Here is a 144179-nt window from a genome sequence, read left to right as displayed (position 1 = left end):
AATGAAATTGTAACAGAAACAGCCAAATAAAAACAGAAATTATTTTGGACCATATTGAACTGAAATGACACGTTGCTCCCCACAATTCTTCTGATTATTTTATTCATTTTTAGCTCTTTTTCAAATATAGTGACCAGAATAATCACGATTTCTGGTTGACAAAATACTCTTGAAATCCCTGTGTTTCACCCCCAGAATCATACATATTGACATTTTTGTAGTTGATGATAAAACCTTTCACTCCTACGTTATTGACAAAAATACACATTGATTGTTTACACAGGGGCCCAAAGTTAATTTGAATCACTGCAATGATAAAGAATCACAATCTGTATTCTCCTCGGAGCGACAACTCCAGTGGCTTTCATGGCTTTGTTGGCTTTTATTTGATCACTACTGTGTCATCAAAAGAGTCTTCCTGCGGCTTCACAGCATCACTAACAAGCGGCTGCCGTCAAAAGCTCGCCCCGGAGATGTGTGTAAAGGAAGATTTAAGGGCCACATCAAACACCGCACCATTAGAGCGTCCGGCCGCTGGACAACGCAGGACAGAAAGATGCACACAATAAATAGTGACTTCTATAGACCCTTTAAAAGTTTATTAACAAAAATATTCTAAATTCTGGAATGGAGGCAAAAGTGAAGTTGAAGCAAATGTTATTTCAATGGAGAAGCTGGGATTAACCTCAGAATATCACAAAATAGGAAAATAACTTTAATAAGTTTAAAGGCATTTACCATATATTTTACATTATTTGTTCATTTAACACGACACTGATGAAGGCAAAATCATGAAAATACAAACGCAAATCACATTTGCGTTTCTATTTATATTGATCTCCATTAGATGTGAAAGCACAATATTCTCTCTGGAGTCCATCAATCAACCACATGCATATCAGTACATTTACACTGATATGATTGCAAAAATAACATTAATACACACGCACACACAGGACCTAGTTGATATTATTATACTAGTGGTATAAATACAATAGAATAGTGCAATAGAGATTTCAAAAGGAAATACACTTAACAAGATGCCTTTTGAAGAGGACTTTAAAATGATATTTGTTTGCATTAAATAATTCACTTGGCAGGTTGTTCTAAGCAGACATGGATCTGTATTTTAAAGTGCTTTTTTCATTATTTGCTTTTACTTTGAGGCATTTAAATCTTCCCTCTGAGGCATATCTGGTTTCATAATTGTGGTCGTCAGAACTAAAACGTAGCTCTTGATAAAGCACATTTGGTGATTTAGTTACAACAATGTTTCTTGTCAGATTTACCTTTAAGCAGGATAACAAAGCATGCATTTGATTTACCATTGGCCTTGTTTTGGATCATTTGAAACACCTTATACAATTTTGAGGCAAAAAAATAGTATTCTTTCCATCTATTGTGCTAGAAAAGCAAAGTAACTGACATACAGTATCTACCCTGGAAATAAAAATGTTGCTTTGTTTATTTTACAAGACTTAAAACAATTTGCAGCAAGATCTAATGTCAGCCTATCATTGAAATTATATTGTTTTTCATGTTTTTCCTCCAGTCGCAACCTTTCTGGAATTTTGAACGCTTCAACGACACATTTTAAGGGGTGTATAGGATAGTAGGACACAAGGCAACATAAAGATGAGAAAGACGGAGGGCCAGATGAGAAGAGAAGGAGACATGATAGGGAGGAAAGCGGGACAGTGGGGGTGAAGAGGCCAAGCAGACAGAGACAAAGTGGGTGAGGGTGCGGCGAAGGAGGCTGCGCAGCTCTGGGAGGGGAGGACAGCCAGCCAGTCTATTATCGGGGGTCTATAGAAAAGCATTTAGGGACAAATAGGACACCACCCCCTGTCACCCGTAGCATTCAGCCTCCGTCAGCGCAGCCCATTGAGCCAAAGCCCCAGGGAGAGGACCAGGGGACGGGCTGGTGTCGGTGCTTGGTTGGGGGGGACAGTCTCAAGATGGACTGCCCGGTGCCACCCCCGCGTCCTGCTCCCCACACGCCGTATCCTAGCAACAGCACTCGGGCTGTGACCTGTAGTCATATGGCTCCATTCACTTTCACACCCCGGACCTTGGGCCCCCGCTGTTCCTATCAGAGCCAAAAGTGACTCTCATGTACCACAATTAGCAAGTCCTAGCCCCGGTCAAACGTAGAAATCCACTGGGACCAGAGATAATTACCATAAACAGACAGAGGGGAGTTTATCTTTACCTACTGGAATAATCCGCTCACTCAGGGCATGTCAAACACTCTAACTCTTTAACATGCTGTCAATCACTGCTGATTAAAGCACAATATTGACGCGGTTCTCTTTCTATTCTAATAAGGAATTAGGATTTAATGAATAGTTAATTGTATTTAATTGTTATGTTTAATTGTGTTTTACTCTGTTTTGCAGATGGGACTTTGTTTAGGTGGAGTTTAGCAAAAAATGGATGACAAGATTTACTTTGTTACCCATGTATGACAACATTATAAAATTATTTTCTTTGATATTAGCCATAAAATTCTATTAACTTCTCCAATATTTGTAATATCAACGGCAATCAAATGAGTCTACTGAGACTAGAATCAGATGCAAAGTTATGCAAATAGCAGGTAATTAAATGACCCTAATTTGTTATTTTGATCTCAATTTATAGTTACTGTTGAGTGAAAAGTGTCGTTACCATTTAATTATACAAGCCACCTTTATGTAAATGAACACAAGCTTATAATGTTTTTGAGCAACACACTTTGATCCATAAACCAATAATCTGGTCCCTGATTAGTACATAATAATTATCTTCAAGTGGGTTATTTTAAAGCTTTTACTTTTCACAAATAAATACATATTGACTCACAAATATCCCTGAAGTTTGGCACAAATCGCAGGTTAATCCCCTGTATTTTATGGACTTTCACCCAGACGCGTTGGGGCTTTTGTTTGGTAATCCGCCTCTGAAGGGTCCATGTCTTTATCACCCTTGTCCTGGCTAATAGATTTATAGACACCAGCTATTATTTACTGGAGGATTATGACGCTGACTTAAGCCGAGGGCTGTGTTTATTTTGACCTTGGGGCCAGCCTCAAATGGAGAATGAGAGGCCTGTCTGAAAGTCACTCTGTTCTTTCTTAACCCTGAGAGCCGTGCAAAACAATGGAAACGGTGTTGAATAAGGTTGTCTACGGAGTCTTTATGAGCTCTCATTAAAACACACACTTTTATCATTTGTTATAATAAAGAGCACTCCCTCGCAAATGACACCATTAAACATAATTCAATCGTTACTTCTTCCTCATACGAGCAGCTTTTCCTGATTCATCCCCACTTATATTTTAGTCTCTCTTTCTGGCCTGCAAGCTGACAACTACTGCACTGCCCCTCAGTGGATCCTGGCAGACCTGCAACTTTCTCCTGCTATAGCTGGAGGAATAAGCAAAGATCAGCATCGAAAAGCAGACTGCCCACTTAACTCCAATTGATCAACATTTTCTGAGTCTAAACATGATACCGTTGGGTGAGTTAGTAAATGCCATCAGGTGAGCAGGGAAATAGTGGTCCCTGGTCCTTGTTTGGAGAACACTGGTGAGATTGATGAGCGGCGTCTCTTTATCATATCGGTTATTCCAGATGAAAGATGAGGGTTTGTCCAGGGGTTCCTCCCTTTCATTGCCATTGATTTGCACACACATATATAAACATGCCCACACTCTGCGTCCTTGCATTGTCAATACTCAAGGTTATTTTTCTTATGGATTTCTGGATTCAACTTATATTTGGACAGTAAACAATATTTTTTTTTTTTTTTTTTTTTTCTCATGACAACATTTTTACAGCTTCTACATCTCTATAATATGTAAAATGTGTTAATGATGAACAACAGCTTCTGTCTAGTGTTTGGCCTGCACTTATAAATGAAGAAAAACATGGCCCAAACGGTAAAATGACAGTTCTTTTCTCAACTGAGGCCAAAACATAAACCTTTTCCGCCAAGATCAGTAAACAGAAAATTTTGCTAGAAAATCACTCTTAATTTTTATTAATTGAAATCCTATATCATATTTTTATTTGAAATCTGCTGAAATAAATGCATATAATTGATAAACAATAATGCAATGCAGCATTAAGTGAGAAAAAACAAAAACACATCTCAAAATGGTTTTATTATTAGTCTGCATAATCCTGCATTTGTCCAGGAGTTACATATCGTAGACAAAGTTTCAAATTGCATTATATATTTTTACATATTTCAAGTTTATAATAAAAAAACATTACAACAGAGATGTACCACTGATCACATTAAATGGTTCTAGGCATAATTAGAAAAGGTTAACTGACAGCTGACTGTGCTGAGCTGAAATAAAACTTAAAGCCCTTAAGCATTCACATTTGCTGAGAGACAAGTGGCGCCGTAAGTGAATGTGTTGACTATGTTTGTGTCAAAAGCCTGTTTTTCCTCCTCTAATTAGACAATACAAAGGCAGCTCATTTTGTCAGGTCTGTGTAAATGGAAAGATGGATGCTGGCGTTCAGGGAGGGAAGGGGGAGGAGGGGGGAGGGCTTGGCTTTAAGTGGATGTGCGCCACGTGGTTACCTAGAGAGAGCCTCATTTGAAAAACACAGAGACGCACAAACATTCTCAGGATGAATTAAAAACCTACAATACACTACATTTTACTGGAGAGCATTCATTATTGCGCTAATGTAATAGCATAAAGCACGAGGAGCAACTACCTATCAAGTGCCACAATTTGGCTTTTTCACTCGCACCGTTACACGGCTATAGGGTAATTTGTAGCACTCAGTAGGGCAGGCTGAAGTGAATCAAGATTAATTTACATGCAGGAACACTTAGGGAGGCAGCGAGGTAAGCAAGCACAGCATCTCCCCTGGCAGAAGACAAGGAAGCCAGCCAGGAACTCTAATTGTGGGCTAATTAAAGGCCATCAAAAATGAAGAGTGTAGGCCACAATATGCCAAATACAGCTGCATGTAAAATGGCTTGTATCTCTGCAGACTTTTATAGTCCATTAACCTTTTTGTTGATACAGGAATTTTTGGTACTAAGCTAATTCACACTATTAAGTTAATCAAATGTAAGTAGTAAAGTAGTAGTAGTATGTATATATACAGTTATTTAATACAATTCTATTTTATTTTAAGTTTGTATGTATTATGAAGTAGTTTAGTACTTCTTAGTAACTTGAGTACTTCTTACACTTATAATGTAACACTGCAAAAGTCTGAATGAAAAAGATGTATTATATTTTGTATAACAGCATCCAGAAAGTTGCTGCTCGGGTCCTGACTAGAACCAGGAAGTACGATCACATTAGTCCTGTTCTCAGGTCTCTGCACTGGCTCCCTGTGGCTCAGAGAATTGACTTTAAAGTAGCTTTGCTTGTGTCTCTACATGGCCTAGCACCAAAGTACATTTCAACCATCTCGGACTCTGAGGACCTCAGGGACCGGCCTCCTGCTGGTGCCAGAGTCTAGACTACAGTAAACATGGAGAATCAACATTTCAGTTTTAAGTCTTCCTGAAGATGTGAGACTATAAAACTAGACTGAAAACAGTTCTGTTTAGCCATGCATGAGTAATTCTCCTCTATAAATAAACGTTGCCTTTGCCTAAAGGGCATATATTGTTAACTTTAATGAGCTTTTAACCTTGTTACAACAATGTTTCCTCATCATTAGTTTATTCAAAGTTGTATTGTGATTGATTCATGCATGTTTGAGTAATCCTGTTTTGTCCTGCAACTAAGGCTTAGTTCCTGTTTTCACCTGCCCCCTATCTCCACCCACATTCCTGTACTTATGTATTTATGAGATTATTGATTATTGAAAAGTTACGACTCAGAGTGATACATGATGGATTCTATAATGTCATGACTCATGTAGCCACTTTTCAAAATTAAAAAACATGTAAATGACAATCCGCTGTTCGCTATGAAGAGGCTTATCGGTTCTGCAGTTTTAAACAGGAAGTCAATGTTTTTTATTACTAAGCCGTTTTATCAATATTGCGGTTCACAATGAACAGCTTGTAAAATGATAATCTACTTATTTTATAGTTCAATACATAACTGATAAAACCATGTTGCTTTTAACGGGTTATTTTATTGATTAATTGTGTTTTAGAAACTAAAACCTGCAAATTTTTAAGTGCAAGCAAAAAACATTTGCAAATGGCTGTTCAGACTCTTCCCTAAAATTCAAAACAAGACAAAAAAGCTTTGGTGATTCAATTATCAGATCTAATTTAAATAGGACATCACTGCACATCATAGTGACACCAGCAAAACACAGGGACTCCCAGAAGACATGGAGCCAAAGTGACAGGACTAAGTTGGACAAACTGCTGTGAACATTCAAATACAAATACCACTATTGCGATCCACCAAGGAGCTAGCGTTAAGGCACGGCTAAATGAGCTGTTTGAGGCTGGACACACATTACAGAGCGAGCTTGCATCTTTGGCACCGCTGAACTTAACGTATCAGACACAGGGAACTAGATCACTGGGGTGGGATGAAAAGGGAATGGAACTGGGGGGCACTTTCACACAGTGGTAATGAAGCCTACAGGCCCGGTTTGTGGCAAAGGGAGGATCTGATCAAGCATGCTAGCCCTGACACGCCGCCCCTGCAAATCATTCTGTCAAATCTGAATAAACAAACACACACAGGCTCGGTTCTCCTCGTGCACCCTGGGGGATTTGGGGTGCGCGCCTGGCATATTTGGACCATCTCAGATCTGCTGTCACCGGTCGAATGCAGAATGACAGGGGAGGAGAGGCGGGCGGCGGCACCCAGGGACCCGTCTTCGGTCTCTGCATCTTTCACATAAACAAATTCTCCCCATTGCTGTATTCAGTCTAGCCTCTCTGCTCTATTACACTCAACATACAGCTGCCACAAGCACTCAGACACCCAATCAACAACACAGGGCGCAAAGAAAGGGGGAGAGGTGGTGAAGGTGAAGAAAGAGTGAAGAGGAGAGCGAGCGAGCCAGCGACGGAAGCGTCTGAGGAGTGGGACTGTGAAGGAGAGGGCCAGTGCTCCGGATCTGTGCTCAGCGTTCTGTCTGGTCGAGCAGGAAGCACCTAAAAGCACCAGGAGGATGAAAGAGGACGGAGTCTGAAGGGAGAAGCAAAGGCTGAGTGCTGTAAACACGCTCAAAGCTCTGAATATTAGAAGCACCTGCTCTTTTTATCACACAGGTTCAGTGGGTGTTTGCTCAGCCAAAAGGTCAAGTCCTGTTTAAACCCAAAGATTAACCAGACAAATAAAGGTTTGAATGAAATCACATGTAAAATAAACAATGCTTGGTTATATCATGGATGCCCAACCAGCCAAGAACACACGCTTCATGGTTTGTCTGTATCGAAACAAAAAGGAAAAAAGGAAACAAAACCAAAAAATAAAACAGCAAACTGAAATGAGATTCCTACCAAATCAAAAATATAAGCAATAAACATTGTTAGGCTGAAGTGAGAGAAGTTTGGTTTTGTTCTAAATGACACATGAGTAAGCTGAATGAAGTAAGATGAATGTAGTGACCGGACTAAAACACATAACTCGTAAATGTAGAAGAGAATGAAGCTAGAATATTTTTTCTTTTTCTTTATAATTACATATTTTTTTTTACAACAAAAGTAAACAGAACAATGAAAACAAAAAGACAGAGTTCCTACAAACAATTTCATGACGCTAAAGTCATAAACATGTAGTAAAATGTGTCCTTTTTCAAATTGAGGCACTCCTTGATCATTGGTCCAGTTCGTCTCATCCATTTGTTGCTACTTCCAGATGAATGTTCCAGAGGTATCCATTCACTGTGTCCATTGTAGGGATTTTGAGGCCCATATAGTGACATTGAATGGGATGGTGATGTCCAAAACCGACTGCATCGGTTTGTTAATCTCAGGCCAATTTTTTCTGAGCAACAGGACAGTCCCAAAACACATGGCAATGATGAGCCTCTTGGCAGTTAGCATTTCCTTGTGAGTAATGGGCAGTTTGACGTGGCAAAAACGAGATACATTTTTCCAACCGAATTCTCTCCAAACATATGAGTTTGTGGTCCTCCCATTCCTCATCGGTCAAAACAAAACTACCCTCTCTTTCCCATTTATTTTATTTAGATATATATTGTAGACTGGATGTCCAGATTATTAATGCATTTATATAATTGATTATCTCACTTGAAAGTTCTGATTTATATGACTTTATAAAAATGAGGTTTATAATGGTCCTTATAATAACTTTTTATTTGTAAATACAAAAAAAAAAAAGCTTTTCATTTGATTTTCTTTTACAATCTGGTAAAACACTTTTATATCTTTGGTTAGCCAGGCCAGGGTACAAAAACTTGGTAATAAGCCAACCAGAGAATGTGGCTATTACAATGTTGCATTTGGTTTTCTCCCAGTAGAAATGAAAAAATGAATTATACATATATTCACACATTAAACTGCACTCCTGTACCAATCTTTAAGGCTATAATCAACCGTTTTATTTAACATAGCTAAGAAGACAAGACTGTTTTATGGTGAAGACAAATGGCTTAGCGAGAACAGTGAAAAATGGCGTAAATCCTGAAATACGATACAAGGATATATAGAGAAACACATTGACTGGTGAATATTTGCAATACCAGAGCATCCGTGACGAGCCGAGCATTTTTCAAAAGACCACAGGAGTTGATGGGTGAACCTCTCCACACCCAGACCGTGTGCTGTTGCTCAGATTGATCAGGCACATTACAACCAATCCCTCCTCTTTCCCCTGCGCCTCTGCTCTGCTCCTCCGACTCTTCTGATCGGAGTATTGATCACAGCAGCGGTCAATGGACTGCTTCTTCAGATCTGGGCCGGGCCAATTACTTCAGTGAGTAAAAGTGATTAGTTTGTGTCTAGATCAATCCAAACTGATTCAGAGCCAGAGTGAGCGGACAGGGCCTGGGGATCTTCTGACTATTTACATCAACCGCACATTTGTGAAGCAACAACAAGTGTCGATGCTGACTACCTTCTATTGTCTGGCTTGTAATTGTTTTATTGTACTACCAAACCCATTTAAAGCAGGCGGTGCAGGTTTCCATTAAGCTCTTACTTGTTTTCTCAACACGTCGCAACATGTAACAAATAGAGCGCCTTTCCTTTGTTCTATTGGTTGACATTGTACACATTATTAAAAGGAAAACTTGCAAATGTCAAAGGCAAATCTGTTTATGTTGATAGTATTCATGGGCTATCTTCTCCATAACATTGATCTACACTCTTTGTTTAATAGGAAAATAATAAACAATTACTGCGGCAGACGAGAAGGGTAATTGATTTTCTTGTGTAAATTACTACCCCTATCAGCCCTGCATACACACAAAGGTGATCATCTGCATAAAATCAATGGGATATGAGCCTATCTGTATGATAATGGTGGACACCGGGCAAACAGCTTTCATTATGGGGGCGCTCAGGTACATTCGGAGCAATGCGTTTTCAGACCTTTGACTGTAGTTACATACAAATAATAATTGATCCAGGTAATTCGGTACATATGCGACCAATGACAACCAATGCTCTGATGCCACTGATCATCACTTTAGCTGAAAAAAGTATTACTATGCTTTTATAAGTCATATAAATTACACAATAGTTATGATTAACAAATAATAATGCCTGATAACCCCTTTATTTTGTTAAATTATAGTTTAAATGGTCAGAAAATTGTGTTGTTGTGTGTCAATTGTCCCTTAATTTGAGAATGCACCACCAGGTTGAGTAGAGCTCCATAGCGTATACTTTGACTCAATTATTAACCTTACCCAACTTAACCATGTAGCTATCGTGAAATTTAAACAAGAAATCTTTGATCATTTGTATTGATGACGTAGATAGACGGATTCTGTTTTACAACTTAACAATTTTCAACATTCATTTTTCAAATTTTCCTATCAAATTGCCGTAAAAACTCTGATAAACCGTTACTAACCTAAACCTGTCGTATGCACTTTAGATAAAACAATTGCATTAAAGGTGCACTATACCTTTGCCTTCACAGCATGGCATTAAACATCCATGTTTTCAATTACACACATTTCATTGAGAAAAAAAGAGTCTAATGCCAGACTTTGGAACATTTCGGGGTAGGTAAAAAATGTAATGAATTAAGGACTCGCCACCAGAAACGTTACATATAGATAGAGCCTATAATGAAAAAATAATAATAAATCCATCTTTCACAGTTATCACACACCTCATCCTTGCACAACAGACTTCATTTGCAAGGTATTCAATAACTGCCAGTTTTGCTGTACATTAAGCGTTCAGATGTTGAAAGCACATCAGGCCTTATATTCAAACACAGGTACAAAATAAAGGAATGAAACGCACAACACTTTCTTGATGAATTCTTAATGGGTTTCCACCACAACTCCGGTGTTCCCAGAAGACACTGACTTATTGTGATTAGTTAGGTCACCAGCAGACAGCTGTATGTATGACTGTGTGCAGGCCTCCAGATCAATAACTAGCATCAGTGTTAATACCACAGCAAACAACGGCAGCATCACCCCAAGGCCAAAGCACTACAGGACCAGACAGTGAGAACACTGCAAGCAATACGGTCAGGATAGTACAATACACTATATTTTAAAGTGGACAGTTTCCCTTATGTAAATATACTGAGCAATTAATCAAGCTTTAATCAAATCTAGATTTCATGATTCAAAAATTGTCGATGAATTGCTTTCTAATCCAGTCAACCAATCCTCTGTTAAAAGTGTGTGTTGTTTATGCTCTATTTGTTTTTATTAAGAAAATAAAAAATGAATATAGCCGCAAGCGGCAATGATCGGCCCTCGCCACGCCGCCGCCACGCCGCCGCCGCAACGCCGCAGCCACGCCGCAGCCACGCCGCAGCCACGCCGCAAGAGGAGGGGGCGCTAACGCGCCCCAATTGTCCTTTTATTACGCCTACTGCTGAATCTGTGACGCTGTCACATCTTCTCCCCTTTGTTTTACCATCAAAAAGCAATTTTATTTTGAATTCTTGGCAAAATGTGCGGCTTTGCCGCACAGACACCGTGACTCTTTGAATAAAAATGTGGATAACTTTTGATGGTCCACCCCTGAAGATGAGTCTCACCAAATTTCAGGTTAATAGGGCTGACGCCCTAAGAGGAGTTTGTGAAAGTCTAAAGTGTAAACATGTTCTGGCGATTTCCCCATTGAAATAACATGGAAGGTTTCGGTCATCGTTACGGCAAAGCCATAACAATTATGACATGGGTCTCATTGACTTTTTTGATGGGGATGCCAAAATTGAGTTGTGTGTCAAATTTCATATAATTTTGCAAAACTAAATATTTAACCTCCATATAAAATCTGTAGGGGGCGCTGTGGCTCCAAATTAATTTATTTCACTTCAAATAGGTTTAGGGCAAAGAGTTTAACAACTGATTCTAATTTGACACAATTCGGACTTTATCTGCGCAAACGGCAGAAATGTTAAATTTGGGAGATTTCTGAAATTCTTGCTACAGTTTGCGGCTTCGCCGCACAGAGACCGTGAGAGGTATCAATGTAATTTGGATAACTTTTGATGTCCCACTCCTCAGTAGCATTTTCACCAAATTTCAGCTTTTTAGGGCCAACGCCCTGGGAGGAGTTCGTAAAAGTACGACGTTTGGAAAAACTCCGAAGTCATGTTTAGCCATTTTTGAAGCAATATGGCCGACATTTGGTTGGGCGGACGGCGTTGCCGTAATAATATTTTTTACTTCTCTTGTCACCATCTACCTCTGCGCCAAATTTCATGATTCTACGATCAGATTTTTTTTGGGTCATTTCCCATCTCTCAATGCATTTTTGGTACATTTGGGGGCGCTGACGCGCCAATTTTTTTATTTTAGAAAAGGGAAATAGCCAGAATGTAGAGAGGCACGATTTTTAGAGGTGTGCAATTTTTTGTGACTTTTCGTCAATGTTCACTGGGTGAAAAATAGGGGGGTTGGTCCCGAGAAGAAGAAGAAAGAAGAAAGAATTAAAGCCGCAAGCGGCATCCAACGGCCCTCGCGGGCCGCCGGCCTTCCGACTCTGCGCTTTCGACTTGATAAAGATGGCGCCCTTATTGTGTGTTGAATTAAAAAAGAACTTGACAGACGACGACACATTGAACATGGCCAATCCAGTGCAAATGAACACAAATGTCAGTCAAATTTGCTGCTCCGCCGCACAGAGACCGTAGCACTCAGAATATAAATATGGATAACTTTTGATGCCCCGCTTGTGTGGATGATATTTCCCAAAGTAAAGCTTGATCGAGCTATCGCCCACGGAAGAGTTTGTTAAAGTGTGAAGCATAAATGTGAACATTTCAGAGATTTGGCGTTTTCCCATTTGTGACAGTATATTTGCAGCTCCACGGCACAGAGACCGTACCACTTAATATCAAAATATGACTAATTTTTGATGCCCCGTTTGTGTAGATGAATTTGATAGGGCTATGGCCCTAGGAGGAGTTCGTTAAAGTGTGAAGCGTAAAAATGTGGTGATTTGAGCGATGTTGCGATTTTCCCATAAGGATAACATGGGATGTTTCTGTCATCGCTACGGTTACGCCGTACAAAATATGACTTTGGCTCTCATACTTGTATGATCAGGATGGCAAATTAGAATTTTGTGCAAAATGTCATGTCATTTGGAAAAACTCTATTGTTTATAGGCCACTCTGAAGGTCAAATAGTCAGAATTCAGGGAAACGTTTGCGGCTCCGTCGCACAGAGACCGTAAAAGTTATCCTTAAAATTTGGATAACTTTAGATGCCCCACTTGTCTAGAGGACGTACACCGATTTTGAGGTTGGTGGGCAAAACGCACTAAGAGGAGTTCGTTAAAGTGTGAAACATAAAAATGTGGTAATTTGAGAGATTTTGTGGTTTTCCCATAGGGATAACATGGGAGGTTTATGTCATCGCTACAACTACGCCGTAAAAATTTAGGCATTTTTGTGATTGGCTTTTGTGATCGGGACGGCAAAATAGAATTTTGGGTAAAGTTTAGACAATTTTGGTAAAACTAATTTTTGAGCTTCAATGTTAATTTAAAGGTCACTCTGTAGGGGGCGCTATCGCGGCCATTTCAATTTTGTCAGCCTAAACTGGTCCAAACTAGAAAGTTTAACAACTGATTCAAATTTGGTCATAATCGGACTGGTTTTGATCAAATGGGAGCAATTTTTGGATCTGCAATATTCCAAAATAAGTTGTCCAACTTTGCGGCTGCGCCGCACACAGACCGTGAAAGGTATCTCAAAAAATTGGATAACTTTAGATGCCCCACTTGTCCAGAGAACGTACGCCAATTTTGAAGTCGGTGGGCAAAACGCCCTAGGAGGAGTTCGTCAAAGTTTGACGTGAACAAAATGGCTAAAACAGCGTGTTTTCATTTTCAAAGGAAGATGGCGGCCATAGGGTAAGTCTGGGGGCGTGGCCACAATAATATTTTTTTTTTGTCTTCACAAGAGGAATGCGTGTCCCGAATTTCGTAGCTTTACGCCAAAGTTGACCTCGGGGCGTCTCCCATAGGCGCAATGTATTTTGACTTTTGTCGGTGGCGCTGTCGCGCCATTTTTTAACGAAAAAAAAAAATGGCCCCGAAAAAATCTAATTTTTCGCCGATTCTGAATTTTGGGCAAAGTTTGGTGAGTTTTTGAGCATGTTCAGGGGGTCAAATTAGAGCTCAAAAAGCAGAAGAACAAGAAAAATAATAATAAAAAATATATAGCCGCAAGCAGCAATGATCGGCCCTCGCCACGCCGCCGCCACGCCGCAAGAGGAGGGGGCGCTAACGCGCCCCAATTGTCCTTTTATTGCGCCTACTGCTGAATCTGTGACGCTGTCACATCTTCTCCCCTTTGTTTTACCATCAAAAAGCAATTTTATTTTGAATTCTTGGCACAATGTGCGGCTTTGCCGCACAGACACCGTGACTCTTTGAATAAAAATGTGGATAACTTTTGATGGTCCACCCCTGAAGATGAGTCTCACCAAATTTCAGGTTAATAGGGCTAACGCCCTAAGAGGAGTTTGTGAAAGTATAAAGTGTAAACATGTTCTGGCGATTTCCCCATTGGAATAACATGGAAGGTTTCGGTCATCGTTACGGCAACGCCATAACAATTATGACATGGCTCTCATTGACTTTTTTGATGGGGATGCTAAAATTGAGTTGTGTGTCAAATTTCATATAATTTCGCAAAACTAAACATTTAACCTCCATATAAAATCTGTAGGGGGCGCTGTGGCGCCAAATGAATTTATTTCACTTCAAGTGGGTTTAGGGCAAAGAGTTTAACAACTGATTCTAATTTGACGCAATTCGGACTTTATCTGCGCAAACGGCAGAAATTTTAAATATGGGAGATTTCTGAAATTCTAGCTACAGTTTGCGGCTTCGCCGCACAGAGACCGTGAGAGGTATCAATGTAATTTGGATAACTTTTGATGTCCCACTCCTCAGTAGCATTTTCACCAAATTTCAGCTTTTTAGGGCCAACGCCCTGGGAGGAGTTCGTAAAAGTACGACGTTTGGAAAGACTCCAAAATCATGTTTAGCCATTTTTGAAGCAATATGGCCGACATTTGGTTGGGCGGACGGCGTTGCCGTAATAATATTTTTTACTTCTCTTGTCACCATCTACCTCTGCGCCAAATTTCATGATTCTACGATCAGATTTTTTTTGGGTCATTTCCCATCTCTCAATGCATTTTTGGTACATTTGGGGGCGCTGACGCGCCAATTTTTTTTATTTTAGAAAAGGGAAATAGCCAGAATGTAGAGAGGCACGATTTTTAGAGGTGTGCAAATTTTTGTGACTTTTCGTCAATGTTCACTGGGTGAAAAATAGGGGGGTTGGTCCCGAGAAGAAGAAGAAGAAGAAGAATTAAAGCCGCAAGCGGCATCCAACGGCCCTCGCGGGCCGCCGGCCTTCTGACTCTGCACTTTCGACTTGATAAAGATGGCGCCCTTATTGTGTTGGATTAAAAAAGAACTTGACAGACGGCGACACAATTGACATGGCCAATCCAGTGCAAATGAACACAAGTGTCGGTCAAATGTGCGGGTCCGCCGCACAGAGACCGTGACACTTGGAATAAAAATATGGATAACTTTTGATGCCCCGCTTGTGTAGATGATTTTCTCCAAATATGAGTTTGATCGGACAATCGCCCTAGGAGGAGTTTGTTAAAGTGTGAAGCGTAAATGTGAACATTTCAGAGATTTTGCTGTTTTCCCATTTCTGACATATATTTGCGGGTCCGCCACACAGAGACCGTAGCACTTAGAATCAAAATAAGGATAAGTTTTGATGCCCCGCTTGTGTAGATGATATTCTCCAAATATGAGTTTGATCGGACAATCGCCCTAGGAGGAGTTTGTTAAAGTGTGAAGCGTAAAAATGTGGTGATTTGAGCGATTCTACGATTTTCCCATAAGGATAACATGGGATGTTTCTGTCATCGCTACGGTTACGCCGTACAAAATATGACTTTGGCCCTCATACTTTTATGATCAGGATGGCAAATTAGAATTTTGTTCAAAATATCATGTCATTTGGAAATACTCTATTGTTTATAGGCCACTCTGAAGGCCAAATAGTCAGAATTCTGGGAAACGTTTGCGGCTCCGTCGCACAGAGACCGTAAAAGCTATCCTTAAAATTTGGATAACTTTAGATGCCCCACTTGTCTAGAGGACGTACACCGATTTTGAGGTCGGTGGGCAAAACGCACTAGGAGGAGTTTGTTAAAGTGTGAAACAGAAAAATGTGGATATTCGAAAGATTTAGCGGTTTTCCCATAGGGATAACATGGGAGGTTTATGTCATCGCTACGACTACGCCGTAAAAATTAAGGCATTTGTCTGATTGGCTTTTTTGATCGGGACGCCAAAATAGAATTTTGGGTAAAGTTTAGAAAAATTTGGTAAAACTAATTTTTGACCTTCAATGTTAATTTAAAGGTCACTCTGTAGGGGGCGCTATCGCGCCCATTTCAATTTTGTCATCATAAACTGGTCCAAACTAGAAAGTTGAACAACTGATTCAAATTTGGTCCTAATCGGACTTGTTTTGATCAAATGGGAACAATTTTTAGATCTGCAATATCCCAAAATAAGTTGTCCAACTTTGCGGCTGCGCCGCACACAGACCGTAAGAGGTATACCAAAAAATTGGATAACTTTAGATGCCCCTCTTGTCCAGAGGACGTACGCCGATTTTAAAGTTGGTGGGCAAAACGCCCTAGGAGGAGTTCGTCAAAGTTTGACGTGAACAAAATGGCTAACACAGCGTGTTTTCATTTTCAAAGGAAGATGGCGGCCATAGGGTAAGTCTGGGGGCGTGGCCACAATAATATTTGTTTTTTGTCCTCACAAGAGGAATGCGTGTTCCGAATTTCGTAGCTTTACGACAAAGTTGACCTCGAGGCGTCTCCCATAGGCGCAATATATTTTGACTTTTGTCGGTGGCGCTGTCGCGCCATTTTTTTAGAAAAAAAAAAATGGCCCAGAAAAAACAAAATTTTTCGCCGATTCTGAATTTTGGGCAAAGTTTGGTGAGTTTTTGAGCATGTTCAGGGGGTCAAATTAGAGTTCAAAGCGATGAAGAACAAGAAAAATAATAATAATTAAAGCCGCAAGCGGCATCCAACGGCCCTCGCGGGCCGCCGGCCTTCCGACTCTGCGCTTTTGACTTGATAAAGATGGCGCCCTTATTGTGTCTTGAATAAAAAAAGAACTTGACAGACGGCGACACATTGGACATGGCCAATCCAGTGCAAATGAACACAAGTGTCAGTCAAATTTGCTGCGCCGCCGCACAGAGACCGTAGCACTTGGAATAAAAATATGGATACCTTTTGATGCCCCGCTTGTGTAGATGATTTTTCCCAAAGTAAAGCTTGATCGAGCTATTGCCCACGGAGGAGTTTGTTAAAGTGTGAAGCGTAAATGTGAACATTTCAAGGATTTGGCGTTTTTCCCATTTGTGACAGTATATTTGCAGCTCCACGGCACAGAGACCGTACCACTTAAAATCAAAATATGGATAACTTTTGATGCCCCGTTTGTGTAGATGATTTTCCCCAAATATGAGCTTGATCGGGCAATCGCCCTAGGAGGAGTTCGTTAAAGTGTGAAGCGTAAAAATGTGGTGATTTTAGAGATTTCGCTGTTTTCCCATTTCTGACATATATTTGCGGGTCCGCCACACAGAGACCGTAGCACTTAGAATCAAAATATGGGTAAGTTTTGATGCCCCGCTTGTGTAGATGATATTCTCCAAATATGAACTTGATCGGACAATCGCCCTAGGAGGAGTTCATTAAAGTGTGAAGCGTAAAAATGTGGTGATTTGAGCGATTCTACGATTTTCCCATAAGGATAACATGGGATGTTTCTGTCAACGCTACGGTTACGCCGTACAAAATATGACTTTGGCTCTCATACTTTTATGATCAGGATGGCAAATTAGAATTTTGTTCAAAATATCATGTCATTTGGAAAAACTCTATTGTTTATAGGCCACTCTGAAGGCCAAATAGTCAGAATTCTGGGAAACGTTTGCGGCTCCGTCGCACAAAGACCGTAAAAGTTATCCTTAAAATTTGGATAACTTTAGATACACCACTTGTCTAGAGGACGTACACCGATTTTGAGGTTGGTGGGCAAAACGCACTAGGAGGACTTCGTTAAAGTGTAAAACATAAAAATGTGGTAATTTGAGAGATTTTGTGGTTTTCCCATAGGGATAACATGGGAGGTTTCTGTCATCGCTACGACTACGGCGTAAAAATTTAGGCATTTTTGTGATCGGCTTTTGTGATCGGGACGGCAAAATAGAATTTTGGGTAAAGTTTAGACAATTTTGGTAAAACTAATTTTTGACCTTCAATGTTAATTTAAAGGTCACTCTGTAGGGGGCGCTATCACTGCCATTTCAATTTTGTCAGCCTAAACTGGTCCAAACTAGAAAGTTTAACAACTGATTCAAATTTGGTCCTAATCGGACTGGTTTTGATCAAATGGGAGCAATTTTTAGACCTGCAATATTCCAAAATAAGTTGTCCAACTTTGCGGCTGCGCCGCACACAGACCGTAAAAGGTATCTCAAAAAATTGAATAACTTTAGATGCCCCACTTGTCCAGAGGACGTACGCCGATTTTGAAGTCGGTGGGCAAAACGCCCTAGGAGGAGTTCGTCAAAGTTTGACGTAAACAAAATGGCTAACTCAGCTTGTTTTCATTTTCAAAGGAAGATGGCGGCCATAGGGTAAGTTTGGGGGCGTGGCCACAATGTTTTTTTTTTGTTTATCCTCACGAGAGGAATGCGTGTCCCGAATTTCGTAGCTTTACGCCAAAGTTGACCTCGGGGCGTCTCCCATAGGCGCAATGTATTTTGACTTTTGTCGGTGGCGCTGTCGCGCCATTTTTTAACGAAAAAAAAAATGGCCCAGAAAAAATAAAATTTTTCACCGATTCTGAATTTTGGGCAAAGTTTGGTGAGTTTTTGAGCATGTTCAGGGGGTCAAATTAGAGATCAAAGCGCTGAAGAAGAACAAGAAAAATAATAATAATTAAAGCCGCAAGCGGCATCCAACGGCCCTCGCGGGCCGCCGGCCTTCCGACTCTGCGCTTTCGACTTGATAAAGATGGCGCCCTTATTGTGTCTTGAATAAAAAAAGAACTTGACAGACGGCGACACATTGGACATGGCCAATCCAGTGCAAATGAACACAAGTGTCAGTCAAATTTGCTGCGCCGCCGCACAGAGACCGTAGCACTTGGAATAAAAATATGGATAACTTTTGATGCCGCGCTTGTGTAGATAATTTTTCCCAAAGTAAAGCTTGATCGAGCTATTGCCCACGGAGGAGTTTGTTAAAGTGTGAAGCGTAAATGTGAACATTTCAAGGATTTGGCGTTTTTCCCATTTGTGACAGTATATTTGCAGCTCCACGGCACAGAGACCGTACCACTTAAAATCAAAATATGGATAACTTTTGATGCCCCGTTTGTGTAGATGATTTTCCCCAAATATGAGCTTGATCGGGCAATCGGCCTAGGAGGAGTTCGTTAAAGTGTGAAGCGTAAAAATGTGGTGATTTTAGAGATTTCGCTGTTTTCCCATTTCTGACATATATTTGCGGGTCCGCCACACAGAGACCGTAGCACTTAGAATCAAAATATGGGTAAGTTTTGATGCCCCGCTTGTGTAGATGATATTCTCCAAATATGAACTTGATCGGACAATCGCCCTAGGAGGAGTTTGTTAAAGTGTGAAGCGTAAAAATGTGGTGATTTGAGCGATTCTACGATTTTCCCATAAGGATAACATGGGATGTTTCTGTCAACGCTACGGTTACGCCGTACAAAATATGACTTTGGCTCTCATACTTGTATGATCAGGATGGCAAATTAGAATTTCGTTCAAAATATCATGTCATTTGGAAAAACTCTATTGTTTATAGGCCACTCTGAAGGCCAAATAGTCAGAATTCTGGGAAACGTTTGCGGCTCCGTCGCACAAAGACCGTAAAAGTTATCCTTAAAATTTGGATAACTTTAGATACACCACTTGTCTAGAGGACGTACACCGATTTTGAGGTTGGTGGGCAAAACGCACTAGGAGGACTTCGTTAAAGTGTAAAACATAAAAATGTGGTAATTTGAGAGATTTTGTGGTTTTCCCATAGGGATAACATGGGAGGTTTCTGTCATCGCTACGACTACGGCGTAAAAATTTAGGCATTTTTGTGATTGGCTTTTGTGATCGGGACGGCAAAATAGAATTTTGGGTAAAGTTTAGACAATTTTGGTAAAACTAATTTTTGACCTTCAATGTTAATTTAAAGGTCACTCTGTAGGGGGCGCTATCACTGCCATTTCAATTTTGTCAGCCTAAACTGGTCCAAACTAGAAAGTTTAACAACTGATTCAAATTTGGTCCTAATCGGACTGGTTTTGATCAAATGGGAGCAATTTTTAGACCTGCAATATTCCAAAATAAGTTGTCCAACTTTGCGGCTGCGCCGCACACAGACCGTAAAAGGTATCTCAAAAAATTGAATAACTTTAGATGCCCCACTTGTCCAGAGGACGTACGCCGATTTTGAAGTCGGTGGGCAAAACGCCCTAGGAGGAGTTCGTCAAAGTTTGACGTAAACAAAATGGCTAACTCAGCTTGTTTTCATTTTCAAAGGAAGATGGCGGCCATAGGGTAAGTTTGGGGGCGTGGCCACAATGATTTTTTTTGTTTATCCTCACGAGAGGAATGCGTGTCCCGAATTTCGTAGCTTTACGCCAAAGTTGACCTCGGGGCGTCTCCCATAGGCGCAATGTATTTTGACTTTTGTCGGTGGCGCTGTCGCGCCATTTTTTAACGAAAAAAAAAATGGCCCAGAAAAAATAAAATTTTTCACCGATTCTGAATTTTGGGCAAAGTTTGGTGAGTTTTTGAGCATGTTCAGGGGGTCAAATTAGAGATCAAAGCGCTGAAGAAGAACAAGAAAAATAATAATAATTAAAGCCGCAAGCGGCATCCAACGGCCCTCGCGGGCCGCCGGCCTTCCGACTCTGCGCTTTCGACTTGATAAAGATGGCGCCCTTATTGTGTCTTGAATAAAAAAAGAACTTGACAGACGGCGACACATTGGACATGGCCAATCCAGTGCAAATGAACACAAGTGTCAGTCAAATTTGCTGCGCCGCCGCACAGAGACCGTAGCACTTGGAATAAAAATATGGATAACTTTTGATGCCGCGCTTGTGTAGATAATTTTTCCCAAAGTAAAGCTTGATCGAGCTATTGCCCACGGAGGAGTTTGTTAAAGTGTGAAGCGTAAATGTGAACATTTCAAGGATTTGGCGTTTTTCCCATTTGTGACAGTATATTTGCAGCTCCACGGCACAGAGACCGTACCACTTAAAATCAAAATATGGATAACTTTTGATGCCCCGTTTGTGTAGATGATTTTCCCCAAATATGAGCTTGATCGGGCAATCGGCCTAGGAGGAGTTCGTTAAAGTGTGAAGCGTAAAAATGTGGTGATTTTAGAGATTTCGCTGTTTTCCCATTTCTGACATATATTTGCGGGTCCGCCACACAGAGACCGTAGCACTTAGAATCAAAATATGGGTAAGTTTTGATGCCCCGCTTGTGTAGATGATATTCTCCAAATATGAACTTGATCGGACAATCGCCCTAGGAGGAGTTTGTTAAAGTGTGAAGCGTAAAAATGTGGTGATTTGAGCGATTCTACGATTTTCCCATAAGGATAACATGGGATGTTTCTGTCAACGCTACGGTTACGCCGTACAAAATATGACTTTGGCTCTCATACTTGTATGATCAGGATGGCAAATTAGAATTTCGTTCAAAATATCATGTCATTTGGAAAAACTCTATTGTTTATAGGCCACTCTGAAGGCCAAATAGTCAGAATTCTGGGAAACGTTTGCGGCTCCGTCGCACAAAGACCGTAAAAGTTATCCTTAAAATTTGGATAACTTTAGATACACCACTTGTCTAGAGGACGTACACCGATTTTGAGGTTGGTGGGCAAAACGCACTAGGAGGACTTCGTTAAAGTGTAAAACATAAAAATGTGGTAATTTGAGAGATTTTGTGGTTTTCCCATAGGGATAACATGGGAGGTTTCTGTCATCGCTACGACTACGGCGTAAAAATTTAGGCATTTTTGTGATTGGCTTTTGTGATCGGGACGGCAAAATAGAATTTTGGGTAAAGTTTAGACAATTTTGGTAAAACTAATTTTTGACCTTCAATGTTAATTTAAAGGTCACTCTGTAGGGGGCGCTATCACTGCCATTTCAATTTTGTCAGCCTAAACTGGTCCAAACTAGAAAGTTTAACAACTGATTCAAATTTGGTCCTAATCGGACTGGTTTTGATCAAATGGGAGCAATTTTTAGACCTGCAATATTCCAAAATAAGTTGTCCAACTTTGCGGCTGCGCCGCACACAGACCGTAAAAGGTATCTCAAAAAATTGAATAACTTTAGATGCCCCACTTGTCCAGAGGACGTACGCCGATTTTGAAGTCGGTGGGCAAAACGCCCTAGGAGGAGTTCGTCAAAGTTTGACGTAAACAAAATGGCTAACTCAGCTTGTTTTCATTTTCAAAGGAAGATGGCGGCCATAGGGTAAGTTTGGGGGCGTGGCCACAATGATTTTTTTTGTTTATCCTCACGAGAGGAATGCGTGTCCCGAATTTCGTAGCTTTACGCCAAAGTTGACCTCGGGGCGTCTCCCATAGGCGCAATGTATTTTGACTTTTGTCGGTGGCGCTGTCGCGCCATTTTTTAACGAAAAAAAAAATGGCCCAGAAAAAATAAAATTTTTCGCCGATTCTGAATTTTGGGCAAAGTTTGGTGAGTTTTTGAGCATGTTCAGGGGGTCAAATTAGAGATCAAAGCGCTGAAGAAGAACAAGAAAAATAATAATAATAATAATAATAATAATATTTTTAGCAAAAACAATATAGCCGTTTTTACAAAACAACAAATGATACATCGTTTGAAAGCTCTAAGCCTTCCCGATGCCGCCATGGGGTGGAATCATCATTACGAGCGCTTACGCGCTCGTCACTCCCTATTCCGTCGGGATGCCCCGCCCACTCCCCATAGACTTCCATTGATTTGAGCAGATACAAGCATGGCCCATGCCTGCGGCATGGATTCTCGCGTACGGGACGATGCCAGGAGGGTTTTTGGAGGAATGCAGCGCTTCGCGCTGCTGTTGTCAACAATTAGTGAATGGGCTACGCCCATTCACTAATTGTTGACTATTTCTGTCATAGCAGGAGTAAGTATGCATGATCCATGCCTTCGGCATGGGCTAGTTCACTGTACTTGCCAGGGGCGACGGGGTACCAAACATGCGGGCTGCGCCCGCATGTTTGGTCAGACAGTTGCAACGCTGCCTTCGGCAGCGTTGCGGGAGCAATAGGCCCTCCCCCTACTGGGGCTCGGGCCTAAATATAGCCGCAAGCGGCAATGATCGGCCCTCGCCACGCCGCCGCCACACCGCCGCCACGCCGCAAGAGGAGGGGGCGCTAACGCGCCCCAATTGTCCTTTTATTACGCCTACTGCTGAATCTGAATCTTCTCCCCTTTGTTTTACCATCAAAAAGCTATTTTATTTTGAATTCTTGGCAAAATGTGCGGCTTTGCCGCACAGACACCGTGACTCTTTGAATGAAAATGTGGATAACTTTTGATGGTCCACACCTGAAGATGAGTCTCACCAAATTTCAGGTTAATAGGGCTGACGCCCTGGGAGGAGTTTGTGAAAGTCTAAAGTGTAAACATGTTCTGGCGATTTCCCCATTGGAATAACATGGAAGGTTTCGGTCATCGTTATGGCAACGCCATAACAATTATGACATGGGTCTCATTGACTTTTTTGATGGGGATGCTAAAATTGAGTTGTGTGTCAAATTTCATATAATTTCGCAAAACTAAACATTTAACCTCCATATAAAATCTGTAGGGGGCGCTGTGGCGCCAAATGAATTTATTTCACTTCAAGTAGGTTTAGGGCAAAGAGTTTAACAACTGATTCTAATTTGACGCAATTCGGACTTTATCCGCGCAAACGGCAGAAATTTTAAATATGGGAGATTTCTGAAATTCTAGCTACAGTTTGCGGCTTCGCCGCACAGAGACCGTGAGAGGTATCAATGTAATTTGGATAACTTTTGATGTCCCACTCCTCAGTAGCATTTTCACCAAATTTCAGCTTTTTAGGGCCAACGCCCTGGGAGGAGTTCGTAAAAGTACGACGTTTGGAAAAACTCCGAAGTCATGTTTAGCCATTTTTGAAGCAATATGGCCGACATTTGGTTGGGCGGACGGCGTTGCCGTAATAATATTTTTTACTTCTCTTGTCACCATCTACCTCTGCGCCAAATTTCATGATTCTACGATCAGATTTTTTTTGGGTCATTTCCCATCTCTCAATGCATTTTTGGTACATTTGGGGGCGCTGACGCGCCAATTTTTTATTTTAGAAAAGGGAAATAGCCAGAATGTAGAGAGGCACGATTTTTAGAGGTGTGAACATTTTTGTGACTTTTCGTCAATGTTCACTGGGTGAAAAATAGGGGGGTTGGTCCCGAGAAGAAGAAGAAGAAGAAGAACAAGAAATATAGCCGCAAGCGGCAATGATCGGCCCTCGCCACGCCGCCGCCACGCCGCCGCCACACCGCCGCCACACCGCCGCCACGCCGCAAGAGGAGGGGGCGCTAACGCGCCCCAATTGTCCTTTTATTACGCCTACTGCTGAATCTGTGACGCTGTCACATCTTCTCCCCTTTGTTTTACCATCAAAAAGCAATTTTATTTTGAATTCTTGGCAAAATGTGCGGCTTTGCCGCACAGACACCGTGACTCTTTGAATGAAAATGTGGATAACTTTTGATGGTCTTGAAGATGAGTCTCACCAAATTTCAGGTTAATAGGGCTGACGCCCTGGGAGGAGTTTGTGAAAGTCTAAAGTGTAAACATGTTCTGGCGATTTCCCCATTGGAATAACATGAAAGGTTTCGGTCATCGTTACGGCAACGCCATAACAATTATGACATGAGTCATTGACTTTTTTGATGGGGATGCTAAAATTGAGTTGTGTGTCAAATTTCATATAATTTCGCAAAACTAAACATTTAACCTCCATATAAAATCTGTAGGGGGCGCTGTGGCGCCAAATGAATTTATTTCACTTCAAGTAGGTTTAGGGCAAAGAGTTTAACAACTGATTCTAATTTGACGCAATTCGGACTTTATCTGCGCAAACGGCAGAAATTTTAAATATGGGAGATTTCTGAAATTCTAGCTACAGTTTGCGGCTTCGCCGCTCAGAGACCGTGAGAGGTATCAATGTAATTTGGATAAATTTTTGATGTCCCACTCCTCAGTAGCATTTTCACCAAATTTCAGCTTTTTAGGGCCAACGCCCTGCGAGGAGTTCGTAAAAGTACGACGTTTGGAAAAACTCCGAAGTCATGTTTAGCCATTTTTGAAGCAATATGGCCGACATTTGGTTGGGCGGACGGCGTTGCCGTAATAATATTTTTTACTTCTCTTGTCACCATCTACCTCTGCGCCAAATTTCATGATTCTACGATCAGATTTTTTTTGGGTCATTTCCCATCTCTCAATGCATTTTTGGTACATTTGGGGGCGTTGACGCGCCAATTTTTTTTATTTTAGAAAAGGGAAATAGCCAGAATGTAGAGAGGCACGATTTTTAGAGGCGTGCAAATTTTTGTGACTTTTCGTCAATGTTCACTGGGTGAAAAATAGGGGGGTTGGTCCCGAGAAGAAGAAAGAATAATATTCCGATGCGAAAACAATGTTTCCCATTTTTCAAATATCATAAACTATACATTTTCGGAAAGCGCTCGCGCTTTCCTACCTCATGGTGTGGGCCCCTGGTCACTGACGGGTACTTTCGTTAATTTTGAGTGGGCTCCGCCCACTTTGTGTTTTTGGCCCTCTATACAGTAATAATGTTCAATTTTTGCCTTACATGCTTATATGCACGGAACATGCAAGAGATGGGGAACGTATTCGTGAGCTACTTAGCGCAAATGAGTGCTTTATATGGGGATGACGACCGCTTCGCGGTCGTCATCCCAATGTAAAGTGCTCGTTTAGTGCGAACTTTTGCACGGGCTTCGCCCGTTTACAACGGCAATGTTCCATTTTCCTACAACTAATTAGTATGCACGGGGCGTGCATGAGTGGAGGAGTGCGTTAGTGAGTGTTTGGAAGTGGGCGAGCGCTTCGCGCTCGATTTTGTGCGCACTACGTGCGCACTTTCGCAGCCGTGCTTCGCACGGCCTTACGAGATTAATAGGCCTCTCGCCAGCTTGTGGCGCTCGGGCCTAAATATAGCCGCAAGCGGCAATGATCGGCCCTCGCTACGCCGCCGCCACGCCGCAAGAGGAGGGGGCGCTAACGCGCCCCAATTGTCCTTTTATTACGCCTACTGCTGAATCTGTGACGCTGTCACATCTTCTCCGCTTTGTTTTACCATCAAAAAGCAATTTTATTTTGAATTCTTGGCAAAATGTGCGGCTTTGCCGCACAGACACCGTGACTCTTTGAATGAAAATGTGGATAACTTTTGATGGTCCTGAAGATGAGTCTCACCAAATTTCAGGTTAATAGGGCTGACGCCCTGGGAGGAGTTTGTGAAAGTCTAAAGTGTAAACATGTTCTGGCGATTTCCCCATTGGAATAACATGAAAGGTTTCGGTCATCGTTACGGCAACGCCATAACAATTATGACATGGGTCTCATTGACTTTTTTGATGGGGATGCTAAAATTGAGTTGTGTGTCAAATGTCATATAATTTCGCAAAACTAAACATTTAACCTCCATATAAAATCTGTAGGGGGCGCTGTGGCGCCAAATGAATTTATTTCACTTCAAGTAGGTTTAGGGCAAAGAGTTTAACAACTGATTCTAATTTGACGCAATTCGGACTTTATCTGCGCAAACGGCAGAAATTTTAAATATGGGAGATTTCTGAAATTCTAGCTACAGTTTGCGGCTTCGCCGCACCGAGACCGTGAGAGGTATCAATGTAATTTGGATAACTTTTGATGTCCCACTCCTCAGTAGCATTTTCACCAAATTTCAGCTTTTTAGGGCCAACGCCCTGGGAGGAGTTCGTAAAAGTACGACGTTTGGAAAAACTCCGAAGTCGTGTTTAGCCATTTTTTAAGCAATATGGCCGACATTTGGTTGGGCGGACGGCGTTGCCGTAATAATATTTTTTACTTCTCTTGTCACCATCTACCTCTGCGCCAAATTTCATGATTCTACGATCAGATTTTTTTTGGGTCATTTCCCATCTCTCAATGCATTTTTGGTACATTTGGGGGCGCTGACGCGCCAATTTTTTTTATTTTAGAAAAGGGAAATAGCCAGAATGTAGAGAGGCACGATTTTTAGAGGTGTGAACATTTTTGTGACTTTTCGTCAATGTTCACTGGGTGAAAAATAGGGGGGTTGGTCCCGAGAAGAAGAAGAAAGAATTAAAGCCGCAAGCGACATCCAACGGCCCTCGCGGGCCGCCGGCCTTCCGACTCTGCGCTTTCGACTTGATAAAGTGTCAGTCAAATTTGCTGCTCCGCCGCACAGAGACCGTAGCACTTGGAATATAAATATGGATAACTTTTGATGCCCCGCCTGTGTAGATGATATTTCCCAAAGTAAAGCTTGATCGAGCTATTGCCCACGGAGGAGTTTGTTAAAGTGTGAAGCGTAAATGTGAACATTTCAAGGATTTGGCGTTTTTCCCATTTGTGACAGTATATTTGCAGCTCCACGGCAAAGAGACCGTACCACTTAAAATCAAAATATGACTAACTTTTGATGCCCCGTTTGTGAAGATGATTTTCCCCAAATATGGGCTTGATCGGGCAATCGCCCTAGGAGGAGTTTGTTAAAGTGTGAAGCGTAAAAATGTGGTGATTTGAGCGATTCTACAATTTTCCCATAAGGATAACATGGGATGTTTCTGTCAACGCTTCGGTTACGCCGTACAAAATATGACTTTGGCTCTCATACTTTTATGATCAGGATGGCAAATTAGAATTTTGTTCAAAATATCATGTCATTTGGAAAAAACTCTATTGTTTATAGGCCACTCTGAAGGCCAAATAGTCAGAATTCTGGGAAACGTTGCCGGCTCCGTCGCACAGAGACCGTAAAAGTTATCCTTAAAATTTGGATAAATTTAGATGCCCCACTTGTCTAGAGGACGTACACCGATTTTGAGGTTCGTGGGCAAAACGCACTAGGAGGAGTTCGTTAAAGTGTGAAACATAAAAATGTGGATATTTGAGAGATTTTGCGGTTTTCCCATAGGGATAACATGGGAGGTTTCTGTCATCGCTACGACTACGCCGTAAAAAATAAGGCATTTGTCTGATTGGCTTTTTTGATCGGGACGCCAAAATAGAATTTTGGGTAAAGTTTAGAACATTTTGGTAAAACTAATTTTTGAACTTCAATGTTAATTTCAAGGTCACTCTGTAGGGGGCGCTATCGCGCCCATTTCAATTTTGTCATCATAAACTGGTCCAAACTAGAAAGTTTAACAACTGATTCAAATTTGGTCCTAATCGGACTCGTTTTGATCAAATGGGAGCAATTTTTAGATCTGCAATATTCCAAAATAAGTTGTCCAACTTTGCGGCTGCGCCGCACACAGAACGTAAAAGGTATCTCAAAAAATTGGATAACTTTAGATGCCCCACTTGTCCAGAGGACGTACGCCGATTTTGAAGTCGGTGGGCAAAACGCCCTAGGAGGAGTTCGTCAAAGTTTGACGTGAACAAAATGGCTAACACAGCGTGTTTTCATTTTCAAAAGGAAGATGGCGGCCATAGGGTAAGTCTGGGGGCGTGGTCACAATGATTTTTTTTTTTTGTCCTCACGAGAGGAATGCGTGTCCCGAATTTCGTAGCTTTACGACAAAGTTGACCTCGGGGCGTCTCCCATAGGCGCAATGTATTTTGACTTTTGTCGGTGGCGCTGTCGCGCCATTTTTTGACGAAAAAAAAAATGGCCCTGAAAAAATCTAATTTTTCGCCGATTCTGAATTTTGGGCAAAGTTTGGTGAGTTTTTGAGCATGTTCAGGGGGTCAAATTAGAGCTCAAAAAGCAGAAGAACAAGAAAAATAATAAAAAATATAGCCGCAAGCGGCAATGATCGGCCCTCGCCACGCCGCCGCCACACCGCCGCCACGCCGCAAGAGGAGGGGGCGCTAATGCGCCCCAATTGTCCTTTTATTACGCCTACTGCTGAATCTGTGACGCTGTCACATCTTCTCCCCTTTGTTTTACCATCAAAAAGCTATTTTATTTTGAATTCTTGGCAAAATGTGCGGCTTTGCCGCACAGACACCGTGACTCTTTGAATGAAAATGTGGATAACTTTTGATGGTCCACCCCTGAAGATGAGTCCCACCAAATTTCAGGTTAATAGGGCTGACGCCCTGGGAGGAGTTTGTGAAAGTCTAAAGTGTAAACATGTTCTGGCGATTTCCCCATTGGAATAACATGAAAGGTTTCGGTCATCGTTGGGCAACGCCATAACAATTATAACATGGGTCTCATTGACTTTTTTGATGGGGATGCTAAAATTGAGTTGTGTGTCAAATTTCATATAATTTCGCAAAACTAAACATTTAACCTCCATATAAAATCTGTAGGGGGCGCTGTGGCGCCAAATGAATTTATTTCACTTCAAGTAGGTTTAGGGCAAAGAGTTTAACAACTGATTCTAATTTGATGCAATTCGGACTTTATCTGCGCAAACGGCAGAAATTTTAAATATGGGAGATTTCTGAAATTTTAGTTACAGTTTGCGGCTTCGCCGCACAGAGACCGTGAGAGGTATCAATGTAATTTGGATAACTTTTGATGTCCCACTCCTCAGTAGCATTTTCACCAAATTTCAGCTTTTTAGGGCCAACGCCCTGGGAGGAGTTCGTAAAAGTACGACGTTTGGAAAAACTCCGAAGTCATGTTTAGCCATTTTTGAAGCAATATGGCCGACATTTGGTTGGGCGGACGGCGTTGCCGTAATAATATTTTTTACTTCTCTTGTCACCATCTACCTCTGCGCCAAATTTCATGATTCTACGATCAGATTTTTTTTGGGTCATTTCCCATCTCTCAATGCATTTTTGGTACATTTGGTGGCGCTGACGCGCCAATTTTTTTTATTTTAGAAAAGGGAAATAGCCAGAATGTAGAGAGGCACGATTTTTAGAGGTGTGCAAATTTTTTTGACTTTTCGTCAATGTTCACTGGGTGAAAAATAGGGGGGTTGGTCCCGAGAAGAAGAAGAAGAAAGAAAGAAAGAAAGAATAATATTCCGATGCGAAAACAATGTTTCCCATTTTTCAAATATCATAAACTATACATTTTCGGAAAGCGCTCGCGCTTTCCTACCTCATGGTGTGGGTCCCTAGTCACTGACGGGTACTTTCGATAATTTTGAGTGGGCTCCGCCCACTTTGTGTTTTTGGCCCTCTATACAGTAATAATGTTCAATTTTTGCATTACATGCTTATATGCACGGAACATGCAAGAGATGGGGAACGTATTCGTGAGCTACTTAGCGCAAATGAGTGCTTTATATGGGGATGACGACCGCTTCGCGGTCGTCATCCCAATGTAAAGTGCTCGTTTAGTGCGAACTTTTGCACGGGCTTCGCCCGTTTACAACGGTAATGTTCCATTTTCCTACAACTAATTAGTATGCACGGGGCGTGCATGAGTGGAGAAGTGCGTTAGTGAGTGTTTGGAAGTGGGCGAGCGCTTTGCGCTCGATTTCGTGCGCACTACGTGCGCACTTTCGCAGCCGTGCTTCGCACGGCCTTACGAGATTAATAGGCCTCTCGCCAGCTTGTGGCGCTCGGGCCTAATAATAATAATAATATTTTTAGCAAAAACAATATAGCCGTTTCCACTATAACAACAAATTATACATCGTTTGAAAGCTCTAAGCCTTCCCGATGCCGCCATGGGGTGGAATCATCATTACGAGCGCTTACGCGCTCGTCACTCCCTATTCCGTCGGGATGCCCCGCCCACTCCCCATAGACTTCCATTGATTTGAGCAGATACAAGCATGGCCCATGCCTGCGGCATGGATTCTCGCGTACGGGACGATGCCAGGAGGGTTTTTGGAGGAATGCAGCGCTTCGCGCTGCTGTTGTCAACTAATTGTTGTCAACTAATTGTTGACTATTTCTGTCATAGCAGGAGTAAGTATGCATGATCCATGCCTTCGGCATGGGCTAGTTCACTGTACTTGCCAGGGGCGACGGGGTACCAAACATGCGGGCTGCGCCCGCATGTTTGGTCAGACAGTTGCAACGCTGCCTTCGGCAGCGTTGCGGGAGCAATAGGCCCTCCGCCCTGCTGGGGCTCGGGCCTAATAATATTCCGATGCGAAAACAATGTTTCCCATTTTCCAAATATCATAAACTATACATTTTCGGAAAGCGCTCGCGCTTTCCTACCTCATGGTGTGAGTCCCTGGTCACTGAAGGGTACTTTCGTTAATTTTGAGTGGGCTCCGCCCACTTTGTGTTTTTGGCCCTCTATACAGTAATAATGTTCATTTTTTGCATTACATGCTTATATGCACGGAACATGCAAGAGATGGGGAACGTATTCGTGAGGTACTTAGCGCAAATGAGTGCTTTATATGGGGATGACGACCGCTTCGCGGTCGTCATCTCAATGTAAAGTGCTCGTTTAGTGCGCACTTTTGCACGGGCTTCGCCCGTTTACAACGGTAATGTTCCATTTTCCTACTACTAATTAGTATGCACGGGGCGTGCATGAGTGAAGGAGTGCGTTAGTGAGTGTTTGGAAGTGGGCGAGCGCTTCGCGCTCGATTTCGTGCGCACTACGTGCGCACTTTCGCAGCCGTGCTTTGCACGGCCTTACGAGATTAATAGGCCTCTCGCCAGCTTGTGGCGCTCGGGCCTAATAATTGATCCAGGTCCAGTCTTCTGTTAGATATGTATTAAAAGCTAAAATTATATATATATTTACTTAAGACAACTTCTGTGTGTTCTATTATTTGATTCATCAAAGCCTTTGGTGATTTCCATTTATTATGATGATGTTTAAAGCATTCCCAGTGATCATAAATTATATTAGCTACGGTTCAACAGTGCATTTCTGATCAATGTGTACAACTGTAGAGTTTAGAACAACTTCTTGAGATTATATTTTATTTATTCTATTTTATTTTGCATTCTAGCTTCCAATTGAACAAGACTATATAAGAAAGCTGGACAACAAGCCCTGCAAAAAGCTGTTTTAATGTAATTGCTGTGGCGTACCCTATAGCACCTTTCCGTTTCATTTAGAGCTCATTTACAGACACACTGCATAATGAATTTGGCCACCCGACTAAAAACCTTTTCATCCTGCCTTCACATGCGGGGAAAATTTACAATGTGAATGTGTAAATTCAATAGATGTGATTTTAAATCAGGGAGAACGAAGAGCTGCCACCAAACAGCCAGGGGAGGCTTTCAGTGGATTATCTTTTCAAATCTTTGTGAAGTGAAGACAGAACGCTCATTTGACGCAGGGCACAAGTGGATGAAGTGGATTCCCCATTCAAGTCTTTCCTGCCCTCTATAACTACTAACACATAACCTGCTTTTTTAAGTAGAGAAAATGCTTAACATTGACCATTTTCATTACTGTTATCTGTAAGTAATTCAAAATGATGAATATGGGCCTTTGTTTATTATTCCCTCACAATGGCCAAGAACACATTAGGATACGGTACAAAAAAAAGAGTACATTGACAAATACGCTTTCCCACCATCCTATTTTTTCCATTATAATTTAAAAATTGGATATGGGTTTTTGATTAAAAAAAAATTAAAAAAAACTAAAGCACTAAAATATATACATTTGAAGAGGCCCAGGCTTAAATACACTTGCAGAATCTGAATATTGTCATGTCTAGTTGTCTGTAAAGTTAGTTGTTGTGTCCTTTTCTAGCATAAAGACCGAGGCCGCTCAATACTCATCAACACACTGGACACAAGCTGGTCTTTATCACTTTGTCCTTTTATATGACTCCCAACCTTGGCGAAGCGACCAGTTGCCTGAGTCCTCGTTTAGTTTAGAGCGACTGACAGTGAGCGGCTCTGATTGAGGGGATCCATTAGGGATCAGCCCGAGGAAAGCTGCAGTGATGGATGAGACCAGCAGTCACCTTCAGAGCTCACTAACAACACCTGTATCCTCTCGGTGTCCCACACATTCGCCACAGTGCTGACATATCAAAAGTAGACAGTATAGCAACAAACAAACAAGGTGGGCAAATCTATACGGTCATCATTTTCATTTCACATGAAAAACAAACAAACGTACTTTCAACCATCTCAAGATGAACACATTTACTTGTTTTGGTTTTAAGTCGCATAATGGACTATTTGTGTTTAAATGTCTAGTGTTGGAAATAACATGTTTTCTTTCATTTGTTTCCTTCATTTTTCATAGATTAAAATAATTTGAATGTTATTCATCTATTTTAGAGCCCATATTATCATGCAAAAAGAGCCAAATTGTTCCCTGCTTTTTCCACTATTAGGAAAGCACTAATGGTATGAGTTAATATTCAGCAGGTTAACAGCTCTTAGCTGTCTGACAAAATTACAGACCATCTACATTCACCATTTAAATTTGGATCTGCTAAAAGCCTCTGTGTTTAACAGTGCAGCATTTTTCTTTTTTTGTGCATGAATATATTTATTCACTGAAAATATGTATTACAAAAAGTAATTATCTTAATTGATTCATAATTCCTTCACCAGAACAGTTCTGATTTATTATCTATTTTTTATTATTTGATTTTTTTCCTTCAGTCTTTTGGTTTAACATAAAATAACAGAAACAAAACAAAGAAAGAGAGAGAGCATACACACATTTTACAGTCTTGAACGTGTACTTCAGCATAGCGGGTCCAAAGTTACCATCAGTTTGTTTATTCTTAAATTAAGTCAGAATGTAATTGATGTCTCTATTTTTCCAATTGCATAGTTTTTTTTAAAAATATGACAAATCAGAAACTGCAGTATTTATTGCAACTTACAGATTTTATATTCTCCTACAGTTGAAATGACACGTGTTTGCAGAAATTAAGTGATATATCTACCTCAGAGAGAGAGAGTGAGAGAGAAAATACAGCAAGGTATTTACCAGACATTTGCCAAGAAAACATGTCAGAATCAAAACTATTAAGGAGAATTTATGTATTTAAAATGTTCTGGCCCTAAGGCTTTTTAGGATAGGACAGACATAGCATGAAATGAGGAGAGAGAGGGTAGAGACGTTCGGAAAATGGTTAAAGGAGACTTTTTGGAGTACCGGTATTTAACTATATTGTAATTATTTCCCCTTGTCATTACACTAATAAACATTTTATTTCGAGCAATTAATGCATTTCTGAGTAATCTTTTATTCTCCTGTGGACAAGACACCTTTGCTCCATCTTCACCGCGCCCCGTGTCACACCCACTGTTCTTTAATTACTGCACTTCGTTAAGCAAAAACAGTGACACAACATTTTGATGGCTTTGGCAGCAGTGCAAGTTCGGCACAAATTAAAATAATTCTTCTGTATGAACTGCAACTCTCCAAAGAAGACATAACATAAAGGGGCCAGCACAAATAAGAACAGTGGTTTTCAGCACAGAAGTAAGCAGACTTATTTTTTTAAACATGTTATTTTAGATCAATATTGCAAAATACAACAAAATGATCTACGGGCATCATTAGAATTATCGAAGACAAAAGCACAATAGGTCTTCTTTAAGGCCAGGAAGTGAAGCCACAGAGGTGCTAATAACCACAGATGTGCAACGCAGTAAACCACTACACCACTGGCTAGCACAGGAGAGGAATAGCTTTGAAAGAGGAATTAATAGCTATAGTGTCACACAATTAGATCGGTGCAGTAAAATGTGATGCAGGAATGGCTGTGTGAAAGAATGGTGAAAACAACGGAGGAGGTCAGCCAAGCAGTGTTAGAAAGAGAAGCTCGAGTCTGATGGGCACCAAATGAACAAATTATGACGGGATCCATTTTGCCGGATGGGGTCACTCTCCCTCCCCCTCTCCTCCTCTCCTCTCTTCTCTCTCTGACAGTTCAATTTCCCCTCTCGCCTCCCTGCTGCTGCCTGCTAATTGTGAGTGAAGCCTTATCATTGGGCCCCCCATTCGCCGTCGATCCAGAGGATTGCAGCGCCTCAGCAAAGAGACCAGAATGTCAAAATGTTATCTGAGATAGGACCAGCAAAAAGACAGAGGTCACACACAATAAGGCCCATCTGAAAAAAACCTGCAAAAAGGCCTCTTGCATTCAAACTGTGTCTTTGTACAGTGACCGGATCCAAACATCACACATTTGGTTTCTTACAGTGCATACAGAGAAAATTACTTGCCTGACTCACTCATATCGTTGTAGTATTTCTGTGTATGGATTACGTTAATTACTTTAGCAGGCAGCTCTGTGTGCTAGAGACAAAAAATGTATCCAATCTTTCTTTGATGGATTTGGTTATTTGTGCTCCTGCTCAGCATAAATCAAATTGGATTTTCATACAAGAAAATATTTGCTCAAGTAAGGTAAAGTAGTGTCACAAATTGGTCACACAAGACTCCAGTAAAGAGTCCCTGGTATAGGACATGTTATTTAGAAATAGACAAGCCGGGCCAACACATACAATCTCATAAATATGTGAAAATGGAAAATTTGGTTTATCTTTTTCTTCCTGGCAGCGCTGGTCCCTGTGTTCACATGAGACACATTTCAGAGCTACAGCCAATTTCAGCATGAGGGAAGCAGCTGGCGGCTCAGGCTGAAGTGTTTTAGTGGTCAGCTGATGGGGCTGATCTGGGGTCAGAATCATCTGAATGTGGAGGAACTGAGAGGGGGCAAAACAGGACAGAAGCACTGACCCCAGACGTCCCCATCAGAGAGGCACCGAGAGGAGGCAGTTCATCCACGGCACCTCATCTATATATTCTCTCAGGTAATGAGGGTTAATCAGTGGTTAAGGATTAACAAGGAGCAAGAGTATGATAGGCAAGCACTTACCTTCTGGAATATAAGTTTAAATCAACCTCATTACAACTGATGTAACTCAGCTCCAGAGCCCCGCCTAAAGGGAAATTCATTAATGCTGCTGGTGGAGAAATTCCCCTTGAAGAGAATTAAGCTACTTAAACAAAATAAAAAAAATATTGTTACAAAGTATTACTTAAATATATTTGATTATAATTGGCCCATTTTTAATCTGAACAGAAAGGGACATTCATGCAGCAGAAACAGCCACTGCCGATGTGCGTCTTACCATCAGATTTTTCATTTTGGACAACAATTTCAATTTCAAATATAAACAATAATAATAATAAACACGTATAGGCTGAGGCTGTATCCCATCATTTCTGTTGGCAAGGTATTTTAAATACACATTAAAAATTAGAACTACAACTCTGCAGATTATTCACGACATCTGTATTCATAAAGTGTCCAAAACACTTGTATCTTTTCATTTCATTTTGTTGATGGGTAACGTTATGGTTGATTATAAAAGTACTTCTAAAATTTTTAACGATTTGATATAAAATACTCAATTGTATAACTTCAAAACCCACAGGGCTAGACTTGTGTGAATAAAGGATGGTATTACCTGACCTCAAAGGCAAGCTAATGGTGGTTTGTCTTTAGCTAATATTTCATCATCAGCGCTCTACTGTTGGAATGATCTGGATGCTATTAGCGGCTAATGGCTAAATACTTTTCGGTGCTCCAGTGGCAGTAGCAATGCTGTCCCAGTGGCCGGCTCGTTTAGCATGGTCACGAGCGAGTGCTGTGATAGAGACATGAGTGAGATGGGGCACCAGTGACCCCTCACACAGACACACAAGCAGACACACACACGGCGGACATGGTGACCCCTACACGCTTGATGAGACGGGAGCTGATATGCGAGTCAGACAGAGTCACATTTGTAAAAAGCGATAGCCAATTACGGAGGCCCGGGCTGCTGGATAATAGCCTGCCTGTCATGGCTGTGTGGCGCGTATGAGAGTGCATGTGTGTGTGCTCAAGCACGTAGCCCCCAGAGTGAGTACGGCCTTCCTATTCTCATCTATTTGCCCTATATCTCCATTTCTTAGATATTAATTTGAGAGCCGTGCCGTGAAGCAGGGCAGGTCGTTAGTGTGATTCATTTGGACCTCGTTCAAAATGTCGAAACAGAATGTAGGGTGTAGATGCTTACAAAATGTGAGCCGTAAAGCTTTGAGTTTTTTAAAAATCAAATAATAGAGAGGTTTTAATACATCATGGCGCTATGGCGGACAAGTTGGACAAACCAGTTTGATTTTTAAAGGTTCAAAAAGTTTAATTAGTAAAAATCTAAATGCCCAATATGGTGAATACAATAAACAAATTAGAATTTTCTGCTTTAATTTCTGTGATAAAAATGGCATATACAGCAACAACATTCTAATAGATTGAATATATATTGTTATTTATTGAAGAGATTATGTGATAGAAATGTATCTACTGGTGCAAGTAGGTTTTATTTTATCTTTCCTTTGTTAAGAGAGTGTGAATCCCTGCTGCAAAGTCACACATTTGTGAAAATAACATGTTGCCATATATTATAAAGAGCTTTGTCAGTCTTCAAGTGAACTATAGTTATTAAACTTAAATTTATCTGTACGAAGCTTTGTCATTCTTGAATAAAAGACTTGAGTTTAAAGCCACCATGTTGTCGGTTCGTGGCCAGGACTGACTGTCTGGTGTTTTGACACATTTCTTGACATGCAAATAAACCATTGTTTTTATTTCATAACTCTCCAAGGCTTAAAACATTTTTGATAAATATAGTTTCACATAATAAATTGAATAGGCATGTACCGGTATGATCAAATTGTGAGCCAAATCAAAGCCAGCATAAAAACCTACAACTACTTATTTACCTTGGACAGAGCCCTATTTTGTGACTTTCAGTGAGATCATTGAATGCTGTAACTTTTGAGCTTTTTGCCTCATGTCATAAGAATAGCTCGTTTCCAACGAGCAGCTCGAACATGATAGCTAGCTCTTATCAGAGACACTGAACGCCGCTGTGACAATGGTGTTAGAGTGTGACAGGAGTACTTGCCCTGTACTTTCCACAGACACATGATCTCCTCAAGGACTCGGGGCCGTCAGCCGCAGCGTCCAGCCACCTGAAACACAGCAATGAAGGGGCATGAGAGGAAGGGAAAGTGCTCGAAGGAGAAGTGTATGGATTTAGTGGTCTGATGCTGACACATGGCTTTGAGCTGGGTAGAAAAGCACTTTAACTCTTCACTGCTTTTATAACATGTAGCACTCCATAAAGCATGGTTCAGTGTCTCGCTGCACCTTATAGACAAACTACAGTTTAGGAAACTGCAGAGAGGCGCTGTCAAATAACATAATTACACTGACAAAAAACAACTATTTAATTTTGAAATAATATCCTAAATATGATTGACAGAGGTGAACTTTTGTAGTGTGACAAAAGTCTGGATTCAAAATTTAGACTTCCAACATATTTTGACTGACAATTCTATTAAAACAGAGTGCAAAATGACAAATAAACACTTACAAATTCACACAGCGAAAATGCAATGCAACAAATCATAATTTGTTGCAAAATTAAAAGCATCACATTGACTGAATTTGAAATATGAACAGCATTCACTGTGTGTTTTATTAGGCCCGAGCGCCACAAGCTGGCGAGAGGCCTATTAATCTCGTAAGGCCGTGTCGCCCACTTCCAAACACTCACTAACGCACTCTTTCACTCACGCACGCCCCGTGCATACTAATTAGTTGTAGGAAAATGGAACATTACCGTTGTAAACGGGCGAAGCCCGTGCAAAAGTGTGCACTAAACGAGCACTTTACATTGTCATCCCCTTATAAAGCACTCATTTGCGCTAAGTAGCTCACGAATACGTTCCCCATCTCTTGCATGTTCCGTGCATATAAGCATGTAATGCAAAAATTGAACATTATTACTGTATAGAGGGCCAAAAACACAAAGTGGGCGGAGCCCACTCAAAATTAACGAAAGTACCCGTCAGTGACCAGGGACCCACACCATGAGGTAGGAAAGCTGTGCTCTGGACTCGGTGCAGGAGGTGGGGGACAGAAGGGTCCTGGCTAGATTCACATCTATGCTGGACCATGAGTGTCACCCCCTGCAGGACACTCTGTCCGCTCTGGAGAGCAGCTTCAGTGAGAGACTGATCCACCCTCGCTGTGGGAAGGAAAGGTTCCGTAGGTCTTTCCTTCCTGCTGCTGTGAGACTTTATAACAAAAACTGTTAGTACTGAACACTCGCAATACTGACCTAACCTAATACTGATGTGCAATTGCTGTTGGAATTCATGTGCAATTACTGTGAAATTCATGTGCAATCTATGTGCTGTCGTGACACATATTCATGTGCAATTACTGTCGGGATCACATGCAATGGTATTTATTTATTTATTTGTCTATGGGAGTTTTTATTTATTTATAGGAGATCTTCTACTGAAAGTGTTTTTCAGACTTCCTATAAGTGATCTGTTCTTCTGTATCTACCTCCTTTGTATCTACCTGCGTTGCACCAATGAAATTTCCCCATGTGGGACAATAAAGGAATATCTTATCTTAAATTACAGTGATACCTGTCACGGTCTAATTGGTCACGCTAGAATTTCAGAAATCTCCCGAATTTAACATTTCTGCCGTTTGCGCAGATAAAGTCCGAATTGCGTCAAATTAGAATCACTTGTTAAACTCTTTGCCCTAAACCTACTTGAAGTGAAATAAATTAATTTGGCGCCACAGCGCCCCCTACAGATTTTATATGGAGGTTAAACGTTTAGTTTTGCGAAATTATATGAAATTTGACACACAACTCAATTTCAGCATCCCCATCAAAAAAGTCAATGAGACCCATGTCATAATTGTTATGGCGTTGCCGTAGCGATGACCAAAACCTCCCACGTTATTCCAATGGGGAAATCGCCAGAACATGTTTACACTTTATACTTTCACAAACTCCTCCCCCTCAGGGCGTTAGCCCTATTAACCTGAAATTTGGTGAGACTCATCTTCAGGGGTGGACCATCAAAAGGTATCCACATTTTTATTCAAAAAGTCACGGTCTCTGTGCGGCAAAGCCGCACATTTTGCCAAGAATTCAAAATAAAATAGCTTTTTGATGGTAAAACAAAGGGGAGAAGATGTGACAGCGTCACAGATTCAGCAGTAGGCGTAATAAAAGGACAATTGGGGCGCGTTAGCGCCCCCTCCTCTTGCGGCGTGGCGGCGTAGCGGCGGCGGCGTGGCGAGGGCCGATCATTGCCGCTTGCGGCTTTAATTTTTCTTATTATCATTAGATACAGAGAAGCCAACCTGAAAACATTACAGACCGAGCCAAAAAGGGCACCTGCAGTTGTGGAGCTTTATTTGATTCAAAGTAGTTTATAACATTTCACTGGAGCTGCAACCATTGTGATCAAATTTGTTCTGTTTATACTTTTTATAAGACTGAAAAAATTAAACAACACGGCAGATTATAAACAAAATTATCAAGTGTCTCACCATAACTAGTTCTTGATATTTTGTGCTGACTTTTAAAACCCAAACAATGAAGTTATGCCGTATCTTCTACAATATTCCACCTCTCCTATTCATCCCTTTAATAGAGATGCTAGCGCTATAATGCTCGCCGGGAGCCAAGCATGAGATTGAGGATTTCTCACACACCATGCATTATTCATAGTCCAGAGCAACAGAGTGTGTAAGATGAGAATTACACAGCATGAAGAGAACAGGGTGCAGAAATGGGAAAGAACGGGGTCCAGGGTGCCGAGGGAGGGAGAGCAAAGGTGAACGCACCAGAGGAAGGCAAGAAACCAAAAAAAACTAAAAAGATACTGGACACTGTCAGAACTCTATTTCCTATTCACTTCTTATTAACCCCAGGATTGTTTTTGAAGTTGGCAAACAGTGGGAAAGAGGATATGCGCGTATGACCAGGAACACAGATAGCTCCACGAGATTGGCTCACAATTTGCATTTATTAAACCGGCGCCTTGTATGCCGAGCACAAGCTGAATAGTGAGCAGGAAATTTCAGGGTTCTGTTGCAATTCATGTCCATCTTTCGTTCCTCATAATGAAAAACAGTGGGACAGTGCGTCAGGGTTGGAATTGATTTGTTTAACAATGAAAATGAAACAAAGTAGGAGGCAGAGGCAAAATAGGAGACATACTATGATAAGTGAAAACTCGAGGCCAAGAGATTGCAAGATTGGAGCTGATACAATTTTGCAAATGACTTGTCTGAAAGAGTATAGCTCATTTATCAAACTGGTAAATTGTTTCATTTAGTGTAACAATATGCAGAAATGTTATTTACAAACACAGCTGCCCATTATAACAAATATGATCGACAAACACAGTCAATGTTAAAATGGTCATCATATACAACGACTTATCTATCTTAGTATCTTCAGGAATTAAGCCTAGATACAGGGAAGGTGCTTTGACAAAGTGAGTCTTATGGTGTTATTATCCTCATCATCCTCCTGCTCTGCTCCAGGACAAGCTCTCCCAGCTCAACATGCCTGATTCCATCTGCAGGTGGATCACTGACTTCCTGACAGATCGGAAGCAGTGCATGCGACTGGGCAAGAATGTCTCAGACACTCGGACACTACCAGCACAGGAGCTCCACAGGGCTGTGTACTTTCTCCCCTGCTCTTCTCCCTGTACACAAACTGCTGCACCTCCAGCCACGACTCCGTAAAACTGATTAAGTTTGCGGACGACACCACCCTCATCGGGCTCATCTCGGACAGGGATGAGTCTGTCTACAGGAGGAAGGTGGACCGGCTGGTGTCCTGGTGCAGTGGTAACAACCTGGAGTTCAATTCCCAGACGACGGTGGAAATGATCGTGGACTTCAGGAAAGTCACAGCCCCCCCTCACTATGACTCCCCCATCACCACCGTGGACTCCCTCCGCTTTCTCTGCACCACCATCACCCACGACCTCAAGTGGGAGCCCACCATAAGCTCTTCACTACAGCGCATTGTGTGCTCTGCTGAGAACGCGATCGGCTGCCAACTTCCATCTCTGCAGGACCTGTACGTCTCCAGGACTCTGGGACGAACAGGTCGGATCACAGCCGACCCTTCTCACCCTGGACATGAACTATTTCTGCCACTCCCCTCAGGCAGGAGGCCACTCCCCTCAGGAAGGAGGCTACGGTCCATCCGGACCAGAACCGTTTCTGTCTCTCTGTCGTTGGACTGATGAACAATTCTAAACACCTGTCACTTTAACTACAATTGAATCACTCACTCACTGTTTGCACTGTTCACTTTCTGCTCTACATCTGTAAATTTAACTGTAAATGTTGTGTACATAGTAAGCCTGCTTTCATTTATCCTAAAGTAAATTCAAATTGTCTTTCTTTAATGCATGCACTTTTTGATTTTATATATGTTGTTTTACTATTGTTCACCGAATCACCAAAGCAAGTTCCTATGTTTGTGAATTTTGTTAATTGGCAATTGCAATAAACCTTTTCTTTTCTGATTCTGATCCAAGTTGACACAATATAAACTGTGGATACCCTGAGTTGGATAAAATCTGACCCATGTGGGCGCTCTTAGTCAGTCAAAATGGTGCTGTATCACATCTGGAATCATGCACCATGAGAGTACCACAAGGTTCTGTCCTGGGTCCACTCTTTTCTGTTTATATATCAATGATCTTCATCTGTGTGCAATGATGTGGGTGTCCATATGTGCGTTGATGACATCGTCCGGCTAGAAAGGACTATTTGCACATTTTTATTTTGCACTTCTATATTTATTCCCAGTAGAACTTTAATTGTAACTTTTATATGAATAATTTCTCTTACAGTTTAATAAAGAATTAGGATTCTGATTCTGATGGACCAAATTGCTGTAGTTTTAGATTCAACACAAACTTCATCATATAAAAAAGTTTTGTCATATTAAATCTGAAATTTTTATTTTTCAAATTTGACTAACTTGACAAACTTTGGTATTTCATGCTGGTCACAAGCCAATGAGGCAACAATAAAACCCTTTCTACAAACAAGTAGAAGAAAACCATGACAATATCATCACTGTAAAATACGTAGCACAGCTAAGACATAGCTAAGCTTTGGATAAATTATTCAATTTGTAAATTTATGTCTGTTGTTCAAGATCAATATAACAGAGATGCTATAAAAATATAGCATCCCCACCACACAAAAGGTTTGTCACATTAAGTTCTGAAGTGATGACCAGAACAACAAGATCACTGCCCACTGGCCAGTGTTGCAAACCTAAAACGCTCTAGGGTAATCAGCATTCTCTTTCAAATATATAACAGAATGGAACAAACTGACAACACAGTTAAAGTTATGCAAAGACTTCAAAAAGAAACAAGAAGTGCTGACATTAGTGAATTTGACAAGTAGGAAACATTATTTACTTTACTGTACTCGATTAAACATATGGTATGTGAGAGTAGGTATGTTATATAATTTCAGAATTGTGAAATGACAGTACTATTTATGTATATGCATTGCATTTTTTTATGCTGTTTGTTCATTTTATATTTTATATGTAGGGGCTGCAGATGAAAGTCTCATATAGTATAAAGCATCTCTTTAATGCTCCTGTACAAGTACCCCTGAACTAAATGATAGCTATGGGCACATTTCAGTTAATGACACAGATAAAAAATGGTCAGACTCCTTGCGTATACCTGGGTTTAAAGTTGCCTCCTCAGACATAGCCCTAATGACAAGAATGTGATGCTTACTGGCTCTTTAAATTCCTAGGGATGAAAAGCCAGCATTAATTTAGGCAACAGATTTCATTTGTTCTGAACAGGAAAAACAATATAAATCACTTTTGAAATGATTAGAGTGAGGCTTGAGTTAATCCAGTCCTGATTAGGGCATTACGCTGGCTTGTTATGGACACACAGGGTGACTGACGGTAATTACTGTGGGTAATAGGAGACAATGCCACAGCCCAGTCAGCACACTCACAGGGAATTTATGTCACATGTTAAATTGCATGTATGAATGCTCTAGTAACAGAAATAAAGCTCATCGTCTTTGCTTTGACCAGTGCTCGAAGATATGCAGAACCAGCTGACAGCAGCACAGTGTAATGAGTTGTTGGAGAGCTCCAGACACTACTGAGGGTGGAAGAGTCATAGCTTTGTTTATGATTATTGATATCCTTGGACAAACATATTCAGCCGGATAATAAAAACAAATGGCACCAGGTGAGACAAATATTAGCCTGTGGAAAATTAGAGATGTGCTCCATCAGCAAATCGAATCTCTGTGCGCAACTACACACAGAACTGTGCGTGCAGCGTAATGCATACAACTGAGGCATGTCATACACAATAAAACGCTAGTACACAATGCGAGAGTAACGCCTGCCACCAAGTAGTTTTTATGCATCTTGTGTACTTTGTGAAGTTGCTTGATGGACCAGTGACATGGGGTTGTAAATAAATCAGAGAAAATTTAAATAGTTTACAAACCACCCACACAACAAAACGAAGAAAACACCAAAATTCTACTAATTAAAGTTATCTATTAACATTTTAAAGATGGAGTTAATTCAGTAAAACATCCATATGCCAATATTAATTTTATGATGGGAACCTTAAAGCAGGTGTGAAAACCAGATCTGTCTGACAGTTTAGAAGCAGACATAAAGCGCTCAATGAGATGTGACCCATTAATGGAAATGGAAAATAAGTGTAGCACAACACTGCACTTTATTCTTCTCTTCACACTCCTTTCACTTTTTCTTTATGATGGCAATTTCTTCACACCTTCTTTGCATCAGTTTTAACCACACCATTGGTTTTGCAAGGGCCCAACATGATTTGAGAGGCTGAGAGACCGTCCTAGTTGTTTTACAGCCCAAAGGGACGATGTCAAGGCTTATTTTATGAGTGCATGCCTATGCTCTTTGCATGTTTATTTCAAACATTTGGTACAAATGGCCTCCTTTGGTTGGAACAACACAGATAAATCTAGTCAATTCAATGGTGGGGAAAGCAGTGCAGGCCACTGATAGAGTGGCCCATTTGATGGCTGACAAGAGGAGTGCTGCATTATTCAATTAATACCTGAAAGGGCCACAATTTATTCAGCATTTACCAAAGCAGCCACTGTTGCACACAACTCTCAGACAAACAGAGAGCTGTGTTTGCATTCTGGGAAAAGACTGAACTCCCCTTCCATTTTGCCAAATCAAATATACAGTGAGAGCAAGCTAAAAGGCACTTTCAATCAGCCGCATTGGGTCTGTCTGTCAATCTGGAAACAACAACAATCTAGCCTACTTGGAGTGGTCTAGTCAACATCCATTCCCCTATAAATTCAATCAGTAAAGCTATGTGTGTTTGTGTGACAAAAGTGTGTGGGACTGGGTGTTTATGGGGACCAAAAGAAAAAGGCATATTTTACAGAATGGCTTACAGAAAAAGATTGTTGTGACATGTGCAATGTGTACACAAGAGATGTAAATTCAACATTACAAGGTGTTTTGCTAATACAATAGCAATTGTGAACATTTAATAAACAATTCTTTAACAGAAGAGGAAAAGATTAGCAATTTTAGTCCATTGTAAAACATTAAGTGTGAAAACTGCATGTGTTAGAAGAGAGAATAATTCAAACCACACAGTCACCATCCAAGCAAATATCTCAGGTTGACATCTAATATTGGAAGGCCAAGTAGCAAAGTTAACTGGCCTGAGCTAATGATTCTGATATGCAGAGCTGCACGCTGGAGTGATTGTGTGACTGTTTAAGACTCAAATGCAGCGCTAGCAGCCTCATCATAGACCTGCTCTTTCATTATTGGGCCACAAATGGAAATGCAAATAGCTCGCTTTGCTGCGGACGCCTCAAATTTATTAAACTAAAAGGTTTAATTTCCATTTTTCTCGGCATCAGCTTTATTTATAAATGTCGCGCCCTATGAAGACCCAGTTATTTTCTCTCTCTCCTCCAAACCTCTTAACAAATCTGCTCATTAATATGGTAATGGAGAATCAATCGCTTTTCCGGTGACGGAGGGCTGTTTCCCTCACAGTGTGTAATGTAATCTGACTGGTCATCAGCACAAACAAATTCACACCCCATATAGACTGTATATTTTGGTACACAGTAGAAGAAGTTATAAGTTATTGCAATAAGTTTTAAAGTCAACACAGACTAGGCCAGCAGATTTAGCCATTCAGTCCGGCAAGCCATGAGCCTAGTGCCAGAATACCAGATGTTGCAACATTAATGATCCATAATATCAAGTGCTGCTTGCCCAACCTTTCAGGGCCCTAAAATAACACTCATATCCCTTAATGAGATCCAATTATGCACAAGGTTTTTATTCAGGGCAATATGAAGAAAATTACTGCGATGGCTTTTAATCCTGAGATGTAATGTTTTGCCGGTGAAGATTTGCTGTCTTTCCTTTCGTGTTAGCTATTTAGACTGAACTATTGCACTTACTCCTGGTGGTTGGTGACCTAATCAACATTTCTAAATGACCATGACCAACTGCTTTAAGACTAATGGTGCAGTTATTAGCAAAAGTAGTTGTTTCCACACAAAGTCATCCATCGAGGACACCATTTTAGAAGCAAGTAAACCTGGTGATATATTCTTAAACCAGGTAAGTTTCTCAAGCATAGACATACATGTTACGCTATAAAATGATGTTGCCTCAAAACTATACAATATCCAAGAAGAAAGAAAAGAAACACAATATGATTTTCCACATTCCGTAAGAATTTCACCTAATAGCATTTGTTCATCAATTGAAAGCTAATCTGGGTAAATGGTGCTTAAATGTTTAAATCACATTTACAGGCTGTCAACTGTTCTGATGTTCTTCACATGGCCACCCTTCGTTTGAATTAAAATAAATGGGTGCAAAATGAGAAAGGATTCAGAGAAAGAAGCCATTCAAGACCTCTTGAATCATAGCGCCCTCAAGTGGACACATTGCATAATGAGCTAAACATGGTAGGCCTTTGATTCATGACTTTCATTTGACTGTTTGTAGGTAATATTTTGAGGTTTCTTCTTTACTTTTCATGGAGATATTTGTCTTCTTTTCTCATCTTTGAATATTATGGAGAAAAATGCCGCTGTAAAACATTTTTGACAACCCCTGGTATTATTTTTTAATGATTATGATTATTATTATATATTCTTTATGGTTTTACCACAGATATTGTGAACTTAATAGTAGTAGTGTTAGTCATATTTTGCCAAAGAAAATGTGATTTGGCATTTTGCCCATTAAAAAGCATATCATATTTTGTTCTTAATGGTTAATTGCCATGGCAAAGGTGCAGGATTTCTATCCCTCTGAAATCTATGGATAGATTCGGTGTTCTAGCCTGAGACCTCTACAACACATAACCTGCAGTTTCAGTGTTATTTCAGTTTTGCCTGTCCATGTCCCCAATCATGACCGGTTGATTCGGCCATCATCGGATTAACCAGAAGAAATTGACGCAATCACAATGTTTGTCAGGAGAACACAATATAATACACACTGTTTTTTTCCTCTTGAAACCACCAACATTTGTTTATAATACAGCCTTAATGTTAAAGGAGAAACATAATTTAATACATCCATGAACGAGTCCTACCTGTGCTCGGGCGTCATGCTGTCCTCGGTGCTGAAGCTGTGACGCCCCGTGCGTCAGGATCGCGCAGCCTCCGCCGCCATCTTTGTACTGCTCCAGGCTAAGCTAGGGCTCTCCATCAGCTGGAAGGGACTGTAGCCTGAAAAGAAAGGCAGTCGAGTCTAATCATTCTGAGTGTCGGAGAGCCCATTTACTCGTACAACTGACATTTAAAGCTGCACAATGTCTGATTTCGACAGTAACCCGTTTGCAGACCCGGACTTCAGCAACCCCTTTCAGGTAGCGCAAGCTAACACTGTGCAGCTATGTCAGTCAGCTAGGCTAGTCTCCTCAATACGTCTCTTCTGTCATTTAACACTTAATCTAATGGGGTCTGTTATTTTTCCATCGAGCTGTGCTAGTGTTAGTGTATTGATTTACTAACTGTTATTTCGTTAATAGCTTTTATTTTGGGCTGGGACCAAGATTAAGGATTAAACGTTAGCCTGTCAACGTTAGCTAGCTGGTTAGCCAGACAAGGCTCCTACACAACTTCCCATTTTAAAACTTACTAAAATTGTCAAAACGTCAACGCGGTCACAATATACACGCACTGTCTGTAACTGCTTCGCCAGTGCCTGTTGTTTTCCATTATTTTGACTAAATGCGTTGATATTTCATCTGTTTACAGGCTCAGCTTTGTTAAGACTCCTCTCAGTGTTAAATATAAAAATTGCCATGGATTACAACTTCCACTCATTTCCTTACATCGTACACAAGCTTGAGCTGTCGTTTTGATTTGATCTTTTAATACCAATCATTGACTGTGTTTCATGTTCTGCTCTATAGGACCCTTCGGTGACACAGGTGACGAGGTCTGCCCCTCCTGGTGGTCTGGAGGAGTATAACCCCTTTACAGATGCCAGAACGGTCAGCTCCTATTCATTACCACCTGTCATCTCCTGTTTTGCTCATAATACTCTTTTAGAAAATGTCCTACTATGTCAGTGATGGCACATGCACTGTATAAAAAGTAGTGGTGGGAAGAGTAAATGTGTACTTTTTAAGTGAAGTTTCAATAACATGGTTAAATGTACTCAATTACAAGTACAGTAACAACAAGATATTACTCGATATTATTATTAGTTACTGGTTACTTTTTTATACAATTATTACATTTTTATAACATTTTAAATCAGTCTGCTGTACAAAACTGAATTAGTCTTAACAGTTCAGTTTGAAGCTGAACTCGTTGTTTTAAACCAGGAGCCACATATTTCTAAGCTCAGTCAAATCAAATCAAACTTTATGTGTAAGTTTTTAAAAAAAAACATATACGATACATATTTAAAAACATATAAGTTATAATATTAAGTGCGTTTTGATGAACATTTTGCTGGTTTTATCTTCTGCGCTTATATTTCCCGAATCTGTCCCTCCATGTCCCCCACATTCAACAATCTTTTTTTAAAGTCTGATGTGGTCACCAAAAACAATCGCGGATGTCATGTGGGAGCTGTGCTAACATGTGTCTGCTGGCTGCTATGTTTCTCTCTGTTTGTCCTCAGAGAATCTAAGTAGAAATATTCCAGTCATTATAGGCACTACTGACCACAGGCCTGTCTTCTGCTCACAGTCAGGAAATGCCTCCCAACCAACCCCTGCCCCTTCCCAGAACACACAACCTGCCATAATGAAGCCCACAGAAGAGCCACCTGCATATTCACAGCAACAAACTCAGGTAAAGCTAATTGGATTGGTGCAGGCATTCATATTTCTTATTCTCACTCACTCTCTCTCTCTATCTCTATCTCTCTCTTTATCTCTATCTCTCTCTCTATCTCTCTCTCTCTCTTTTTCTCTCTCTCTATCTCTATCTATTTATCCATCAAATCTAATTGATATTAACATTTGTTTACATGAGTTTGTATGGTTATAGTTTGAGATGTAAGAATTACTGATATGCATTATTTCTTCTCCATCTTTCCATTGTTTCATTTCTTTTGGGCTGATTTTCTTTGATCAAATACAACAGCGTAGTAAGGTACTCTTGTTAAGTAGGTAGTTTATTCCTCCCTTTATAGCTTCTACATGGACCCTTCTTTGTGTAAAACTGACCTTAGTACGGTTCTCTAGTGTTTTCTTTTAGAAGTAGATTAGTTTGTGCCCAACACCAGAGTGTGTGATTGCTCTTATGTTTGAGACGGTTCTTAAATGATTTGTATCCATCAGGATCAGGCGCGGGCCCAGGCTGAGTTGTTGCGGAGGCAGGAAGAGTTGGAAAAGAAAGCTGCAGAGCTTGATCGACGGGAGAGAGAGTTACAGTCTCATGGAGTGGGAGGTCTGTGTCTAACTGAAATGCCCCTTCATGTTGTACCTTTCTACAAATGTGAAGTACTAATGATTATCTATGCAGGTCGGAAGAACAATTGGCCACCTTTGCCAGAAAAGTTTCCTGTTGGGCCATGCTTCTATCATGACATAGCAGTGGACATTCCTATAGAGTACCAAAAGACTGTCAAAATCATGTACAATCTGTGGATGTGTAAGTACATCATTTAACAAGTCACTACCACTTTAAACTCACCAGGAAGTCAGACTCGAGCTCTGAGCCAGAAACAAATAGTGCAGTCATGTTAGTTGTTTTTGTTTTTTTTTGCAGTGGTGCATTTGTGCAAAGCATCACATAAAAATATGAGTTCATTGTTGAAATAATCAAGATGGCCACGATGATGTTCGCTTCTGCCCTTTTTCGCTTTACAATGGCTCCTACGAACAATATGTTTATAAAATTGTATTGTAACATAGACCGGGGATTCTTTTCTTACCCCAGCATTTATGGGTCTCTTTGCTTGGGGCATCTCTGTCTAGTATAATTTATACCCATCATTTTCATGCTAATGCAATGAAGGGTTAGACTGCCAAGTGAACTTCAAATATTTTATATTAATAAAAAAAAAATTCCCCTGTAGAGAGTATTTACATTGTTATAGTTGTTGCTTGAGAGCATTTATGTGTTTTAATGTATTTATGTGTTGTTATGTTCTTTCTGCAGTTCATGCTGCAACCCTTTTTGTGAACATGTTTGGTTGCCTGGCCTGGTTCTGTGTGGATGCAACTCGTGGGGTCGACTTTGGTCTTGCCATGCTATGGTTTCTGCTTTTTACACCATGTTCTTTTGTCTGCTGGTACAGACCACTTTATGGGGCTTTTAGGTAGGACAAAACCCCATTATTCATGTTATTTCATGTCTGACACATTCCGTGTCATGCTATGGCTCACTTTTAAATACTTTGTTTGCAGGAGTGACAGCTCGTTCAGATTTTTTGTCTTCTTCTTTGTCTATATTTGCCAATTTGGAGTTCATGTGCTGCAGAGTATTGGTATTACTAGTTGGGGAACATGGTAAGTTCAGTCTGTATTGCTTTATTTGTACTGCTGTAGTAATGTAATGTATTTTTTACTGGCTTTACCTAGTCGAGCCCTCACACTTTTACCTGTCTTCTGCAAGTTCATTGAAATATTGGGTTTGTAGCACTGATTTCTTGTTTCTTCCAGCGGCTGGATTGCAGCACTAACAGGTCTGAACACCAGTATCTCCGTAGGCATCATTATGTTACTTATTGCAGCGCTGTTCACTGCCCTTTCTGTAGGATCTCTCATCATGTTTAAAAAGGTTGGAATTATCCTTATAATCTTTGTCACATTAAGATGTATGTGGATCAGCATACTGTGTGAAGAATGTTGTGTGATATGCGTCTTCTTTTCCAGGTACATGCGCTGTACCGCACCACAGGTGCCAGTTTTGAAAAGGCTCAGCAGGAGTTTGCTACTGGAGTCATGTCAAACAAGACAGTTCAGACCGCTGCTGCCAACGCTGCAGCTAATGCTGCTACCAATGCTGCGCGTGGGACCTTCAAAGCCCCATAAGTACTCATAGATGCATACGTATGTACATGTCAACATACATATACACACTTAGACATTACCATTTCAGAGAAACAGCACGGCCCCTCATACTCTTGTAACAGCTTTTCTTTATGAAGGCTGTAATGTTCAAATGCTGAACAACTCATTGTAATGTGTGATAGAACAAATGATCCCTCTATAATAAGTAAGAAAACTGCAACTATTAAAACCACCAGTACACCCCAGTTTTATGTTTTAGTCACTTCTACAATTATTACTGATTGAGCTACAGATCTGATAACATTTGTGAAGTGCTGGTCATTTGGTTTTTGTAGTTTGCATATCATTCAGACAGTGCAACGAATGAGTCCCATGTTTTCTGTTATAAAACATGGCTGTGAAATGACTCTCTGAAATGTAAATGAAATGTATCTGCACTGTATATTGCCTTTTCCAGTAACCAGAGATAACAAGTCGTCTGAACAGAAAATGATTGTGTTCCTTGTGAGAACTGGACTATTGTAACGCAGTTGTCAGTCATATGTCACTTTTATTGGCAAGTGCAGCATTGCTGTGGTTATCTCCAATTTGACAGCATGATAAAGACATGCATGTTTAGCTTCTAAACATTTCTATGGCAAGGTCATTGTGTCCATTATGTTGTAGCTATTGGTGTAGCTGACCTTGAGGAATGTCAGACTCCTTTCACAGGTTTGGAAAGAAGTGAAGCTTCTGCATGTCCTTGTTGCTATTTGACTGATTTAATTGGCTTAGTTGGGCACTAATACTAACCATAACAATTGAACAACAAATTGTTGCCAGAGGTTGAACATCTAAAATTTTGTTTTATAATGGATTTTGAATGTGTGGTGTATTTTCCATTGTGCTTTTCCAAAACTACTGAATACTAAAAATGATCAAGTGGATAATTACAGTGGATAACATTAGTATTATTACGACTGTATCGCCACACCCATAACAATAAGGTAGTTTTAATGGACAACTTCACTTTTTAGTAGTATTAGATGTGTATACATCTTAATCAATTTTAAACAGACATTTTAAAAGATCAGTATTAACTGTCGTTTGTCACAACATATACTGGCTAATGTAACTATTAAGGACACAAACCTGACACAGAACTTACAACAGTCATTGCTGAGGACTCTAGTCAGTATTCATGTTATGCCGCTCGTTGCCAAGCTGAGAATTTGAAGACTTAAGTAACATCACAATTTGTTAATTTTATAATCAGTGATATTAGTGTTGTACAGACTGCTGTCACTTATTGAAATCTGGACGGTGATGGCATCTTGTGTCTTGGCCTGGCACCTGAGTTAGTGTTGGAAATAGTATGCAGATGTGTCAAGAACTGACCCTTTTTGCTGCAGTTTGTGTGTAGACAAAAGGTTCTGGAAGTGTCAAGGTCCTGGAACGTTTCTCTGTTATATTAAAGGCCTATATTATTGCAATCTTTTTTTCTGTAATAAATTCATTGCAAATTGTTAATTTTAGTGCAAGTAGTGTTTTTTCTTCTTTTTATGTTTCAGATATTATGTTCATGTCCGTGCTTTTCATAGCAGAAGTTAGCCAATGAGAAATAAGGTGTTCTAGAAAGAGTGAATGGTGGTGAGTGAAGATGACCTCCCTCAAGTGTAATTCAGTGTACTTAAAAGCTGTGAGAACTCTACCAAATGTCCATATTTGTTTTTATGTGTGTTTAATGTATGCTTTACTTTATGATGTTTTTTTTGTCACAACACTACTTTCATATCTGCCATTTCACTGTTGTGTCATGCCTTGTGCAGCAATGTATCTGGATCTATTTATGAAAGCAGTCTGCAGTACAGAATGAATTGCTTGGATTACCCTGGCGTGGGACTGGAGTTTTTGATCTGTGATTATATTATTCACTGAATCAGAGAAGATATTTGTCTAAAAGGGACACCTGTATATTTTGTAAACTTGAAAATTTGATCCACACAATCAATCTTATGTATAAAAAAAGAAAAGTAACACACACTGTCTGGCCTTTGTCGCATGTGAAATAGTTTTGCGTTTTGTATATTTATGGTATTAACATGAATAAAAATTTGAAACAAGTCAGTGTATATAGTGCTTTCTTCTGAGGTCATGTAATATTTTACTTGAGGGTTCATTTACATTGTGGTCCAAGATATCTAGACAGGAAACTGGACAGGACTGTTGAAAATCCAACCGTGTACTGTATTTGGACATTTAAACAAGTCAATCACATCATTTCTATTGTCACTGTCAGCCAACTGCTCATTGGGGCATCTCTTAAAAAAACATTCTGGCATTCTGTCAATTATCTTCACATTTTCACAGCTAAATGCAGAAACATTATTATTATTGCACCATAAACATCCTAATATGTACAGTATTGTAAAGTAAAAGCAATACAAAAATGACATTTCCTTACAGAGACCAAGTGTAAACCCCATTATGAATGTGTTGTTGTTTTGCTGCTGCTGCTTAAAAAAAATTAAACGTAACACAAATTTCATAAATGATCACTGTGTTTGTAGGTTATGGGACAATGCCCTGAAGAGTGATTGGTAACAAGTTGGTAAACTGCATTACAGGTAAAATAACTAATTATTATTGTACTGTCATAGAGAAAAGGACAAGCCAACACTCAACTAAGCAAAGCATCTTTCAACAAACTACCCCATCTTTCTATAAATACAAACTTTAACAGTGTTTGTCAATGCTCAGAGCAGGCAAATGAGACTCTTCCCCTCCTCGATCTCCTCTTGCACTTTATCACTAGAGGTGGCGATCTCTGCCTGTGCTGAGAGAACCGCACAGAGGAAAGTGGCCAGTGTTCCTCCTATGGCTGCGTAGAAAGCCCAGCCCAGTGAGCAGGCCGCGGGTCTGAAGGGCAGCGCCTCCGGTCCACAGTAGCTCTTCGCTTTGTCTGACCCCCATCCAGCAGGGTACAGCATCAGACCCACCATCAGGAGCAGCCCTGGGAGAGAGCAACATGGTCAATATGCAGCTGAGAACTCCATTACTCAATGTCAAAAATATTCTTAGCTTAGAGGCATTTGTTACGCTCGTAGAGTAAAAATGTCACATAATCATAGTGGTAGAACAGCTGTACAAGCTCAGGCTTTCTCTAAACAATGTGTTGATGTCTTTCCACTTGTATTGGCAAGCACCATCAGTTATGTGTTTGCATCCAGCATTCTTTAGTCGTGATCTATGTTTGTGTTAATCATTATTATCATTAAGTTGTAAGTAGTAATAGCAGCTCACCTTCACATGGTGGTAAGACTACTTTGTTCACATAAAGAAAATGATGTGTATTTCAAGAAATATTTTAATATAAATTTTGTTTCCTTATTCTTTGAACAAATAAACATGTATTGAGCGTATAATGTTGACATTTCTCACCTCCAATAGCCTGCAGGAGACCACAAATGTTGAAGATGCTCTTCTTGAGGATACTCTGGAAGCACAAGCTGAAGATGGAGATACAGGCCACACAGCCCAGCACTAAGGTCCCAGCTGAAAGGAACAACATGGCGGCCTGCCAGAAGCCACTGGCCACTTCACCAAATGATGCAGCGTAGGGTCCACAGGTGACTCCCACCCCCTGTGTGCCAATGCGAAGGCAGCGGCTGTACAGGCCCAAAGACGGCCTGTACTGACCAGAGTCCACCCCCTCACCGTTTACACTGGGGTCTGAGCGAGGGAAGCCCAGCAGCCAATCAGGGCTCATGAAGGCTACCAGCTCAGCGAAGGCCACAATGATGCTGAGCAGGGTCCACAGCAGAGAGCGACATGTCACAATCACATGACACATGGTGCTCACAACCTCCGAAGAGTCACTAAACAGGTGCTCTGCTCTTCTGAGTTTCCAGAAGCCGATCAATGGTGTTTTGGTTTTTTTTTTCAGTTCCACAATTTGTCCTTTATCCAGTTATAATGCACCGAAGCAGCTTCCTTCAGCCATCGTATTTCTGAAACATTACAAAACAAAGGTAAGAATGATGGGCATTGATCCATTAAATTCACACTATGTAACTTCTCTGCTATAACTTGTCTCCATGGAGATTTTAATGCTTTGCCTGTAATGCTCCACAGTATGGCATTAAACTTATCCATTTCCATGAAGACATGAAGCAGGGAAAAGGCCAAGTTACAGGTCCAGATCTTTGGAGAGGCTTCTACACAAAGTTGAATAAGTGCAAAATAGATTCAATGCAATACTGCATTCCAGCCAATTAAAAAGCATCTCCATGGAGACAAGAAAAAGTTATATACAACACAAAATAACATTATGACAATAGGATTGGTGATCACCAATCATAAAGTTTATGCCACATAAATGAGTTTTATGGGCTACAGATGCTGCATATGTGAAGTCTTAAAAACTGCAAATCTGTATCACAGAACTGTGTAGTCCTGTTCATATCTGTTACTATATTGTACAGAAGACAGTGTTTATTTTACACAATGTCTGAGACCTTGTACACAAGAGACATGTTTGAAGTTACAAAGTCTTCCTTCCCATCCAGTGTGAGTCACCAAACTCAATGAACTGAGTGATTGTAGGGGCCCCTCCTTGACTGCAAGTCCCTAAGGAGACCAGAGACTTCCCAGACAAATGCTGGGCTCTGAGTAACAGTTCCAGATGTTTAACAGTGAGGATGACTAACACACACCAATCTAGTGTAAATAATCATGTTTATACTGTCACATTACTCATACTAAGCCGTGTGCGCTGAGCGGCCACAGATCAGTGCTGTTGTTGTCATGGGAATAAAGTATGACATGAGAACTGCATTTGACTAAAATAACAGATATGAAGTAATCTTGTTTAAATATAATATATTATTTATAATATATATATTATTATAAATATATATCAGTGATTTGTTTGACTGTGGCACTGTCGGAAGGGCCTTTTAACTAAACAGTGGCTGGTTCAAACCCCGGGCCAGGCACATCCTCTGAGTGAGTGACACTTTACACCCAATATCAACCAATACAATCAACCTAAAATTATGTAAAACAAAACCGATCAAAATGTCCTATGTAACAACTGAACAGCATTGTAATAATAAAAGATCAAATCTTGTGAGACATAAGTCAACAACAGCCAGTAGAGACCCTGATCTCGGCGCTGATAACATCCAAGACACTTAACCGTCATTGCCCACTACTGTAGCAGAATTGAATAACAGTCAAATTGAATCCCACAAGAGGAAAGACAGTTTAGTCCATTATGTGTTATTACCTTTATCTTTAATTTGTCACTTATATTGGTGGGTGATCTTGACAAAAAAGGAATACCAGAACATCAGATTTCCCCAATGATGTCATTCAGACAATATTTTGCCAATCCATCTGAAATGTGCTAAAATGTGCTTCTCCTGTAATAAACAATCATATTCAAGTAACCAACAAAAAGTGAAAATACAAAAAAATCCCTTTATCCCCTTGTGTAGAAGATTGCTCTGAAAGTTTACTTGTTATTGTATAGTCGGTGTACACGCTATTTTGTAATTTCCCTTATTTCCAAAACAGCAAATACGATATTATCCATTATACATCACCTTTAAATACAACTAACTTGCCAAGCAGAAATAGAACAGAGCTCAGTGTTTGATATAATCTAGGGAATTTAAACTGTGGCTGATTTGTGTGTCAGATTGTCTGACTTCAAAACATGTGGTGATAATGACTAAATTGGAACCACGACTGTATCTAAAGAGCAGGTAGAGCAGGCACACCGAGATTTGAAACCACCGTGTATGACTGATGTGGTCAGTTAAACTCTTCATATCTTCACAGCGTGTTTTCAACTTGTTTTGCTTTGATTTTGTCTCAGTTTTATGTCAAAAGATTCCAGCTTGTATTGACTTGAGATTGTGAAACGGCTGTTCTAATCCCACCATTTCCGTGACCAGAATGCTGTCACTGGGCTGGTATTTGTTGTATTCTCATCCTACACTGGCATCACAATTAGAGGTTACACCAAACCTCTGCAATCTATAGTAAATACTGTAATTACTTGCATGAGCAGCAAAGCTAAAGGGCAAAATGAAGGGGTGCATTGAACTCATTCAGATATTATGCCAGTGAGACATACATTTTGAATTCCATTATGGTGCTCCTGTCATGATGAAGTGATGTAGGTCAATACCTTCTATTTTTCTACAATATAAATTATGTGATATTTGATAAGAAGAAGCACACATTTATTTTAAGTCGGATATACTTTTACTATTACTATTACTATGCACATTGTGCCCAAAAGGAAATCACATAAATAAACAGGAAGCAACTAGGAAGTTCTCGTGTCCGCTGAGTTCTTTATCACAACAACTCTTGTGTAAAGTAAATGGCAACTGTAAAGACTTTTAGTGACACCAGATATAAAGGTCACTAGTTCTGAAAGTGCTTTCTTTCTACTTGGTAGGCTTCTGGGAAAGAAATGTACCATCCCGGTCGGGGCAGGGTCATGCTTGTGTCAGGCAGAGGGGGGTTTGAACACAAACCAGTGTGGCCGATATTGATAAAAATGTAAACACACAAAAGTGAACAGACTATGAATTTATCCACAAAAGTGCAGCACTTAATGCTCTTAACTGAAAGATTGTTTCAGTTTCAGATTTATTTTGAATGTACAGTAATATCTAAATTAAAATGTGTCACATAGTAAGGAATAGTGATAGTAAATACAATATATTTGCTCAAAATACATGAATAAGTGTCCAGATATTTAACTAAAATACTTCTTTAACCTGTGTTTGAGTTTCCCTGATAAAATATTCTCATGTAAAAACAAATTAAATTTAAAAAAAATATTTTCTCATTCGAACAAATACTGTCAGTAAAAGTATTCTCAGTATTATTGCTCTGGATAATTACTAGAACCTGCACAGCACTGATGCATGATTGTCTGTTCCAAGCTGAACTGGAGATCTTAGATTCATGACGATGAAAGCCACACACTTGTAAACTTGATCTACATCTAACATGGACCTGCTTGTTCCCACACCACTCTGCTGTATTAAGTGAAGTCCTTATACCACAAAGGATTATATTCTTGTCCCAGGGGCTCAGAGCCAACTTAAACAGAGCTTTCCAACTCCTAATTCACTCTCCTTGCTGCTAAGAGACAATCCCTTTTTCATGAAACAACAAAAATGCAATGTGGAAGCCAGCGGTCAGATTGAGAGGCTGTGTGTTTGCCTGTGAACCTGTAAAGCCCTGGCTAATGAAGCAGAGCCCCTCAGTGTGGGCCCAGGTGCCGACAAAGCACAACGCAGGAGGCATATGTGGGTCAGTTGGCCGTTAGTGAGGAGAATTGCATAGTAATTTGTCCATGATATGAGAAAGGCTTCAATGGCATGCCAAGGTGCTCAGGTCATGAGTGCAAATGAGTACTGACAGTGGGTGCTGGAGCATCGACTGACACATATCACTGACATGACTTTAAGAGCAGAGAAAAATCACTTTGTTCTATAGACTTTCACACTTTTATAAGGGCACTTTATCAGCATGGATTTTATATATGTAGTTTGTGAGTATAATTTTGCAGCAAAGTCAAAGGCAAGTATCAGTGGTGGAAAGATACTGAACATATGTATTCAAGTAAATGTACAGTTAAAGTTACTCAATTACAAGGTAGTAGTGCTGCCAACACATAAAATAGGAAGCATGCATGAAAAATACTAAAAAGAATACATTTTTATTTAATTTTAGTGTGTTAGGGTTAGGTTTAATATTCTAAACGGAAAGATTAAATTACAAGATTGTTATATTTTTAGATTTAATGTACTGTAATGTCTCATTTAAAATATATTATAGTAAGGAATATTGATACATATAATACATTAGCTCAAAATAAATGAATAAGGGTACAAAGATAAATAGAAAATACATTTGAATCTGTTAAATTAATTAAATGTACACACAAAGAAGATTTTCTCATTCAAACAATTACTAAAGGTATTATACATACACTGTACTTAAGTAAAAGAATAAAGTTTGCATGAAGAATGCTTGTGGGTTTAAGATAAGTCTGAATGGGAAGATTAGAGCTTAACTCATTTTACATGACTAGAATTAAACTCAATTACGAGAAGCCACGTATTTAAAAATCTACTCTAAAACTTAGAATTACCCACAAACATCTACTCAATCACAGTAACATGAAGCACATTAGTTTCTGTATGAAATGAAAGTTCTTCTAACGTGAGTATTTGTTCGGTGGTGGTTGGAGGAGGAGCTGCCACAGAGAGTGGTGAGTGAATAAATGATGCAAACAATTGTAAAGCAACTGGAAAAACACAAAATAAGACCAATGTAAGATTAAGACTAACATTAAAGGCTATATGAAAGGTTAGACAACACATTTCACTAAAAATTAATAAGCACAAAATTAAGTTTCAGATTTTATTAAACCATTTTTTCTATTTGTCCCTAGTTTGACCTTTAAGTCAAGTTTATGATGTTACTTCCTGGTTGGCTATGAGCAGCAGATGTGGCATAGATAGAGGTCAGCCCACAACTGTTACCTAGCAACCATACTGAAAACAAGAATCCATATAGATTAAACAATAGTTATGATTTGACAGACAATAAATCTATATAACACCTTTGTTTTGTTAAATGATCATTTCAACTGTCAGAAAGTTGTGTCACAGAGGGATTCCATTTTACAACTCAAGACTAATTCTTGTCATTTAAAACTTTTATTTAAAAACATTTTCGACACAAAATGCACCATCACAGAAGTCAAACTATGATAAATATCTACCACAAGTGCTATCCAACAAAACTTAGTCATACAAATTAATATATGACCATGTGACAACATGACTAACGAAAATTCTGACAATAAATCATGTATCTGTGGTAAGAACATTTACTCTGATTCCATCAAAACAACTGCATTTCTTCACATATCAGTCAGAACAAGGCAGGACTGAACCCATCCCTCATTCATCAAATTCATTAAATAACACACGCAGCCTTGAGGAACTTGACAACCAAAATGTATTTTTTAACTGTAAATTTGTTTTAGGTTGAGCTCACTACAAATCCCAAAAAACTTAAATAAACTAAAATACATTGTATATATTTTCCTGTATAAATAAATGAATTAATGAATAAATTAATGATATGTTTTTTGTAGCTGCTTGTGTCATATTACTTAGTAGCCTTTATGCTAAAATAGGCTACAGTCGTTTAGGTTCTCCTTATCCTTTCAGTTCGTAAACAGTGAATCTTAAGTATGAAGAGAATGAAGGTGATCCGAGGACATCATTGTAGTCATAACATGGAGCGATAGTGAGTCTTGCAGCCTTGTCTTTTCCACATCTCATCTGCTCTTGTTAATACAAACTCAGTATAAACAGATAAACCTTTTAGCCTTGAGCGAGACCAAGTTGGAATTTGAGCAGCTCCAATCATGTCTGTCGAATCACAGGTGGAGCGCAGAAGCACAGCCGTGTAGCAGCATGTAAAGAAGAGAGCGTTTTCAAACATGACATGAGGCAGTGAAGTTGTTCTAGAGAAAATGATGTTAAGTTAACTCCACCAAAGAACAACAAGGTCTTGCACTATGAAGCAGCAGTCTTTTTCCAAACTAAGCATTGCCATGTGGGTTAGTTCGCAGACCTTTTCAAAGGAGGAAATGGGACATGGTCTAGTGACAGGTCGCGTCTCTAACCTGATGAATGATGCAGCTGGTCCAAGAAAATAGACTTTACCCATTTGAAAATGGTGTAGGTTTGTGTGTATAGGCATCCATGTTTATTGTACTTTCACTAGTAAATTAGAGCTGTTTGTCTTTAGTCGATTCTTTGGTTGGGAGTTTGTGATCTTGTAAGTGCAGTTTGGGGCAGATATTTGATCATAGAGATACTTCATAGGTTTGAGAGCTTTCACCAGCTCCACACTGTAGTCAACCAATTTCTTTAGTCTGCCCTATAATGAGTTAGCACATAAAGGTTTCTTGCCTGGAGTTTCTCCAGCTCTCCTGTGCTGTGTTGGTCAGTGCCACGGCCGGGCAGCATTTCTAACTGCAAAAGCTGGCAGAAAGCATGCCATAATGAGTTCAACGCTGAAAAGCAATCAGCCTCTGAAACAACACATGCATAGACACAAAGACAAATACAAAGCCGTAAACAGACAGGTGCCAGGCTGCAGTCAGTCACCCAAGAGAGAAGTGTGTTATAAAAACCCAAGAGAGAAGTGTGTTATAATAAGCCAAGAGAGAAGTGTGTTATAAAAACCCAAGAGAGAAGTGTGTTATAATAAGCCAAGAGAGAAGTGTGTTATAATAAGCCAAGAGAGAAGTGTGTTATAATAAGCCAAGAGAGAAGTGTGTTATAACAACACAAGAGAGAAGTGTGTTATAAAAACCCCAAGAGAGAAGTGTGTTATAATAAGCCAAGAGAGAAGTGTGTTATAAAAACCCAAGAGAGAAGTGTGTTATAATAAGCCAAGAGAGAAGTGTGTTATAACAACACAAGAGAGAAGTGTGTTATAAAAACCCCAAGAGAGAAGTGTGTTATAATAAGCCAAGAGAGAAGTGTGTTATAACAACACAAGAGAGAAGTGTGTTATAAAAACCCCAAGAGAGAAGTGTGTTATAACAAGCCAAGAGAGAAGTGTGTTATAACAACCCCAAGAGAGAAGTGTGTTATAACAAGCCAAGAGAGAAGTGTGTTATAACAACCCAAGAGAGAAGTGTGTTATAACAACCCAAGAGAGAAGTGTGTTATAACAAGCCAAGAGAGAAGTGTGTTATAACAAGCCAAGAGAGAAGTGTGTTATAACAAGCCAAGAGAGAAGTGTGTTATAAAAACCCAAGAGAGAAGTGTGTTATAACAAGCCAAGAGAGAAGTGTGTTATAACAAGCCAAGAGAGAAGTGTGTTATAACAAGCCAAGAGAGAAGTGTGTTATAACAAGCCAAGAGAGAAGTGTGTTATAACAAGCCAAGAGAGAAGTGTGTTATTACAACCCAAGAGAGAAGTGTGTTATAACAACACAAGAGAGAAGTGTGTTATAACAACACAAGAGAGAAGTGTGTTATAACAACACAAGCGAGAAGTATGTTATAACAACCCAAGAGAGAAGTGTGTTATAACAAGATTGACTTCTAATGTGCCATTAGAGGTGGGATATAAGCAAAACGTTTGGATTTTGTTTTGGAGAAAAGCAAAACTTGGATATCAAGTCAATCATAATAATAAAAAAAGCTGCAGAGAAGGATATGAAAAACAAACTTGAGGGTTAAGTGATGTTTTGTCGGTTTAGAAGAACCTTTGGATGGATTGCAAAAATATTGAGCTCTTTTGTCTCTATTGTCGCCCCATGTGTCAGACACAGGAATGTGTCATTTAGTGCAGCTCCGCCCACAAAGACCCCACAAAGATGTACCAACACTGGCCCCTCAAAGACATGCCGCTGCCGTCCCAGAATGCACCTCTTCATTCCCAAAGACCCCTGCACACTGACCAAAGGTTCGACAGCCCTGACTCAGAAGAGGAGGCCCCTCAAGGACCCTCAGTGGCCCCCACATTTCACTGACACAAAGCCTGACCCTCCTCCTGCCTCTCTCTGAGTGTCCTTCATTTGCACATAAACGTCACAACTCAAATTCCTGCTCTTATGATGTTTCCCTTTACTTCACATAAAACTTGTGTTTTTGCAAAGTGATGGTGTGGATGGGTCAGATATGCCACGAGACATGTGCCAAATCTTTCTTCTTCTCTATTTGTTCTGTTGTTTTCTCTCTTTGTGTCTTTCTTTGTGTCCTTTTTTTTATAAAACAAGGGGGAAATAAGATACAGAAGAAAATTAATCAGAATCAACCAATGTTGCAGTTCTTGTAGATAAATAGATTTTAGTAACTACTTGGCTACATTGTTATTACATTTAGTTTGTTTTAAGCTGGATTTGTTTGGTGCGTGATGTAGTGACTCAGTTTAACCTCATGTGTGGCTCAGATGGAAGACAAAGCTTTTTAATGCATATGATGTGACACAACAAATAAACGCCAAACACAGACTTTATGTTTTTCCCTCTAACATTCAATGAACAGTTCATTCAAAGTCACAATGCGGCATGTTGGCATCTGCTCTACTTTAGTCTTAACTTAAGGTTACGGCAAAAGTTACTTTTAGTGGCACCATTTTCGAAATTATGCTATTTTATAGTTAATTTTAGGCCTATGCTGTTTATTTTTAAAAGAACACATGTCCAAGTTTTCATTCTCACTATCTCCAAAATCCCGTAGAACTCAATCTCCAGTCCAGATGGCTATTGGATAGTGAACTGTCATTTCAGAAACTAAAGTTTAGGCTACTTCATCGTTTGGTGGCAAGTGAAAAACAACGCATCTTTCACCAACATGGCGCGCGTTGTTTGCTCAAATCTAGAAAATGTACAACTTACGTGAGGTTGCTGAAGATCTTGTCTTTGTTGTGAAGTCTTCCCCCGCGGTCAGACTCAGCGCTGTGCCTCGCAGCTCATTCACTTTGCTTGTTTCAGCAGATCACTGTTCTTCCCTCGATTCTCTCATGGGCCGTCCCGGTCTCACTGACATCTGACGCCTTCTGCACCCCTCTGCCCCTCTGTCCCGCCTCCAGCCCACGGGCCCCAGCCCACAGGCTCCAGCCCAGCCTCCAGCCCACAGCCTCCAGGGTCCAGCCCACAGGCTCCAGCCCAGCCTCCAGCCCACAGCCTCCAGGGTCCAGCCCACAGGCTCCAGCCCAGCCTCCAGCCCACAGGCTCCAGTGTCCAGCCCACAGGCTCCAGGGTCCAGCCCACAGGCTCCAGGGTCCAGCCCACAGCCTCCAGGGTCCAGCCCACAGGCTCCAGCCCAGCCTCCAGCCCACAGGCTCCAGTGTCCAGCCCACAGGCTCCAGTGTCCAGCCCACAGGCTCCAGGGTCCAGCCCACAGGCTCCAGGGTCCAGCCCACAGCCTCCAGGGTCCAGCCCACAGGCTCCAGCCCAGCCTCCAGCCCACAGGCTCCAGTGTCCAGCCCACAGGCTCCAGGGTCCAGCCCAGTCCTCGGCTGCTGCTGCTGCACCTATGCCCATGACCTAAGCCTTCAGTGTGGACAAGACTTTCCGCATCGACCTCCTCCCATATGTATTTTGGTTGGCCTAACTTAGTCTGCTTAGCCCAAAGGTGGCCTACGTAGTCCAGAAAATCTTCATCCTCAAAATGTCCCTGCTCCTCCCGCTGCCCTGATGTGACCTTGAGCTTCATATTATAGTCTGAGTGGAACTTTCTACAAATGTTCTTCTAAAAACGCGAATACTGCAGCTTTGGTTTACAAACAGAACCAGTGTGTTTAAAAGATGGTGTTTAAGGCTATAGGCCTGTTGGTTACATTTCTCATCAGATCTTTTTTCTGAACAAGGCAGAGTTGTCAGACATGTTTTTATTCGTTTCAAAAAAAGGACATTGTGTAAGCACATTCCTCTAATTAAAGAAGTCTCCAGCCTAAGCTCATTTTCATGCAGTGTTACTTTCATGTAGCCCTGTAGGTTTGATTTAGGTCTGCCCTGTCTCATTGACCCTCTTTCCACACAGATCGGACAAATCTGCCTTTCTGAACTCGATTGTTCATGAATCATCTGAATGTTTTTAATAGGTAACTTTCCACCAATCCACCCTTTAAGGGATTTTCCACTAGTAAAACTGTAATGTTGACGTGTAGTGTATATTATATTATATAGTCTAAGCTCTGCGTCATGGGCAACTGTACTTACTGTATTTGCCTATAACGGTACAAAAAGTGTCAAAAGGCTGATCAATAAATAAATTGCTGCATAAATAAATAACGCGTCCTTTCCTCACTATTGTTGTTGTGCACTTTTCTCAGCTTCCAGTAGAGAGAGCTATAGACTTAAAGTTTGAGCCACAAAGTTTTGAAACTCCTAAAGCTCTTGTGATTTAGACAGCCAGGCCAAAGTGAGCGTCTTTTGTTCTTATGCCATTGTTTCAAACCAACATGATCTCTCTTTACATGATACTGGACATGGGCATGAAACCCGCTCCGAGGGCCAAAGCGGACGCACCAGTGACCGCGGGGCCTGGAGGGGCCTGGAGGGGCCTGGAGGGGCCTGGAGGGAGGGTTCTACCACATAAAGAGGAGGGGAGGCAGTGGAGTGGGGGCTTTTGTAGAAGTAAGAGGAAAACACAGCCTTCTTCTCTGCTTCACTTGAACATTTGAATTGGAGTCTTCTTTTGTTGATCTTGGACGGGGACGACGCGGGACACAAAGTGAGGACGCACGGGTAAGACGCGCCCAGTGTGAGCGACCCTCGCGGAACAGGAGATGTGGAGGGTGTGAGAGATGTGGAAGATAACCAGATGGAGAGATCTAGGGGGAAAGGAAGCTGCAACTAGTCGGCTGAAGTACGTTATTTACTCAACTCCATGTGCTGTTTATGGACGGAAAACACACTTTGGAATGTAAATTGTGAGCCTCACCTATTTGTGTCTGGAGTTTGTCCCTCTCTGTAGCCTATGTTTTTTTCTTTTTCCTGTTTTTTTTCATTCTTTTTACCTTTAATCGATTAGGTTTGGATTTTAAGGACTTGAGACAAACGTAACAGTGTTTGATGTAGAAGTGCTTCATTGTGACACGTGAGAAGAATGTTGGACAGGTTTAGTGTGTCCTCTGTGTGGCTGTACAGTAGAAGGAGCCTACAGAGTTACCACATGTGGAATGACATAGTTTTCAGTTAGATTGTATAGTCTATTACTTTGTTACAACATGCAAAGTAAATCACTTGAGTTTGGTCTGTTAATAAGAGTGTAGGCTAAAATTGTATTCGTTGTATGTGCTAAACGTTTCTTTTATTCTCAAAGAAATATAATAAATCTGCCCTATTTTGGTGTGATTTTGTTGTAGCCTATTCATTAAAATGGGGCTTTGGTGTTTCATATTGATATTTTTGTCATTTCTGCCATTTAGCATCATTCAGTAACATGTGTGATGTTCTGAATGATTTACCTTCCAGACCAGAAAAGAGTCCACATCCGATGACATTCAGAGGTGAATGGAAGTGCATCTTACATTTTGATGGCCTAAACTCACAAGGAAACTGGTATGAAGTTTGTTGTTTTATTGAGGAATATTCCAATTGCATAAGCTATTTCTTATAAATACATTGCGTCATTGCTATGTCCCAATCAATAATCATTGATTAAATAATTCACATATGGCCATGTCTAACACAATGTTCCTTCATAATTAAATACAGGACTTCCGGAGCACTGGTTTGCCTAAACTAAATAAATATTAATCGAACCATGATTAAATAGTCTGTCAGGTCATAATCATCATCCTGTAGTATCCTGTTTGGGGTTTGGACGTACACATCAAGAGTGATAGTTTTGCACACTTGCTACACAAACTTAGCTTATGAATAAAGTGACTGCAGGGATACTAAGACTGTTGTGTTTCCTGTTTATTTAAGTATTTAAGCATTGTATTGTCCATTTATGTAGACATTTAAAGCTGAGCATCTTGGACATTATAGGGGCAATAATAATGTAAAGGTCAATAAAAGTGTCAGATCTTTATCAGTAACACGATAAGAGTAGCTTTGTTGTCCGAGAGGTCAGGTGAATAATTGAAAGGCCATTTGTCTGTGCTTTTTCAAGCAGAACTGAGGCAAAAAATAATTCATTATATTGTTGCAGCATGTCATAAATGGCTAATTTTCCTAATCAGCCTCTGTTATCACAAAAGGTCAAATGCAGAGATAGACCTTTCAGAAGGTCTGAAATGCAAGGATGAATCGTTTGCAGAGATTTAATGCAGACGCTTAAAGTGTGATTATATGAAACAATTATTTCTGTATTGTCATAACGAAGAGGAATTCTCTCTTCCTCATTCATTAGTAATGTTTTGTGATTCAACTTTAAAAAGCTGTTGATTAGAGGCGATTCAGAACAGGATAGCTTTATCACCATTTTTTGTAATTGATTGGAGCAATAATAACACTGATTAGCATTTGAGTAAACACCAATCAATCCATTACATTACCTTAACGCGCTTGCATTATTATTGTCATTATTTAAAACATGTATATTAAAACACTTGTGTTACTTTCAGTTTAACAGTTCAGTTTAATTGCTCAAACGTTGCACCACAAACCTACAGGTGGTTGAATGTGACCACCGCTTGATCCAAAACGCCTGGGAAAATACACTAATGTGTTGATCCGGTGCAAAGCCTTGATAAAAAATAATCTCCATCTCATTATTATATCTAGAGTAATGGTACTGCATTAGATTTGAGATTTTGAGAAATACCTTAGATAAGATAAATAGCACTTAGGCCTGGCATTTGTGGGGGGACATTTCAAACTGTGTGCTGTCATTTCCTCCTTCTCTAGCTGTTTTAATGGCTTGAAAGTGACTCAGATTTGAGTTGCTTTTCGGAGCGTTTAGAAAGAACCTGCTATCGCTGCTCCTTCCTGGAATTGTTGAATGAGCAAATGAGAGGCTGCTTTTGAGCCTGACAAAACACAAACCATTCTGAAATGTATGTTTATCATAGGTTTAATGACACATATTTAAAACCTGATACTAAACTCTGTGTTGTTCATTGAAACAGAATCACTGATAGGAAACTTCACTCGCCCCTGTCTACGCCACAGGGTGTGATGAAACTATTTTTATCCAGTAGTTTGATAAGACAAGCCTCGCTTGAAAGAACCTGGACAAATACTTGGAAGGAAGGTGTATGAAACGTATGTCCTGCATTTGTCCAGTGAGCAAAGTCGATTCAGATTATAATCTTTAAACGCATTGTAATGCTTGCTTTGATAATCGGTACTTTGTAAATAGAGCACTGTTAAATGGGAAACAAGAGATCAATGATAAGACAAGACACCCATTCACTTATGTGACCTCTGACATGCAGCCAGCCACAGGTGTCTCTGACACTGGATATACTGTTACACACTTTACTTTGCTCCACATAGCTTTAATTCTGTTTGTGGCCACGTAAGAGGAACTGTGGTCCATTTGAGGGGTAGAAGATATGGGAAGAGGTGTAAGGAGCAATAATGACATAAAAATCACAAGGGAAATGTAAAATAGTAAGTAAAAAAAGTATATTCTATCAAATGTCCACAAGCTCCGTAATTTACATAAAAGTTTCATATTCACAGGCCTTTGGCAATCCAAACAACACATCAAAGAAAATCCTCTCTACATTTAATGATTATGAAAATAGCTGTATATGTTGTATAAAATGCCACTTATTTTATAATCTTGTTAAAAGGGCATCGTATCTGACATTATTATTATGTGAAAACATAACATTTACATACATTTAAAGCTTTATACTTCTGTAGTTCTTTAAGAATATGTTTAGTACCTATCCTTATACCCAAACACTTTCTGAATACTACCGCCTGAGAGCCTGCATGGCATTTAAAAGATTTCAAAGACTGTTGCGTGGGTAAAAGTCACTTTTTCCATGCAGTCCGTATTTCTATGTAATACGTAATGAATAGGCAGTCTGTTTGAAATGCACGTTTGAATTCCCTGGTCAGTCACAAAAGTTTGAACTTTTAAAGGTTTGAAGTGAACATACAGAAGCATCCACGTGTGTGTATGTCAGACACAACAGCACAAACATTCTTTATTACAAACATGTGGCAGATATTTATAGCCTGGAGTCTGACTTCACAGTGGGGCGGATCCATATAGATGGGATTTCCTGTTTGAAGAGTCATTTAATGCACCTCAAAACATATTGTCTAAAACAGTAAAAGTGGCTTCAATCTGAGTCATTGAGCTCAAACTGGAAGATCTTTAAAAGGGCAGAAGAATGGTGTAATTGTAGAGAAACGCTGGAGTAACTAGACACCTCTCCACAACTTAAATGGTCAAAGTTGTCAACAGCGGCAATCTGGGACTTAATTACATTCCCTGGAGCGCTCTGCTCAGCATGATTCCCATACCCTGACCTGTGAACTGCAAGCACAAATAGTTTTAGTCACCTTACGCATTAGAAGATCTGTTGTCGACAATACAACAGTTTACTTTGGCTTACAATGTTGCAAACGAAACAAACTCAACCAAAAATCAAAGACTGGACCCACATTATAATTGAAAATAGAAAATTGGAGCGGAGCACGTTCGGACAAAATGTTAAAATTGACACATTTGTTGGACAATTACTATTTATATATTGTTTGTCTGCTGTATGTCTGTGTCTCCTATTGTGTTGTTCTGAGTATAAACAATGAAAGGGATGATATTTTACTTTTTTAGGTTATAATATGATGGACAGTTAGCAGGACGAGGGGGAGAAGATGACGTTCTTTGGCCTGGACTGTTTAACCAAGAAAGAAAGAGGTAACATACTCGTACTGTTTTTATTGGATTGATCGATATCTGTTCCTTTCTGCTCATTTTATAGTCGATCAAACATTTGAGCACATGCAACGACAATTTCAGTTTTCTATCGAAACACAGGCTAAATAGTAGTTACAAGGAATCTGAAATTGTCACCATTTATTCTACCGTATTTTCCGTACTATAAGTCGCACCGGCCAAAAAATACATAATAGATAAGAAAAAAACATATATAAGTTGCACTGGAGTATGAAATGCGCCTGCAAATGTGAAAATAACAAATAATATCACATATAAGTCGCTCCGGACTATAAGTATAAGTATATAACTATAAGTATAAGTCGCACCCCGGCCAAAACTATGGAAAAACATGTGACTTATTTTCCGGAAAATACGGTAATTAGTCAAGAATAGTGTTGTTTTGTTTTGTATTCATTGACCTTTGATTCATCCTAATCCGCAGAGCTGGAGAGAAAACTCCGAGCCAATGACAGAGAGTACAACCTGTCCTTCAAGTACGCTGTAAGTATTGTAGTAGTCCTCTTCACGCTGGCTTTCTGCTCCCTCTCCACTCGGCAGCGTCACACGTGTCCTGTCGCCCTCCGTAGTTGACCAGGAAGTCCAGCGGATGTGTTGGGCTGTACAAATGTGACCAGTAGCTGCACTTGCCCTGAGTGTTTCCTGGGAAGAAATTATTTTGGTTCAAGCTCCGTCCTTCTGTGACTACTCAAATAATAACCCTTCATCTCACTGTACCTGTCTTTCACTGTCTTAAAAAGTGTTTGCAGTGGTACAAAGTCACGATCCACTTTTTTAATGTTTATATGATTTATCTTGGAAGGAGAATAATGTTATTTCCTCTCATCTGATGTGTATACACTTATTTCCTGTGTCTGTTTATACCCATACGACATATATACACACACACACACACACACAGTGGGTGTGTGTGTGTGTGTGTGTGGAGCTAGTGTCCAGAGCCCCTGATAAAGCCCTGTGTGAGTCTCTGTGTGAGTCTCTGTGTGAGTCTCTGTGTGTGTCTCTGTGTGTTGGGGCTGATAAAGTCCACCTGGTGCTGGGGAAACTACTCCCATTACATAGTTACATAGTTCTGCCATGAAAAGTAATGTTTGAGGTACACCATACATGCTTTGTGTAAAACCTCTAAGGCTTTACCTTCATTATTCACAGAGAATAGGCAATATTGACACAAATTAAACCACTGATACAATGATAATTTGAAGTTTTATGACACAAATCTTAATGAATAGATTTGTTGAAACATTATACTGCGAAGGTCAGAGCTTTTGTCACCCTCTGATTGTATTTGTATTACCGTATGAAAAGTACTCAACCATGTATATATATGTTGCTCACCTCTATTTGCCTTAAAATGCACTCACGCTCATTAAAATGCAATGCCTTATCATTTATTTAAAACTGTGTCATTTGTTGTTATTTTGCTTCTGTTTCAGACAAACGCCATCAAGACCTCAAAATACAACTTCTTCACTTTTCTACCGCTCAACCTCTTCGAGCAGTTTCAAAGGATTGCCAATGCGTATTTCCTGTTTCTTCTCGTGCTTCAGGTGGGAGGGCATCAGCCGTTCTCTTGGGCTGTTGCACATTTTGTACTTGCACTGTTTCATCCTGGTTGAGGAGGTGGGGTTAGAAAAAGAGATAAATTGCGGTTCTTTCAGTGGGAAGGCTCACTGAAACTGAAAAGAAGCAGCTTGTTAACCAAACAGGATATAGACGAATCAAGTGTGGTGTGATTAAGGAAGTGTTTACCCCCCCACAGGAAACTCAATGTTACTCTTGCAAAAAACGTTGCACAACATTTGGCTACTAATCGTTGGTTATTTTATTTAAAGTCATCGACAAACTGTATTGATCCAAAAGAAACAAATATTTTGATACAGTAATACATTATAGAGACAATACTTCAAACGGCATTAAGCTTGCATTCTTACTGTGAATGGGCTCCACAGATCACGGGAACGTTTTTTAATAAAGCATTTAAAGCGTACGTAGAAAAATGTTACGAACACTACTTTTTGCGTTAAGTTTGTGGTTTACTTTTTTTTTTAAATTGTGGAAATACATGGTCCGGACTAAGACGTTTGAACCCTGCCTGTGGGTGCTGTAAAAAAAAACATTCTAAACTCAGACAAGAACAAAGCTGTTTGTGTTTCATCTGTGCATACACTTTTACACTTTTACACTTTTACATTCTTAGTTAGAATTCTACGTTATTTTTTATAAATAAGACCCCTGTACGGGAATAACTTCTCAATTTAGACAAGTAGACAACAAGTTAAACCAAGGTAAAGGTAAACAAATAAGAATCAATTTGAATAAAATGTCTTGTTATTTGGATAATATAAGTATAGAAAATTGACTGAAGTAAAAAATGCATGACATGAACAAATTACATGTTTAATCATAATTCATACAAAGAACTTGAACGATGATTTGTTTGTTTCTAGGTGATTCCTTCCATCTCCTCTCTGTCCTGGTTTACCACTGTAGTGCCTTTAGTCCTGGTGCTGACAGTCACTGCTGCTAAAGATGCCACTGATGACATTGTAAGTATGAACCATTTTATAGATGGTACAAAGAGGAATTTCACCCTGTTTAAATTAAAGATTCAAATTACACATCAGCGGCCGAGGTAAAAATCATTGTCATCGTAATGTTTTCAGTTTAGAAATGTTTTATTATCAGTTAGATCTGGTAATTTCTAACTTTTGTTGTTGATGAGAGTTTGAACTAAAATATTCTTCCTCTCATTTCCTCTTTAATGATTCATGCCAAAACAAGGACAAACACTGATGTCATTGGTTAAACATTACCCCAAACAAGAGACCTTTTGTTTTGGCGTCTGGCGATCAGTGGTGCATGCTGCTTCCCATCTGTTCCTTTGCACAGGTCATTTAGTTCCGGGATCCAAGCAGGTTCACAGCAACTGAACGAACGTGTCTTACAAAACAGCCCTGAGGAAATGGCGCAATTACAAATCACAGACCGTTGAAATGTTGCAATTTATTAGTTGTTGGGAAAAAACATTTGCCAATTTTCAGAAACTCTATGTTCTTGTAATGACAAATGACTAAATTTGTGGTCGCGTTACAAATCACTAACGTTGTGTGTTCCCAGAATCGACATAGGAGTGACAATCAAGTCAACAACCGCAAAGTTCAAGTCCTCATAAACAGAAAGTGAGTTTGCTGCCAACATAATGTGTGATTGTATTTAAACATAGAGAATATCTTTGAACAACAGCCTTCTGTTTAGACTTAAAAGAACAGTGAAGTATTGTGCATGTGACAGTTCAATACATAGGCAATTATTATTATTGTATAATAAATTGGAAAATGTAATTTCATTAAAACATTTACGTCCTCTGAGCTGACAAATGATCTGAGCACATTTGAAAAGGTCTAATAGTTTCATGACCTTGACTTCATCACTTATTAACAGCCTTTAGGATTATGGCAGGTTCTTTCCAGGCATTTGACGGCGCAAGAATAACAAGGCCAAGCAGGCTCCAAAACTGTTGAACAAAATTCATAAAAATTCCTGCTTCTTCTGCTTCTTCAGACTACAAAGTGAAAAATGGATGAACGTGCAGGTGGGAGACATCATCATGTTAGAAAACAACCAATTTGTCACTGTACGTAATGGCTCCAGAGCTTTGACCATCTGTTTTTGGAAGAATTTCAATCATGGCTTTAAATGTATTGTCTCTTTCTTCAGGCTGATCTTTTATTACTCTCCAGCAGTGAACCACTCAACTTGGTGTACATTGAAACAGCTGAATTGGACGGGTAAACCTATGTCTCCACCAAGATTGTCGTACCTGTTTTATTACAATATTTTGTCACGCCCTTGTCCCTCTTTCAGGGAAACTAACTTGAAAGTCAAGCAGGCCCTCCCTGTGACCGGGGACCTTGGAGATAACATTGAAAAACTGGCAGACTTCAATGGTACACACAAAAACACACGCGCTCAACTACCCGCCATTACTCTATTAATGATTCATTTTTGCATTAGGTGAAGTCCGATGTGAACCCCCGAACAACCGCCTGGACCGTTTCACAGGAACACTAACATTTGCTGGTCAGAAATATTCACTTGACAATGAGAAGATTTTACTGCGAGGATGCACCTTAAGGAACACGGGCTGGTGCTTTGGATTAGTGCTGTTTGGAGGTGTGTTAGCTTCTAAATACAATTATTATTATTGGGCTGCCTGCAATGCTCCACAGTATGGCGTCTATTGCATTTACTTAAAGCGACAGTGAGGTGGAACGTCACCAGCACGATGGAAATTTAAAGTTGAAAAAACATTCTCCGTGCACATTAATAGATCTAAATGAACAACATTTCCATGGAAACAAGAGAGAAGCGACTCCTCCAGGTTCGAGTCAAGTCAATTTTGTGGCGATGCACCCTGTTCACCGTAGAGATGTAACAATAACCGAAATAATGTGATATTGTATTGCCAAAAGTGTCACAATAAGATCATGGGCTGTTGCAGAGGCGAAGACGGTCCGCGAAACTTGCCTTTTAAGGGTTTCCCCAAATCGTGTCTCCCAAGGCCAGTCCAAAGTATTGTGGTAATGCTTCTATATTGGCCCTTTTAATCAGTAATCCATATTAAATTATTAACACAAATCCACAAAGAGGTATTTTAGGCACAATAAGAAACAGTGTACCTTTCAATCTAGCAGCACCTGTGCAACCCTTTTCCTGTCGAACAATAAAGCCCACAGGGTCACCTCGTGGCTTGGAGAGGAGGTACATGTTAGCTCCTACAGCTGTCACAATGTAGCAAAGAATAAGCTTCTTTGTTTAAATGCATTGTTTTGTTGCCACAGAAGCAACAACAATAACAGGATTATGTAGCCCATGACCATATGCTCCATTTCAGTGCAGACATGAAGAAATTACAATTTTTAATCAAATTCCTATCACACTGTGTAATAAGACAGAAATTATTCACATCAAAGTCTTCTCAAGGAATTTTAAAAAGTATCATAACATAACAGCTCTCTACAATATGGTAATAAATATATCGTACTGTGAATAATGTGATTGTGATAATAGTTTCCTGTGAGACTTGCCTGTTGTTACGTCCCTAGTTCACAGTAAGGACACAGTTTTAATACATTTTTTAAAGCAATAAAACATTTTTTTTTTTAAATAACACCAACATGCATTTGATTTAGTACATTTTTGACCTGTGACTTGTCCTGGTGGCGGACCATCTACTGTAAAAGTTTCAGCTTGTACCTTTCAATTAATTTTGATTTATAAACCTTTTCATAATGATTTGTGGTCTGTTCTTGTCCGCAGGTCCAGAGACAAAACTAATGCAGAATTGTGGCAAAACTACTTTTAAGAGGACAAGTATTGATCGACTAATGAATGTATTAGTTTTATGTGTAAGTCATTTTTACACAATTAAATATCAACTCAAGTAAGCACAGGCAAAATTCTAAGTTGGCCTTGCACTTTATAATCTATTGGTAATTTGTTCTTTGTGTGCATGGAATGGATACAGAGTTATCCTCACAAAGCATAAATTAATATGTTGTTCTTGTTTGACGCAGATATTCGGCTTCCTGGCGTTCATGTGCACTGTGCTTGCCATTGGAAACTGCATCTGGGAACTGAATGATGGTTCACAGTTCACAGTGTTCCTGCCTCGACAGGAAGGGACCAGCGCGACCTTCTCTGCGTTCCTCACGTTCTGGTCCTACGTCATCATTCTCAACACTTTAGTGCCTATTTCACTTTATGTCAGGTAATTCAAATAAGCATGCTGTTAACCTATCAGACTTATTATACCGAGACGCTTTTCCTTTTTGTACAGCGTGGAGATTATTCGACTAGGTAACAGCTTCTACATCGAGTGGGATAGAAAGATGTATTATACACGGAATGACACCCCCGCTGAGGCCCGGACCACCACTCTAAATGAAGAGCTTGGTCAAATCAAGTATGTCTTCAGTGACAAAACAGGAACACTGACCCAAAACATCATGATCTTCAATAAGTGCTCCATCAATGGCAAAACATATGGTAAGAAATGTGCCTTGAGGAGAACATTAAGTCTTTGTTATGCAAAAGGGTTCATTTCTCTTCTCACCTTTGGCAGGTGATGTTTTTGACTATATGGGTCAAAGACTTGAACTTACAGAGGTATGTTGACAGTAAAAAGCAAACAACAGAAAGAGTCATGTGCGTTTAAATGATTTCATGGTTCTTCTTCCCTTTTGCAGCACACAGAGACAGTGGACTTCTCCTTTAACCCACTCGCTGACCCGCGTTTTCAGTTTCATGATCACTCTTTAGTGGAAGTGGTCAAGCTGGAGAATCCCGAGGTCCATGCCTTCTTCAGGCTGCTGGCCCTTTGTCACACAGTCATGGCTGAGGAAAAAACAGAAGGTGAATAAGAACTAGATTTGATTAAATGGTTAAGTGCCCTTACAAACGCTCAGCTGGTAACTCTAAATGTGTTCAGGAGAACTTGTCTACCAGGCCCAGTCTCCAGACGAGGGAGCATTGGTGACCGCAGCTCGAAACTTTGGGTTTGTTTTTCGTTCACGTACACCTGAAAGTGTTTCCATTGTGGAAATGGGACAACCACGCACTTATGACCTTCTGGCAATCTTGGATTTCAACAATGTTCGCAAGAGAATGTCTGTCATAGGTGATTAATCAGAACTGTTTAGTTTAAGCAGGAGCTTTGCAGTAAATTTGATCTAAAAAAAAAAACAACAACATTATTCTGTGTTTCAACAGTTCGAAGTCCAGAAGGGAAACTTACACTTTTGTGTAAAGGCGCAGACACAATCATCTATGAGAGACTGCATCAGTCCTGCAACAAGCTAATGGATGTCACCACAGAGCACCTCAATGTGAGTGCTGAACAGAAGTATAATAGCACATTGATAATAGTGTTTTTGTGCTTTTGATTTGACTGTGATCTAAAATTGAAAATTGTTTCATAACAAACTGAACTAAATTTTATTCAGAATTTAGTTAAAAACAAACAATCTCAGCCATGCCTCGTACCTTAGTGCAGATACACAGCAACATTTGTAAAGAAATATCCAATGCATTGAGAAACACATGTAATTCCTTTATTTAATTCTGTCATCCCATTTTAGTTTGCTTGTTTTCAACTTTCTTTTTGACTGAAAGTACACAGTTAGAAATTCCATGGACTTGTGTTTATCTTGTTGTTCAGAGTTCCTCCTTTTATGCTCATGTCCATGTTTCACCACAGGAGTTTGCAGGGGAGGGGCTACGCACTCTGGCCTTGGCCTACAAGGATTTAGATGAAGAGTACTTGAGACAGTGGCAGGAGCGCCACCATGAGGCCAGCACTGCCCTGGAAGAGCGGGAGGAGAAACTGGACCAACTCTATGAAGAGATAGAGAAGGACCTGATGGTGGGGAAACATAAAGCAAGTTACGATTCTAATGTATCAATCTTATTTCTGTGGCGTTTTCCTGCAGCTTCTTGGTGCAACAGCGATTGAAGACAAGTTACAGGACGGAGTACCTCACACTATTGAACAGCTCGCTAAAGCAGACATCAAAGTCTGGGTTTTGACTGGTGATAAGCAAGGTATAGTGTTATAAACTGGAATTACTGTAAACACAAGAGGCTGAGTGATTATATTTACTGCTCCAATAAGTTACAAAATTGTGCAATAATTTAAAAGGGGATTCATTTCGCCCCCGAAAAGCAGGAGCAAAAGTACTCATTGAATCTACAGTGGCTTTTAACACTTTTCAATAGCTCATAATAAATCATAATCAGTCATGACCCAGACAGTTGTGACTTGTTTGTAATTGAGCTGCAACCGCACATCGCAAGAAACACGTGTACGAGGATCACATTTATCTGTGAGGGGATAAGTGTTTTCCAGCATTGATTCTAATCTTGTCATTCAGAAACCGCAGAAAACATCGGATATTCTTGCAACCTGCTGCGGGAGGAGATGAATGACGTTTTCATTGTGTCAGCCAACTCCCCCGAGGAAGTCAGGCTGGAACTGAGGTCAGAGTGCACTGCTCCTTATGCCACATGTCTCTACGGAGATGTTATTGCTTTACCTGGGAACTTTTTGCATTAAACTTTCTTTCAATGAGTTTTCTAAGCAATAAAAACACCTGTAATTTAATAAATGCAAGATATACAAGTTGAATGCCTTGCTGTCCTGGCAAAGCAATAATATCTCCATGGGCAAAAGTTAATTCACTTTTAACGTTTCTTTTTTTTCTCAAATAGAAATGCAAGAACCTCCATCAAACCAGATGCAGTTGACGCTTCGGTATTTCTCCCAGAGAGGACCAGTTTTAAAAGACCCAAAGTGATGGCCGACGAGGCGGTTAATGGAGAATATGGACTTGTCATCAATGGACACAGCCTGGTATAACTTCACTGCACTGCTATGTCATGGTTTCGATTCATCTAGAAAGCTTTACTTACACCTTTCTCTTTTGTCAGGCCTATGCTCTGGAGCGCAACATGGAACAGGAGTTTCTGCGGACAGCTTGCATGTGTAAGGCAGTCATCTGTTGCAGAGTCACTCCTCTCCAAAAGGCTCAAGTGGTGGAGCTGGTCAAGAAGTACAAACAGGCGGTTACACTGGCTATTGGAGATGGAGCCAATGACATTAGCATGATCAAAGGTAATTGCACTTTCTGTCTACTAGCCATCAACCCCCTGGTATAATATCTGGCAGAGAAATGTGAAGATGAATGACGAATGGCTGAAATATATCACGAAATAAAATGCCTTTAGTTCTGAACCGATCTATTCTACTTATAAAACAATAGTTTCAATAGTGAAATTAAACCTTGACGCTAATAATTGAGAGCAGATTGTTGTATCTTCCCCCTCAGCGGCTCATATTGGTGTGGGCATCTCTGGTCAGGAGGGCATGCAGGCCGTGCTGTCCAGTGACTACTCCTTTGCACAGTTCAGATTTCTACAGCGCCTCCTGCTGGTGCATGGACGCTGGTCGTATCTGAGAATGTGCAAGTTTCTGCGCTACTTCTTCTACAAGAACTTCACATTCACTTTTGTGCACTTCTGGTATGCCTTCTTCTGCGGCTTCTCTGCCCAGGTATGTGAACTGGGACTGGGACGATGAACAGCTGGCCTGCTTGGTTAGCTGTCTGAATAAGCAGAAAAAAGAAACACAAAATGTCAAACTTAAACTCACCCTTTTAATGTCATATTACATATACTTGTGTATTAACTTTCAGACTGTTTATGATGAGTGGTTCATCACACTTTACAATTTGGTCTACACTGCACTACCTGTGCTGGGAATGAGTTTATTTGAACAGGTAGATCTAATTTTTCCTCTCTCTGTCTCTGTATATACATATATACAAAGTCTATGCTATATTAGACATGATAGTATTGTAGTAATTCAATTGCAATTTAGCAAAGAAAATAATTGTACGTCTGCTCCCCCTGCTGGTTAGGATGTGAACGACGCATGGAGTTTTCAGCATCCTCAGCTCTATGTTCCTGGTCAGCTCAACCTATACTTCAGCAAAAAGGCCTTCTTCAAGTGTGCCCTCCACAGCTGCTATAGCTCGTTGGTGCTGTTCTTCATCCCTTACCTCTCCATTTTTGACACAGTGAGGGATGATGGAAAAGATGTGGCTGACTACCAGTCATTTGCCGTTCTAACTCAAACCTGCCTGATGTTTGCTGTCACCATTCAGGTAAACATAGTTATCTATATTATTTACGTTTACCTTTTTACTATATGCAGTTTGCCAATTTAATCCTGATGATCCGTTTGTGACATGCTTACAGTTGGGACTTGAGATGACATACTGGACAGCTGTAAACACAGTTTTTGTGCTGGGAAGTCTGGTCATGTATTTTGCAGTTACTTTCACAATGTACAGTGATGGATTATTTCTCATGATACCGTCAGCATTCCCGTTCATTGGTGAGTTTGTACTGAGCTGAAACTCTTCTGGATTCTGTGATTTCTTTTTACAGCATTGTTTAATATTAGTAACATATGTGTGTATGTAGGAACGGCCCGGAACTCCTTCAACCAACCAAACATTTGGCTGACCGTTGTCCTTACATCGCTCCTGTGTGTCCTGCCTGTGCTCACACATCACTTTCTGATGGTTCAGCTTTACCCCACTATCAACGACAAGGTGCATATGATACTATACTGTATATATTTGAAATGCTGTATGTTATACAACGTTCCTAACTGTGTGGATAATCTTTAGGTGATGTTCAAAGTGAGACAAGCCAAAACCAAACTGCCCCCTCCGACTCGACGCGCACGCATCCGTCGCACCAGCACTCGCCGCTCTGGATATGCCTTCTCACACGCACAGGGCTATGGCGACCTGGTCACCTCAAACAGGTTCCTGCGCCGGCACGCTGTGTCCCACTCCTCTGGGTTCACTCATGCAGGTCGCACCACAGGGTTCAGCCCAATGGGCCGCTCGGCTGGTTACAGTCCCACAGGACGGCCTCAGAACGCAAAGGTCAATAATGTGGAGGTCACATCGCTGCAGATGTACAGGACTATTGGGGAGCCTTCCGTTTGACAAATGTTTTTTCATAAAAAAAATCTTAAATAATGTGTCAGGGACGTGCTCTTGTATAGCTTAAGCCTTACTGTGCCTTAACTTCACAGGAAAACATTTAAACTGGGAAAGTTTGTGGCCATGTAAACAGCCCCTAAAACGTGTCTTTGTTTCTAATTCTTCTACTTTAGAAACAGAGGAAATAGTTTCCACACCGCTCAAAGGGACAGCTCTTGTTTACACTCTTACTGTGCAGGCTCTTTCAATCACATTCACTGACCAGTGAGGAAATAACCAGCTAATTTGCATGTTTTTGTATTTGACCTGTTTTCGTCACACACATGCATCAGAACAATCTAATTTAGGCCTTACTAATTTATTTAAATATAAATATGTTTTTTGTGTTTTGTTAATTGGATGACCTCCAAACATTCCAACATTTCATGGTATCCATGAAGGAAAAACATGTATTACCTTATAAAGACCAGTGTTTAAATTTTTGGATGGAATTTATTAATTGCTATTTTTATATGAGAAAAAGTCACTCATTATGTCTGTGGTCATTCTCCAGCTATAACTATTACGTTATTATTTTAATATCTATACAGTTAATTTGCATGACAATCTGAATTCACATATGCAATGAAGAATAATTCATATTTTCTTAAGGACATGTATGTCTTGGCGGTGTTTTAGCTTGTATTATTTTGTACTACAATAAAATATACGTTTCTTATGTTGGTGTAATGGCAATTGTTTAGCAGCAGGTGGTGCAATAACACCTCATAAAAACACGCAAGCAAAACAGCCACATTAATTCACCCTCGTGTTAACTTAATATAATAAACCTAAATGAAAGCCAACAGACCAATGTATGTAATTGTTATTTTGTTGACGTATATAATAGAAACTATCGCAGCCTACACATGAAGCTGAAGTAAAAGTGCTACACAAACGGTAGAAAATGAAAGTTTGCTGCCCTCGTGCGTCTAATGCTGAGAAGTCACAGCGGCGGTGCGTTCAAGGCACTACGGGAAAATACTGCACGGTTGATAAAATAGAAGAACAGACTGATGTATTGGCGAATTTTTATTCAATAGTTGCCTTCAATATAAGTAGTAAGTTGTATTTATCATTAATGGCTAAATAATGAACCTGTTTTGTAATTTGCGCTCAATAATCAATTGCAAATAAACAAATTCCTACCGCTTTGAACGTGACCAGTTGACCAGACTGCCTTACTGATTTGTCCCATTCACGCCAGCCGCAGCACCAGCAGCAGTAGCGTTCTGTCCAACAGAGACAAACCTGGGGCCAGCCTCCCTCTAAACACGGGCACATTTCACGGGGGACACGGAGCCACCTTAACGTAAGACAACTTATTTAATGTTATAACGAATTTAATCCATAACTTAAACCAGCGCCTGTTCGCGTCCACGGTGCGTCCACAGTGAACCTAGCTTCGGAATAATGGGACTATAAACGCTTATATTAATGTTTATGTGTTGTTAAAACGATGCAGGTGTGGTTTAATAAACGTGAGCTGCGGGTTTGACGGGGCTGGACACCTGCTCGGGTCTGTCCGGGTCAAATGTAATAAAGACAGAGGCTAACGCGACTTGTTCCCCTGAAGAGCTGAAGAGGAGGAGCGCACGCAGCCAGTGTTTCCCATGGCTACATCAAGCTTTGCACTGGCTTATTTACACTCTCCACCAGTCTGCACCCACCACTGTGCAGGCGTAGCATCCCGATCTACCCTTATACACTTGCAGATGTAACACGTTTGAGTCGCAGAAGAAAAGATCCGCTTTTTGGAGTCGTGACGTCGAGGTGCAGATCACTCCGTTTCTCTTTTGTTGACAGACGGACGGGCGCGTTCCCTCCTCTCTCACCAGAGCCTGTGATGGTCCCACACATGTGTTTGACTCTGGTGTTTGTGTCCAGAAGCGTCTTAAGATGAGGCGGAGTGTCTGGACTCGAGGCTGCCGCTGGTAGAGATGGTGCGGCCGCTGTGAACGCGCCTGCGGTCCAGAGCTGCCAGAGCCCGGCCACCATGACTGTCTTCAACCAAGAAAACGTGGAGGAATTCTATGAAATTGGGGATGAACTGGGGAGGTAAGGTTTACAATGGCGTTTCTGGTCGTTTCTCAACTTCCTTTGATGTTGCACTGCACATTAAGTATGGTGGATAGGTTATTATTTAGCAATACAACAGTTACTTCTTACTGGATATCACACATTTGCTCTTGAAATCCCCTTGAATTTGATCTACTGTTGCAGCATTTGACTGTTTTACTAATGGATTCATCTTGCAATTACTCTTGTGATTTAATTGATTGGTTGTAAGAATCACAAAAGGCCTGCAAATGTGATCTGATGAAGCTAAAGTGATGCCGCTTTGAGCCCACCCTGATGGAGTACCTCTAAGTCCACTAAATGTTCACGTTTCTTGTGTCGTTTGGAAGTAATTCTTGCTTTGTCTTGAGTTATAAACCTCTTTTCGCTCTTGACTAATTGCGATTAATCCCTTTCGCTTTCTTCAGCCCTCATTTAAACATGTACTCTTTATTGCAAAGGTATAAAACGTGTGAAAGATGCTCTTCTCACATGACATTCACACTAGCTTTTCACTATAACCTCATAGCATGCGCATCCCCCGAAATAGTGTGACTGATGGGCTCTGATTAATGTGCTCTCTAATATATCAATGTCAGTGATGATGAAGAGGTTAGAGTTGATGCCCACCGTCTTTCTACTTGATTTATTACAAATGTCTTATGCGTGTACAGTTTTATTGTATATTTGGTGTTATGGAAGGCTCTGCATCAGCGTTCATGCTTTTGATATCGGGTGAATAACACATACTCTTGCCTGAATTCAGATTTTCCGGTTCGTCGGGTTGTTTCCCTTATGGGATACGACTGAGCTGACTAGTAACATGAAGACCGCAGAGTGAGAGCCGTGCTTTGAACACAGCATTCTCTTTGGTACTGGAAAAACTGGTATGAGTAGGTTTTGTTGCCCTCTTGGATGAAGGTTGTTGTCAGACATTTATCGTTTTATCAAAGCCGAACGTGCGCGATTCCAGCCACTTCTCATCATGTGCTTGTTCAGTCTGTTTTAGCGATTATCAGCTGCTGCTGTTGATGTTGTCGGTGGAGCTCTGATTGTGCTCTTCAGCTCGGTGCATTGTGTGTTTGTGGTGTCGTGTTAATGGACCTGACTCTGGAATCTCTGTGATGGGATTCAAAATCTGTCTGAAGCTAAACAGACCGCTGTGTATGTGATCGCTGTGTTTTGACACATTTTTTTGTGGTAAACTGATGTATTTCCAGCGAATCATTCTTATTATTGATATATTTGGGTTTGTCATAATTAGGGATGTCACCATATCCAATTTTAGTGTTATTATGTGTAAAAACATCCCAATTTAATGATTAATCAGGATTATCAAGTCTCACTAAACATGTCAAAAACAGTTTTTTACATTTAGGTCTATATTTTGGGCAATACATTGAACTAAAAAGGCTTATTTTTGCCTCTAAAATGGTCACGGTTATATTTTTTTGGTTTCTACGGCTACATTGTGACCTGAATGATCACGATTATCGATTAACCTAATAGTCTTGACATCCCTAGTCATGATGCAGTGAGCTAAATGCCAGTTTGCCGTAGTATTTGGTAATATTGATAATGACAGAAAATGACAGCGATCGTCTGGAGCATTAAGAAAAATCAGCCAAAATCAAACTTTATTCCTCTAGTGTTTTTTGATTTGGACTTCACTAGAATTATAATCTCTGTGGCACTGACCGGAGTGCTTGTACGGTGATGTGGAGGCACCCGACCTTCATTATTAGTTTTTGTCTTCGCAAGTATGCATTAAATATGACACGACAAGGGCAGATTTTAAACATTCCGGCTAATCTTTCCCAGCCTGACTCTAAAATATGTCTTTGAGGTTATCTCTGTAGAATGCTGCAAGCGGACCAGATCTTTGTCAGTGTAGGAGACATTTTCCAGTGAAATGAAGCAGAAAACATTACAGGGAGCCAGAATCCGAGGTGTGAGAGGAGCTGCCAATCAGAGAAGAGCCGGTGTGACCACGGGTTTTGCAGTGCAAGTGGAGCTGCAGAGACGTGTGATTAAGTGCAACAGTTAGTCTTTTAGTCATTGGCCATCGTAACAACGCTTCTTCCGCAGAGACTGCTGCAGTACTGCACTTTTTGCACGCACTACTTTTGAAGGTTTGACAATGGCTCTGTGAAGATTTTTCTGGCATTTAGTTTGGCGCAAATTAAACCTTGAGTAAATCCTTTTTAAAGCACTTGTGAAGCAAACCGACGGGGATTAGGTCCAGAATGAATTGTCCCATCAGTATAAATGTAAGCACGTTCTACTACAGTATTACAGTGTCTCATTTAGGATGAGAAGTAGACTTTGCTGAAATGTTTTATGTTTTTTTTTTGTTCACTTACTTTATATTTAAGTGTGAAATTAGCACACTGGGCACGGCGATGTATACAGAAATCCTCTGGTTAATGCATTTTGCAGGAACAGTGAATATTATAGATCCTCTAGGCTAGAGTTATATGCCCTCCAATGGGGCCCGTTTCCTTTGGCAGCTAACAGGCAAATTCATTAAAAATAGGACACCACATTATTTAGTACAGTAAAAGACTGAAAACTTAGCGCTTGCATGGCTTCAGATGAGATGAGGGAGTAGGTATTTAAATCTATCTAGGGTGTTCCTAGCTCTCACAAACCCTTTTATCACGTTGTTCATATGTAACCATTTTTTGAGCACTAGCGCAGTTTTAGAGCAGCTTTTTTAGGAGACGTGGAATGGTCTGTCACCCTGCAGTGCCGTAGAGTGACTCGGGTTGTCAAAAGTACCAGACATCAGACACTACATTTGGCCTTTCCTGAACAGTTTTAGAATGAACTTGATCTCGTATAAGACCACATGGTAACATAAAGAAAGTACTATTATTTTGGGTCGGAATTGACAATCTTTTATTGAAACATTTTAAAGTTTGTTGTTTATTATTGTAGTATCAAGAACGGTATTGAGTGTCAAGCTTATTCCTTGGCATTGAAATCGAGTTTGTAATTTGGTATCTATTGTAGTAACGATGAGCGACTCATGTGGCTCTTTTGCAAATGTTAGATTTGGGCTCATATTTCAAATTTAATGTTGAGTAATTCAGTTTGAATCCTTTATAGTCACATTTGTATGTACCAGTAACTCATCTAAGCTTAAACTGAAACTGGAGCATTTAAATTTGGCTCAAATCGATGGTATTTCTCCCCAAAAATGTCTCCCCAAAATATCTATGAATTAGTGGTGCTATATTGCCAATTATTTTTTGTGAGTATCCCAATTACATTATTCTACAGAATAAGATATTTTAGCAAATCATAAACGTACCTTTTTAAAATCTGTTGGCTGAGGTTTAAGCTTCGAAAGGACTTTAAAATGACCCACAAAAGAGCAGAAATATAACTTAATAACCTTTTTATTTGAAAGATTACAACAAGAGGTTTATGGCATATTTTATTATAAGCCATATGCAAATGTAAACTAATGGGTATCTCTTCAAAACAGCCTTCACAATAATCTGCCCACCTCCTATGGAAAGATCATTTTGATTAGAATGTTTAGTCATCCTATTCAGGCATTATTATTATTATTATTATTATTATTTTTATTTTTATTTTTATTTTTATTTTTATTTTTATTTTTATTTTTATTTTTATTTTTATTTTTTATTATTATTATTTTCCCCAACAAGATGACATTGTCTTTTGAACAGCACCAGCTCATGATTCTGTGCCTGACACCCGGCCTCGGTCACTGGCCCACTTTCCCTTGGCTCGGTAGCATTATTTGGTGTGGATGCAGACTGGACAGGAGTTATCATTCGATGAGGCCCGCCACTCAATACCCCCCCGCTCCTACTGCCCCGCCCCACCCCCACCACCCCTGGGAACAGCAGCCCTGTCGTGTCGTGTCTGTCCATCGGTGCATCGCCACACTCTGGAAACTTCTCGTCTCCACTTTTCATCTGACATTTTAATTGATTGTGTTTCAGTACAGTATTAAATCATGCCCCAATCTTATTGTTTTTAATTCCTAAACGTTCTACTTCTTTAGATGACAATATACTTCCTACCTCCCTGTGGCCATCAAACTGTTCATCTCATCCCTCTTTTTCAAGGAAGGACAGTGGTACAGAATGTATTGTAATGGTGCTGATATCATCTGATGTTTTATTTATATATGCAGCAGCACTTAACATTTTCTTAATCATTTTATGTATTTTAATGGATTCTCTGGCACAAGAATTTATTTTGGTAAATTAATAAAGTGATATCTTATCTTTTTGACAATTTCAGTTCTAGGCAAATGGAAATGATTTGTTCAAGTCAAAAAATGCAAAATGAACTCGCAAATCATTTGGACCACAATTAATAGACCAAAAATGTGTTTTTTTTTAAACCAAATTCAAAGCTCACTGCATGTTAATGACGATTGATTTAATTTACATATACCGCACCCATTTTTGTTCCACCCTGCCTTTAAAAATGTGTAGATTTTGGCTCACACTAATTACACAATACACAATTATTTGTTAATTACATTAGATGACTCGAGAGGGAGTCTGGCTTTTATTTTGACACCATTCTACAAGGGAAATGTTGGAGAAAAGTTGCAAGTAAATGGTCAGTTTAGAGTCATGTGGCCCTAGACGATGTGTCAAAGAGTTCAGCTTAGCCCTGATACTGTGGCTGACATAAGCTTTATCATTAGTGGAGTTTCACTCTTCAAACTGCCATCAACAGACAAGTCAAATTAAAATCTGACTCATCTGGAATGTTCTCATGCCAAGCCAAATTAGTTTTTTTCCCCTATGTCATGCCACAAACGCAGGATAATTGGAGCCCTGCCAACTGTGTTAGCAGGTGAATGGCAGGGTAAGTGTCCGCTGGGGAAAGTGGAAAACCTGCCCTCCGTGTTAGAAGAGGATTACAGCCCAGCCAAGTGTAAAACCTGAGGGTACTTTTTAATTATTGGCTAAGATGAGCTTGTGCATCTGCGGTAGAGCAGTGGTGTCAGTAATAAATAATGACTATTGAGTATATAGTCATTTAGTTGAACATGTCAAGTTTAGTATTCCTCCTGATGAGTCAGGCTTATTGGGGAAAGTTGCATGAGGAAAAGCCTCTGATGTAAGATCATGGATCAATATGCTAATCACACACAGTGGAAGAATAAACGTGACAAAATATCAATATACTGTATTGATATCGCCATGATTTCTTTCTCACTTCTCTTGTCACTAAACTAACTTTCCACAACACAACAATTTAGTTTATGTAATAAAGCACTTTATTTGCACTTTGGGTTTAGAAAATAAGGGTATTTCATAAACCGCTTGTACACGCTGTGATTTGACAAGAAAACCCTCTTGTAAAGTGTATTTCTTTAACTAGTAACATGACATAGAATATCATGTGCAATACATGTATATAAAATATTGCCATATTATGACGTTATTGCCATGCATTTGTGTATCAGTATGTGAGGTACTCCATCTCCTGATTAGCACTAAAAGAGGAGAATCAAACACTGTACTTGATGAGAACAGTATTTACTGGAAGAAGAAAAATATCAATAGCATATCAACCTTAGTTTAAAGTAAGCATTTAGTCAGTAAAATCATTCTCTTTAATAAACGCTTCAAAAACAGTTGGAGTGCTTCCTAATGTTCCAAGTCTTTTTTGGTCGAAACTTTCCAAATGTCAGTTTCGCTGATCGTGGAGGCCCAGCTCTGAAACGCCAGGGCAAAATAAAACACAGCTGACGGATGAAGCACCACCATGTTTGTGTCACGCACTTTGACAGCGATGACCTGCTTTTCACAGCACATCTTTGTATGTTGACGACTTGCATCAAATAAATCATTGTAGAAATATAAATTCCCTTACCGTAGAAAAATATAAATTCCTGTACCATAGAAAAGATCTAGAGCTCAAAATGCCACGCTAGTTTTTTTTTCTCTTGTCACTAATCTGTCACCAATAAAGTTACATTACATGTTTGATATTTTTACTGAGGATAAGTAATAAAAAAGTAAACTATGATATCAAATTATGCACTATTTAAATAAACACTATTTATTGATTAATTGATATAATGATTGTCTCGTCCCGTTCTAGTGGACCTAAACTCTCGTCCCACCCTAACCTTACCACTTTTCAGTATATTTCATGTTTATTTTTGTAATATTGGCCATTTTACAGCTTACTCAGTAAAATGTGTCTGCCAATGTTTAGAAAGTTTTGGTTTTGTCAGAATTAGCCGAAGTGCTACGAGGTCGCTTGGTGTCTTCATAAAAACGTCTTTAACATCTTTATGAAATTGTGCGTATTGTGTCTCTTGGTTCCATCAGATCCCTCTCAGAAGCAGTAGAGAGCTCGGGCCGTAGATTAAAACCACTCTCAAACACGTCGCCTCACCTCCGACTACCTCTAAGCACCTAAGCACAATGTATGCCTTGTCGGGGGTCTTAAATCTGGCTGCTGGCTCGGCTGAATGACATTCCACTGACAGTTTGAATGGCTTTTTACGGCTCGCGCAGTCAAGGGCAAACACAGCCTCATTTAGCGCTCCATCAGTAACTTGTCTGTCACTGACTCTCTCGCTTAGTATTAACTTAACTCCATGTGCTTTCTCTGCTGAGGTAACCTGGGCTCACTTGTCAAATGTCAGCGTCGGATTGGTAATTGAACTAGAAGTAGTGTTTATCGATTCTGTCTCTGACACTGTAACTACGTCTCCAGGCTTGTTACCATAGCGCCTGGATGCCAATAGTGTCTGCTGTAAATGCTGACATGTTTGATAGTTGGCGGAATATGCTGACACGATACAAAAACAGAAATCTTCCTTTTTTCGTAGCCGCACAAGACGTTTCGCTTCTTATCTGAGTCTTGTTTCCATGGTTACGCTTCCTTGTACACACTGGCATGGCGCAGGTTGCATAATGTTTCTGAGGCCCACACTCCAGCTGAGTGGGCATGGAGCTTGGAGTGCCGCTCTCCCACACGCCGCTCCATGCTAATGAAAAGCTTGGCCTCGCCGGGGAGTTTTCACACCAGATCACATCAGGCGGGCAGCGGGCAGCTCTGCTGCGTCGACTTCATCTGAATGTGACCAACATGAAGATGAGCTGCGTGAGTTACACGGGACAAGCCAAAAAGAGAAGTTGTTACATAACCCACTCCTTTATTGAATCAATCGACTGCTCCCTATTAAAGGTGAAACATGTAACTTTTTGCACAGCGGGTCTACCTGTCTCAATGGAGTTGTTATTGGTTTGTCTGGAATGTTCCAGAGTATGGTAATGGGATTAAACCAACAGCTGACCTATCAGGCCAAGTCAGATCTGTGGAATGGTGATCCCACTCACAAAATGTTTGTAGGATATTTTGAGCAATAAAACACCAATCATTAAATTAGATTGATGACATAATGTGGAGCATTCCAGGCAAAGCAATAACGTCTCCATGGAGAGAGAGAAGCAGAGTGCAGATCCTCCACCTGAAAGGTCAGTCTACAGTCACAATGATCCGTACGAACAATTCATCCTCTACGAGCAAATTGTTTTGATGCTTCACATACCATTAGTCGAGGTAGCAGAGTCAAGAATACAATGGGCTTCCTTTTGTGCAAAATGCAAAAGTGACCACCGGCGACACTGTCACCACCTGCAGAAAACATGTGCAGTTTTGCAGCTTTCATCTGGGTGAAACTGTTGAAATGTATTGGTTAAGTATTAAGTAAGATAAGATAAGATATTCCTTTATTGTTCCACATGGGGAAATTTCATTGGTGCAACGCAGGTAGATACAGAGGTAGATACAGAAGAACAGATCACTTATAGGAAGTCTGAAAAACACTTTCAGTAGAAGATCTCCTATAAATAAATAAAAAACTCCCATAGACAAATCAATAAATAAATACATAAAAATCATTGCATGTGATCACGACAGTAATTGCACATGAATATGTGTCACGACAGCACATAGATTGCACATGAATTCCAACAGCAATTGCACATATGACAGAATTGCACATGGTTAGGTCAGTATTGCGAGTGTTCAGTACTAACAGTGTTTGTTATAAAGTCTGACAGCAGCAGGAAGGAAAGACCTGCGAAACCTTTCCTTCACACAGCGAGGGTGGATCAGTCTCTCACTGAAGCTGCTCTCCAGAGCGGAGAGAGTGTCCTGCAGGGGGTGACACTCATGGTCCAGCATAGATGTGAATCTAGCCAGGACCCTCCTGTCCCCCACCTCCTGCACCGAGTCCAGAGCACAGCCCAGGACGGAGCTGGACTTCTTGATGACTCTGTCCAGCCTCTTCCTCTCCCTCTCTGTGATGCTGCTGCTCCAGCAGGCCACACCGTACAGGAGCTGATGCCACCACAGAGTTGTAGAAGGTCTTCAGGAGTGGCCCTGTCACTCCAAAAGACCTGAGTCTCCTCAGGAGGTAGAGCCGACTCTGGCTCTTCCTGTACAGTGCGTCTGTGTTATGAGTCCAGTCCAGTTTGTGGTTCAGATGAACACCCAGGTACTTGTATGAGTCCACTCTCTCAATGTCCCGTCCCTGGATGTTCACTGGTGAGGGGGCAGTGGGGTGGCGTCTGCGGAAATCCACCACCATCTCCTTGGTCTTCCCCGCGTTGATGAGGAGGTGGTTCCGCTGACACCAGTCCACAAAGTCCTGCGCCAGTCCTCTGTACTCCGCATCATCGTCGTCCGTGATGAGTCCGATGATGGCAGAGTCATCAGAGAACTTCTGCAGGACACAGCTGTCCGTGTCATGTCTGAAGTCTGCAGTGTAAAGGGTGAAGAGAAAGGCCCCCACACTGCAGGTCCGAGTGTCAGACACACAGTTCCGGGCTCTCACAAACTGGGGTCGGTCTGTGAGGTAGTCCAGGATCCACTCTGCCAGGTCATACTCCACACCAGCCGTCTCCAGCTTGTCCCTCAGGAGCAGCGGCTGGATGGTGTTGAAGGCGCTGGAAAGATCGAAGAACAGAATCCTCACAGAGCTGCCAGGCTTTTCCAGGTGAGAGAGAGAGCGGTGCAGCAGGGAGATGACGGCGTCCTCCACTCCGATGCCAGGCCGATATGCAAACTGCAGCGGGTCCATGGCTGAGCTCACGGTGGAGCGGAGGTGGTCCAGGACTAGCCGCTCCAGTGTCTTCATCAGGTGGGACGTGAGAGCCACCGGCCTGAAGCTGTTGAGGTCTTTGGGGCGCGGTGTCTTAGGCACAGGTACCAGACAGGAGGTCTTCCAGACCTGTGGTACCACCCTCAGCTTCAGGCTCATGTTGAAGACATGCTCCATAACTCTACACAGTTCATCTGCGCAGGACTTAAGGAGCCTGGGGCTGATGCCATCAGGTCCTGCTGCCTTCCTCACTTTAATCCTCTTCAGCTCACTCCTCACCTGTGCTGCTGTGACAGTCAGTGGTTGGCAGGGGGACTGTGTGCTGGGGGGATGGGTGAGTCCAGGCGAAGTGGGGAGCTGATGGTCCGGGGCATATAAGCGAAGAGGAACAGATGCAGGGCATTGTCCAGCTGTGGAAGAGGGAGCATGCAGCTGTGCAGGGGGAGGGGCGGGTGACCGATCAAACCTCAAGAAGTGAGCATTTAAATCATTCACCCACTGTAGATCCCCCTCTGTCTGTGCAGGGGGGGTTTTGAAGCCCGATATGGTTTTCAGGCTCCTCCACACTCCCTGAATGTTCTTCTGCTGCAGCTGCTCCTCCATCCTCCTCTTGTAGCCGGCTTCAGCCTGCCTGATCTTCCTCCTCAGCTCCTTCTGCACAGTCCTCAGCTCCTCCTTGTTCCCTGACCTGAAGGCTCTCTTCTTCTCCTTCAGCAGAGCCTTCAGTTCACGGTTAATCCATGGCTTGTTGTTTGGAAAACACCGCACCGTCCGGGAGGGAACAATGTTCTCAAAACAGAAGTTGATGTAGTCCGTGATGCACTCTGTGATGGTGTTGATGTCCTCCCCATGTGGGTCATAAAGCTCAGTCCAGACAGTGGTGCTGAAGCAGTCCCTCAGAGCCTCCTCGCTCTCAGCAGACCACATCCTCACCTCACGGGACACCACAGGCTGCCTGCGCATGATGGGTTCATACACAGGCCTCAGATGTACAAGGTTGTGGTCCGAGCTGCCCAGGGGAAGGAGGGGGGAAGAGGAATAAGCCTCCTTGGTGTTGGCAAAAAACAAGTCTAATGTTCTATTGTTCCTGGTGGGGCAGGTAACATACTGGGTGTATGTTGGTAGAACAGAAGAGGGAGAAGCGTGGTTAAAGTCACCAGAGACGAGGAAGAGAGCCTGTGGGTGCTGTGTTTGCAGCCTACAAGTGCAGGAGAGCAGTGCTTCACAAGCATATTCAGCATTGGCAGACGGGGCCACATAGACTGCGATCAAAATCACATGTGAGAACTCCCGGGGAAGATAATATGGCCTCATGCCAATAGCCAATAGTTCAATATCCCTGTTACATAGCTGCTCCTTCACTGTGCAGTGTTCGGGTTTGGACCAGCTCGTGTTCACATACACCACCAGTATTGAGGAACATCTGTGTAAGTCAGTGCAGCCCTTGCATGCAGAGCTCGTGGCTCATTATAGGTGGAAAACAGGACCTTGTTGTTTTTCTTTGCAGTGGTTGCTAACCTTTAACATCAAGTTCCTCAAAGATAATAATACAAACTGACTGCTGCAGCATGTATATCCTTCTCTCATCACAGTGATGCTGCATTTATTATGAATATATTGGGTAGCATGATAATGCATGGGTTCTTGTCTGCCTTGATAAACTGATGTTTTCAGTAGTTTACAGAGAATAGGGAAAATTAACTGTTTAATCCAGTTGGTGTAGTGTCCTGTTTGATTTTCTGAATTTCTGTTTGTTGAATCTACAATTTTATGAAGCCCTGTTTTGATCTGTTCTGTGACCTGAAGATCGGCGGTTTGACACACTGCTGACATTAGACGTCTGAGTGATCAGATTCACTGGCCTACCGATGGTGGGATTCCAGCCTCGCCCCCACTGTCTACACATACTGGTGTAAATGTGACCATTTCCTTTGACTCAAACAAACCTAATCTGAGAGCATTTCTCTCCTCTCAGACTGTGAGTTTGATGATCCAATCACTGACCTGTGTTAAAGCTGCTTTGTCATTGAACTGACACAGACTGACACTTGGGCCAGATTATTACTCTGCTTCACTTTATCACATGCTTTGAACTCATTTCACACTGTGGATCAGTATTTGATTAGAGGCTGATGGTTGATTAAATTTGCCATAGATGAGACAGTTTTGAAAACCACACCACTTTGTCTGTCTGTATGGGCCTTTGCTCAGACTCAAACCACAGTGAACACAAAAGCCAGGCTTGCGGTTCCCACCAGACTCTGTGTGCGTGTGTGTGTGTGTGTGTGTGTGCGTGCGTGTGTGTGCGCGTGTGCGTGTGCGCGTGCAGCACTTTCAGCTTTTCAGCTTTTCGCCACTCTCTCCTATTTCACACTACTAGAACACAAAGGCAATCAATAGCTGGCTCGGAGACGTGAAACTGACACAAGGATCTTGGCGTTGAATTGGCCACTGTGGAAAAACTAACATCATTTTTGTGCCCTAAAGTTGTTGGCCAGTTTTACTTCAAAGATGGGTCATGTTTCTTCCTCCGAGTGAATATTGAAGCTTACATTTTCTTGGCACATTCTGAAAGTAGGTCTTTGCTGTAAAGGGGATGGGGATCATATTATTATATGTTAAGGGCCATGTCCTATTATACTTCCCCAGCTGCTCTCTCTTTAGACCTGTAATGTATGGATAGATTACATCTGGATTAAGGCCAGAGATTAGAAGGATGTTTTCTCTTAACGTATAGCCACGGCTTTGCCCCTGCTTGGTCATGCTGAACGTGATCGCTCCTAATGGTTGTTTTTTTTTCATCTCAGAAGGACTCAACCATGGTTCTGGAGACGGCCAAAGCTATGTTATCGCTTGTTATCGCCTTGTTCACACTAGGCTCTGAACAGATTATTGCACTACATCCAGGTATAACATGTTTAAGGTCGACCTGTTTTCCATCAGCTGATTGTTGAGACCATTGTAATTTATTTGTCTGTCGTTACTAGCGTTTATGGTCAACCTTTTTTATACCTTTTTCAGTGCAGTTTAGATCTGGGACGGAATATGATGATAAAATCTAACCTTGTGTTTGGTGGAATTACTTACTATGTAGTGTAAACTTTGCAGATATAATTGCGATTCATACATATAACAACACTTTTGGTAAACAGAGAAAATTGACATGACGTGGAGCATTTTATTTTCAGATATGCCAGGAACTGCGTTGTTTAGAGCTGCACGATTTGGGAAGAATATCTATTGTAATTGCAATTTTTCTGTTATATATTTTGGCATTGCGATTAGATTTGTGATTTATGTTTTAAGAAAGTTCACATTCAAACGTGTCGATGAGAATCGCCCAAAATACAGAAATAGCACGTATTTAACATGTTTGAACAGATGTAAACTACAGGGCTTGTCGTTTTGATGCTGAAAAAGACAGGATATTTTGTTTTGTTATTAAAATAAATGCACCCTTTTGATATTTGCTCATTATCTTTTATTGCAATTTCAATTTGTGTGGGATCAATCTTGCAGCCCTAGCGTGGTTCACGAGTTGTGGTTATGTGCAGATTCCATACGAATGTTTGAGATTTGAATCAAGACGCCTCAATCGTACATCCTTGGTCGACATGAATATTGGAAAACATCCCTCCACTTATCCGGTTTTCCTGGTGCACATGTAAACGTGAGTACTGTGGGGTTTACTGGAGCTTTATGGCCAGCGTCCGTCGTGGTGAGTGATTTCAACCTTAGTGAAATATGAGCTTTCAGAAGCAGCAGGTGGCTTTAGTTACTACTTCAAGACCATCCAAATAAACGGAGTGAATCTTGATTATGACACTGCAGGCTTTAAGAACATTGTGGCATGTTTTTTTATAAGTTATCTGTTCTTTTATTATTTACTTGAATTTCCCCATTGCGGGACAAATAAAGGCTTATCTTATCTTATATCGCCTGTCCCTATTTCAATGAGTAAAGCTAAACTTGATGATCTGTGATGTCCAGGCTCAGCGCATTTGCAGCGGTCTTATCCAAGCATCAGTTTAGTTGCACTTGCAGGTGGACGGCTCCGGGATTTCACAATGGCGTAGTAGTTCCATCTCTGAAGGGCATAAACAAGCCTCTTGCTTCCTTCCACTCATTCCTTCCTCCCAGTCTAACAACAAGTAGGTCAAAAGTGAGTAGGCCAGTCCACACTTCAAACACAACAAAGGGAGCCGAGCAATCTGACACTGCTGACTATCTGCGGTTATCAGTGTGCTTTCATAAGGGCCCCGTCTCTTGCGTTTACGTTCAGTGTTTTGATAGTTTCCCCACCCTTTGCCTGCCCCGTGTTCATGCCCCGGCCTCTTGTCTTATTCCGCCGCATATTTGTAACTCCGTGCTCTGCTCCCACTCCCCTTGAGAATAGGAGGTATTTCCCAACCGTCCCCTGTCTTTGCGTAAACGGTCTGCGTACGGGGGAATCCACTGTCTGCCTCGGAGAAGTCTCACATTCCCCTAGTGAAATCTAACCAGGCTCTGCAGATTCTATACACTATTGGCTTTGGCTCCTTTTACTGAATTACCCATGGGACAGTGCATTTGAGCTCCTGTTATTTTCACTTGTTTGTGCACATGGTATTTCCAGGGCTCACTTTCTGCTATGTTTTTGAGAAAGCAATGCTGGATTTGCATAGCATAGTACGGCTGCTGCTCACATCTTGGGATATGTGAGTTTTTTCTCTTTTGGCTCATTTTAATGCCTTCGTCACGTTAATTATGTGAGCGAATGAAGGAAGGCACCATCGGGTATTTGTCAACTCATCAACTATTGTATAATTGATATGAATTTTGACGCTTGTTTACAATATAGTTGCTTGGTAACATTTGTCCAAACAGGAAGTGACCTTATAAACATCACTGCGTGTTAGTGTTTAACCTGTCACAAGCACTTAACATAATTTTGCAAACAACAACATATCCTCCTGTCATCTTATAAAACCTCCTAACCCTGTTTAGACTTCTCTGTTTGACCGTTTACATCGTTTTTTGCATTAGATCCTAATCATTTAGATCAATCGATGCACAGGGAATGTCTTTTGTTGACTACGGCCCTAATGTGAACTGTGAAAGCATAACTCAGTCATATTCAATTAGATATGTTTACTACTGCAGACAACACACTTACTACTTGATAGCAACTACTGGCTAAATTATGTATATTTTTAAAAAAAAAATACTCTATTATAGTTTTTCTAATTCCTAAAATGCAAAATCTATGCCAACTCGCACTGTTGATTAAAAATGAAATACATCTCTCAAGTTACCCCTTCATAGCTTTTCATCTTTGTGTCGGTGTAATCCCTCATTCGTCCAGGCGTGTTCCATAGTAGAAAAAGCTTCAGTTGTAGTCATCTGGACTCAGTTTGAAAAAATAGACGTTTCGACTCTCATCCAAGAGTCATTGTCAATAACAGAATTTAGGTCGAGAACTCCGATATTAAACCAGGAAACACTTTAAGACAAAAACTGGTTCACCCAAAGGACAAGTTGCCGACTCAAAAACAGAGCAATGTAGTTTATTCGATCCAATGCAGTGAAGAAAGTTGTAAAGAACGTTACATAGGTGAGACGAAACAGCCTCTACACAAGAGGCTTTATCAGCACAGAAGAAATACTAGTTCAGGACCTCAGAGCGCCGTGCATCTCCATCTTGAAGCCTCTAATCACTCGTTTGAAGACGGTGAGGTGAAGGTTTTAAGCAGGGAGAAAAGATGGTTTGAAAGAGGAGTCAAGGAAGCTATTTTTGTTAAAAAAGAAAGACCTTCTTTAAACAGAAATGGAGGGCTTAGGTTTCATCTTCCTGTTATTTATAATGGGATTCTGAACCCCTGGAAAGGTAAAGGACATTCAGATGCTAATCAGGTACTCAGGGTGGTCGAGCCAGGGTCTCACAAAGACAAAGAGGTTTCTAATAGCCCATTAAGATTCTGAATAGGCTAGCTCGGTAGATACAAAGGGGAGTTTCTGTTGAAACAAACAACTCTTTCTACTTCAGGAAGGCTCCTCCCAATGGGCGGGTCTTACCACAGAACAGTATTAATATCGGAGTTCTCGACCTAAATTCTGTTATTGACAATGACTCTTGGATGAGAGTCGAAACGTCTATTTTTTCAAACTGAGTCCAGATGACTACAACTGAAGCTTTTTCTACTTTTCATCTTTGTGTTTTATTCTCACATTTTCAGTCAGTGTAATGTGAACAAGCCCTAGTTATGTTCACAAGTGCCCTCTATTCCACGGTCAGGAGAGCTCTTCTCTCAAATATCATGCATGGCATTTTACTTCAGCTTCAGAACTACATTCAAGCATCAAAGGCCGCCATATTCCTGTGTCCGTGACATTTTTCTCTCTTGTTCCACGTGATTGTTTTACGTGCGTAGTCTTCTTGTCGTGAATTGAATTAGCTTGGCCCAGATCCAGCCCAGACTCCAAACTCTTCTGGCACATGTGTGTTCTGTGGCAGTGAACAACATTATATAACATACAGTAAAGTGGAAGAAGCTGACTGCAGCAGCTAAACAAACTAAGAGACTGATCAACATTGTGACAGGATGTCCTCAGCACCGCACAGATGGCCAAAAATCAACAACAGGAACTCAGTCGTTCTCTTTTCTTCTCCTCAACGACATTTTCACACCATTTCCAACAGCTTTTTTGATAAGATTAACTTTGAATAAGCTTTCAGCAGTGGAAAGTTCAAACCCCACACACAGACGAGGGGAGAATCTCTGCTTCATTGTGGGATAAGATGAACAGAAGGGACAAACTGTGGTTCCATTCAAACTAAATTACTGTCAAATCCACTCATCTTTAAACTTTTGTGATTATTATTCATTATGAAGGTTTCTACTATAGTTGAAAAGCAAATTGAGCTTTGTTGGTGGAGGCGGTGCACATGTGTAGTTGCCACCACCAGTCGTCATGGTGATTCCAGACCTGGACCATTTGCAAAGTGTCTCTCCCCCTTTTACGATAAGGCCTTCAGGCTAAAATATCTTTTAAAAAGCAAATTTACAGCATATTACAATTTGAATCAGCGGGTATATTTGTCTATTCTGGCTCTTCCATAACACACATTAAAAAGGAATGTGGCATGATCCTGAAAACCCTTTGGCAAGTCAATATATAACTCATCACACTCGCCCTCTATAAATATTGTACTATTGACCGATTAAAAGCACTTGTCAGTCTCAGACTTGTCAGTGGTGGGAACCTCCAGAGGTTAAAAGCGGTGGGGGTTGAGTGTCATTAACATGAGAAAGCCTCTGCTTTCTCTGCACGCTGTCTCGTCTTCTCTCTGTCCCAGACAACGACTCCCTTTGGCCACACTAATGCAACGTCTTCATCAACTAAAGCACTTCAGGTCTTTTCAAAGTAGCATCGCAACACTCCATCCACTGTCGTTATTTCAGATTCAGCATTTGAGGGCTCCACGTGAAATCTAATTACTCAACTAATCTTTGAATCTACTGTCGTAAAACAGTGATCCTACACGTTCATTATATTACACAACATTTATTTATAAGTTTCATGTAAACCTCAACCCCTTTGGTTAATTAGTTTTGGCTGAATCAATAAATTTCAGTTCCATGTGTTTAAAAATATAACAACGACATTATTCAGATATTTATTGTTTACAGTCCCTCCTCCTTAAAGTGTATGATGAAAACCAGGACTCATTTCTTGAAGTCTTTGCCACGCTGGTAATGCATTTGCCAAACAAACACAAAATCTGTGTGAAAATGTGTCTTTTCTCCTGAAACCCTCTCCCTGCGCTCTGCTTCCTCTCTCCGTGGGCGTTGGGTACAGTAAGTGCTTCATGATTGTGAGGATGCTCAAACAGCGGAGGCGTGCACAGCCTCAGCCAAGTGTCCTCGCCTCCAAGTCCCAAGTGTTTTTTCTGCCTGTATTTAGTCCTGTGTCACTGGCAATACCTAGTATCTATCAGCATTTCTCCTGGAAAATAGAAGCCCTGGTTTGTTTATGCATACACATTACACACACACACAGGTTCAGGCTTTAAGTCTCACACGCCATAGATTTAATGTTGCACAGATTCACAATGATGTTTATTAGTAAATGATATTACAGCAGGGCAAAGCTAGCATCATAATATACAGTATCATGAACGTTTGCACTTTCGACGTTTACGAAACTTTAAGTGAATAATTTGCTTGTGAACTGATTAATTCTGTATGCCGAAACATGTGTGCATTGTTTTTATTGTTGTGCAACTCCTGGTAACTGGTGTCAACACAAGGAGCATTATGTTATGCAACTGAGGCATTTTTAATTTGAAGGTTTGTGCTGTTCATTAACACACTGCTCTCAGGTTTGTTTGAGGACTTGTCGAGAGTGAAGTCATCATATCTTCAGAGATGTGCGGCGTTGACAATTCCACGTCGCACAAACGTTCATGAGTCTAATGCTGATGGATTCAACACTTAATAACTCATGTCAATAACACTTATCTGCTGCACTGCTACTATTGATCTGACCATAACAGACTTTTAGTCTTTATATTTTGTCAATGTCTACTTTTATTTTACACCTTTTATTCTTTATGCTTACTTCATACATATCATTTTTACTTTAGTCTGTTCATTTGTGTTCACTGACAAAGGCAATAAAAGTATTTCTGATTCTGAAAGTAAAGGCTCTCTGCATACAAAAAGTACATTTCTACTTTTCTGTGGGGAACTTGGCTAAATTATTGAGTGTCCTTTCCAGGGACTCAACAGGAGCTATTGTAAAGTGAGGAATGAACCAGCTTCCACGATTGTCTTTTTACTTGAATATCGTTATCGAGATGATCATAAAATAAATATCAATATACATTTTTGTCAATATCGCAGAGCCCTACATCTAAATGTCTGAAAACGGTGACTTTTGTGGACTTCGGATCCTACTAAATTACACTTCTTCTATGTAACAAAAAGTCATTGCTTATATTTGTTTTGCCTTCTCCCTTCAGCGGTCAGTTTGCCGTGGTCAGAAGATGTCGGCACAGGGACACAGGACAGGAATACGCCGCCAAATTCATCAAGAAGCGGCGCAGCAAGTCGAGTCGGCGAGGGGTGTCCCGTGAGGACATAGAGCGCGAGGTGAACATCCTCAAACAGATCCAGCATCCCAACATCATAACGTTACAGGAAGTCTTCGAGAATAAGGCCGAGGTCATCCTTATCCTGGAACTGTGAGTGCCCTTTTTAAATTGTAAATATCGCAAGGTAATACATAAATTACAACAAGATAAAGTTCTCCATCAGACAAAAAAAATAACCTTGTTTTTTGGATGTGTAAAGTATAAAAGGGCATATTTTTGTTTAGTTTGTGTTTGACGAGTAAATGAACACACACATCTGAGTTTATTTAAATGCACAGAACGTAACAATTTAGCAAAAAAAAAAATGGACTAAAAAAAACAACTTTACGCTGAGCAAACCTTCATTTGCACAATATTGAGTCTTATATGGGCTGGAGGAGCTTATTTCTGGTTATTTCCTGGCCTAAAACTTATCTGCGTGGAAGAATGTCCTGAAGTATGGTTTTAACTTTCTATTTCCATTAGATCAGGGCCAATATGGATTTATTTACTTATTTGTTAATACCAATATTTAGATTTTAAAACCAATAAGACTCAGACTGGAGCACAGCCCAAAAATATATGCGCCAAATATTGATGCTGGGACCAATATATTCCCCAGCCCTTACAGTGACATACTGTGCTTTTACTGAACGTCTTCAGAAAAGTATCATTTAGAAGAATGCAATCATATTGTTTCTGCAAAATAGGAATTTAATCAAATTCGTTCTCATATTGTGGAGCTGTAATTGTCAGTAGGGTTTTCGGTGTAAATTGGAAGCAACTTCTTCTACTCACATGTAGGTACATGTCAGTTGTTTAACATTCTTTTAGCAAAAAAATGTCTTGACACATAGTCTGATATTTTTCCCATAAGGCTCTCGTCATACCAGATTTTCCAACTTTTGTTTGACGGTTAAGAGCATTTCTGTTTACATTACAGCTTTACTGCTGACATACGTGTTTCGAACCTATAAACCATCAGCTCTCACTTACGAGATCATGTTACGCTTTATCACTTCAGGGCATTACCGGTACATGGATACTGTCTTTGATACTGTTCCTTTACATCTCACTAAACCTGCTCTATACAGTTTTGTTGTAGTACTTTCCTGATCTCATATTTGTACTCCATCCTGTGATATTCCTCACCTCACCATATAATTACGTATTGTGCTACTCTCAAACAGCCCTGTTTAAACATAAGAACTAACATATGGACCCTTTAAATGGCCATTGCATCAGAATATTCAAAATTAAGTCAACCTTTAAATATTTTCAAAGATTATGCAAGAAGATGTTTTTGTTTACACGCCTTTTAAAGGGTCTATATTGCAAATGTACTTAATAAATCATGGCATTGATATTGTTGTATTTTGAAAAAGTAGCATACTTTCAGAGTTCAACATTTACACAATCATTTTGCAATTGGCTTGTGTTAACTTTTGACAACTGTTTTAACTATTATTGTCTATTACCCATCACATTCCTTTTCACATGCTTCTCTTGTTACCAGTTTATATAATTATTGTGTGATCCTACAGTATTGCTTTTATGCTCAGCCTCTTTTAAACCGTCAACAGCAGATCGATGAAATGTTTGGGATTGTTCAATAATTCAGTCAGCGGCATGTTACCGTTTGATAATGGACACGACGGGAGGATCAAATCAAGGCTCCAGCTTTGACGTTTTTAAAGTCCAGGCACCGGCCTCGCTGTAGACGTTTGCTGATTGAGATGAATGCGTGCTTCAGCATGGGTTGGATTTCATCCAGGCGGGAATAAAAGCCAACTTGCATCACTAATGCCAAGTCACCTTGCCCCACCTTAGAGTCCATTATGTTATAATTGTATAGAAACTTCCACTCAAGTTGAACTATATGCAATTACTACGGTTCCGTGTCAAGTGTTTTATTGTCACGTGAAAGGAGTGGACAATTCAGGGAACAAAGAAGAAAATGCAGACCCAACTTTCCCCAAAGATTACCGGTATATTGTGTTTCCCGAGTCTGGGTTTGGGCTGTTTGTTTGAAGCGTACACATTTTTACCTAGACACCTTTCAACATACTTGTTTGTCAGACTTCTGTGGTTTCAACATGCTAACCGCTAATGTGCTAGGCCAGCTGATGAGGTAAACAACATGATACTGTGGACTGTGGGGGGCGGGGCTGTGTGCCTCGCATTGTACTGGATCTAACACTCGGATATTCCTTGTTACAACATGCCTTAGTCAGTGCATTAAGCAGAGGTTGGTCACAGCAGCCTTCCTCTTCACTTTTTCTCACTTCCCCTTATTTACTTCACTTGCACCACCCTTCTGCCTCGATGACAACCCAACACCAAATGTGGTTTTGTTTTAGTCCAAAGTTGTATTCCTCGGCACAGAAAGTGGCTCTCAGGATCTTACAAGCCCAATTAGCCAAGAGAAGATGATGTTTTTACCTTCTAAGCACTGCACCTGCATCAGCGTCCATCGTAGTATTTTCTATTATAGATGTATTAGTATTCCAAAGCAGTGTTGTCAAAAGTATTGAAAATAAGATGCTAATCGATACTAAAAGTAGTATCAAAATTGGATCTCTTACACGGGCCAAGTCTGACTTTTCCAGAATGATCTTTAGTTTTCTCAGAAGTATATGACCACAAGGTGTAATAAAGAAAGAAACATGTCTTTTGTCTAAACCATGAACTAAAAAAATATTTTTTTTAATGATCCTTGTATCAATATTGGTATTGAGAATTGAGTATATTCCTTATATTAGTATCAACATCGAGTTTTAGTGTCGTGACAACACTTTTCCAGAGTGATGTGATTCCTTTGCCTGGAAAAATGTATCTATCTCCATGGAAACGAGCAGGTGGTACCACAAGTTACAGGTCAGATCTATGGAGAGGCTCACAGTAAGAATACAGAAGTGTTTGCGCATAGAAAACACTTTACCGGTAATTTAATAAATACAAGAGGGATAAGTTGGATGCCATACTGTGGAACATACCAGGCAGAGCCCCGGCATCTCCATGGAAACAAGCAGGGGGCAGACCCTCCTCAAGGAAAGCCACATAATGTACCGTGAATATACAATAAAATGGTTTAAAAACAATTGTGGGTAAATTTCACCTGGACTGTGTCAATTGTCCGTCTGAATTGCACCCAGATGATTAGATTACACAGGCTCAGCTCAGGTAAGAAGGGATTTACAGCGGCTTCTTTAATTCTCTCTCTGTCCTTTGTCCAGTGTGGCAGGTGGTGAACTCTTCGACTTTCTGGCTGAGAAGGAGTCTTTGAGTGAAGAGGAGGCCACACAGTTCCTCAAGCAGATTCTGGATGGAGTCCAATACCTGCACTCCAAGCAAATCGCTCACTTCGACCTTAAGGTACCAAAATAACAAAACTGTCTCTTCAGTCCAACCCTATCAAAGTAAATCGCAGCCTTTGAATACACTTCTTATAAGACAAAACAGGTGCCTTATGAAAGTGCTTCTTGGCCCCTGTTTATGATCAGCTGACATGGGATTTTTCTTCACTTTGAATTATTGATGCGGGCTAAAACACATCACTTAGTAGTTGAGGCTGTTGCTTAGTTTGCTTTTCGAAATGTTCAAATCTGTTCTTTTAACAACTTAAGTAAACTCAACTGGACAGGAAGTCAATGCACCCATTTCTATTATGAAGCCGTTTTGAATAGATATTGTGGTTTACAAAGAACAAAATGTAAAATAATGATCAATACATGTTAAAGTTTAATATTAAATACCCCAAAATAATCATAATCTAATAGATTGTATTTAGTCAACACTTTAAAACACAACTCTTCATTAACTCTAGTTTAGTAGATGCACAAACTATGATGCCGTTATTAATAATCAGTCAAGAATATTTTTTTAAATATTGCTTAGGTCACGTACAAGTCAACTTTTTGATCAAATCTTGTTTTTATTATTTTCCGAGCTGAAAGCCTCCATCTGCTATAATGTATTTTAAAACGAGCAGATGGATGAGTTTAGAACAAATTATCTCCCAGTTTAGAAGCAGATCAATTGTTTGCCGACGACAGCACTCCCAATCAATGCAATTATTCTGTAAAAGTATGTACGGTGAGGCAGCCAACATAAGGTCAAGTACTTTTGTGTCGAGTATACTTGTTGGATCATATGAAATGGCATGTTGCTCTTTAGGAAACCCTTTGTTGTCATCCTGTCGTTTTTGCCACTTCCTCAAGTGTTTTACTGCTGTTTTGCATGTCATTTTCATGGCCGACATGCGTCTTTCTAGTCTCTTGTCCTGTCTATTAGTAGTTCTTAATGTGTTTTTGTCGATTTGCCATAACATATAAAGATCAATATTTACACAATGTATGAAAGATGTATGTTTAGTGAAAGTATCAAAAATAAAATGAATTAAACTATATCTAAATATGATATATACAAGCCATTTCGACTTTATTGGTGCACACTGTAACTTTCTTTGGTGGAGATTTGTCACATGTTTGTCTCCATGGTGATGGTATTGCGTTGCCATGTTCCGAGGTATGGCATGAAGCATATCTCTTTTTCATGGTCTTGCTTTTTATTGCTCAAAATTACCTTGAAAAACATGCATTCATACTGGGAGCTCTAACGTGACCATGTCTCCATGGAGATGAATCATTTTAATGCCATACTGTGGAGCATTCCAGGCAAAGCAATACAATCTCCATGGGAGTGGCAGACCCTACACCAGGAGAGTTATTCACAGAGTACCTTTAAATGAAATCCAGATAATGTATTGTTTCTCACTCAATGTCAATGATCACATTAACTCCCCATGTTCATAACAAAGTACATCAGTAAAAATCCCATAGCAGCAGAGAACTGTATTTCCTTTCAAATGATAAACCAACACAGATCAACCAGAGATGTCGAAGTTGTTGTTTGTGTGTCTTTCAGCCGGAGAACATCATGCTGCTGAACCGCTCTGTGCCTCACCCGCGCATCAAGCTCATTGACTTTGGTCTGGCCCACAAGATCGACTTTGGCAATGATTTTAAAAACATTTTTGGCACGCCAGAATTCGTAGGTCAGTTTGTGTTACCTAATAGTACCATGTTCTCCAAATGTTTCACTTTATTTTTGCATGTTGTCTAATCATCCAATTCAGTTATATCGCTATCACTGTGTCATTTTTACTATGCAACACTTTTGTGGATTTCGCTTGTAAATTGTAATTAATATGTAATGTTATGACTCATTGAAGGTTTTAAAATTGTCGGTTGTAGAATTAGAATTGTATTCAAAACAGTAAATGTAATTAAAAGCTCTCTCAAATGTGCTTTCCCTAAATTAAAGAAAGGACTAATATGTCATAATAAACCAATTTAAAGTTGTTTTTGCTTTGATGATAAGGACCATTTGAAGCCTTTTAAAGCCTAAAACTATAAAAGTGGATTGTATAAAGAGGTGTTAGCATTGACTTGACTGTGTTCTTTACAGCTCCAGAAGTAGTTAACTATGAACCGCTGGGCCTGGAGGCGGACATGTGGTGAGTAAATGAAGTAAAGGCATCACATGAACTCATAATAGAAGTGTTGTTTGACATCATCTCTGTCTATCTGCCTTTCACAGGAGCGTTGGTGTGATAACCTACATACTGTAAGTACCTAACCAGCTGCCACTCACATTTTAATTTAATTATATAAACCCTGGAACACAATTTACATTTTAAGTTGCTTCTTGTTACACCCTGAGCATACATTTACTCTATAATAATCTGATGCATTCTTCCATCTGGTACACAATTAACACCGCTTCATAAGACTTGGTTTACAATTCAAGACAATTCGAACACATCGCCCCATAAGGGGTTTGCATCATCTGGAGATGGAAAAGTGATGCTCTCCATCACACTGCACAAACAGCCTGCGTTCATGCTCCCGCCCCCACAGCTACCACGGCTCTGCCAGGCAATGCAGAAAATAGACTGCTCCCTGTCTAATATCACAACCTACAACTGCAATGTGCTGTACAACCACACTAGAGACATGTAGCAATGTTTGAAAAAACACTCTTCAATTCAACATGAATATCTGAGGAGACAGCATTGTAATGTTTTGTGGACAATGACCTATTTAATACACTCAAAGTAGTGTTTTGTGAAACACATCATGTCACTACATCATCAGCTCTTAACTTCAGTTTACCCAGGACCACCTCCATGTCTGTCTCAGCTGTCTGTAACCAGCGTCTGGGACTGACACGCTGCTGAGGCTTCAGTGGACCAGCAAAGACTGGCATCAGTGTAACTAGGACTGGTGTATGACCCTAACATGCACAATTATCTGCACACTACTGTACAATATATACTGCTGCACACACCCAGGAAGGCGAGCACTGCAGCTGCTTCAAGTACTTGGATCTCAGCCACCACAGTTTGTATCCAGGCTCTGCTCATGAGTCACTGCAGCTTTGAGGTGGTATAGTTTTAGCACATCTGTAGGTTTATGTTGGTATAGTATAGTATATTATAGTATATTATAATATAATATAATATATTATATCTTATATATTATATTATATATATAATATATATATTATATTATATTATAATATATAAAAATTCCTACTTTAAAGTATGTTTTGTATTTTTGTTAGACTGAGTGGAGCATCACCATTTTTGGGTGACAATAAGCAAGAGACCTTGGCCAATGTGTCAGCTGTCGATTATACATTTGAAGAGGAATTCTTCAGCAACACCAGCAAGCTGGCCAAAGACTTCATCGCAAGACTCCTTGTCAAAGACCCCAAGTATGTACTGTATGTTTTAGTGCTGTACAACAGTAAACTTTAAACAGGTTTGTGGCGGATGTGGAGTTCAAATGTCTCAACAGTAATGTATAGACTAGAATCTTGTTGAAAATGTGTATTTGATATTTACTGATTATTATCTGACCAAGTATCATGTTCTCCTTGTTGCTAGAAAAAGAATGACTATCCAGGACAGCTTTCTACACCCCTGGATTAAGGTATCTATACTAGTTATGTGGAAAGGCATTGCATTTCTATGATTGTCTTTCAAAAGTGTAAAATGCTTTTTAGATTTATATAAACATTACTGTCACATAAATTTGTTCTTGTACCAACACAAATATACTTCTTGTTGAAAAGCCAAAAGACACACTGCAGGCTCTGAGCAGAAAGGAGTCGGCTGTCAACATGGAGAAGTTTAAAAAGTTTGCTGCACGAAGAAAATGGAAAGTAAGTTGAATAATGTCCCATTCAAGGATAAAATATCTATGAAAATGTTTTTATTGATTTAATTTAATATGTGTGTTATAATTTGATTCCTCATGTGTGTATATAAATATATATATATATCTTTTTTTCAGCAATCTGTCCGACTTATTTCCTTGTGCAACCGCTTGTCTCGGTCGTTTTTGTCCAGAAGTAACATTAGTGTGGCACGCAGCGATGACACTCTGGTAAGAAATGTTCTAGTCTTTCGATATCAGCGCTGGTATTCTCTCTGTGAGCACCTGCCACAAGTAATTGATCTGTTCCTCATTTCCGTAGGTGAGGCTATGTACTGTTGGAATGTGACCGCTGCTTAGGAACAAGTGGATATTTTCTATATTTGTGTTGACTCGTACTGTTAAACGTATAAAGAAGCCATTGTTGACGATGGCCTGCCCAGACATAGAAATGTAAACAGCGCTGCCTTGGCTACGGATTTAATCATTGACAGCATATTTTTTTTCTTCCTCAAGTGACACTTCCCTTCTGTCACGGAAACAGAATAAGTGGAGCAAGTTGCTCCACTTACACAAACGGAGCCAAGTGTAGTCGTTGGAGATTATTTACAGAGTCCTTTTGGGGGATGCAACAACTAAACTACAGCAAAAGCCCCTCAATACAGTGTTTTAGTCAATCCTGTGTGTAATTAACTACATGCTCGACGGTGCTCGTGCTTATTCTAGCCCTGTGAGCCCCAGCTCCCAACAGGGAAGTTATGTAGAGGAATGTAGCTGGAGGAACACGCTTGACTGAACACATTGGCTCCACGTCGACTTGCCCCCTTCCTCCTCCTCCTCCTCGTCACCCCTGCCCTATCCTTTCTCTTCGTCTCCCAGTGCAGCAGAGCGTCACAGCCGTGTCGTCAGACTGCCTCGAGTTCATGGTTATTGGGTCACCTGTTGTCGACTGAGTGACGCTTGCCTGTGACATAAAGGAGAAATTGAGTTGTTATTCAAAGACAGTTTAATTCTGTGTGTATTTATGCTTGGGTGCACTTTGAGAAAGATCTGGAGGAGCATATGACTGAATGAATTGCTGTTCTCAATGTTCGATCAGCAGCAGAGCGGTAACTGTCTTTGCTACACCTTTAGGATGAGGAAGACTCCTTTGTGATGAAAGCCATTATCCACGCCATAAATGATGACAATGTCCCGGGTCTGCAACACCTTCTGGGCTCGCTGAACAGCTATGACGTCAACCAACCCAACAAGGTGACGAGCATTGAACCAACCACTCTTATTCTGTCTCTTACTGACTGATTTTACCAGAATTTCTGTGACCTAGCTCTGCAGACTTTAGAGAGAATGTACAAATAGCATCACAACATGGACGACCATAAGCCTCTAATTCTGCCGACTTAGAGTTTGTGCTGCCGTGGGTCAGAATCAGGGTCATGCTTTCCACACTATCATTTTGAGAATTGGAAGATACTTCTCCACTTTGCGCTATTTGAGCCTCTCCTTGCTGTTAAAGGCTCGGGAGAGGTTCAGCTCGGACAATCGCCAGTGACGGGGCTGATGTTGACGATGCACAACCATTCACTCAAACATTCACTCAAACATTCAGTTACTATAAGCCGCCGCCTAAGCAGGCGTGTCTTGGGCTGTAGAAGTAGAATGAAATGCCCGTAGAATTGACAATAATGTTCTCATCAAACACAACTTTTTTTAAGAAACTTAAAAGTCCTTTTCAACTAAATGTGTGTCCACTTTTTTTTTTTTTAAGTGAGTTGGTTCTCAATATGGCTCATGCTTATGTACTTACTAAGAATTACCTTCATCAGAGCTCTACACAGATAGTTATGTCACAAAAAACACAAAAGTAACGTGCGTATTGTGTTCTGATGGCAGCATGGCACTCCTCCACTCTTGATAGCAGCGGGTGGTGGCAACATTCAGATTATAGAGGTGTTGATGTGGAAAGGTGCAGAAATCAAGGCCCATGATAAGGTAAAGTACACATTTATTTTACAAAGTTTCATTCAGTTGGTTCTCAGGGGTTAACTGTGTATATGTGGCATCTATACATGGTCTACTTTTAACACTTGAATTGATATTAAGATACCAGCTTTCATATTTATTATCTGTGAAATCATCAATATTAGATTTGATTTTATGAAACATATGTGACAATAGATGAGCGATGTTCATAAATTATTGAATAAACACCCGAAACCTTAAAAGTGAGACTTCCATTTAAGGTCAGAGATAAATTCCGAATGTTTATTTCAGAGTGGAGCCAATGCTATCTACTATGCAGCGAGACATGGCCACGTGGAGACGCTCAGATTCCTCCATGAGAAGAAATGCCCTCTGAATGTACAAGATAAGGTACATTCCTCCTCTCTATACGTGTTACCGATCTCAGTCTGACAGATAGAAGCTTACTGTACCCATTTTACACTTTCTCAGCCATCCCTCCTACAAACCTGCTCAACCCTGTTAAATTTAGCAAAAATGTTCATGTTCACAGCTTCACATATTCAGCCTCATAAAACATCATTTCATTACGGCATCATCTTAAACACAAACAGACTTCTCATTTGCTTTAAACGGCTTGTTGTGTTTTAAATGATGATTCCGTCAAACAGTCTGGTGAGACGGCTCTACATGTAGCTGCGCGCTATGGAAATGTAGACGTGGTGAGCTACTTGTGCAGCATCGAGGCTAACCCAGACCTCTGCGACAGGGTGAGAACACTATTGCTGCTTGTCATCTAGAACTGTGTTGTATATCACTGTAAGACTTTTAAAATATTGAAGAGTTGTTTTTGTGTTTTAGGAATGGGAGACCCCTCTACACTGTGCCGCCTGGCATGGGTACGCTGCAGTGGCCCGATCACTCTGTAAGGCGGGATGCCATGTGGACGCTAAGAACAGGGAAGGGGAGACGTCCCTGCTGACTGCTTCTGCCAGGGGCTTTGTGGACATTGTGGAATGCCTAATAGAGCATGGGGCAAATGTGGAGGCCACTGACAAGGTGAGAACACTTCACGTTCACAATACACTTAGAAACAGTGTTATTAAAATGCTGAATAGCCAGACTATACAGCCTTCTTTTATTTATTTATTTATTTATTTATTTATTCTGGACTAGTGTTTTGTATCTATAATGGCTTTTACTCTGTATTTTATCCACTGTATTTTGACACTAATAACTGTTTGTACACTTCTTATCCATGTCTCTATGTTTGGAGCACTAGTCGTCTCTGTTATGTCACTTTCTGTTTTCTGTCAAAATCACTATTGTTGTCTGTGTGTGTGAGCAGCCCACTCTTTTTTATCTGCAACCAAATCTACCCTCGGGTACAAATAAAGTTACCTTACCTTACCTTACAGTGATATATTTTCACGTGATCATCTGTAATTATAAGTAAACCAGACTTGCTCCTGTTACTTTCACTTCCTTCAGCGTTTCATTTTTCCCGTTGTCGATCTCACTCAGGAGTTTGTTTTGATTCTGAGCCTCAGTTCATGGTCACTTCCTGGTTTTGTTCCGCTCTGGTTCGTTTGCATTCACAATTCAGACAAACCGTGCCAGAGTTCTATTCAATCGGACCGAGACCGACCTTTCCTACAGAGTTTGATTGCGTGTTGACAATAACCCAAACAAAAAACACCTTCAGATGTTTGTGCTCTTTTACCTCCAGTGAAGGACATAATACATCTGATGATGACTCTGAGGATGTGTGTTTGCAGGATGGTCACACAGCTCTTCATCTGGCCGTGAGGAGATGCCAGGTGGATGTAGTCCACTGCCTCCTCAGACACCACTGCAACGTGGACCAGCAGGATCGTCATGGCAACACCCCCCTCCATATTGCCTGTAAAGATGGAAACCTCCCAATTGTCATTGCAATTTGCAACTCCAAGGCAAACCTGGACTTACCAAACAAAGTTAGTTTATATTGATTTTTGTATGAATTGCAAACAAACAATGGGGAACTATGTTCCATGTAAAATGCATCAAGAAGTGAACACTTTCAATCCCTTTATCTTCATTTTGCAGTCTGGCAGGACTCCCCTCCATTTAGCCTCTAATAATGGTGGTCTGGAGGTTGTGCGCCATCTCTGCCTCGCTGGAGCCAATACTGAGGCCGTCACAAATGTAAGTAACAGACCACCATATTTTCTGTTTATTATTCTCCATCGGTCTAGTGGCTGTGAAGAAAGGCTTCTTGGCTAAATGTATTTGACTGGTGAAACATTTTATTTATGGTATGTTTAAATAACTGCACCATAAAAATATATAATGCTGGAATACTGTTTTCAGTTGTTTGGATAAAATAATTTAATAAAATCTAACTCTTTGGAGACTGTATGGGAAAATCATGCTATACAAATAACAGTGGAATTGATTGGAAATATCTGTGATAAAGAACCTTGTCTGCAAGATGTAAATGTCAGATTTTGAAGAGAAAAAATGGTGATTTTTCTGATAACAGAACAATCTCTTATTGTATATATTATTTTTCCCCTTCGGCTTCTTCCCTTCAAATTCATCTATTGCACATGAAGGTTTCAGTTGTCTCCTTTTGCTTCTCCCTTTGTTAATATTGTATGACAGCTGATGTGTTATGCATATTTAATCTAAAGGGCGCATTCTGAAATGTATAATTTATTTTCCTCTGGACTGTGGTCAGCAAGTTGTTTTGTTGGAGCACAATGACTATCAAGCTCCTTGTTTTTCTGGCAGGTAGAAGCTAAACTAGAGTGGTTAAGGAAAAAAAGTCAGTTATACTTAGCAGTAAATGTATTTATACCTAAAGCTCAATAGCTTTATTCAAGAAGGGAAATCCAATGTAGATGATGAAGAAATCCAACACCAGAATCTACATCTGTCAGTTGTGTGAGTTCATTGCTCGCCTTTTGAAGACATGGTGTTCTTTATAATCGTAACACATTATATCATAAGGTGTTATCAGACACACTATAGATTTTAGATGCTACACATAGTGTGATGGTTGTAGCATATGGTAAGCACAAGCCCTTAATCTTTTTTCTCAATATTTGTCTTCCAGGATGGAAAAACGGCAGAGGATTTGGCCTGTAATGAACAACATGAACTCATAGTTTCACTGTTTGGAAAGCTCAAGAAGGTAAATATCAAATCATGATTTTTAAGGAATCAAAATATAATAAATGTAATTTAAAAAGACTTGATTTACTTTCCTGTCTGCGATTTTCACAACTGATGCTCGCACCTGGTATATTTCTGTGTGGAGGTGTTGGAGCTGCGTTTCTTTGCACCCCACTATTCTTAGACAGAGGAGCTTTTTCACTTCTGGTGTTAATGAAGACTTTAGGATGGTGTTGTTTGTGGTGACGTGGCTTTCCCCCTTTGTGCACCCACTATATTTATGTCTACTTGACATTCAGGATCCTCAGAACTTTTTACTTAAAGTTGAATGTTTCTGACTCTGTTCCTCCAAAACCCTGCTGAGATTCAGTTCAAAGTGTGAAAACATGAAATCAGCAACTGTGAAAACAGTCATCCATTGCATATGCTAGAATGATTTAAGACCCAGGGCAAAGATGCCATCTTAAAGTTTAACTTTAAGATGGCATCTTACTTTAAATCCTGTTACAATGGTGCTTCCTCATCATTAGCCAAGTTGTAGTTTGATGTAGTCATGCATGTTTCTGTAATCCTGCATTGTCCTATTTGATGCTTGAGTGCTCAGAAAATGTCGGTTTTCACCTTCCCTCGGCCTCCACCCGCTGCTCTTTTACTTTTACTTGTGACTATTCTCCTACTCCAGGTCATACTAATATACTAATAGGGTGGAAAAATTGTAATATAGACATTTTCAACACTAGAATGGTAATGAAAATCTGCTTCTTGCTTCAGAGTCTGGTCTGTTCAGTTCTGCAGGTTGGAACAAGAAGTCGGTGAACCTGTTTCTATGATTAAGCCGTTTGAATTAATATTACAATGGACAAAACATACAATATTCATCAAGTAATCTTTTGGTTTTGATTTTTAATAAAGGAACATATTGCTTTTTACAAACATACTACTCAAGTGCATCTAAAAGAACACATGGAGTCATATCTTTGTGGCGTTCTGCATTTGTGGAGTTGTTATTTTGGAGGTATGATTCTTTGAAATGAGAAATAGAAAATGTTGACCTGGTAGGAGTTTGGAGAGCTTTCATAACCCACCCATGCTTTATTCAGGGGCCTCTTTCACGGCATGACTCACCTCTTATGGCTTAGCTATTTGACATGTTACAATATTAAGTGTTGATTTGGGACAGTGGAAGCAGAGGACTTTATAGATTTTTTGCTCAGTTCTTTAATTACTCTCATTCAGATGTTGCAGCTATAATGTTTCCAGGTACAGTGTTATTTAAAGTTTGTTCTGTTGTGGCGAATTCTTTAGGACAACCACAAGCTGACGTACACCCAGCAGCTGAGGCCGACTCACACGATGCAGCCCAGGATCAAACTGAAGCTATTTGGACACTCCGGATCAGGGAAGAGCACGCTGCTGGAGTCCCTCAAGTGTGGCATCCTGCGCAGCTTCTTCAGACGCAAGAGGACGCGCATGACCAACGCCGCGCGCCATCCCAACTCCCCAGTCAGCTCGAAACCAGCAGGTAACTATTACAACCACCAGCACTCTTATCTGTGAGCACAAGCGCTATCAATATTTACTATAACCCTCCTAAAATCATTAAATATAATGTCAGTTTTTGTTGTTTGATGAATTAATTTAAAGTGCAAACGACAGGTCAGACTACACATTTCATTAAAATGCAGTGGACATGGTTATATTTAAGATTTTGCTGAAGATGTTGCCTTTTTTTGCTCAGTTTGATCATTTTTGTGAAGTTTGTCTTTGTACTTCCTGGTTGGAATGAGCAGTTGGACAGAACTGTTACCTAGCAACCACTGTAAACTGTATTGTAAACCAGGACCGAACTTGCATATGAATTACTGTACACAATAGTTATGATTTGACGAATGTGCATACCTGATATCACCTTTATTTTATTTTAATTATAGTTTGAACTGGTGAATGTAAATTGTCTCAGCACTACTTCCTGTAATTTTCTACAACTGCCACTTGACTGACGTAAAACTATGATAGAGATTTACCACAGGGACTCAAAGAGTAAAGTAGCGATCAGAAAAACTTCAGATGCTTTTATTAAAATGTATTGGCTTTGCACAGTGTTCAAAAATACCTTTGTCTGGACTTTTCTATGGCTCTTTATTCTTTGTTTATATGCGGCCCATAGACTCAAATCCTGACGTGTTCATTGTTGTGTGAAATCACTGTTTGTCTTTAATCTGCGTCTCGATTTGTCCTCCACCGCCCCGCACTCCGACACATCTGTTTTCTTTTTCCGCTGTGATTTGTGGCACTCAGAGCCATTACCTCTCAGACAGTCGATAGCAGCCAGTTACGTGAGTCGTATAGAGTTACCAGTCCCATCATCTGTGCAGTCTGTAAATGTGGAGCCCCTGTCACAAATGAAGAGGGGCGACTGTGTGTTTAGATTAAGGATTTATTTGGAACGCCAGTGAAAAAGAAAAGACATGGAATTAATTAGTTTAAGATTTGGGAATGAGTTTAATCTGCTTCTTTACATATACAGTTCCCTTGTACCTTTCTGTATATATAGTTGTTTTTGCATAAACTCCCGTGCAGTTGTAGTGTTGTGAGTGCAGTTTGGGTCAGATACTTACAGAGATATTTAATATTTTTGAGAGGTTTTGCCACGGTCCGTTTATTCGACTAATTGATCGGCATGTTAGGGCAACTGCCAAGCATGAAAAAACTTACACAATAATGCAGTTTGATGCTATCTAAATTGGTTTATGCAATATGTAATATTAAATCTCAACACAATGTATTTATGATGTATTCAACATTTAAATTGTTGAGGGTTGAGGCACAATTGTATACGTGTTTGTGATCAGGAAATGTTGTTTAGCTTTTATGTTTTGATTGTTTCACAATATTGGCTGCAAGAAAAAAAGGAATTGTGGTTCTTCAGTGCAACAAAAAATACATAATTGCATGTATTGTGCAACACTGCCCCCGTGTGGAATTACTTGTAACTGATTTGGCTCAGTTTATTTATTTTTGTATAAATATTTATTTTCCATGTGGTTATTGTCTGTATCAACTAAATTATTGAAATATCAGTTTTAAATACATGTCTATATTCATATTTCTGTTTCTGTTGTGCCTAGTGTCTGTGAGTATTTCCAATTTGTACCCTGGCTGTGAAAATGTGAGTGTACGAAGCCGCAGCATGATGTTTGAGCCCAGCTTGACCAAAGGCGTTCTGGAGGTGTTTTCCCCCGTCCACAATGGTCTGTCTGCTGCTGACGAGCAAGCTACTAAGGCCATTGACATCCAGCATGCCAACATCCACGGTAAGATGGGCTGAGCTAAAATATAATTTATTTTATTTCAGAATGACTGTAATTGTTGTGACTTTTAGGTGTGGGAGAGTTCAGTGTGTGGGAGTTTTCTGGGAACCCTGTATACTATTGCTCTTATGACTACTTTGCTGCCAATGATGTGACGGCCATCCACGTGGTGCTGTTCAGCTTGGAGGAGTCGTATGAGACGCAGCTCAGCCACATCACCTACTGGCTGAACCTGCTCAAAGCACTTCTACTCCCACAGCACAACATAGGTATGAAGCACCCACACTCACATGTGTTACAGGGACTTGCACGGGCTCCAAACAACTCAAAAAATCTAAGGAACTCTTTCAACATGCATTCACAACTTTCTACAAACTCAAATTAAATAAAAACAATGAATGGAATTATGTTTCAACCCTCCCTGATTAATTCAAGCAAATTGAAATGACCGGCAAGGACTGAGATCACGTGCATATCTGTACATAAAACACACTTCTGAATTGGGCCAATGCATTCAAAGCTAACTCATTTTGTAAAAATAATTTTGCATATCCATTAAACCCCTGGAAGAGAGAGTTTGGACATTGTGTGGGCTATTGCCTCCCAGACATGTCCCTGTGTGGTTATGTGTGAATCACTACATTATCCCCCAGTAGCCTACTAATTATTATACTTTTGGTCAGTTTTTGGAGGCCGGATTCCGCAGCCTCTTGCTGTTGTACTTGTGGCAAGCCATGCTGATCTCGCCGACATCCCTCGAAGTTTCTCTGGAGACTTCAGTTATGACAAAGAAAGAACTCTGCTGAAGGAACTGAGAAACAGGTGATACAAGATGTGATAACAGATGTGCTTTTAAAGCTAAATACTTCTGTACAATTGATTGCAACCCCTTTTTTGTGTGTTTAGATTTGGACATGACTTGGAAATCAGTGACAAATTGTTTGTGATGGACGCTGGAGCCTCAAACGCTAAAGACATGAAACTATTGAGAAGTCACCTGCAGGAACTTCGCTCCAGCATCCTCTCTGTAAGTCTTCCTCTTTACTGAGGCTTTCTTTTCCATGCCTCATCGTTGACCTGAATCTTCCCTGTCTGCAGAGATGCAGTCCCATGACCCTGCTGTCCGAGCGTCTGCTGGCCGTTCTGCCCACATGGAGAAAAATGAGTGGCCCTAACCAGCTAACGTCATGGCAGCAGTTTGTTTTTGATGTTCAGGAGCATATCAACCCTCTGGTCAGCCAAGATCACCTGCGCATACTGGCTCTGCAGCTCCACAATATGGGAGAGGTGTGTTGGTCATTAACAATTCATTTTCCTCAAGCCTTTACCATTCAAACATGCAATGCATTCATATTTACTCACATTCAATGCAGTTGAATATGTTTTGCAAAAAAAAAGTTCCAGGTTTAAAAATAGACTTTCCCTTTTATTTCCCATCTTCTGTCTCTGCAGATCAACATCATGCAGAGTGAGACTGTGCAGGATGTGGTTTTGCTGGAGCCGCGCTGGTTGTGCAGTAATGTACTGGCCAAGCTGCTTTCAGTGGAGACTCCCAAGGCCATCCACCACTACAGGGGGCGCTACAGGCTGGACGAGGTACAGACCCTGGCACCAGACAGTGACGTGGACGAATTACTTCAGATTTTGGATGCAATGGACATCTGTGCCCGGGATGCTACAAACCCATCTATGGTCGACATCCCAGCGCTCATCAAGACCAATGGGCTGCACCGCTCGTGGAGTGAGGAGGAAGAAGAGGAGGCGCTGTTGTACGGAGGGGTGCGTCTGGTCCCGGCTGAACACCTGACAGCGTTCCCTTGTGGCCTGTTTCACAAACTGCAGGTCAATCTGTGCCGCTGGAGCCACCAGCAAAAGCCTGAAGACGACAGCTCTGAGGAGCTAGATGGAGACATCCATCTGTGGGTCAACGGGGCGCGGGTGAGCCAGGGCGGGGCAGAAGCCATGATTCTGCTGGTCAACCACGGACAGGGCATAGACATTCAGGTGCGGGGATCTGATTCTCACAGGGCCAAGTGCTACGCCCTGTTGGACACCATGTGCAGTATAACAGAGAACCTGCTGGCCTCCACCCTGTCTGGACTGCTCACTGCGAAATATTACCTGAGTCCCCAGCAGCTCAAGGAGCACCACACGCCCATCATGGTGTACCAGCCCAAAGACTTCCTCAGAGCGCAGGTTCAACGTGAGAACTCGCTCACAAACACTATGGGCAGTTACCGCGAGAGCTTCAGCAGCATCCTGGCCTTTGGCTGTGCCGAGGTGTACCAGCAGGGAGTTCTGGGAACACAAATCCACATCTCGGATGTTCCACTCTTGGCTCGTAGGAAACTGTGCCGCATGCTGGACCCACCTGATGCTCTAGGCAAAGACTGGTGCCTCCTTGCTATGAACTTGGGCCTTACAGAGCTGGTGGCCAAACACAGTAATGGGACTCCTAACGGAACACCCAATGGGACTACTGATCTGGACCTGGACTCACCCCCCGAGGACATGCCTCCCCCTCCCAGCCCCACTGCGGCCCTGCTCCAGGAGTGGAGTGCACGTCCCGACAGCACAGTGGGGGTCCTCTTGTCCCGACTGAGGGAGCTGGGCCGCAGAGACGCTGCAGACTTCTTGCTCAAAGTCTCCCCTGTGTTCAAAGTCAACATGGAGGCTGTGGGGGCTCCCGGTGGCTACATCCCCAACTGCAATGGTGGGACGTCGTACAACTCCATCAGCTCAGTCATATCGCGCTGAACAAACAGGATCAATGTTATTATTTCCAAATGTCACATATGATGTGCCAGTTCTGTTTGAACTTTTAAGTGCAATCCTAACCAGAGTATCGCTGCTCATTTTCACTGTTTTCTGAGACGTACTCTGTGAAACATGTCACTCTTAAAGCTGGTGTCGAGTCTGTAGCGCTTGTGCTCTCCTGAACCTGCCCAGCTGACCTTTGTTTTGCTCTAAATGTGAGGGCGAATGAGCTGCTTTTCTGAGATCCAAAGAGGAACCCTGCTCTGCTTATATTTGTGCTACTGTCTCAACACGTCTCCACTCACTTTCACTATTTTACTTTTTTATAATTGAAAATATGATAAGCTTTAGCTTAAAAAAATACCGCCTTATTTTACCCTTATCTCTATTCAAATGTGCAAATAAAATTCTCTCAATCACAGCCCATGTGCAGAACGCTGTCGCCAGTCCAGAACTCCCTGTAGTATGGTATTATTGTAAACATTTGATCATTCTGCTCAGCGTTCATGCCTTTGAGGCCTTGCACCTCCTCCACAGCACAACAGTCTGCTGTTGCCTTGTGCCTTGTCCATGTGTGAAACTATCTACTGCTCAACAGTAATCAGGCAGTTTCTGTTGAAGGAGAGGCTGTTTTACATTTCAGACAGCTGAAGAGGAAATGTTTACTGAATTGAAAGCCTGAATTAGAACTAAATTAAATTTGCTTCTGAGATTAGGGTAATGATAAATCATGGTGAGTTTCAGTGAAATACAATCATTAATGGCCATAATCTGCTTTCTGTGCTTACATTCAGAACTGCAGAGACACTAATCTGTCTTTTAATTTTGCATACAGGGTAAAAGGGAAACGTTTTCTTCATGTGCCATTTCTCATTCAGAAGAATGTCTGGATGTCACAAAAATATAATGCCCCTTTTTGATCATCTCTTTCTGCATTATCAATAGATGAATAAACAGATGAAACTGATCTCTGAGTGGTATCAGGCAGTGTGTGCTGACATTTAATGGTTTTGTCAGCTACTTACAGATCAGCACATTGCAAAAGTTTCAGTATATAGTATTTATTTCTTTACTTATCTTTTAAATATGATAATCTTGTGGATTATTTAACATCTCTTGATTTTAAAAGAACACATAACAGCTATATTTAAGTGCACACAAATATATATATAAGTTTTACCCTCCGGTTACATTCGACACGCTCTAGTTTCCAGTGTTTTTTCTTTATATTCTACTTATGCTTTATGTGTATGCTGCTTTTGGCTTGTTTTGATCTGATTGATCTGTCATCGAGTATTTCATTCAAGACAACTGGTGTATGTATTGAAACATGTTTTTCACTCAAAGCCTTTATTTGGAATCTCCATTGGGAGCAGCTATTGATGAGAAAACCTTTACTCCCAAAGTATTATTCTGTCTTTTGTCAAGAGTACGGTCATTTAATCTGTGTGTACACTCTCTCATTCCGTGCACTTAAACATCTCCATTTACAGTGCCAGAAATGATTTGTTACCATTTATTTTTAATTGATTTCGACAGTAGTTGACTATACATGTAGTTTGTCACTTCTCCCCCAAGCGTTTGTCGCATTACTATGATTAAAAGCCTTGACGTTGCACAGTGGCCTATTTTCACCTGTTGGGTTGAGCTCAGTGACGCTTGACAGTCCGTATCTTTGTCAATGTTTTGCTTAGTTGTGCTGGCTCATTTCTTTCAGTTTTTGTGAAATTAAAAGTGGGCGAACGAGGCTTGTGTGATGCCAAAGTGTGCTGACTAAAGACATTTTATTATAGATGGTCAAACGTTTTATATTCCAAATGTCCGAGTAGAATCGTTAAGGAGCCTTTAACTGAGTAGAGTGGAGTTCTGTACTTCACTCCCCTCAGTATTCACCCATAACGCTTTAGTACGTCTCTATTTGTATCAATGTTTTTCTGTAGTTGCCAATCAATGTAAATATTTTCATCCCATTATTTTATCTGTTCAAATATGATGCTGAATGTATGTTTTTTTTAAGAATGTGAGTGTAAGTAGTTCTATACTGTCTAAAAAGGAAAACAATAACCACTAAACAACTTTTGCTTTGTCTTGCTTTACTAAGGTTTTGCCAATGCTGTGTTCTCAATGCACAACCTTATAATATTGCTTATACTTGTTTTGTATGTAACATTTGCTGAAACATTATGGAAAGGGAAGTTTCTGAGGCACATTAATTTTGACTCCTTTTTATTGCATCGTAGACATCGTATGACTGCAGCACAAGCAGATTAAACATTTCCAGTCAAGTTCTTACGCTGCATTGCACACGTCTTTATTGTTGCTATTTATGTTTAGTCCATTTAGCATGTTCTTTTATGCCAAGTTCTTAGTACTTTTGACACTTTATAGTGTAATACATTTTATAATAAATGATTTGATTAATATCATTTTTCTGCTTGTTAATCAGTGTGATTTTGTACTTCATTATTGGTGATTAGATTTTTTTTTTATCACTTTTGACACTTTTTGACAGTTTTATTTTTGAGAGCAAGAAATTATAAAAACAATGTATTGGTCTTGAAAATTATTTTTATCTATTGTGTCATGAGGCTTACAAATAGAGCATTATTTATCACTGAACCAGGCAATAATACAGAGTGCGCTTAAAAACATGTTTGTTAATTGTTAAAATATTACTGAAAGCTGAAACCAACTGCTAAAAATAAACCTTCCCCTTGCCCCATGCAGCACTCTAACTTAAATATGTTTACTATTTGAACATTTCTCCATAGCTCCTTTAGTCTCTGCACAGTTCCTGTCCTAACAAGAACTGTTCTGCTGTTACTCTGGCTGCTCTGAGTTCATTGTGGAACTGCAACTTCAGGGCCTTCCACAGCAGACACCCACACAATCACATGATCACATGACTGTTGACTCAAGCCACCTGGCTTTGTCCCGACACGCCGACTCTGTACCAAAACCCAAAGAACAACATCCTCAAAATGTGGCAAACGTTCTATGGTCTAATGGCACATTTTAGTTTCGATAAGTGTGCAGCTTATTTTTTGTGGTCTTAAAACTTGTTTGGCCATTTCTCTGACATAGATGAACGTCAGAATGTTTAAATGACAGATTTGAACTGACTTGCAGCTTACAAACGGGTTGTGCTGTTTTTCTCTACATGACAATCACTGAACCAGTTCAGTTTCATTCTAATGAATGTGAAGATGCAAATTGTAAATGCACTGGATTCAGGAGTCAGGAATATTTATGAGGAAGTCACAGTCCCAGGACTTCAGGCAATGGAGACTTCATTTACATTGTAATGGTACATTTAACCAGTGGCCTTTTTTGTGAATATTATAACAAAGAAACTGAAATGTCACATCAAGTATGGGCCTCTTGTCCTGTTTTCACTGGAAATGTTATTTGTGACTTGTCTGACTCGTTCCTCATTCGACACATACACTTAAATAGACTTGCGGTACATTTATACGGTACAAAGCGGGGAATGGCTGGGTAGCTTCCTCAAGTATAATTTAATTGTGTCTCAGTCGGTGCCTGTTGCAAGAATATGTACATTACAACCAGGTAAACTATTTGTTGTGATGATAAACAACCTGATACAAAAATGTATTGATGTGTATTGACATTCAGCGACATTCAGACACTGGTGATGTAAGCAGTGGAAGATAGCAAAGCATAAAAGGAATTATCCCCAATAACAAATATTTAGCTTGTCCGTTTGATTGTGTGATGAAACATATCATGTCTGTCTCAGCAAGTTTGAGACACTTCTATATAATGTTTGATTATACCAAAATTAAGGAACAGTATAATGTGACACATTTACTGCTGACAATAGGGAATCAAGTTTTAACTTGCACAAACTCATCTCAAATGAGCCATGTGATATTGTCATAGCACATATAACAGTAATGCTGCTGACAACAAACTTGTGACTCAAAATACTGTCATAGTATGCAGATATTGAATGTGTTAAGGTTGAATTGAAGAATAAAAGTAATAAAAATAGCCCAAAAATATTCTGAGAATATTGTAATACATATAGTACATGTTTAATCAACCAAACAGTTTGTCTGTTGAAGCTGAATGCAATTATGTCAGAACATGTTAGTGAAACGTTGCACTGTTGTTGTTTTGTAGAGAAATCTCTTCACACTCTTATCAGTCACATGAGCAAACCTGATTAACTCTTTGAGTGCTGGGTCTTCAAATTCCTCCCAGCAAACTCGTATCTACTGAGATTATGAATGTATCTAACTCAGAAACCTGGGAAAAACAAACACAATTCATTGAATACGTTTAAGAGCAAAGGCCAAGAGCATTTGCGTCATAAAACAACGTTCCATCCAACGCTCCCTTCAGCACCAATGACTGTTATTGCAGCAAAACAAGTCTTCTGCTGAAATAAACCTCCTTCTCTCGCGCTATTTACATTTACTATTGACCCAAACAAAGCTTATAATTTAATTAAATGTCCCTTTACTTCATATTCTTCTACCTCTTCATTGATTTATCTCCGCAGGCTCAGAGTAGGAATCACGTGCGTCACTCTGGGCGGGACAGACGCAAGGAAAAACAAGGATCTGACCAATCAGCGCGCGCGGTGGGCAGTGGTCGGGCGGCGCGTCGGCCCTTTATAAACTTAGAGTAACAACAGAAAGAGGCATTTTACCTTCGTCTTCGTCCCGCAGAACGCAACATTTGCAGTAAGTATCGCCATTTTCCGCTACTTTGTGTCGGCACGGGCTTTTTTCGGCACGTGTCCCGCTGCCTTTCTCCCGTTTTTATCGCGCCGCAGGACAGAACAAAGCCCTCGGATGGAACAGAAATGGAGACCGAGGCGTATATTACTTTATGGCAAACTAAATCTCTCGCTGTTTCCAAGCTAACGGTGCTCGTAGTTTGAATGTCGTTTTCCCGGTGGAGTTTTTGTTATTGCGTTATTTCCTGCTCCCGTTGGCTTTGTGCCGCCGCAGATCTCGTGATCGTGAACAAAACAACACAGGCTCGGAGCGTTTTGTTAGGAATGGCCCGAGTTTCGTTTCCTGTTCTCGGGGAAAACGAATCCAGCCCAGCTCAATCCACCGTCCCGACTCTCCCCGGCGTCATAACGGCCATAACGCCGTGTTTATGAGCCCGTTTGCGTAGATAAAAGACGGGAATAACACGGGGAGGAACTCTGCAGCTTTGAGTCATCAGTGTACAGTGTGTCCTTTGCCCCACAAAAGCGTGAATAAACATCAAAGCAGAACGTTTATCCACTGAGTCACGGTGTTCCAGGCTCTGGTTATGTCCCGTACTAACCCCTAGTGCGATATTTTAACAATGCAACAGGATTGTGCAAAAATGTGCATGCAATGTCGCACAAAAGGCTAGTAATCTGTTTGAGGTTAATGTTTACATTTAGATTATGTACAGGACGTCTCGTATTATCTTCAGAACGATTGTGATATTCTTTTGTGCGATATAGGTCATTTGCCACCTTTTTTAAAGACCGTCCTATCTTTTCCCTTTTATTGTTCTTCAGCACAAGCCACAATGCTGCCCCTCGCAGTGTTTGCCCTGTGCCTGGCAGCTGCCCTGTCTGCCCCCAGCCTGGACCCACAGTTGGATGAGCACTGGGACCAGTGGAAGAGCTGGCACATCAAACTCTACCATGAGGTGAGGCACTTTTTTTATTCTTTAGAACATTTGTATTGGATATTGTTCTCACAGCGGTGTTTTTGTAGAAAGAGGAGGGCTGGAGGAGGATGATCTGGGAGAAAAACTTGAAGAAAATTGAAATGCACAACCTTGAGCACTCGCTGGGCAAACACACTTACCGCCTGGGCATGAACCACTTTGGCGACATGGTAAGTTCAGGGTTTTTTTTGTCTCTGAGGCCCAGTATTTTTTGCTGTATTAATTGTATTCTCCTTCCTCAGACTCACGAGGAGTTCAGGCAGGTCATGAACGGCTACAAGCAGAAGACACACAGGAAATTCAAGGGGTCTTTTTACTTGGAGCCCAACTTCTTCGAGGCCCCACGATCTGTTGACTGGAGGGACAAGGGCTACGTCACACCAGTTAAAGACCAGGTAAATATGATACTGTCTCTTACCATATGTTTTTAAATGAGATTCCCTTGCGCGATCATTTGCAGCTGCTGCAGGGCATATTGTACTTGGCACACATTTTAACCTAAGCAATCATAAGCTATATATGTTTGTTCAAACTGCCTGTGTGTGTGATAAGACTCTTCGGCTTGTTTATCTGAGCGCTTCACATGCTCCTCCTTACTGTAAGCTGAAACCAGCCTGCTCTGCTAATGTCAGGACATCAGCTCCACTTGCAGTGTGGAGCTTGGAGTCCAAAGATTGTTTATTTGTAGCCATTGCTGTCATTTTAGCTTATTACAATTTTCTACTTTTCTTTCAGGGTCAGTGTGGTTCTTGCTGGGCCTTCAGTACTACAGGAGCCCTGGAGGGTCAGCAATTCCGAAAGAGTGGCACATTGGTGTCTCTGAGTGAACAGAACCTGGTGGACTGCTCCAGACCTGAAGGGAACGAGGGCTGCAACGGAGGTCTGATGGACCAGGCTTTCCAATACGTGAAGGACAACAAGGGACTGGACTCCGAGGACTCTTACCCATATTTGGGAACTGTGCGTATTATAACTTTTCTTGCAGTTTTACTTGGACCCTGTCTAGAAATTGCCTTTTGACTCCTCTGAATTGTGTTTTAGGATGACCAGCCCTGCCACTACGACCCAAAGTACAACTCTGCCAATGACACCGGGTTTGTGGACGTTCCCAGTGGTAATGAACGCGCTCTCATGAAGGCCGTGGCGGCTGTGGGACCTGTGTCTGTCGCCATTGATGCTGGGCACGAGTCTTTCCAGTTCTACCAGTCTGGTATGTAGTGTTCTGTGGAGGGACTATTTGGAATCTACCGTTGAACATGGCTGACTCAAACCCCTTTTTGTTTTCTAGGAATTTACTTTGAGAAGGACTGCAGCAGTGAGGAGCTGGACCATGGTGTGCTCGTGGTTGGTTATGGCTTTCAGGGTCAAGATGTTGACGGAAACAAGTATTGGATTGTTAAGAACAGGTCAGCTTTTGTTTTTCTAAACATTTAAACTACTAAACTGTTCTAAAGTTCCACTCAAACTAATCCTGAACCATTTCCTTCACAGCTGGAGTGAAAAGTGGGGAGAGAAGGGTTTCATCTACATGGCCAAAGACAAAAAGAATCACTGTGGAATTGCCACAGCTGCCAGTTATCCACTTGTTTAACTGCACTGCTCCACTGCAGTGTCTAGTATTTTTATTGCAATAGTGTGATTGAAGAAGTCTTTCTCTGATCATGCGTTTTTAGCAGGCGATTCTGCTGGGCTTTTTTTTTAACTGTCTGTTTAGCTTGTTTTTTAATGATTGGTGTTATTTCTTTGTAAATATTTGTTTTTGATCATTTGTAAATGATTTTGTACTTTACTGTGATCAATAAATACTTTAACACTAGCACGTGTGAGGATTATCAATCATTCAATTTTCACAAGCATTAAATGGAACATTAAACGTTTTGGTCTTACTGGAAAGTCAGAAGTCTTGTGACTGAGCTTGCTAACCTTGATTTTATGATTTACTGGGACTATACAGTCTAATGTTTACCGAAATGTCCCCATTGTGGACAAATGAGGCCTCTTCTTCCCCGAACAAGGTGCACTGGCAACAGTTCTATCATTTATTCCAAGTTGTAAATTTGTTTTCCATTTGAGGAAAAAGCACAAGGCCACAGAATGGGCATCCCTAAGTAGAGACCTTGTATACTAAAAGTGGTAATTAACTATTTAAAAGGTGGTAAACTATCATTGCGACCTTGTCACACTGTCCTGTTAACCTGGATTAGGTTGACATGAGGATAAAGTCTGCACAAACTGCACATGTTTTAATTGGGGCATTTTAATGTATACAATGACAACTATTTTCCATTTTGATATAAAAGTGACAGACTTGTGAAGCACTATATATAATGCCTCAGAATGTCAAGTCTTCACTCACCCACTCTTATTTTGACAATTATGGATACTTTTTGACAAAAGACAGGTATTCGTTGACATCGTCGGGTGAACCGACCACAAAGGGCACTCGCTGGTGCAAGGTCTCAGGCTGGACGTCCAGGATCCTCTGTGTGCCGGTGGTGGCCTGGCCCCCAGCCTGCTCTATCAGGAAGGCAATGGGGTTGCACTCGTACAGCAGACGGAGCTGGAGGGAAGTTTGAGGTACATGATCATCTGCACTTTTGACAATTATATAATACATTTCTTACATTAAGTGGACATATGATATGGGGGTTCATTTGCGTTACCTTTCCTTTTGGACTCTTTTCATTGGCAGGATACATGAATATTCCTCCGTAGGCAATGGTGCGATGAATATCAGAAACCATAGAGCCGACATAGCGGGCCCCATAGGGAGAGCTGCCATCCTGCAGGAAATGTCAGCACATTTTTGGCCTTAGAGGTTAATACTTGACAATTCGTTAATAATAAACACTTGACCACACAGAGTGTAATTCTGCAGTGCTGTGTTTGTACTAGGGAACACTGACAATATGCAATGTGCTGTGTCCATCATGTGATCAGTGGTCTTTAAAAAGTTCTGAAATTATTTTTAAATTCTCCTGCTTTTCTTCCTCATCGACTTGACCCTCACACTCTATAGGCAACAATTTGTGATAAACAAGGCCAAGATCTGACCATGGCTCTGCAATCGGTCAGAACAGGTGGGGCATGGCTCAGACTTGCCATCTTTTATTTTACAATAATGTGAGTAAGAGAACATTTAAAGCTGCTCAGACCAATTATTAACTTATGTCACTATACCGTACATGTGTTGTGTTTTTCACGTAGCGGACTCTCTGTTTGACCCAAACACAGGGAGCAGGTCGAAGTCTGTTTACAACAGCAGAATGTATCGTCACAACATAAACAAGTGGGTTACACTGCCCCAGATAACAATACGCGTGATATTATTAAACGTGTGTAACTGCAAAGTCAGTCCCTAAAACCATGTCCACAGTATTGAAAGTTTGAACACATGGATTTAAGAGTCATGTGCCTGCTGAGTCACATCCCACAGCCATGAGGGGGGGTGTACTCACACTTCCCTTTTAAAAAAGGATATGGACACCACAGACTAAATCAAAGTCAAGAATTTAAAAAGATCCAAATAAGGACATGTTGCACTTAAGTGAGGAATTACTGTAAAACCCTCTAGTGCTTATTTACTGACTGTAGACACTATTGTGCTTAGCCTGAGTGTATGAATTACTCTGCATTCCCTATTGTCTTCACAGCAAGTGAAACGGAGAACAACAGCTGACAGCTATTTTTTTTTTTTTCACAGTGTCACAAGATTGCTCTTTAAATAGTATCAGAGCTCTTTCACACTAATGTCTCATGATCCCCTAAAGTTCTGTTTTACATAATGAAATAAGAAAAAAGCTGTTTGTGTTCATGTTGTTTATGTGTGTTATAACAGCTGGTGCCCTGCGACGAGTTGGCCACTGTCCAGGGTGCACCCCACCTAAGGCCCAAAGTCACTGGGATAGGCTCCAGTCACCCGCGACCCCGAAAGGGAACAAGCGGTAGAAAATGGATGGATGGATGGATAACAGCTGGTAAGGTTGGACAATACAACCATATGTAAGTTTATTAGTTTGAATATGAATCTTCTTTGAGTCAGATGTCAGTAAAGTGCTAAGTGCAGGAGAACAGAGAAGTCCCTCATGGTCAGGTGACCCACTGTATCCTGCTCATACTGGAATGCCCCCATCACATGGGGCCTCCAGGTGTATCCTCCTCTCAGCATTTTGAGGGGGCGGTACAGTGGCTAGTACTCACGCCTCATGCAAGAAGGTGCTGTATTGTGATTCTAGCTCAAGTGAGGCCTTTATGTGTGGAGTTTCAGCATGTCGGAGTTCTCTTAGGGTATTAGAGTCACTCAAACATGTAAAATAAGAAAAATGCACCAGCTCACACCCGACAAAACCCATCTTCAGATCTGTGGATGGGTCACTCACTGCTCCTGACCACATGCTTTAGCCACACTGAAGAATGGGTCAAATGCAGAGGACACGTTTCCTTACAGGGATTAATCGAATACCATGATTGTGCCGTCTCACCTCTGGGTACTTCTTGTGCTTCAGGTACTCATTTATTGATGGGTGGAAATATTTCGCATAGCCTTCATTCAGACTGTAGATCTTTCCCTTTGGCTTGATTCTGACGTTCCTCTCAGTCAAGATGAATTCACCAACAGCCTACACAACAAATGATGCATCTATCATGGGCAATCATTACATCGTTACATTCTAAAGTCTTTAAATAGTCTGTAGTTTTCCTTCTGAAACATTAGATCAAAATGCATTGTGTTTTTACAGCTTTACAGTTTTAATTGCCGGTGTGTTTTTTTGCGGAATCGTAAAAGAAAACAATAAAAGACAGACAGGGAGAGAGACAGGGAGGGAGACAGGGAGTGGTAAAAAGGGACAGTAAAGTGCACTCACAGGGTCCAGCATGAAGAAGTTGAGTCCGGCTCCAGTGCTCAGGGCCACCAGAGTCGCGCTGCCGTACAGAGCGTAACCGGCGCACACGATGTTGTTCCCCTGCTGCAGAGCGTCCTGGTCTGTAGGCTCGCCCTCAGTTACCTTACAGTCAGCACACACATCTACTTTACTGTATGTCTGTGTCAAGTTCAAAATGCACCGTGTCATTTTTCTGCTAGAGGTTCCGCCACCTTCTTGTCCCCATGGAGATGCAATGGTTTTACGTGACATTTTCCTCAATATATAATTACAGATTACAGGTGTTTCTACTGGTCAACAATAACTTTAAATCCATACATTCTTGCATAGAAAAAGATAATTGAATCCTTTTGCCTCTCAACCACATGAGGGATTACACAGACATGCATTCTTATTGTGAGTGGGGGCAATAGACATGGATACGTTAAATGCCACAGTGTAGTTTCCCATAAGTGATCTGTTCTTTTCCTCTGTATCTGCCTCTGTATCTTCCTGCGTTGCATCAATGAAATTTCCCCATGTGGGACAATAAAGGAATATCTTATCTTATCTTATCTTAGACTATTCCAGACAAGCAGGTGGCGGACCCTCAGTAACATAAAGTGATTTCCTGGAATCCATGGAGCTTTGCCAATTCTGAAACAAACATAAACTGAAATCTACAGTCTATCTCAAAAGTCTGCTGTTACGTTCTTGAAAAAGATCATGTTATAATCCCATTTAAACTTTGTTGTGAAGTACAGACTCTAAAATCTAAATGCTGCAGATGTACTGAGGAGTTTGTTCTTGCATGTTGTTGTTGCGGTAGTGCCATCTAGTGTGTGCAGATGTTACTGCAGTTACAGATTTAGTTTTCTGCGTCACTGAGTAAATATTAAACCTGGTACTAAGGGTAGATTTTAAATCTTAGCCTGTCATGAGTTACCGAAGCTACTTTTTAATACAAAGCTTTTTATTATCTAAAGCAAATATTGACACATTTTTATTGAGTTGTATTCCTTTCCTGTGCATTGTTAGTTTAAGCAGGTACTGACCCGTTTGTAGATGGCAAAGATGGTGCCAATGGAAGCCAGACAGTCAATGTTACTGGAGCCATCAAGAGGATCAAAGCACACCACATACTTCCCCTGTCAAAAATACAAATATCCTTCACCAGGGGATGGTACTGCGTTATTCTAATATTTTCATCTGTACATGTTATACAAAGTCTGAAAATATGATATGGTTAGTGTACATTTCGACACAATAATCCTCCAGTGAGCAGTCAGTAAAAGGCCTGCTCACCCTCTTGTCTTTGGGGGTGATGATGAGGTCCTTGTTCTCCTCTGACACCATGCAGCACGTGCTGTACGAGGCCCGCAGCATGTTGATCACCATTTCGTTTGAAAGCACGTCCAGCTTCTTCACATCATCCCCAGTCACATTCACAGAGCCGGCCAAGCCCTGTCTGACACACATGACAACACATGGAGCCAATTTGTGCACAAATAGTAATAATAATGCTTGTAATGCTTTGTTTTATTACGGTTAGTAAAATAAAATAAAACATTCTGGGATTACATTACACGTGATCCATTCCCAAATAGTAGAAATAGAATTCAAATACTGTACTCTGTGATTAACACCACAGCAAAAAATATAATCAATATAGTGTTGATTAGGCTTGTTTTGGGAAAACTAATTATAATGCAGTGATTGCTTAACTAAAGCAGCTTCCCAAAGTAGGACCACACATCTAAAACTTTGTTTAAAGACTCTTATGCACAAAGTAGGTCTCATGACTCCAAAGCCACATTCAATTCTACCCTCTGACCTCTGACCTTTGCATGTGTGTGTGTGTATGTATTTGTGTGTGTGTGTGTGTGTATGTATGTATTTGTGTGTGTGTGTGTGTATGTATTTGTGTGTGTGTGTGTGTATGTATTTGTGTGTGTGTGTGTGTGTGTGTGTGTGTGTATGTATTTGTGTGTGTGTGTGTGTGTGTGTGTGTATGTATTTGTGTGTGTGTGTGTGTGTGTGTATGTATTTGTATGTGTATGTATTTGTTTGTGTGTGTAGGTGTGTGTGTGTGTAGGTGTGTGTGTGTGTATGTATTTGTGTGTGTGTGTGTGTATTTGTGTGTGTGTGTGTGTGTGTGTGTATGTGTATGTATTTGTGTGTGTGTGTGTGTATGTATGTGTGTGTGTGTGTGTGTATGTATGTATGTATGTGTGTGTGTGTGTGTGTGTATGTGTATGTGTGTGTGTATGTGTATGTGTGTGTGTGTGTACTCACAGGTGAACCAGCCCAGCCTTGCGGACAGCTGAAGAAATAGCCTTGATAGACGTGAGCATTGCATTGATGAGCTGAGTGAGCTCTCCCGTGGCCCCCTTGGCCTGACGCCCTGTTTCAATCACAAACCGTGTGAGGGTCCACACATCTGTGTCAAAAGTAGACTGGTCGGACATCCTGACACGTCTCTGTCCCGGTGGGCAGCAGGCTGAGTGCACGGAGCAAACCACAGACAAGTAGTGAATGTTCTGATCAGAGCCCAGTCCTAGTCATTCCTCCTCACACACCAGTCTATTTGAGTGCAGCCATGTGGAAGCCTGTGTGTGCAGTCAGTCACACACGGCCAGACAGATCAAGTGTCACACACACAGTGTACTGTGCATCCCACACCATTCTGCTGGTTATTTAGGACATTTAGAAACAAATATTACAAACTAAGATCACCCATCATAGAGTTCAAACATAGAATGACAGCTAGAATGGCAGTCCTGGTTCTTTTAGTTTCCAATAGCTTACACACAAAGGCATGTTATTTTGTTACTCTTACTTTCAAAGTTTTGCAAACCATGTAAAAACACAATGAAAGAATTGTTTTAGAAATGCTGCTTGAACCCAAAGGCTCAAATGCCAAATAAAAGTTAAATGTCATCAGACCTCCATGACCGCTCTGTGGCCTTCAACTCAAATTCCAATCTGTGCCAAGAACTCTGTCTCTATCTTAAGCCTTGGATCACTATGATAGGAAAGGAAACCCACACTTCTTGTAAATGTAACACCTAAACAGTGTTTACTTTCATTCCTTAGTAAAGTTTAATAATGACAAACCAATGCACTTTGAACATTTGATTTAATGTTTCAATCTGAACACTTCATTCACATTAAAGACATATTATGATTGCATAGTTTTGGTCCTTCATGAAGAATGTGTAATAATGTGGTCATTCTTAAGGCACAGTGAGGTAAACTGACTCATTTCAAAGCTTATTTTTCTTTGGCACTTTCTGATCTTAATGTTTTACATCCATTCATTTCTTATGCACTGAATGAGATTTGTGCATAGATATTGCACTTAATTACTTTGCTCATTCCATCATCACATGCAATTACTTTTGCATTTCATTTAAAAAAGAAACACTTTTAAAAATATGGTTATACATTTCTTAGATCTCAGTTTTTGGTCCGCTCTCCCAGTCCCTGAGGCATCACAGTTGTGGATGTAAAGGTGCAGTTGTCATCAATTTCTGGCATGTTTCTTGCAGAGGGCGATGTATTCCAGCACATCTTCAGTTGAGCCCATGGCCACTGGGCAGCGCTCGTGGATGTTCTTAGGCTGGATGTCTAGGATGTTCTCAAAGCCTGTGCTGGCCATGCCCCCGGCCTGCTCGATGATTAAGGCCATGGGGTTTCCCTCGTACAGCAACCGCAGCTTCAAGACAGGAAGTTGAGTTTGTCACAAGTCAAGTTGTACAATTATGGTCGAATGTGGCAGGTAAAATAGTCATGTCCTCGTACCTTTCCATTGGGGCTCTTAACATTTCCAGGGTATAAAAAGATTCCCCCGTACATGAGAGTTCGATGAACGTCTGCCACCATAGAACCAATGTATCGCGCCCCATAAGGCTTACTGCCGTCCTTCACATATTCAAACAAATGTTTACACATGAGGACACACAGGCGGCACAGTGCTGACATCATCATGTGTTCCCTACTTTAGGAAATTTCTTCTTCTGCAAGTACTCTGTGACAGCAGGATCAAAATACATGGCATAGCCCTCATTAATGCTGAGGATATTGCCCCTTTTCTTGATCCTGACATCTCGATCAACCAGGATAAATTCTCCAAGAGCCTGAATTATTACAAATGTACAAGAAAAGAATTACATAGATTAATGTTAGGTCATCAGAACTATAATGAATAGCACATGGTTCTTACTGGGTCCAACATGAAGCCGTTGACGCCGTTCCCAGTGGTGATCACAATCATTGTTGCACTGCCATAAAGTGCATAACCTGCTGCCACCAGGTCCCTCCCAGGCTTAAGGGCGTCCTTCTCACTGGGTTCATCATCTGTACCCTGTGTTTTTAAAATATGTACGGTCACTCAAACAATATAAGAAACACTGTTTATAGTCATTTAATATTATATGTTAAATTTAAAATGACCTTTCTGTAAATGGAAAATATTGTGCCAATGGAAACGAGGCAGTCAATGTTTGAGGAGCCATCCAAAGGATCAAAACACACAACGTATTTTCCCTGAAAACAAATAACAGCATGATAACAGCAGGATAACAGCATGATAACAGCAGGATAACAGCAGGTTAACAGCAGGTTAACAGCAGGATAACAGCAGGATAACAGCAGGATAACAACATGATAACAACATGATAACAGCATGATAACAGCAGGATAACAGCAGGATAACAGCAGGATAACAGCAGGATAACAGCAGGATAACAGCAGGATAACAGCAGGATAACAGCATGATAACAACATGATAACAACATGATAACAGCAGGATAACAGCGTGATAACAGCAGGATAACAGCATGATAACAGCAGGATAACAGCGTGATAACAGCAGGATAACAGCATGATAACAGCAGGATAACAGCAGGATAACAGCGTGATAACAGCAGGATAACAGCGTGATAACAGCGTGATAACAGCAGGATAACAGCATGATAACAGCATGATAACAGCAGGATAACAGCATGATAACAGCATGATAACAGCATGATAACAGCAGGATAACAGCATGATGGTACAACTTACCCTCCTCTCTGGTTCCACTATGATGGCGTGCTCATTCTCCTCGGACACCAGCACACAGGAGGTGAAGGACGACTTGATCATGTTAATGACCAAGTCATTGGACAGAATGTCCAGTTTCTTCACCTGGTCACCAGTCACATTGGTGTTTCCAGAAATGCCAAATCTAACCAGAGAATAGAAATGAAAAACAGATTAGCAGAAAGATGTAGACTCAAGAAGGAGTAACTGTTGCTGCCTCTGTATTTCACAACTGATGAAGAAAGTTCTGGTTTCCACAGTGTGGTTATGACACATTTACACTGCAATAATAATCTAATGTGGACCACATTCTATACAGCTTTGGAATGAATCCAATTATGACATGAACCATCCTCACCTAAACTTCAGGTAAAACTTGTTGTAATCTGAGAGTATACAGTTGGGACACGTGGGTGTGACTATGGATCTGTTCTTCCTGATCACACACAGGGAACCTCAATCTGCCAACGTGGATGACCCTAAATGACTATGTATCTGAGCAAAATGAACCACTCCTCTTCCACAAAGACTGCATATGTCGCTGAGAAGTGAGAACACTGTTTACTTACAAATGGGCGATCCCAGCTTTGCGCACGGCGCTGGAGATGGCTTTCACCGCTGTGCAAATAGAGTTCAGAAGAGTGGTCAGTTCTCCGGTGCCTTTCGCCTTCCTGCCCTCCTCCATCACGAAACGAGTCACGGTGACCACGTTAGTGTCGAAAGCTCCTTGCTCGGTCATGGTGACGGATGGTGCAGCCTGGCAATGCGACTCGAGAGAAAAGACTGCACAACTTTAAATGTGAAGCATCGCGGAACACGGCGCAGGGAGTGGAAACAAGGACCAATTGAAACGTGCGCGAGAGGCGTGTCTGAGGGGCGTGTCTGAGGGGCGTGTCTGAGGCTGGACACTGCACGCTCTGTCCACAATGGTCTGGGGAAGATAAAGGCCTTAGAAAAGAGAGTGACCAGAAGAATGGAGCCGTGCATACCTGAGCTGCAACACTTTACACAACTGACACTGTACTTTTCAAAAGATTTCAAAACCACGTGATTGTCAAGTTGCGTAAAAAGTGTCCTGATTGTAAAAACCACAGAGTTCATCGGGAGCACCATGAGTTGATTTGAGATATATATATATATATATATATATATATATATATATATATATATATATATATATATATATATTTATTTATTTATTTATTTATTTATTTATTTATTTATTTATTTATGAAAATTACGTGAACCACGAATATTTTCTACAGAACACTGCAACATTTTGAAGACTTTTTCTCATTCAAAATATATATCTTGCAGTTGCGGCTGGTGGTGCAAAATATAGTGAGGGATATTTGACATGACCGTGTTATTTTTTTTTTATGTCCAAAATGTAATATTTAACATTGACTGTATGGATACATATTTTTAAATACACATTTACAACTGAATTAATTAAGTAAACACACTTGATTTCCACTTATGTTAATGATAATACAATGACTTAGAGGCAGATTCCATTTGTGAGAAAATACATTTGACATAAAATTACATTTTATAAAATATCAGATTGAAAAGAGCAAATCAAAAATCTCAGTGATACTGTAACTTACAGAGCATAGTAGACATTACTACATGAAGAGGAAATAAAAACACAAACAATTGTTCATAAAACAGCTTCTAAGTGGCATTAGTTACCCTGAACTACATGTGTAATATTTTTATGTTTAATCATCACAGCCATTATTGCTGTATGGAAAGTTGTTTTTAAATACCTGTCATTTCTAGCTTTCTTTCATAGGTTTTCTAATAAAGCATATTTTTATGAATAGAAGTTAAGCCATACTAACCCATACTTAATGCCTAGCGTTAGCCTTATGCAAGTAATAAACTAAAAAAAACACTCCTCTATAGTGTGTTGTCAAGGAATTTGACAGATCACATTATCTTGGCTCTGATTGATATGAAATCAGCCGCTTTCACTTCAACACGAATAAAGCCAGCAAACAGTTGAGCAGCACATTCTGAGCACATTCTGAGTCATTTTGGGCGTACTTTTTGTAACAGACATCTGTAGATTCAGTTTTAAGACGTAATGTCTCTAGCGTAAACAGCGTAGCTCCGTGGCGTAACTTCTACGTTCAAAAGGGCCAACCCTAACCCTGAGGCAACAGTCCTTTCTCAGAATTTTGAAAACCATGAATAGCACGTCTCTAAATGCACAAATCTCACATGTATTTACTAACCTACACAAACATTTCAGCAGTTTGTAGGTAGAAGAAACATCTTCTCAAAAAGGCCCATTACTGTGGAGCATTATTATCTGAACATAACTTGAGGCAGGTTTAACTTTAACCAGCAGATGGAGCTATTGAGCAGTCCAGCCGTTTGTCCAGCTCATCCCGAGAACACACCATTTTATTCTGTTTAATCATGTTTATTTAGGCCAAGTAGTTTATTTTATCACAATCACGTCAAATCGGCAAGATGTTATTTTAGTTTGAATGAATCAACCGAACAAGTAGTAGCCATGTTTCACAACCTTTATTTCTCTCTGATGTACAATCTGGTGTTAGCAGTTAGTTAACTCACTTTTAACAGTTTATTGTTTGCACAGTAAACTCAGCTGAAGCACATCTGCACAGTAAACTCAGCTGAAGCACACCTGCACAGTAAACTCAGCTGAAGCACACCTGCACAGTAAACTCAGCTGAAGCACATCTGCACAGTAAACTCAGCTGAAGCACACCTGCACACTAAACTCAGCTGAAGCACATCTGCACAGTAAACTCAACTGAAGCACATGTGCACAGTAAACTCAGCTGAAGCACACCTGCACAGTAAACTCAACTGAAGCACATGTGCACAGTAAACTCAGCTGAAGCACACCTGCACAGTAAACTCAACTGAAGCACACCTGCACAGTAAACTCAACTGAAGCACATGTGCACAGTAAACTCAACTGAAGCACATGTGCACAGTAAACTCAGCTGAAGCACATGTGCTCAGTAAACTCAGCTGAAGCACATCTGCACAGTAAACTCAGCTGAAGCACATCTGCACAGTAAACTCAGCTGAAGCACATGTGCACAATAAACTCATCTGAAGCACACCTGCACAGTAAACTCATCTGAAGCACATCTGCACAGTAAACTCAGCTGAAGCACACCTGCACAGTAAACTCAGCTGAAGCACACCTGCACAGTAAACTCAGCTGAAGCACATGTGCTCAGTAAACTCAGCTGAAGCACACCTGCACAGTAAACTCAGCTGAAGCACACCTGCACAGTAAACTCAGCTGAAGCACACCTGCACAGTAAACTCAGCTGAAGCACACCTGCACAGTAAACTCATCTGAAGCACATCTGCACAGTAAACTCAGCTGAAGCACACCTGCACAGTAAACTCAGCTGAAGCACATCTGCACAGTAAACTCAGCTGAAGCACACCTGCACAGTAAACTCAGCTGAAGCACACCTGCACAGTAAACTCAGCTGAAGCACATGTGCTCAGTAAACTCAGCTGAAGCACACCTGCACAGTAAACTCAGCTGAAGCACACCTGCACAGTAAACTCAGCTGAAGCACACCTGCACAGTAAACTCAGCTGAAGCACACCTGCACACTAAACTCAGCTGAAGCACACCTGCACAGTAAACTCAGCTGAAGCACACCTGCACAGTAAACTCATCTGAAGCACATCTGCACAGTAAACTCAGCTGAAGCACATCTGCACAGTAAACTCATCTGAAGCACACCTGCACAGTAAACTCAGCTGAAGCACACCTGCACAGTAAACTCAGCTGAAGCACACCTGCACACTAAACTCAGCTGAAGCACATCTGCACAGTAAACTCAGCTGAAGCACACCTGCACAGTAAACTCATCTGAAGCACATCTGCACAGTAAACTCAGCTGAAGCACATCTGCACAGTAAACTCATCTGAAGCACACCTGCACAGTAAACTCAGCTGAAGCACATCTGCACAGTAAACTCATCTGAAGCACATCTGCACAGTAAACTCAGCTGAAGCACACCTGCACAGTAAACTCATCTGAAGCACACCTGCACAGTAAACTCAGCTGAAGCACATCTGCACAGTAAACTCATCTGAAGCACACCTGCACAGTAAACTCAGCTGAAGCACACCTGCACAGTAAACTCAGCTGAAGCACATCTGCACAGTAAACTCATCTGAAGCACACCTGCACAGTAAACTCATCTGAAGCACATCTGCACAGTAAACTCATCTGAAGCACATCTGCACAGTAAACTCATCTGAAGCACACCTGCACAGTAAACTCAGCTGAAGCACATCTGCACAGTAAACTCATCTGAAGCACATCTGCACAGTAAACTCAGCTGAAGCACACCTGCACAGTAAACTCATCTGAAGCACATCTGCACAGTAAACTCAGCTGAAGCACATCTGCACAGTAAGCTCATCTGAAGCACACCTGCACAGTAAACTCAGCTGAAGCACATCTGCACAGTAAACTCATCTGAAGCACACCTGCACAGTAAACTCATCTGAAGCACATCTGCACAGTAAACTCAGCTGAAGCACATCTGCACAGTAAACTCATCTGAAGCACATCTGCACAGTAAACTCAGCTGAAGCACACCTGCACAGTAAACTCATCTGAAGCACACCTGCACAGTAAACTCAGCTGAAGCACATCTGCACAGTAAGCTCATCTGAAGCACACCTGCACAGTAAACTCAGCTGAAGCACATCTGCACAGTAAACTCATCTGAAGCACACCTGCACAGTAAACTCATCTGAAGCACATCTGCACAGTAAACTCAGCTGAAGCACACCTGCACAGTAAACTCATCTGAAGCACACCTGCACAGGTAAACTGAAACTCACCTGAGCACAGCTGACCGTCACGTGGGCGTCGGGCGCGCGCAGAGCGGCTCCGGAGACACGGACTGCGCATGACAGAGATTTAACAACTCGCGGCTGGAGCGGACAAACTACAAAGGGGCTCTCGGTGTAGGAGACACACCGCGCTTCGGGCTCCGGGGGCGAACTGCGTCCTACTCGTGACCAGTTCACATTAATGCACAATCTGGATGTTTTATTCCCCCTCAGTTTGAGTCAAAGTGCGATAAAGCGTTAGTTCGTCGCAGTGACGCGGAGAGGAGCAGCGTTCACGTCGCACGTCCCGCTCAGGCTCAGGCGTCGGTCGGTAAGTCCAACAACAACAACCTGCGACTCGACACAACCTCTAACTTTATCATCGACTGTGCGTTGTTCTTCAAATGTTACGTAGTGCAGTCTCACGCCATCACTACTGTAGCGTGTCGCGTGCGCGTGCCCTCTGCGCGGCGGTTGGTCAGGTGGTCCCCGCTGAGCGCAAATCACGCAATCCAATGAAGTGCCGCTGCTTAGACAGGCTTATGTTTAAAGTCTTCATGTTGTCTTGGCCTTGTTCCATATTCTAGGCCAGTGCACTGTCTTCTGGCTTTGTTCTGGCTTTGTTCTGGCTTTGTTCTGGCTTTGTTCTGGCTTTGTTCTGGCTTTGTTCTGGCTTTGTTCTGGCTTTGTGCCGCAGGTGTCTTGTAAATGTCCCACCTCAGTGTCCCAGAGTTGGACCCAGAGGCTGAACTTTGAGCTCCCACTCCCAATCCAAATGTAAAGACATGTGGGTCATGTGCTTTTTAACTTTAGTTTTCATGTGAATATGTAAACCGCATGTTTTTCCGACCCTGGCTGTTTCATGTGATCTTATAATCCTGCTACATGAGCCACGTTTGACTCACCTTGACTTGGATTTGCAAATTGCTGTGACACAATTTCTATTTCCAAAAAAAAAAAAAAAACGCAGTGCCTTGACCCTGTGCCTCTGTATTGGCAATTACAACTTAATGTTCTTGTTTAAATTCTATTGATGTCCAAAAATCCCACAGAAACATTTTTAAGGATGAACAATCTACAACAAAGAAGAGTTTACCTTTTCTTTATCCATTCCAAGGGGAAATACTGCCTTAACCTGCAAGTAAACATCAAATTTATATATTTTAGTTTGACCTTGACATATATTGACTTTAGTTTTTACACGAGGCTTATCTATGACCTCCTGCGTGGGCTATTTATTTTTCATGGTATAATAGTTTGCCACTGATATCATAATGTGGTGACTGCGGGCAAATCAAGGCCAGGACGTCATGTATGTTTCTTATGAAGAAAAAGGCTGTGTTCATTCATCCGTTCTGAATGATTTAATATCCTGAATTAATTATAATGGACCTGCATGTCATTGTGTTTGTTGTCAGATATAGACTTGCACATTTCTTCCCCCGGTGATTTGTTTTGGACACATTCCTGTATAAGGGAGAGCGACTTTACTTGAACTAAAACAAATCAACTTTCTTTAAGCGCACAACATTTGACTTTTTAATGATATTGCCCAGTTTAGTTTAGTAACAGAAGCAACTGAGCTTATTTAATTTGAAGTCAATTTTGCAATGTTTGTTTGCTAAAATACTTGAACTCCAAACATTTGGGTAAGCGGTCACCATAAACACAAATTAAAAAATACTAAGCCAATTCAGACAGTCTCAAATAATGAAAAAATAAAGAACTTTGTACTTTTAAACCCTGTTAGGAGTATGTTGAGTTGATAGTCCATATATCTTCTTTTAAATGTGAAGTAAAAGGAGAAAATATCCACTTTAAATTCAAGCAAATTACACATACCTAGTCCAGTACTTTTACTTTTGTACTTGGTTACGTTCCACCACATTACACAGTGACTGTTGGGGTCCTGCTCGGCGCCTAAGTCGATCGGGGGGAGTGAAGTAGTGTCCTGTGGCCTGGCTTTGGCCGGTCCGTGAGGCTTAGTGCTCTTTCTCTGCATCAGCACATGAGCCAGCGGACATATGGCGACCCGCTCTCAATTTACACCTTGGTGAGACAAGCCCTCAGTCCACACCATCAAAGGCCGCTGCCCGGCGCCCCATGACCCACTGTTTGGTTAGTGAAAATGACTTCCACTTCACCAAACTGTCTGCGCACATCAGATCGAGCTGACGGCTGTTTTTTTTCCCCTTCTTTTTTTGCGGCTTAACACTTGGAAATTCATCTTTATAGACCCTTTTAAAGGTTTAAACCAAAACATAGAAGGAGGTAAAATGGAAGTGGAACATGTGATTTCAGAAACTGGGATCAAAGCACTCGGATACATGTGAGTAAAGATAAGAGCCTGATTTAAACACGTTTACTTTTGTAGATTACATTATGTGCTTATTTAAAAGGTGATTTGGACAGACTCATGGAATCTTTTTGAAGAAAACATAAATGTGAAGTATTCATCTTACTGTGATTGCTGTGATACTGATATAAATATATAAATGATATGATTTAAAGATTGAATACAATGCAATACACATGCTTATTTGGTATTCTTAAACAAAGGCTTTTTGATCTGATGTCGGTTAAATATGATTTACTTCATTTTGCCTCCTGTCACCTTCATTCTGGACTGTCTCTTCACATCAGAGTTTAAAAATGGACATGGAGGACAAGAATTCTATGGTTGAAATGGACTTATAACATTTGTGCAGATGTTTAGTCCAGTTAGTCCAGTTTTTGTCTCTTGCGCATTGCTGGGCCTATCCAGGGGCAGTTCAATGTCTTCTTCTGTGATCGCAAATGAACTCAAGTGAAATTCTTATTAATATCTCACTGTCATTATTGTTGCTTGGTGCCATTATTCAACCACGCAGGCACGTGTGTTTGCAGCTGAATGGACTTTGTCGACTGAATTCCTGCTAAACTAATACTAGAATCCTGTGCATTTCTGACTTTGATTTTGTGATTTCATCTGGCAGCCCTGCATTACAGTCAGCGTGGAGCCTTTTCTCTGGCATTTTCTCTGTAATTTTATGCAGCGACGGCACTCTGCTGTAATTTTAGATTTTGGTTGAACATCTGTACACACACTAGGAACAATTTGTGCTTTTTTTGCGTTTGTGAGCGCTAAATATATGTTTTCCGTGGCTGCTTTGGGCTAGGACGAGCTCTTCCATTCATTGTGGGATTATTACAGCGCTTGTCTGTGTGTGTGGAGGTGAAAGGAGTTATTACAGCTGCCTGTTTCTCAACGTGGGGGCCGAACACAAACAGAAGAGGCTGGGACGGTCCTGTCATTAAGAGATCAAAACCACTTTGAGCCACTGAACTTAAACACATTGAGAAACTGTTGCAGTCAAGCTGCAACTGAAACATACATTTGGTAAATATTGTTGGTAATTGTACCAGTTTGGTGCAGAATGAAACACTTCAATCACAGTAGATGCAAAGAGCGCACTGTGGACTCATTTTTACCTTTTTAATAGATAATATAATATTATCTGTACCGTGGCAAAAATGTTGTAGCGCCCCTTTAAGACAGGAGTGTGATACACCCGGCCCCCCAAACGTTTGAATCCAGCCCACCGAACATGTCAACCACCTACGCTTAATGCGTCATTGGACGTTTTCTTTATTTATTCCATTTTGTCCACCATTTTATAAAAGGGAACTCTCAAGCTGTTTAATATGCTGTACATTGAAATAAAGCTGTAATCCCCTCCTGTCAAATCAATAATTCTGGGAAGAATCAGGGTCAGTTTGTACTCCAAACCAAGTAAAAAAATTCCCTAAAATGAATTGGACATTTATATGGATTCCGCCTGGACATTTTTGCTTTTTCAAGTCCCTAATACAATTTTTTTTTTTTCAATTTTTTTGGGAAAAACCTTCAGCTTTTAAAAGGGAATTGTCAAACCACAAGTCATAAGTCCATGTTGCTGCTCATGCATGAACATGGACTCTTTCACCTGCTGCAGATGTGTGCAGTGTCCACTCATAACTATTACTAGGCTCTAGAAAGCTATTTATTTCTTATAGTTTTTATTTTATTTTTTATGTTATGTTCGGCCTGAGCATTGAAATTCGGCTCTCTGCCCAAAATGAGTTTGACACCCCTGCTTTAAGACATTAGTCCAGTAATCAAAGCTCTGGACTCAAATAAAGCCAAGTGTTTCTTTCATCATGTAAAAAAGGAAAATGCTCTAAAGTGTTTCTTTGTACGATAACTCTTTTTAAATAGTTGTTCTTTTTCATTAAAACCCGCTGAATATATGTTATATAAAACTATGCCGTTGCTATGAGTAGCAATCTTTCTGTGCACCTTCTTTTCTTAAATTTGAATTGTTTGGGGTTTTTTACAGATTTTTATGGCTCTTTGTTTTTTCATCAACTCAACTACTGAGGGGAATCTGGTCTTGTAGTTCAGGCAATGATCAGTTGAGTTGTGTTTCATTAGACTCATGGTTGTCGTATGATCTCGCACACGTCCCCATCCAGCTGCATGCTTTTGTCGGTCGTCAACAGTGACACAAGTGAGTGAATGAAGGTATTCTGTGATAAAGTAGGATTAACTCGGGCTGAACCTTAAGTGCTGTGTGGATGGATGTTTTGTCTGCTGGTATGTTAATCCTTTCCTTCAT

General features: G+C 40.7%; 7 protein-coding genes across 7 annotated transcripts; 4 read left to right on the top strand and 3 right to left on the bottom strand.

Annotated features, from left to right (window-relative positions):
- Nucleotides 1–47461: 47461 nt before the first annotated feature.
- On the top strand, nt 47462–53299 carry LOC140346397 (secretory carrier-associated membrane protein 1-like). The gene is made up of 9 exons (XM_072432422.1): nt 47462–47678; nt 48228–48308; nt 49015–49119; nt 49611–49719; nt 49795–49923; nt 50434–50593; nt 50682–50783; nt 50937–51054; nt 51150–53299. The coding sequence occupies exons 1-9, from the start codon at nt 47622–47624 to the stop codon at nt 51306–51308; spliced, it is 1020 nt and encodes a 339-aa protein (XP_072288523.1). The 5' UTR covers nt 47462–47621; the 3' UTR covers nt 51309–53299.
- On the bottom strand, nt 51609–63973 carry LOC140346398 (LHFPL tetraspan subfamily member 2a protein-like). Its single transcript, XM_072432423.1, has 3 exons — nt 63736–63973; nt 54708–55276; nt 51609–54279 (listed from the first exon to the last, which is right to left on the bottom strand). The coding sequence occupies exons 2-3, from the start codon at nt 55117–55119 to the stop codon at nt 54023–54025; spliced, it is 669 nt and encodes a 222-aa protein (XP_072288524.1). The 5' UTR covers nt 55120–55276; nt 63736–63973; the 3' UTR covers nt 51609–54022.
- Nucleotides 63974–66318: 2345 nt separating this feature from the next.
- LOC140347064 (probable phospholipid-transporting ATPase IM) lies at nt 66319–80302 on the top strand. The gene is made up of 28 exons (XM_072433388.1): nt 66319–66405; nt 69593–69676; nt 70140–70198; nt 71152–71265; nt 72166–72264; nt 72836–72897; nt 73280–73352; nt 73436–73506; nt 73583–73665; nt 73733–73891; nt 75038–75126; nt 75295–75488; nt 75558–75766; nt 75843–75886; nt 75967–76132; nt 76209–76397; nt 76490–76605; nt 76977–77141; nt 77209–77320; nt 77650–77755; nt 77987–78128; nt 78206–78389; nt 78604–78827; nt 78970–79053; nt 79195–79440; nt 79535–79673; nt 79763–79893; nt 79972–80302. The coding sequence occupies exons 2-28, from the start codon at nt 69634–69636 to the stop codon at nt 80296–80298; spliced, it is 3630 nt and encodes a 1209-aa protein (XP_072289489.1). The 5' UTR covers nt 66319–66405; nt 69593–69633; the 3' UTR covers nt 80299–80302.
- A 1954-nt stretch (nt 80303–82256) lies between these two features.
- Nucleotides 82257–121472, top strand: dapk1 (death-associated protein kinase 1). Its single transcript, XM_072433386.1, has 25 exons — nt 82257–82392; nt 100524–100745; nt 103871–104009; nt 105561–105690; nt 106104–106152; nt 106236–106262; nt 107262–107414; nt 107587–107632; nt 107775–107864; nt 107996–108088; nt 108992–109111; nt 109751–109849; nt 110132–110230; nt 110491–110589; nt 110681–110878; nt 111598–111795; nt 111908–112006; nt 112920–112997; nt 114284–114500; nt 116107–116292; nt 116361–116558; nt 116973–117111; nt 117196–117316; nt 117388–117576; nt 117742–121472. Exons 1-25 carry the CDS (start codon nt 82331–82333, stop codon nt 119044–119046), a joined length of 4356 nt encoding a protein of 1451 aa, XP_072289487.1. The 5' UTR covers nt 82257–82330; the 3' UTR covers nt 119047–121472.
- Nucleotides 121473–123617: 2145 nt separating this feature from the next.
- ctsla (cathepsin La) lies at nt 123618–126550 on the top strand. The gene is made up of 8 exons (XM_072432578.1): nt 123618–123758; nt 124580–124713; nt 124782–124904; nt 124977–125129; nt 125470–125694; nt 125776–125944; nt 126023–126140; nt 126226–126550. The coding sequence occupies exons 2-8, from the start codon at nt 124591–124593 to the stop codon at nt 126323–126325; spliced, it is 1011 nt and encodes a 336-aa protein (XP_072288679.1). The 5' UTR covers nt 123618–123758; nt 124580–124590; the 3' UTR covers nt 126326–126550.
- A 549-nt stretch (nt 126551–127099) lies between these two features.
- fbp2 (fructose-1,6-bisphosphatase 2) lies at nt 127100–132182 on the bottom strand. The gene is made up of 7 exons (XM_072433558.1): nt 131892–132182; nt 130902–131064; nt 130652–130744; nt 129600–129740; nt 129216–129353; nt 127398–127517; nt 127100–127294 (listed from the first exon to the last, which is right to left on the bottom strand). The coding sequence occupies exons 1-7, from the start codon at nt 132062–132064 to the stop codon at nt 127109–127111; spliced, it is 1014 nt and encodes a 337-aa protein (XP_072289659.1). The 5' UTR covers nt 132065–132182; the 3' UTR covers nt 127100–127108.
- An 861-nt stretch (nt 132183–133043) lies between these two features.
- LOC140347155 (fructose-1,6-bisphosphatase 1-like) lies at nt 133044–135472 on the bottom strand. The gene is made up of 7 exons (XM_072433498.1): nt 135251–135472; nt 134664–134826; nt 134052–134144; nt 133822–133962; nt 133598–133735; nt 133401–133520; nt 133044–133314 (listed from the first exon to the last, which is right to left on the bottom strand). Exons 1-7 carry the CDS (start codon nt 135418–135420, stop codon nt 133123–133125), a joined length of 1017 nt encoding a protein of 338 aa, XP_072289599.1. The 5' UTR covers nt 135421–135472; the 3' UTR covers nt 133044–133122.
- Nucleotides 135473–144179: the final 8707 nt, after the last annotated feature.

Source organism: Eucyclogobius newberryi, unplaced genomic scaffold (assembly GCF_026437365.1).
Source record: "Eucyclogobius newberryi isolate DKJ021-1_F unplaced genomic scaffold, fEucNew1.0.hap1 SCAF_6, whole genome shotgun sequence".
NCBI classification, from domain to species: domain Eukaryota; kingdom Metazoa; phylum Chordata; class Actinopteri; order Gobiiformes; family Gobiidae; genus Eucyclogobius; species Eucyclogobius newberryi.
Note: the sequence above shows the minus strand (reverse complement) of the source record. Positions and strands in the feature narration are given on the sequence as shown.

Excerpts from the sequence above, each read along its gene's own strand:
- LOC140346397 (XM_072432422.1), top strand. The coding sequence starts at position 47,622 with ATGTCTGATTTCGACAGTAACCCGTTTGCAGACCCGGACTTCAGCAAC. Across the intron at positions 49,120-49,610 it reads ATTCACAGCAACAAACTCAG|GATCAGGCGCGGGCCCAGGC; the intron begins GTAAAGCTAATT and ends TGTATCCATCAG. Across the intron at positions 49,924-50,433 it reads CATGTACAATCTGTGGATGT|TTCATGCTGCAACCCTTTTT; the intron begins GTAAGTACATCA and ends TTCTTTCTGCAG.
- LOC140346398 (XM_072432423.1), bottom strand. The coding sequence starts at position 55,119 with ATGTGTCATGTGATTGTGACATGTCGCTCTCTGCTGTGGACCCTGCTC. Across the intron at positions 54,280-54,707 it reads TCTCCTGCAGGCTATTGGAG|GGCTGCTCCTGATGGTGGGT; the intron begins GTGAGAAATGTC and ends GCTCTCTCCCAG.
- LOC140347064 (XM_072433388.1), top strand. The coding sequence starts at position 69,634 with ATGACGTTCTTTGGCCTGGACTGTTTAACCAAGAAAGAAAGAG. Across the intron at positions 76,606-76,976 it reads TCACCACAGAGCACCTCAAT|GAGTTTGCAGGGGAGGGGCT; the intron begins GTGAGTGCTGAA and ends GTTTCACCACAG. Across the intron at positions 77,142-77,208 it reads AGATAGAGAAGGACCTGATG|CTTCTTGGTGCAACAGCGAT; the intron begins GTGGGGAAACAT and ends GTTTTCCTGCAG.
- dapk1 (XM_072433386.1), top strand. The coding sequence starts at position 82,331 with ATGACTGTCTTCAACCAAGAAAACGTGGAGGAATTCTATGAAATTGGG. Across the intron at positions 82,393-100,523 it reads ATTGGGGATGAACTGGGGAG|CGGTCAGTTTGCCGTGGTCA; the intron begins GTAAGGTTTACA and ends TTCTCCCTTCAG. Across the intron at positions 107,633-107,774 it reads TTCTACACCCCTGGATTAAG|CCAAAAGACACACTGCAGGC; the intron begins GTATCTATACTA and ends CTTGTTGAAAAG.
- ctsla (XM_072432578.1), top strand. The coding sequence starts at position 124,591 with ATGCTGCCCCTCGCAGTGTTTGCCCTGTGCCTGGCAGCTGCCCTGTCT. Across the intron at positions 124,905-124,976 it reads TGAACCACTTTGGCGACATG|ACTCACGAGGAGTTCAGGCA; the intron begins GTAAGTTCAGGG and ends CTCCTTCCTCAG. Across the intron at positions 125,695-125,775 it reads CTTACCCATATTTGGGAACT|GATGACCAGCCCTGCCACTA; the intron begins GTGCGTATTATA and ends ATTGTGTTTTAG.
- fbp2 (XM_072433558.1), bottom strand. The coding sequence starts at position 132,064 with ATGTCCGACCAGTCTACTTTTGACACAGATGTGTGGACCCTCACACGG. Across the intron at positions 131,065-131,891 it reads AAGGCTGGGCTGGTTCACCT|ACAGGGCTTGGCCGGCTCTG; the intron begins GTGAGTACACAC and ends CATGTGTGTCAG. Across the intron at positions 130,745-130,901 it reads TCACCCCCAAAGACAAGAGG|GGGAAGTATGTGGTGTGCTT; the intron begins GTGAGCAGGCCT and ends TATTTTTGACAG.
- LOC140347155 (XM_072433498.1), bottom strand. The coding sequence starts at position 135,420 with ATGACCGAGCAAGGAGCTTTCGACACTAACGTGGTCACCGTGACTCGT. Across the intron at positions 134,827-135,250 it reads AAAGCTGGGATCGCCCATTT|ATTTGGCATTTCTGGAAACA; the intron begins GTAAGTAAACAG and ends TTCTCTGGTTAG. Across the intron at positions 134,145-134,663 it reads TAGTGGAACCAGAGAGGAGG|GGAAAATACGTTGTGTGTTT; the intron begins GTAAGTTGTACC and ends ATTTGTTTTCAG.